This window comes from Gobius niger (assembly GCF_951799975.1).
Source record: "Gobius niger genome assembly, chromosome: 13".
Classification (NCBI taxonomy): Eukaryota; Metazoa; Chordata; class Actinopteri; order Gobiiformes; family Gobiidae; genus Gobius; species Gobius niger.
Window position 1 is genome coordinate 2,892,440 of NC_136864.1, and position 107,014 is coordinate 2,999,453.

A 107,014-nucleotide genomic window follows, 5' to 3' on the forward strand; every position below is an offset into this window, starting at 1 on the left:
CCTTTTTCATCACTTTTTGTTGCTTTTTTGTTCCGTTTTGTTGCATCTTTCTAAGCTGCATTTCAAATCATTGCTGTTACTCTAAATTGCAACAACGAGACAAAAACGAGGATGAAAAAGTGACAAAAAGCCAATAAAAAGTGACCAAAAAGAGCAACAGAAAAGCAATAAAAAAGAGGAAAAAGTGACCAAAAAAAAGTTTGACAAAAACACAACAAAAATGTGGCAAAACGCAATGAAAGAAAATGTAAAAAAAAAAAAAAAAGAAGTGACAATACGAGAAAAAAGATCCTCACTTGTTACTCTGGCCTGTGGGCTGTAACCTTTTAGATTTGGGTAAAGCTGAACTGGAGAAAATGCACTTGATTAAGGCGGGGGTTAATAATATTACAAGGAAATGTAAATATTGGGGAACACGACCCTCACAAACAAGAGGAAGAAGAAATGTTCGACTGGACCTGCAGAGGGCAGCAGCGAGCACAATGCTAACGCTAATGCTAACGCTGCTGTGAAATGGCTGTGTTAGCGTTAGCTCTGAGCAGAAGTGAGACACTCTCTTCTCCTTAGAGCGGACAGAGCGCAGTGAAACATGTCAGAAGTGAAGCTGAAGGAGGAGCAGGAGCTGTGGGAGCCCGCGGAGGAGGAAAACAGGTGAGTTTAGAGCCAAGGCAGGACTCTCTCAGATACAGAGGACTGTCCACAACAACACGAGGCCTTTGTGTCTTTATCAGGGACTTCATCACACACGGACTCCGCACACTGGACACAGGGTTCACGGAGCTTCACTACAGCGCGTTTGTTAAAGTACTTTACGAGAATGTCTCTTTTAAGAGCTCAAAGAGAACCCGAGCCTTCTGTGCCAGCTGTTTGTGCCAGTCTGTGCCAGCTGTTTGTGCCCACGCCCCTCTTCAGAGACCAGGCTTTGAGGGTTGTATTCATGATGATATTATGGTGAAGTAAAAGCCCACAGTCTGTGTCTGAAGGGACAACAACAGTTTGGTGTCTTCACATCCTGCAGATGGCGCTGTTAAAGGCAGGGTCACGTGACTGAACCAATTTGCTCATAAAAAAAACAAAAACAAACAAAAGTGGAAACGACTGTTCACTTTTAACCTCCCAAAAGCATTCGTCTAGCATTTTAGAAAAGACTGAAATATAATAATAATAATAATCATAATCATAATCATTATTAATTAACCCCTTAACTCCCACCTGAACCGAGCACATTTTCTCCAGTTTGGCTTTACCCCAGTCCAAAAGCTTCTGGAAAATAGCAACAAAACTGAGACGAAAACAATGATGGAAATGTGACAAAAAAGTGAGAAAACATTGACAAAAAAGTGAGAAAACATTGACAAAAAAGTGACGAAAAATGGATGAAAAAGTGGCAAAAATGTCACAAGACATTGACCAAAAATGGACGAAAAATGTGACAAAAAATGACAAAAATGTGACAAAAAAATGACGTGGTAGAGCGGGTCGTCTCATGATCAAAAGTCGGGGTTCGAATCCCAGCTCTTGAAGTTTCTTACGTACACTGCGATGGATGTGAATGGGTGACTGGCTGTAAAGTGCCAGGCCAGAAATCAAGAAATCTCTCCACTCAAAATAAGTGGTGCCTTTACTCAAGTTTAGATGAAGAAAGCACAAGTAGCAATAAGATGAATCACTGATTCATAGTATTTATCCAAATGTCAAACGCCTGTGGGCTCTACACCTCCAGTTGGGAACCTCTCTGGCCTGGATAATAGTATTTTTTTTTATTGAAATCATAAAAGAATAGCATTTAATTGAACCGTTCTCGTCTAAATAAGTCAAAAAAGTTGATGATGTGCGTAAGTTGCTCCACATTCTTCTGTTGTTTTAATTCTTTGCTTTTTTCCCCTGCAGTGAGTCCGGTCTGAAGAGCTGGAGCACAGAGAGCCGAGGTAAGACGTGAGCTAAAGTTTTACCTCTGTGTGTCTGTGTCAGGGATGAGCTGCTTGTATTTCGAGGCTGTTCCTTTAGTTTGCACTTCACTTCCTTGGGGAAAAAATGAACATTTCAGACCCAAAGGAAATATCAATGAAAGAAAAACACGTTCTGTGTTTATTTGACCACATTCAATGCCTGGCGGTGCATCAAGCTGAGGGTCTCGGGTTCTGATTTTGAGTGAGCTGATACTAGACTGTGTTTATTCTTTTTACGTAGCCTATGTTTTCCAGTTTCAAAAGGAAAAAAAAAAGAAAACACTGTATAAACACGCACACATTACAAAACTCTCCTCTGGGGCCACGACTCCCCTGAAAAAGAGAATCTTAATCTCAGTGGGACTTTCCTGGATCAATAAAGGTCAAATAAAAAAACATACAGGACACATTTTCTCAAAATGAGGTTTTGATTTCACTCTTGCAGCAACATCACACCTGTAGTATCTCCTCCAGACTCCAAACAGTCCAGACTTCACTGTATTTTAATTTCATTGATCTAATTCCTGCCTGATTTATTGAGGTTGAAGCCCAGAAACAAGCACAAAACGTGATTTTTTTTACAGGTTTATTTACCAGTAACGAGCTGATTAAAAGCTAAGCAAGATCCCAAGATCGTAGAAAATACACAATTTAGAAACAATTTAAAAACTCGCAATTCGCTACTTGTGCAATACCATAATGCATTGCGCCTCGGGGGGTTCGCTGCTGTAAACAATATGGCGTTGCGAGCTGTCATTCAAGAGACAAATATTAATCTTCCAAAAATTCAATTCCACTAAACCAAAGCTTAAGAAAATCTGTACCTTTTTATCTATTGACTTTGAAAAGTCGATTGTGAAAAAAGCTCTGGTTCGCCTCGTGTGCAGAGCTTTGTAGTTCTGGATTACGTTTTCGATTGTTGGAGAAATTGTTGCACATCATTGTTTGCCCCCCCCCCCCATGCACCTTCCCCTTAGCTTAAATTATGATTTAAAGTCCAAGGGTAGTTAACCTCTGAACCAAATCTGAAAACTTTTTGGGGAAAAAGTGTCAAAAGAGCAACTAAAATGAGTCAAAAACAAGGATGAAAATGTGTCAAAAAGCGATGACAATGTGGCACAAATGTGACTAAAATCGAACAAAAAAGCGATGGGGAAAAATATAAACATAAAAAAAAGTGACGACCATGCAAGGAAAAAGATCCATTCAGAACTCGACACCACTCGATGTAGGGGTCACATCATACACTGTACATGATAAAATATATATAAATAATAATAATACAATAAAAATGCACATCGATTAACATTGTGTTGAGCCTGGTAATGACAATTGGAGCAACAAGAACACGGAGTATAACACGTGTATTAATGTGCCCTTATGTCATAAAAACAAGTGAGTATGGCTGATATTTGGCATTGGAAACTGAAAGAAATATATGAACGGTCGCTTTGTTACTCGCTTTGTAGGGATCTTACAGGAAACAAGACCGTTCTTGTAATAGTGTTTGGTTCTGTTATTATGTGAATAGTTCAAACAGTGTTTGTGAGTTTGGTTTTTGTCAAAAAGCAGTTTTTTTTTGTGCTATTGTTCCTTGTTGTTGTTTTGTTTACATTGATTTTACTGTGAGAAATGAAAAGTTTTATCATTTTGAGTTGGGGGTAGGCGCCCATAAGCTTTTGCTTCAGCCTACTCCTTTTGAGCAAAATGTATGCTCAAATAAATAAATAGAAGGTTTTGTAGGGCTTAGCTTTCAAATGAGGCGTTACACTGGCCTACAGGCTGTGACCTTTTATATTTGGGTTTAGCTGAACTGGAGAAATGACGCTTGGTTAAGAAGGGTTCAGAAGTTAACTGTTATGAGAATGCACAGAAGGGTCCATAGGGTGAGCACAGTTAAAGAATAAGACGCTCCTCTTGTACCAGTGGCTTGAACTTTAACCCCGGTCTGTTTCCTGCAGGCGTCCAGAACCAAGACGAGACCAGCGCGAGTCTGACTGTAAAAGAAGAACCGGAGGAGCTGAAAATCCCACAAAAGCAAAACCCGTTCATCCGCGTCATCGTCAAGAGCGAAGACGAGGAAGAGGAGCCGTTTTTCCGGGAAACTTTGCATTCAGACGATTCTTCCGACACCGACGACTCCGGGGAAAGTTCCGCGGCACAAACGGAGCTTCTGCTGGAACCGGACACGGTCAAAAACCCGCACAAATGCCCCGTCTGCGGGAAGGTCTTGCAGTACTCCCAAAACCTAAAGCAGCACATGTTGCTCCACACGGGCCAGAGACCGTACATGTGCACGGTCTGCGGGAAAGACTACACGCACGTGGGACACCTGAGGACGCACATGAGGACGCACACGGGGGAGAGGCCTTACAGCTGCTCGGTGTGCGAGAAAACGTTTTCGGTGAGGGACAATCTGAAGTCGCACATGAGGACGCACACGGGGGAGAAGCCCTTCAGGTGTTCCATCTGTGACAAAAGCTACACGCAGAACGGGAACCTGCAGAGCCACATGAGGAGCCACGTCGGGGAGAAACCCTTCCGCTGTTTGATCTGCAGCAAACAGTTCACGCAGAAGTATAATCTCAAGAAACACGTGAAAAGACACGTGGAGTCTCCGGAGGGTCATCACTACAAAAAGTAAATATTATGCACTGGCTTAAATTACTATAGGAAATATACTATTTTCCGGACTATGGGCCAGATCTTGTGACTGGCGCTGTCCGTGCGCAACTCTAAACGCAACGTGGTGCACGCGCGATCTGGCATGTGGCGCAGGTTTTGCGCTAAAGGCTGCGCCGCGAGGGAGAGGGCGTTATTTAAGAAAAAGAGGCCGACTGAGGCGTGGTTCATGACAAGCAGCACAATTGAAAACAAAAGCGAGATTGCCTTGAAAAGTCTGTTTGAGCGTCGGTTATGCACGGGCTAGATCTACCCGCACACTCCTAACACCAAAACAACAACAGTTTTCCATAAATAAACCACACATGCCTCAAGTGCCACAACACCAGGTCTGATCTGAGTTTTAAGGAGACGTTTCCATCGTGTGTCAGTGTTTACGTCCTGATGATGCTCCTTGTGTAGCCACAGCTCAGTCCAAAAGAAAGAAGCGCATTTTACAGGGAACAGAGCAAGAATCCTGCAGCTGTAGCGCAAATGTCCCAATAAGCTACAGTTTTCTTGCAACTGCTGCATAACTTTGCAACTCCTCCGATATGACAGTTTCTGATCAATTAAATCTTGTACATTTCGTAACTTTGCGCATTCGAACGGTGTCCAGCGCAAGGCTGCAGCAGCGGAGGGACAGATTTATTTCTTTAATCTTTATTAAACATTGCGCGCTGCATCACACATGTTACGCGTGTACACGAGAACCCCCCCTTGCAAACCACCGCCTTCCGCAGGTCTGGGGTAAGCATGGGGAGGCGGCTGCACCACAACATCGCAATGCGAGTCTGTCCCCCCTCCTGTCCTGCCCACTTTTTGCGCCAGGTATGACACTGAAGATGGCCAGGAGCGCCACCCGTCTGCGCAGTCGTCTGCTCTACAGCCTGCGCTATGAACCACAAGATCTGGCCCTATAAGTTGCACCAGCCTTGGCAACAGCCTGAGCCTGGAGGCACCGTTGTTTGATGACATTTCAGACTGATTCTACAATAATCTTGCTTGAAAAAGGGAAGTAAAATTGCCAGTGGGATAAGACCAATTTTCTTACCCTTTGGCAAAGAAAATGACCTGAAATAAGGATTAAATGTATTGAAATGAGTCAGAAACATCTCATAACAAGTTCAATAATCTAGGTCAAATACCCTGCTAAATCTTAACCAGTCAAAACAATTAGAATATGGATTATTGTCAAATTGAGATCTTTAAACTAATCGAGTTCATTACTTTTTGCAGTGATCAAGAACAGACGGAAGAGGAAAGCGACGGAACGGGCCGTGAATGGAGTGAGATTTTAACTCCGAATCAGCCGACGTCTGAAGACGCGTCGGATCAGAACAAAGAAACCCGGTTCGTGTGCGCCTTCTGTGACAAAACCTTTTCGCATCGGGGTAATTTTAACTCCCACTTGTTGGTGCACTCTGGGGAAAGGCCTTTCAGCTGCTCCGTGTGCGGCAAAACCTTCTCGCGCAAGAGCAACCTGATGTCGCACATGCTGGTGCACTCGGAGGAGAAGCCCTTCAGCTGCGCCGCCTGCGGGAAAACCTTCTCCAGGCCGGGGGACCTGAAGAAGCACGCGCTCACTCACTCGCAGAGCTCTTTCAGCTGCTCCGAGTGCGGGAAAACGTTCGCCAAGCAGCTCCTTTACAAGAGGCACATGCTCGTCCACTCGGAAAGGCCGTTCAGCTGCGAGGTCTGCGATAAGAAGTTCTTGCGAGAGGTCAATCTGGATAAGCACATGTCGTCGCACGCGGGAGAGAAGCCTTACGGCTGTTCAGACTGTGACCAGACGTTCTTCAGGCAGTGTCATCTGTCCAAACACATGGCCAGACACAAAGGAGAGCGGCCGGTGGGTTCAGACAGTCCCTTAATTCAACCGAAACCCGCTCAAATACATCTTAATCGGGACGTCCAAGATCCTAAGATTAAGACTCAGACTAATTCCCCTCCAAATGACAAATAATGGGAAAACTGCAAAACTCTTAGAAATAAGAAGGATGTGTTTTGGACCTTATTGTTATGGCAGTGGCAGAGTGGTTATCCCGTGTTCATCTGAGCAGATCTGACTCTTCTCTCTCTGTAGCCTCTCAATCATATCTTTCTGTTTCTTCACCAGTTTCTGCTCAGAGGAGAGTGGGGTGAGTTGAGACCTCTATCAAATTTAGGAAATGTAACATGGTTAGTGGTTAGTGATTGTGCGTCACAGCGAGAAGGGGCAGGGCTCAAATCCTTGGCCGGGCGGAGCCTTTCTGTGTGGGGTTTGCATGTTCTCCCCGCGCCTGCGTAGCTTTCCTTTGGGTACTCTGGTTTCTCCTACCACAAAAAAAACTGGGGACCTTTTAGCTGAGAAGCATGAGCTCTAACTGCTGTGCCACCGCGCCGCCCAATGGGGTCGCTGTTGGTTCTCGAGACGATCACGGTCAAAAGACAAATCTAAAACTATACATTTAATTGTTAGTGTTTTAACTGACATCTAAATAACACTTATTTAATGATTAAAGATTTTACAGTTTCAAGTGTTAATCTGGCGCTTCAACTGTGGTAAAGTGAGCAACAAATGTCCCAGAAGATTTTTTAAATACAGTTAGAAATCTTGAAATGTCTGTAAATGTTTACATTCTATATTTATGTTCTACAGCAATGGTTCTCAACCTGGGGTCAGGGGTGCCAGATCATGTAGATAGAAATATCTACAGTGCCTCTTGAAAGTATTCATACACCTTGAACTTTTGCACATTTTGTCATGTTTACAACCCTAAACATAAAGATTTTATTTAGATTTTTTTACTGAATGTTCACACACAAGTAACCGACAACTGTGAAGTGAAAGCAAAATGATACAAAAAATAGAAAAAGTGATAAGTGGGGCGTGCATAAGTATTCATACAGCATGAATGAATACTTATACTCCTTTCAATAATGGCTTTCTTCTTCCACTCGTCCATGAAGGCCAGATTTGTGTAGAGTATGACTTATATTTGTCCCATGTCCAGATTCCCCCAGCTCAGCGGCAGGACTTCACAGCTCCTCCAGAGTTATCTTGGGGCACTTGGTTGTATTTCTTACCAGCGCTCTCCTTGTTTGATCTAATATTTTAGATGGGCGACCGTGTCTTGGTAAGTTCTCAGTGGTGCTACACTCTTTCCATTTCTGAATGATGGATTGAACAGTTGCTCCGTGAGACGTTTAAATCTTGGGAAACCTTTGTATAACTTAACGCTGCTTTAAACTTCTCCAGAACTTTATCCCTGACCTCTCTGGTGAGCTCCTTGACCTTCATGATGTTGTTTAGTGACAAATACACTCCGACCATAGCTCTGAGGCCCTCACAGAACAGCTGTAATTATACTGAGAGTAGATTACACACATGTGGCCTCTATTTAATGGTTAGGACAAGGTGTGAACATTCTGGAGTCATTAGGAATGTTATAAAGGTTTTGCACTTCGGCATCTTGCTTGTACTGGTGAATGAATGCATTTTTATTTTTCTTGTCTGTTTTTATGTATCTATTTTTATGTATCTTGAGCTGCAAAACTAATTGCCCTATCGGGGACATGAAATAAAGTGAAGTGAAGTGAAGTGAAGTGAAAGGTAATTTAATGCACTCAGAAAATGCTGTATGAATACTTATGCACGCCCCACTTTTCACTTTAACAGAATCATGTATCATTTTGCTTTCACTTCACACTTGTCTGTTACTCGTGTGTGAACGTTCAGTAAAAAAATCAAAAGTAAAATCTTTATGTTTAGGGTTGTAAACATGACAAAATGTTTAAGTTCAAGGTGTATGAATACTTTCGAGAGGCTCTGTATACTTGTATTGTTATTTTATTGTAGCAGGTGTGTGGGGGGCATTATTTAATAACACTAATAATTATTATAATAATGCATCCGTTTTATTTAGTGCTTTTCTGGACACGTTTTACATTTCATTTTTCATTCACTCCATACTTTGTGTAAGCTACTATTATAGCCACAGCTGCCCTGACTGACAGAAGTGAAGCTACCAGTCTGTGCCATCGGCCCCTCCGACCATCGACCACTCACTCTCCACATTCAACGCTCTCCATCCAAACTAAATTATTTGTTCTTATTTATTTTATTGAACCATTTGCTTGTTTCCTTTATGTCCCGGTTTCCCACGGTGTGACTGAACAGTGGTAATAAATAAGATCCATTAATACGGGGATCATGAACCCCAAAACCCCGGCTCCAAAAGGTTGAGAACCACTGGTCTGTTTTTACACTTCACCTGCTCTCCTATGAAACACAGTCTTTTCCACTAAAGTTTGTCCAACTGTATATTATTATATTATATATTTTACAGTTATGTCGCAATAAAAATAAAGTCAAATGTAAAAAGACTCGTTTGTATTTATGGAGCATCAGTGACTGTATATTGTGCAACAAACAAACTGTGACAGACGTCCGGTGTTTTGTTTGTTTTATTGATAACTTTAATGACTTACTTTCTTACTGGTACGGTAATAGATTTCCTCTGGGTTTCTCCTACCACTAAAAACATGTATAACAGGTGAATCCTCCAGCCAGGTGGATGGATGTCACCCTTTATCCTGGAAATAAAACTTTCACCTCGACTTGAACGAGGACGATGGGTAAGATTTTGGACACGGCTGAGTTCATGTGTTTTTAGAGACGACTCTGGACGCCGAGTCTCCTGTAGGATTCATGAAACATGAACAACTTAAACACTGCTTTTAATGAGGGTTTCACATTGTAACATGAGTGAAAGACGAGAGAAGTTCCTTTTGAATGATGTAGGACTTTGCAGGTAAAACAAAATGCAATTTTTTACAAAAATAATAAATATGAAATGTGTAGTTTGGACCTTTGAAAACATGGTTCAAGTGTTAGACTCAAGTGAAAAGGGAGAAATAGACTTAAAGATATCGATTTTAAGCCTCTGCTGAAGATTACTGACATACATGAGATGTATTGCAAGTTTTCTGTGATTTTATGCTTTAAAATAAAAATGGCCCAAATTGCCTACATTTTCTGGCTACAAATACTACAACAGATAGAAATGTGTGCTTTTTTCTGACAAATTAGTTTCAAAGATTTGTTCAGATGGGGTTTCAGCCCATGTTTAGTTCTAAGTGAAATAATCCATAAAAAAATGTTTTTGCCTTGTTTTCTACGATTCAAAACGCAATACATCAAGCAGGAATTAGACATTGAAAAATGTCTAAAAAGACAAAAGACTTGAAGGTCTGGAGTCTGTATTTCATTTGATAAGGCTATGTCAGTATTTGTAAATGGATTGTGATATCAGACCAAATCAGACACACGAGTCGACGAAACATCACAAAAAACACCATCAAAAAGGGTGAGTTTAGTCTATATTCCACTTCGACATAAAAATTACGAGGCGAAAGAAGAAAACTTTTCACTTCTTGCCTTAGGGGCTACTTGGATGTGCCGGCTCCTCGCCTCTGTGAACTGCCACGTGTTTATTCAGCTGAGTTTGTCGCACAAAGGTCTGGTCACACTCTGGGCAGCTGAATGGCCTCTCTCCTGTGTGAACCAACATGTGTCTGTTGAGGTTGGGCTGCCTCGAAAACCTTTTCTCACAGATGGAGCAGCTGTATGGTCTCTCTCCGGAATGAGTCAACATGTGCCCCTTGAGGTTGCTTTGTTTCAAAAACGTCTTCTCACAAATCGAGCAGCTGAAAGGCTTCTCCCCGGAATGCGTCAGCATGTGCGACGTGAGGTGACTCTGTCGGCAGAACGTCTTTTCGCAGACCGTGCACACGAAGGGCTTCTCCTTGGTGTGCACGACCTGGTGCTCGCGCAACACCTTGAACAGAGTGAAGCTTTTGCCGCACTCTTCGCAGCTGAACGGCCTCTCGCCCGTGTGCGTCCTCATGTGGATCTTGAGCGTGTTCTGCGTGAAGCGCTTGTTGCAGATGGAGCAGGAGTACGGTTTCTCCCCGGTGTGGACTCTCACGTGCGACTTGAGCGTACTCTTCTCCGAAAACGTCTTCCCGCAGATGGAGCAGCTGAACGGTTTCTCGCCCGTGTGGATCCTCAAGTGTATCTTCAAATGCGCCGACTGCTTGAAGTCCTTCTCGCAGAAAGGGCATTTGTGCGGCCGCTGCCCCGTGTGCTGCAGCCTGTGTCTCCGTAAACTGGCCAAATGCTGGAAGACCTTCCCACACTGAGAGCATCTGAGTGAACTGGCTTTGGTCGAGTCTTTAACGTGGGCCGAACCGCTCTCCCCCTGAGAAGGAGTCCTTTCAGTCGGAGGAGTCCAGTCTCCAGAGTCGTCGGTGTCAGAGGAGTCTCCGCCCTCCCCGTCCTCGTCTTTCTCAGCTTCAGGGAAAGATGACTCCACTTCATCGTCATCCTCGTCTTCACTCTTCACGATGACGCGGAGGAACGGACTTCCCGGCTCCTCTTTGATCTGCACCTCCTCCGGTTCTTCCTTAATGTGGACAGGAACCGTCTGGACACCTGCGGGACACAAAATAACATCAAGCACATGGACAGAATTTCTCAGATTGACAGTGTAGAGCAGTGGTTCTCAGACTGCTCGGGGACTGCCAGGCAGATTGTAAGGAGTTGGGCTTGGGGTTTTTGAAAACTGTAAATACCGATGTTCATTTTCTACACACAGCTCCACAGGTGAAGCAGAACAAACGGCTAAACTTGCAAAGCGTGATATGACCAATTTTCAAACAAACCATCACTGCTTTACCTCATTTTCAGTGCTATTATTATTTGGAAAAGGAGAAGATCCGAGGAACTCCCATTAATTAAAAGTCCTTTATTTAAAGGAACAGGCCACCGTCTTTCCATACTGAAATATGTTCTCACATGAGCTTAGACGAGTTGATGCGTGTCTGTCTGATCTTTGTGCGTGCGCTCAGTCCTATAGCTCCAAACAGGGGTGAAGTTAGAAGCTACCACGCTTTTCCATGGGCACAAAGACCAGAGATGTACGTATCAACTCGTCTAAGCTCAGGTAAGAACAGATCTCAGTATGGAAAAACCGTGGCACATATACTATTTTGTATTTATTTGAATCATTATTTGTCAAACCATGCAGAATATTTTCTTTTGTGACTTAAACAAGTGCAACTTACATTGACTGTACTTTTGTAAACAAATGGAGACACCTATGAACTAGAGCTGGAAACAGGCTGGGGGAAAAAAATGGCCCTGGACACTAAGGCGCTTTACAGAGGGACAAAAACAAAGAAAACAAACAAACAAAGTAGTGGCAGTGATTATGAGCGACACACTTTGTGGAACAGGTGAATTTTGAGCATGATTTTAAGTTTGCAGGAATCATAGTTTCTGATGTGGAGTTAATCCCATTTCGACAGGACAGGACCAGACCGGAATGGACCGGAGCGGTTTGAAGGTGTTTCCACTGCCAAAAGTGAACTGCTCTGCTCCAAAAGGAGGGTCCAAACTGCTCCAGTCCCAGACCACTTCAGCCATGGGGTCAGGAGCTTGCTGCAAACTAGACCGGTTTGGGGGGAAAGGGGAGGGGGCTTATCACCACTCTGATTAGTCAGGCCAATAGTAAGTTTGCATTCAAAGTCTCTTTCTCTTCACAAGGCTCTATCATGACTGGTTCACAGAAAATATAGGCATTTTTGCCATCTCTGATTTTGATGTGAAATCATTCAATTAAATTACATATTTCCCCTCATATTTATGTCAGTAATCAACTGCTCAACTTTTCAAGTTGGTCATTTTTATTTCTCACTACTGCCACCTCAGGGCTAACGCGTAACTGCAACTTCTATATTAAACTCGTACATGACGACCGAATTAACACCTTTTTGAGTGACAGTGCAGGATTTTAGAGGCAGTTGTGGTGAACAGGTCTGAGCTCATTCTACACATTAGGACATGGCTGGAACATGTAAGGGGAGGAAAATACTTATTGACAGTTGAATTGAAATAAATGTGAGCGCTGTGTTGTTACCTCTGCTGTCTGTGTCTTCAGGGATCTGAACGACTGACCTGGAAAAGCAAAACAGAAGAAAAATCAGAAATGTCACTGGGAAAAAATAACATTGTCACTTTGATCATAGTTTTGTCTGTTTTTTTTGGCCTAAATGTGTGGCAAACGTAGTGTATTTTTTTAAATAATTATTATTTACCATAAAAAATTTACAGCACCGTTTGCCAACTGTGAATTTTTTTATGTGGAAATGGTTTTACATTCATACTTACGTTCTGGAAAATATATACTACATTTCCAAAAAAAATTAGAATATTATTCAAACAATTAATATTAACCTCAAATGATTACCTTTTCAGAATTTCTTTATTGTTTTTAAGTTGTTTTGTTGTTGTTTTTTGTGGCGGAACGTTTGACGGTCCTGGTGCCACTGGGAACCATTTCGGTGACGGAACATACTAAAGGCCTGTGTTGTTGATGAACGAAAGAACTACTAAAACCATCAAAATGGCGGATTTATCTTCATTTTGGTATAATCGAGGTTTCAGCGGTTTGTCAGCGGTTCATGCGAAGCTGGTCCCAGTTTGTGTGGAGTCCGTGTGCGGGAAAAAGTCCCTGATAAAAACACAATGGCCTCGTCTTGTTGTGGACAGTCCGCTGGGCGCAGGGTTGTAGCTAAGCGCGCCTTTTCTGGCTTTAAACTCACCTGTTTTCCACCTCGGGCTCCCACAGCTCCTGCTCCTCCTTCAGCTTCACTTCCTCCATGTTTCACTGCGCTCTGTCCGCTTTAAGGCGAAGCTTTGGGGAGAAGAGTGTCTCACTTCTGTTCAGAGCTAACGCCGCCGAACAGAGCGTTAGCAACAGCATTGTGCTCGCTGCTGCCCCCTACAGATCCGGTTTACATATGCATTCTGTGGCACAAGACAAGCTAACAGTTATAATAACACATGATAATAATCAGTTCAGTTAACCTCTTAACCCCCGCCTTAACCAAGTGCATTTCTCCAGTTTGGCTTTACCCACATCTAAAAGTTTGTGGATTTTTTCCTCACATTTTGTGTTGTCACAACCTTTTTTTATTGCATTGTTTATCATTGCATATTTGTCACTTTTTGCCACTTTTTTGTCACTTTTTTTTCAAGTTTTTGTAATATTTTCGTCACTTTTTTGTATTATTTTTGTCACTTTTTTTAAATTACTTTTTTGTAATATTTTCGGCACTTTTTTGCCACTTTTTCATGATATTTTCGTCACTTTTGTCATGTTTTTGTAATATTTTCGTCACTTTTTTGTCACATTTGTTTTCACTTTTTTGTAATATTTTCGTCACTTTTTAAAAAACTTTTTTGTCACTTTTTCATCACATTTTTTTTTCCTTTTGTGCAATATTTTCGTAACTTTTTTGCCACTTTTTCGTCACTTTTTTTTTCTTCACTTTTTTGTTATATTTTCGTCACTTTTTACCGCTTTTTGTCACATTTATTTTAACTTTTTTGTAATATTTGTGTTGCTCTCTTGTTTTCGTCTCATTTTCGTCACTATTTTTTTTTCATGAAGCTTTTAGATTTGGGTAAAGCCAAACTAAAGAAAATATGCTCGGTTTAGGCGTGGGTTAAGAGGTTAAGGACAATCCTACTCTGCCCTTTATAAAGAGGCTGTTGCCTCGTCCCCTCTTGAGAATGTGAGAAAGGAACGCCGTAATAAATTACTATAATCTTTCATTTCCATGTTTGGTTCTACGATGAGCTTCTGTGATAACGCTATTTCCCTTGTGTATTGATAAAGTCTGTCTGATAAATGAAGAACAACGTTATTTCATTTGTGATACAGTATCTGTGTGCAACAATAGGTAGCGTTCACGTGACATCACAACATTCTAAAGAGCCTATAGTTTAACATTGAGGTGGAGGTCAACTGACGGTAACTATGGTAACGGTGGTAACTGACAAAATGCATATTTTTATGTCTTTGTTTTTTGGCTCATATCTCAGTCATTTCTGGAGGAATCCACATGAAACAAAAACTGTCACAAAGTTCATTGTCTCCTCTGTCGGCACATATGAGCTAATGTCCAATTATTATCTCTGAAAAATGTCAAAAAGTGGCGACAATATGTGAAAACATGACCATGATGTTGTCCAATAGAAAGGACGTTCAGACATAAAAATACTATCACAGGTTTGTGAATCCAATCACGATCAAACACTGAAGAGGAAAAACATTTGTCAATTTTAGTTTTGGAGATTTCTTCCAAAAACTGCATTTCTCCCATAGAGTTGTATTGGCCCTGCCCTCCATCTGACATTATGACATCATCACATTCTAAATCGTGAACGCTACCTATTGAAGAAATGATTAATTATGTCCGGTATCGAGGCAAGACCTGTTTTCAACTTCCAATTTGTGCTCAGATCTTTGCAACACGTCGTGGTCGTGGATGAAAATCACAATAATGGGATCAGGATCTCGTCTAAATATGACAATTTATGGATAATCTTCAATACCTTCTACAGTTTTTACCCTAGTGGCACCAAATTTACACACGTTACCAATTATCATACTGACAACTTACTACAACATTTATTTTTTGGATCTGGACCTTCATTTTGAAATGTATGTCAAAATATGACAATTTATGGATACTACTTATTAATAGCTTCTGCGGGTTTTACTGCAGAAAGACGGACCTTTATTTTGAAATGTATGCACATAATGACAGTTTATGGATAATCTTCAATAACTTCCACATTTTTTACTCTAGTGGCATCAAATTTACACTAGTTACCAATTATCATACTGGCAACTTACTACAACCTTTATTTTTCAGGTCTGGACCTTTATTTTGAAATCCATGAAAGATACAACAATTTATGGACATTACTCTTTAATAATTGTAAAAAAAAAAAAAAAAACTGTAAGTCCTTCTACATTTTTTATGTAGATTAAAAATGTCCAGGGTGCACTCCGCCTCAGGCCCATAGTTACTCAAGTCATCTTAAAGTAAACAGAGCGCTCTGATATTTTTATTTAGAGAAAGTGACTTCTGGTGCTCGACAATAAACACAAAGTGCAATAAAGACAGAGGTGGTTAAGTAAATATACTTAAGTACCATCACTTTTTAAAGACTTTTAAACATTCAAGACACAGTTTTTTGAATTCTTTGTCAACATGACAAGGGCAAAGAGCAGGTTTTGGGGTTGCCAAATAAAAAAACATTTACACAGACAGTATTAGCCTAAACATAAACATGTCAGAGAGAGGATGCATCAGTGGTGTCCGTTTACTGGTGGCTATTCTTAAAACAAATCCAAAGTGTCCTATATTTCATCTAGAACAGACCCAGGGGGAGGAAACGTCAGGCCCGGGGTTCAAAATATGCCCTCCAGCATATTACCATACAACCCTGCTAAAGGTACTCCTAACACATTGAGTGCCAAAAATGGAAAAAACTTGTTTTGACAATGTAATACACCTTATGTGTGGTTTTGGTAGCTCTGTGATGAACAGAAGTGAAATAAAGGAGGAGGAGAGAGAGGAGGAGAGGAAGAGAGGAGGAGACGAGAGAGGAGACGAGAGAGGAGGCGAAAGAGGAGAGAGGAGGAGAGAGGAGGAGAGAGAGGAGAGAGGAGGAGAGAGGAGGAGACGAGAGAGGAGGAGAGAGGAGACGAGAGAGGAGGAGAGAGGAGACGAGAGAAGGAGAGGAGAGAGGAGTTATTAGAAAGGAGAATGTTTCACAAAACACTAATTATGATTAAAAAAAAATCAGTGATTTTGACTAGCCTCTGTTTAGCTTACGTTTCTCAGGAACTGAGGCGCGTAGAATTAAACTGTTTTCATCTACAGAGAGCTTAGAGTCTCAGCTTTCAAAAACGAGCCTCAGCCTGTGTCCATAACTATAACATAGAATACACTGTAGCGCAACAAATATCATGAAAAATGGTCTGGATTGTTGGCACTCTGCAGCTAAATCCCCCAAAACAGAGCAGCCTCAATGTGTTAAAAATGCATAAAATACTGTATTATTTTTTACATTTCCTGGCAATACACCTTTGTAGGTTATATATATGACACACGCTGCCATTTAGAAAGGGTTGCTATACTTTCCACTATAGTTTTGGTGTTTTGTAAATGTATTGGCATTAAATCCTGCTTTGTGCTTTGATTAAGTTATGAATTAAATAAGAACTATAAGATTATTCACGGATGATTTAAAAGGATAAAAGATTTCCAAACAACATGAAAAGCAGCAGCCAAACATTTGCTAATGAAGTGTTATATCATATAATTATATTATACGATATAACAAGGACTACAGATAGACGTTAACTTTAAGATAAATCCAGCATATTTATAGCAAATATGACGACTTCGTACTGTATGTGTTCATCAATATGCACTTTCCCTTTCAAATAAATACAAAAATAAATACAGTCAAATCCAACTCTTCAGAAACCGCTCAGTGAACATAAGAAAAACACATCCACACAGGCTTTTTTTTTTAACCTCTTAACCCCGGCCTTCACCACGAGCATTTTCTCCATTTTTTGTGTGTGTAGAAGTCACACACGTCTCTCCTATGATCGTGACGTCACCTCGGCGCTGACCTCGCTCCCCTCCTCCTCCCCCCCCTCCGCGTGACTCCGCACGTGCCTCGTCAGGTCGCAGTTCCTCGTGTACTCCTTGGCGCACACCGAGCACCTGAAAGGCTTCTCCCCCGTGTGGAACTTCATGTGCTGCGTCAGCATGCTCTGTATGGAGAACCCCTTGGCGCAGACGGTGCACTGGAACGGCTTCTCCCCCGTGTGCGAGAGCATGTGCTGCTTCAGGGAGCTCTTCGCCTGGAACTTGCGGGCGCACACCGAGCAGCTGAAGGGCTTCTCCCCCGTGTGCGCCATCATGTGCTTCTTCAGCCGGTCCTTCTCCGTGAAGTCCTTGTCGCAGACGGTGCACTTGAACGGCCGCTCCCCCGTGTGCTGCATCATCATGTGTCTCTTCAGTTTGGCGTTTTCGATGAACTCCTTCGCGCAGACCGTACATTTGAACGGCCTCTCGCCCGTGTGCGTCCTCATGTGCACCTTCAGATTCCCCTCGATGTTGAACTCTTTGCCGCAAATCGAACAGGGGAACGACTTCTCTCCCGTGTGGATCTTCAGGTGATCTTTGAGACACCAGTTTTCAGTGAATCCCTTGGTGCAGAACGGACATTTGAAAGGCCTCTCTCCGCTGTGGGTGCGCACGTGTCTCTTGAGATTACCCTCCACCCGAAATCCCTTGGAGCAAATCGAACAGCTGAACGGTTTCTCGTCCGTGTGGATTCTCATGTGCTTCTTCAGTTTGCCGCTTTCAGTGAAATCCTTCGCACAGACGGAACATTTGAAAGGCCTCTCCCCGGTGTGCGACAGCATGTGTTGCTTTAAGTGTCCTTTCTGGGTATAGTCTTTCCCGCAGACCGTGCACCTGTATGGTCTCTGCCCCGTGTGCAGGAACATGTGCTGCTTTAGGTTTTGGGAATACTGTAAAACCTTCCCGCAGAGAGGGCACTTGTGCGGGTCGTCCGCGCCGCCCGCTTCACCCCCGTGGTCCCCGTGCGCCGGCTCCTGCAGCTGTTCGGCGGCCGTTTGTGGAGCAGGACTTTCAGCGGATGGAGTCCAGTCTCCGGAGTTGTCGGTGTCAGAGGAATTCTCTTCGTCTCCGTCCTCGTCTTTCCCTGTTTCATGGAAAGATGAATCCTCTTCCTCGTCTTCAGCTTCGCTCTTGACGATGACGCGGATGAAGGGATATTCGGAGCTCGTCTCCTGTGGGATGTGCAGTTCCTCTGGTTCCTCTTTAATGTGGATCACACCTGCAGGGAACACAATATAACTTATGGACAGCTGTACTTACAGACAGGTCAGTGGTCGAAGGTTGGGCTGAGCGATAATAAATCGAATTAATTCAATTAATTCATGCTTTTTAACACAGACGATTTGAACTGTGGGAAAAGGAGCTTAACTGTGTTATTACTGAGGATGAATGGGAAAATATTTGGGGTAATGTGAAGACATTTGTAATAAAGTTAAAGCAACTCAATTATGATTCTTCATAGAGCCCACATCTCTCCGTATCTACGCTACAAATTTAAGCCTAACTCCTCCCCACTGTGCGTGAAGTGTAACGTTGAGATTGGTTCCCTTACACACCGCTTTTGGTCTTGTATAAAAGTGCAACATTTCTGGCAAATGGTTGGACACGAAATGGAGAAAAAAATTCTGTTAATTTGAAATGTAACCCTTTGTTTTTGTTGCTTGGATTAACTGACCCTGTTATCAACAACAAAGACCATAAGAAATTGTATCGAACGCTTACTGTCTGTGCCAGGAAGTGTTTGCTGGTTAACTGGATTTCGGACCAAATTCCCACAAGGACACAATGGCACAGAACTATTTTCAGCTACATTTCCCTTGACCATTTGACTTGTCGACTGAATCACAGGGACGAGGTCTTTCGAAAGACTTGGGAACTTTTCTTAATGTATGTCGGACTGGAGGTATCAGCTATTGTTAAACGGGCATTTGCATTTTGAAGTGAAAAATGCTGTTGTTTGTACGGGCCAATGTTTGTTCCTTTGTATGTTTGATTGTTCGTTATTTGATTTATTTGCTCTTATTATTCTGTTTATTGTCTTTCTGCATGTGTATACGTGTGTTGGTGTAAAAAAAAAAAGCAAAAAATGTCAATACACATATTTCTGAAAAAAAAAAAAAACACAGACGATTTGGAAAATGGCTAAATCGTAAAATCGAGTCCGCCGCTTCCAGTGGAGAAGCAGAAACTTTCTGACGATCTGCTGCTTCACAAAGGCCAAAGTGTTGTGTTTCTGCTGGAGTTTCTGCTCCTGTGCCTTTCTCTCACTCTGCTCTGAGCGGACCATTTAACTCCGCCCCTTTCCCTTGAGTCTCCATGGAGACGATGTCAATCACAGCAGAGGCATGAAGACGATAACACTTTTGAAAACTCCATGGCTTATTAAGAAGGTTTACTTTTGAGAGCAAACGAGGAATATGTTAAACAGAAATAATAAAGGGTTATGTTATGTTAATGGGCCTAATTGTAGTGACATTATGAAATATTAATGAGCAGGACTCTGAGCAGTTTTTCATATGAAAGATCAGGAGACTTTTTAAAGTTTATTTCAAATCTAATCGATTAAAATCGCAATCATCCAAATTGAGTAAAAAAAACAAAACAAACATTTTTTTTTTTTGGCCAAATCGCCCTAGTCGAAGGCCGTCCCGTACCTTTGCCGTCCTTGTCCTTTGTCCTCTTTGTGCTCTGAATGACAGACCTACAAAACAGAAACAAAGAAGTGAGGAAGTCTTGTAAATCAATATTAAAATCACACAAAAAATATTTTGTTATAATTTTAGTGAAAGTAATACTTTAACTTCACTAAAACGAATTTAGGAGTAATTCAGGAGACTAAACGGTCCAGATATTTGAGTGAACTAAATAAAAATGAAAAGAAGGGACTAGAACATCGAATCCGTTTCTCCAGTTCGACATTACCCAAATCTAAAAGCTGCTTGAAAAAAAAAAGCTGCAAAATAGAAAAAACGAGATGTAAATGAGGATGAAAAGTAACATAAAAAGTTACAAAAAAGGAGTAAAAAAGCGCTGAAAAAGCATTAAAAAATATGACTATAGAGTGACGACAACGGGGCAAACACACAAGGAAAGATCAGTTTTGTAGGCCTTAGCTTTCAACTTTACACTGGATTAAAGGCTGTAAACTCTCCAGTCAAAAAGCTTTTAAATTTGGGTAAAGCTGAACTGGAGAAAATGTTATACTTGTAAGTCGGGTTCATAAAACATTAAACTACTTAAATAAATAGTAATAAGGTGAATTTGACATGATTTGGTGCTTGATATTATTACAAGTCGACATCACGTTTATTTTGGGGGGGTCTCGGCCTGAATAGTTTGGTAAACACTGTCTCCTAAGCAGAGGATCCTTTTACCCGGGCCCAGTGCAGGGGCCCGAGGGGGAAACCAGGGGTGGATCAAGTCACAGCCCGTCTGTGGAACACCGGGATAAACTGTATCAAGGGCCCGGAACACTGTGGCTGAACCTCTGACTCCAAACCCATCACCGAGTCTGAGCCAAAGCACCAGTGGCTCGTGTTTATTTAGTGAGAGTCGCTGACACGGGACAAATCCTGCCCAAAACACACGCGGCCATCTTGGATTTGGCTCCAGCGTCAAATCTTTCCTCTGCAGCTGGACTGAGACACCAAGTCGCTTCTCGATTGTGTTCTTTTTCATGCACAAAGCAGTAAAAGTACTACCCCGATATATGTGCGTTTAATATCGGGTGAGACGAGGCTTCCTGGTGGAGGTGGTTCTGGCACAAAGCCACAGCTGCCGCGTCCCGTCCGGGCTCTAAACTCACCTGTTGTTGGTCTCCGGAGGCTCCCACAGCTCCTGCTCCTCCTTCAGCTTCTCTTCTGCCATGTTTCACTGCGCTCTGTCCGCTTTGAGGCGAAGCTTTGGGGAAAAGTTCTGTTCTGCTGTGCTAACGCTAGCACAGCAGCAGCGTTAGCTTTAGCAGCTGCTCACTGCCGCCCTCTGCCGACCACAGGTCAGGTTACAGTCAGACACGTGACCCCGTGCACAGGTTCACAAACTAGGCAGCATGAACGATAAAACATACAATTTATTAGATGAATAGTAAATATAAAAACTATTATGAAATGCATAAAATAGATTCATATGAAAATGAAATAACAATTTAACAACAGCGTGAATGGATTAAGTATTAGCAGCAGATGTGAGTGCAGTCTGCAGTGTTTGAAAACAATAAATTAAATAATAATCAATACTCTGTAACTCCTTTCTAGGAACTCTATAACCAGTGTTGGGGAGAATACTTTGCAATTGTATTTAGTTACAGAATACTGAATACTTGCCTTTAAGTGTATTTTGTAACATATTCTGTAACTTTGCCCAATCATAGTACTGTATTCTGAATACTTTCAAAACTTTCATGTTGTTTTGCATTGTAATCATGCATAACAGCGGTGTATGTTTAAAAACATGCAGCTACACCAGATGTTATGAACCTATTTGCTATTATGTAAAAAAGCACTTTACAAACGGCCACAGCCCAGAATGACGTAGAGCTAAACCCGGCAGTTTTGATCTTCTCTTTCTTATTGTTATGATTATGAAACTGAACTTTAATGATTGAGTACTGTGAGGTATTCCTTTGATATTTGGAAAGTAACTGTGTTGTAAATACCCTCAAATGAAAGAGTAACTTTACCAGAATACAGTTACTCAAAATGAGTATATATATATATATATACAGTTCCACTGTACAGTAGTGCAGGGCAGAAGTGGAACATAGTTACCTCAATTCAGGCCCTGCCCCCTGTGTGAGAACCACTAACCACTAAGCCACTGTCAGATGGATCTTTAGGACGACTAGTCCTAGTCTATTTCCCCCACTTTTTAAAATGATAAATAGCAAATGGTCCCATTCTCTGGTCCCGGACCTACAGTTTGGGAACCGCTGATTTAAAACTAACTGAAACCTGCACCTGAGATGTGGGGCCCTTGCAGCCGCGGGGGCCCCACTCACCTTGCGTAGTTTGCGTAGTCTGATCTTAAACACTGTTTCGGCGACTGTAAATCTGTGGATGTCGCTGCTCACAACAACAAAGCAAATTTAACCTTTGATATAACACATAACAACAAACAATACACAAGTGTTTTGTTTAAATATTTCATTATTTATTAAAATGTTTGCTTTTATTGGTTTTGGTGACGCGTAAACAAGCAGCAACTTCCCACTCTCTCGGTACAGCTGCCCTTTTCAGCGAACTGCATTTGTGGTTTCTGTGTTCCACGGTTTTGCTGGAGGCTTTTGTCCGTCTTTGCCGTTCGGTGGATTTTTTTGCTGAGTCTTTTTCTGAAGCAAGTTTAATGGTTAACAGTTAGCTAGCTTATGAGCTACAGACATTTGAGACCTACACATGTCTTCTTCTGAAACACTGAAGAGGCACAGAGATTGTGGAGTGAAGGGAGCTGCGCAGGAGGAAGAAAAGTGCAGGACACCATGCTCTGAAACTTTTAGGGGAGCGTTGAAGGCAGACAGCTGGGTAATACAATGACAAATAAAGAGCACGCACTCACTCACTAACTTGCCTGTTTATCATTAGACACACGATATCTATGATCTTTGGGATTTCAAAGAATAAAATTGGAGAAGATTTTTGATGCTATATTGATGCTTTTTTTGGGGAAGTTTTTAGATTTGGGCCAAACTTAAGAGGTTAACAGAACCTGCTCAAGCTATAAAACTGGACAACGGCCCAAAAGAGGACAGGCATTTAAAAACTTGACTCTAAAAGGGGCTAGATGCAAGTTTGTGATTTTATTCTCACTACTGCCATCTCAGGCCTTAAGCGTAACTTTTTTTTATTTTATTTTTAAACTCCGTATAGTCCCTTTGAAGGAGCAGGCCACCGTTTTTCCACACTGTGATATGTTCAGACCTGAGCTTAGACAAGTTCATACGTACCTGTCTGGTCTTTGTGCCCGGGAAAGAGCATGGCCGCTTCCAACTTCACCCCGTTTGGATCTATATGAATATGTTGGGAGAAGCCAAATGCTGACAACATCTTTGGTCGTTTTGCGTGACTGAGGGCACACACAAAGACCAGACAGGTACGTATCAACTCGTCTAAGCTCAGGTAAGAACAAATAAGTATGGAAAAATGGTGGCCTGTTCCTTTAAGCTGTCTGCTGCCTTCAGTTTAGTGCTAAGTAATGATAATGACACACATGACACACGCTGCAGAACCTAATAATAGAAAATATACCTAGAATATAACTTGTATTGATTCCCCTCTATTGTAAAAGTTAAACTTGGTGAGCAGCTTTTATACGTAACAACAGGATATGTTAATGGTTGCAGAGGATGTTGTTCCACCTTAATAATTGCTGCCTTTGCCATTTGCTAATTGCGATTCTGATTCAATCCCCACTCGAACGTGAACAAGGCTGAAGTCAGTTTTCGAGTTGAGCTTCGCAGACTTTCGCTCCAGCGTGACTCGTGTTCATGTGTTTCGTCAGAGATTCGGAATAACGAAAATGTTTGTAACAAAGCGAACAGCTGAACCTCCCGAAAGTGTGGACCCTCATGTGCTGCTTCAGTTTAGAGTTTTCTATGAATTCCTTGGAACAAACCGTACAGCTGAAAGACTTCTCTCCCGTGTGAGTCTTCAGATGTCGTTTCAGATTTCCGCCTTCAGCGAAGTCCTTCCCACACACTGTGCATTTGAAGGGCTTCTCTCCCGTGTGAACCCTGGCGTGCCGCTTCAGGTCGCCCTGCACGGTGAACTCTTTGGCACAAACTGCGCAGCTGTATGGTTTCTCCCCCGTGTGCGTCCTGATGTGTTGCTTTAGGTTACCGTCAGTCGTAAAATCCTTCGTACAAACCGTACATTTATACGGCCTCTCTCCCGTGTGCGTCCTCATATGCCGTTTCAGATCGCCTGGGATGGCAAACTCCTTCACGCAAAGAGAGCATTTGAACGGTTTTTCCCCCGTGTGAACTCTCATGTGAAGGTTCAGCTTTCCTTTTTCTATGAAGTCCTTCCCACAGACCGTGCATTTGAAAGGCCTCTCTCCCGTGTGGATCCGAACGTGCACCGTCATGTTGTAGGTTTGAGAGAAACACTTGGAGCAGAACGGGCAGCTGAGCAGAGTCTCGCCCGTGTGCGCCGTCATGTGGCGCTTTAGCTGCTCTCGCATCGCAAACTCCCCTGCGCAGACCGAGCAGCTGAAAGGTCCCTCGGACTCGTCGGTGTCGGAGGCGCTCTCAGAGCCTTCTTCACTCTCGGACTCCTCTGAATCCTTTTCTTCACAGTTCCCTCCGTTCTCCTCTTTCACCGCTTCATGAAAACAAGACGACGACGACTCTTCGCTCTTCACTGAAAACACTTGGATCGGCAGCTCCTTTTCGATTCTCAGTTCCTCCGATTCTTCTTTAATCTGGACCAGACTGGGACCACTTCCACTGCGGCTACCTACAGGAGATAGATGAAGATATAGCACTTAAAACACAGATTCACTGGGGTTTGATTCGAGGCTACAGTTTGGTACATTCCAGCAGTGGCGTGCCGTGGGTCTCAGTCAGGACCTTCAGTAGCAGCCTGGGTTCACTCACTCAAACGCACAGAAACTGGTCGATAATAGAAAGGCGTATTGCTAAAACAGCTTTTATTACGTGACATTTGTTCGCTCAAGGATGTATCAACAACACAAACCAAAGCAGCGATGCCTCCGCCCCCAAACAAAAACAAGAACCTTCGGGAACACTCGTACTAGTAAACGGAAACACGCGACACATGACAGGACAGGACACATGAGACGAGCACATCCAGAGATCAACCAAAACGCAAAATCCAAAGCAACAAAAAAATACTAAAACGTACAGTTTTGGTGCTATCTGGGAGGCCTATTTAGCGCTCGTTGTCCCGTACCTGTTCCCTCTCTGAGTCCCAGTGCAGCTGACGCAGGAAAACTCTTCTCGTGTCCGGGGCCAAGCGTCTACGTCGCGCTGTGGTTCCCGCTGCTTTTCTACCGAAGCTCTTCATGAGGAAGCGCCGCCAAATATCCGTGATCAATAAATCCACTTAATTTTGCCTCGTTTGGACCAATGGTTCGGACATTTCACAAGAGAAATGTTTGGTTTATCCGGTTGAGTTGAGCTGCACTTGCTCTGATGTTTTGGAACGTCTCTGTGTAGTTACATTAGCGGATTTCCCAGGCGAGGAAAACGAAGGGGAACCTGCTGAGACGCAGCTGGGCCTGGGGACAAACTGTTGTTGTTCGTGGAATTTTGATTGGCTGATGATTCTGTCAGTCATACTGAGTGTGGCCTGACAACACAGGGGTGTCTCAAACTGTGGAGCAGGCCCTGAGGCGGAGCCGCTCACCAGAGGTGTTTAAGGCACTTTTCGGGAGGGAAATAACAGTTACACCTCAACCATATCAATATAAGCAACTCAACTGTACATTATATAAATTAACTACAAATTAGACATACTGTTAAGACATTTTACAATTCTTTTTTCTTCATTTGGCCAGGGCTAGCAGAGAAGACCCTGCTGCCATGACGGCACACCACTGCATTCCAGATTATATGCTGCTGCTGTCATGCTGATAATAACAAACAGGCTACGAAAGGAAAAGTGTCCACAGCACGATTTTGTCCGTCTAAAGTCACAGCTCAAAAACGCAGCTTGTTGGTCGTTCAGTGAAACAGGGACAAAGATTAACAATAAAACTGCTGCACAACCAAAGGCGAGCTGCGACATATACAGCGAGTCTACAGCCATATTTCTACTGTGAGTTATAAATATAAAGCATTTAGAAGAGGACTTCATCTTTCGGCAGCAGCATGTCCTGACACTTGCAAAATGACGAGTAAGGTTTGAGGAAAGACGAGCAGCTCACACATTTGAAAAGGATTCTTCACCAATAAAAACACCAGCACTGAAATGAATACATGCATTTGATTCTCTTTTTTTTTTTCTTTTCAATATTTTATTTTATTTTTTTCAAATTAAACAGACAGGCTCAGATGCAGTTATTGCTAGTTGTTTACAGTCATATTTAGTACAGCAGTAGGAGGAAAGGTCGCTATTTCAGGAACACAATTGGTTTACTGTATTTTAGTTTTTTCAAAATGACTTAACAAATGGGTTCCAAGAACGGACAAACGTGTCCATTTGACTGGTGTGGAGTTTTTCCATTTGTATTATGGATAACATGTCAGTGACCCATACCTGAAAGGAAGGCGGAGTGGGAGACTTCCATTCCTTCAGTATCAGTCTCTTGGCAACTATCAATCCCAGCTCCAATGGTTGTCGCATTATAGTTGGAATTGTCCTTGATATTTGTGAGCAGCCCAAATTAGCAAGTCCGGGCTCAGGCTGGAGGGGCCTCTGATATGCTTTGGAGAACCAGTCAAATATTTTGGACCAAAAGTTTGTCAAGGGAGAGCAGGCCCAAAAAGCATGGGACAGTGTACCCTCTGACATATTACACCTGCCACACACTGGGGAAACTGATGGATATATTCTATGTAATCTGACTCTGGAATAGTGTAAGCGGTGGACAATCTTAAATTGAATTAATTGGTGCCTACTGTTAATAGAACGGGAATGAATATTAGACAAACAGGTGTTCCACATGGATTCAGACAGTTCCATTTGATTCTCTTTATTAGATGTCAGTTTACACAGTGCAACATTTCACATGGTTACCTGCGTCTTTGACTTTGTGGTTCAGAAGAGCCGCTCTGTAAAGAAAAGAAAAACAAACATGATCTATTTAGGCTGTCCATTTTGACCATTGTGTCCTAGAGGGGCTGGCGAATCATCCTCCTTGATAAAAACATGAAAATAACCATAACTATATATATCACCAAAAACGCTGCAGGTGTAGGCCTAGAAAGATTTAACCTCTTAACTCCCGCCTGAACCGAGAGCATTTTCTCCAGTTCAGCTTTACCCAAATCTTGTAGGCCAGTGTAACACCTCATTTGAAAGCTAAGACCTACAAAATTAAATTGATCTTTTTCCTCACATCATCAGATTTTTTTGTCCATTTTTTGTCACTTTTTCGTCAAATTAGTCGCATTTTTTTTGGTCAAATTCTCATCACTTTTTCGTCCATTTTTTCTCATTTTTTCGTCAAATTTTTCTCACTTTTTTGTCAATTTTTTGTAATTTTTTTGTAATTTATTTGTAAATATTTTGTCACTTTTTCGTCCATTTTTTCTCAATTTTTCGTCAAATTTTTGTCTTTTTTAAAAAAATATTTTTTGTAAATATTTTGTCACTTTTTCGTCAAATTTTTTCTCACTTTTTTCACATTTTCATCCTTGTTTTCGTCCGTTTTGCTGCTATTTTCACACCCTTTTTCCAGAAGCTTTTGGATTGGGGTAAAGCTGGAGAAAATGTGCTCGGTTCAGGTGGGATTAAGGGGTTAAAACATAAGCCTAAAACAGTAAAACCATATTGGGACAGTTAATGTAAAGCTCTTCTTTTAGAGTCGCGAAAATAATGGTCCATCACCAGCTCACTGCTTCTCAGTCCTGCCTTCAAACGTGCTCGTGGTTCTGTGTTTCATTATTTATCATTATTAAAAAGCGCATTTCTCCTCGACACTCCCAGATCAGCTGAGCGCTGCGCTGTTAGCATTAGCCTAGCACCGATAACCCCTTCCCCGGCTCTAAACTCACCTGTTTCCCGCCTCCACAGACCCCCGAAGGTCCCGCTCCTCCTTCAGCGTCACTTCTGTCATCTTTCACTGCGCTCTGTCCGCGTCAGAGTAAAAGGTTTGGGGAAATGAGGGTCACTCCTGTTCAGCGGTAGCGCTAACACAGCAGCACAACACAGGGGCACATAAACATAGCACACAAGCTAGAGTGGACCCCTGCGGTAACTTGCGTCCAGCTCGGGCGGCCATGTTGGGACTGCACAAGTCAAGCACAAAGAAAAAACTAAATCTGTAGTTCATTTTTTTTAAAAGTGCATTTGGTTTATTGTTGCTGTGCATTATGGTATCCGTGTTCATCATACATACTGATCTAATTTATCTATTTTAATTGTGCCATTTTAACTTCAGATTGTGGGTTATGGATGGGATGTGGCAACATGTTCAAAACAGTTGGTGTTTCTGCCTGGAAGCGAATGACAGCTGTGTTACATCCTAGGAATTGGCTGCTACCCCCTCCTGAAGCCTGTGCGCAGTTCAAACTTCAGTCACTGACAATGCTTTAGCCCATGTTCTGCTAAAGACGATCTTTTACAGTTTTGCAGTGGGAATTACGAGTACATTGTGTTCAAGTGCATTTGTGTCGTAGCAAAGTGAAACATTACAAAAAAACACACCATTACACTATAAAATTAAATTCACACAAGGAAGTGGTCTACAAACTCCTGACCTCCTGCTGCTTGAGCAAAAATACATTTGTTTGTTTATTTGGTTGGTACAGAGCATGTTAATGGACAAGCCAAACCGGATTGTTCATTAACATTAGCCTTGGACTAATTTCCATCCATCGTCCCCCATGCGCACTCTCAACCACACTCTCATTCATCCTGGCCTATTGTACATGTTTTTAGTGGTGGGGGAAACCTACGCAGACACGGGGAGAACATGCAAATTCCAAACAGAAAGGCCCCGCCCCTGGTGGGAATGGAACCCGAACATTGTAGTTGTGAAGCACAAGCACTAACTGCTACTGCTGCACCACACATACATATACAAACTTTTTTTTTTTTTTTTTTTTACAAGACAATAAGTGTGGAAAGAGACGATATTAAAATTGAGTAGCAAAATAGATAAATGCATAGCGTTGAGACAAACCCAACACCTGAGTGCAATTTTGTTGTACAATTGTACAATGACAATAAAGCACTTACTTATAGTGTCGGCTCCATAACAATCAGCTATTATATAACATATTATCGCTGCTCTCTGTTGTGCTGAAAGTTTCCCTGTGGAAAATAAGACATGAGGTGACATTTTGGTTTACACATGAAGGCAGTAGAAGATGTTAATCGGTTTCTATTCAAACATCAACACAGAGTGCAAGAAAACATGTAAAGTTTAATTGAGCTTAAAAGACAGGTAAATACAGTGTTCAATTATGTAATAGATGAAAAAAATCATAAAGACGTATGTTTTATCGACTCAGCCCAAGAGAAAATGACAAAAAAAAAAATACATTTTCTTCAGGTAAACATTGTGAGATGTTTAGGAGAGAACAATGTAGCGATGTGAGTTTTCTGCCAGAAAACTCATTTAAGCTCTTGCACGCAAGTATTATCTGACTGCTGCTCACTTAATGTTCAACTTGAGATCTCTGCTCCACCTCCACAGCAGAGGTGAAAGAGTCTGCGATCATGTTCAATTCAAACTTCAGTGTTTTCTGCTGTTCTCTGGTCGGGATTGACTGATTATTTTGCACAAAGAGAGGTCAAATGTGAATGTGATTTCCTTTGGGGGAGCTACATGTTGGAGCAAGTCTCTCAGTCTCCAGTTTGTGCAGCCGGACGGAGCAGGGTCCCGTGTGGCTGCCCAGGTGTGTCTTTAAATCACTCTTTGCCGGAAAACGTCGAGCGCAGACCCCGCATGCGAAGGATTTGTCGAAGTCGTGTCCCCTTGTGTGAATATAAAGACTGGACTTGGATCGTAATTCCTTGGAGCAGACGGAGCAGCTGAATGGTCCCTCGTTGGTGTGTTTCGCCACGTGTCTATCGAGTCTAAATTTGTTTTTAAAAACCCGTGAACAAACCGCACATCTTAAAGACTTGGCTCTGCTGTGAATCCGCATGTGTTTCTGAAACCAGCCCTCGGAAGCGAAATCCTTTACGCAGATCGTGCACTGGAACGGCCTCTCTCCTGTGTGGCGGGCGTTCATGTGAAATTCTAGTTGTTCCTTTTTAGCAAAACCCTTTTCACAAATCGAACACTTGTGGTTTCCATTGTGAGTTTGCATGTGTTTCTTCAGATGACTCTTTCGCACATACCTCTTAGAGCAGAGGGAGCAGCTGAAGCTCGGTCCTGTGTGGCCTCTCATGTGCTGAGTTAAAGTGCAGTACTGGTTAAAACTCCTGGCACAAACAACGCACTTGTAGGACCTCTCGTCTGCATGAATCTTCAAGTGAATTTTCAGACTTTTTTTCTCTTTAAATCCATTATCACACACGGAGCACTTGAACGGCCGCTCGTCGCTGTGAGTCAACATGTGTCGGGTCAAATGTCCGTTTAAAGTAAAAGTCTTTGCGCAGATGGAGCATTTGTGAGGTTTCTCTCCCGTGTGGATCCTCGTGTGAAGTTTGAGCGTTTTCTTCTCAGTGAAGCCCTTTTCACAAACTGTACATCTGAAAGGTTTCTCCTCTAGGTGCGTGAGCATGTGCATCTTTAGGCTCTGCCTTTGTGTGTAAGTCCTTGAACAGATTTGACACCTGAATGGTCTCACGCCTGTGTGAATTCTCATGTGCAGGTTTAGATTTCGAACTATGGCAAATTGCTTTGTACAGAATGAACATCTGAATGGTTTCTCTCCCGTGTGAGTCCTCATGTGATCTTCTCTCTGAGCGTTTGACAAATAACTCTTTTTGCAAAACAGACATTTGTAAGGTTTCTCTTCCAGGTGATTTTTTTCATGTCTATTCAGTGTTTTGATGGATGGAAATCCCTTTCCACACTGTCGACATGTTAAAGGCTTCCAGTCTCCAGAGTCGTCAGTGTCGGGGTAATTCTCAGAATGTTCCTCTGAACCTGCTCCATCTCTGTCCTCGCTGTTCTCCTCTTTGATCGTTTGATGGAGAAACGTCTTTCTTTTCTTATTCTCACGGCCTTTGCTCTGGTCCTTATGTTTGTTTTGATACCGTCTCTGTCTTCTGTGAGTCTTCAGGTGAAGCGTGAGGTAACATGTTTGAGTGAAAGTCTTTGCACAAACTGGACAGCTGTAAGGACGCTCGGCTTGGTGAGTCCTCATATGTAGCTGCAGATGATACTTTTGCATAAAAGCCTTTTCACAAACTGAGCAGCTGAAAAGTGGCTCTGTTTGGCGACTCTTCATGTGTAGTTGCAGATGATAAGGTTTCTCTTCCGTGTGAATTAATTCATGACTCCTTAATCTTTTGATGGTCTGAAATCCCTTTCCACAGGTAGAGCACTGCTTTGTTTGGTCTCCTGTTTCACTCTTAACCTTAGTGCGTTTTTGTAGAGCTTGATTTTTAGCTGAAGGGTCTTCACGGACAGAGGAGTTCTCTGACTGTTTCTCTAAATCTGCTTCATCCTCTCTGGTCTCCTCAGTCACTGTTTGATGAAGAGTGGACTTCTTTACTTTCTTACTTTTACCTCCTTTGTCCTGGTCCTTATGTTTGGTCCTGGACTGTCTCTGTTCACTGTGAGTTTTCAGGTGAAGCTTTAAGTAACATTTCTGTGTAAAATCCTTTGTACAAACTGAACAGCTGAACAGTCGCTCTTTTGGGTGACCCTTCATGTGCAGATGGAGATAATGCTTCCGTGTGAAGTTCCTTGGACAAAATGAACAGCTGAATGGTCGCTGTCGTTGGTCAGTGTGTGATTGTGGAGTGGGACTTTTAGCAGAACAATCTTCAAGATCAAAGTTCTCCGACTGTTCCTCTAAAGCTGCTCCATCCTCACTGTTCTCCTCAGTCACTGTTTGATGGAGAGTGGACGCCATTAGTTTATTTTTACCCGCTTTGTCCTGGTCCTTTTGTTTGGTCTGGTACAGTGTCTGTTCTCTGTGAGTTTTCAGGTGAATTTGAAGGTAACACTTCCGTGTAAAATGCTTTGAACAAACTGAACAGTTGAATGGTCGTTCTGTTTGGTGACTCCTCATGTGTAGATGAAGATAATACTTTCGTGTGAAGTTCCTTGGACAAAATGAACAGCTGAACGGTCGGTGTTGTTGGTCAGTCTGTGATTGTGGACTTTTAGCAGAACAATCTTCACGATCAAAGTTCTCTGACTGTTCCTCTAAACCTTCTCCATCCTCTCTGGTCTTCTCTGTCACTGTTTGATGGAGAGTGGACGCCATTAGTTTATATTTACCCGCTTTGTCCTGGTCCTTATGTTTGGTCTGGTACAGTGTCTGGTCTCTGTGAGTTTTCAGGTGAATTTGAAGATAACACTTCCGTGTAAAATGCTTTGAACAAACTGAACAGTTGAATGGTCGTTCTGTTTGGTGACTCCTCATGTGTAGATGAAGATAATACTTTCGTGTGAAGTTCCTTGGACAAAATGAACAGCTGAACGGTCGGTGTTGTTGGTCAGTCTGTGATTGTGGACTTTTAGCAGAACAATCTTCACGATCAAAGTTCTCTGACTGTTCCTCTAAACCTTCTCCATCCTCTCTGGTCTTCTCTGTCACTGTTTGATGGAGAGTGGACGCCATTAGTTTATATTTACCCGCTTTGTCCTGGTCCTTATGTTTGGTCTGGTACAGTGTCTGCTCTCTGTGAGTTTTCAGGTGAATTTGAAGGTAACACTTCCGTGTAAAATGCTTTGAACAAACTGAACAGCTGAACGGTCGCTGTCGTTGCTCAGTCGGTGATTGTGCAGTGGGACTTTTAGCAGAACAATCTTCAAGATCAAAGTTCTCTGACTGTTCCTCTAAACCTTCTCCATCCTCTCTGGTCTTCTCTGTCACTGTTTGATGGAGAGTGGAGAGTCTGTGAGTTTTCAGGTGAATTTGAAGGTAACACTTCCGTGTAAAATGCTTTGCACACTCTACACACCGGAATGGTCGTTCTGTTTGGTGACTCCTCATGTGCAGATGGAGATAATACTTTCGTGTGAAGTTCCTTGGACAGAATGAACAGCTGAACGGTCGCTGTCGTTGGTCAGTCTGTGATTGTGGAGTTTTAGCAGAACAATCTTCACGATCAAAGTTCTCTGACTGTTCCTCTAAACCTTCTCCATCCTCTCTGGTCTTCTCTGTCACTGTTTGATGGAGAGTGGAGAGTCTGTGAGTTTTCAGGTGAATTTGTAAGTAACACTGTCGTGTAAAATCCTTTGCACACTCTACACACCGGAATGGTCGTTCTGTTTGGTGACTCCTCATGTGCAGATGGAGATAATACTTCCGTGTGAAGTTCCTTGGACAAACTGAGCAGCTGAACGGTCGCTGTTGTTGGTCAGTTTGTAGAACGGGACTTTCAGCCGAACGAGTCCAGTCTCCAGAGTCGTCGGTGTCAGAGGAATTGTCTGAATGTTCCTCTTCTGTTCCATCTGTGTCCTCTTTGTCCTCCTCTTTCACTGTGTCATGAAGCGCAGACTCTTCTTTCTCACTCCTCACACAGACAATGACTGGGAACGCCTGGACTGACACTTGTGGTATCTCCTGTTCTTCTAATTCTTCTTTAATCTGGACCAGACTGGGACCAGCCTCAGTCGGCCTGTGGTCACCTGCAATGGCAGAGACAAGTCATTAAAACATTTTTTACATCAAACATTTTGTGAGGGGAGGAAATGTTTTACTAATACACTGTTAACACGTGTTACTCCAACTGCACCCCTGCCCGGCGTTCCACAAGGCTCCACTCTCAGCCCTCTGATGTTCTTTTTAGTGAGGCAGGAAGACGAGCGCTCTGTCATGAATTCGACCTGTTTTAATTTTTCTATACGGATTAAGGCAATTTGGTTCTGCTTTATATTGAACTAAAGGGTGCAGAATAAACAGTTACTTGTCCTTTGGGCATCATGCAGACTTTTAAAGTAGTTTTTAAAAAGGCGCAACATCTCGTCAGACATTTTATCTAACCCACTCATTGAATCCATCCTCATATACAATATCTCTTCCTGGTTGAACTTTCTCACCCTCAAACACAAAACAAAACTGAATAGAATAGTAAACCAGGCCAGCAGGATCAGACCCCACTGGCCCAGAAAAAAACATCTACAAGAAATCAGTCAATGTCCTGAATAGCGCCTAGTAGCACTGTAAGTTATTTTGTTCTTTTGGATGTGTTATTCTTCTTCTGTTTTTACTGAAAGAGTTTTAATGGGCCGTATTAAAAGACATACTTCTGCTCTCTTGATCAGACAATAAAGTTCTAGTCTATTCTATTATAAATAATATGTTTGCATTTTAGGCTGCGAAATGCTGCTAAAGATGGCAAGGGCAAGTTGTAATGATCAGTTTACTTTATGTTGTAGACCAGACCAGACAGGTACAAATAAACTCGTCTAAGCTAAGGTAAGAACATAGCTCAGTATGTGGCCTATTCCTTTAAGACCTTTTAAGACCCCACGGGACCCCTGGGTAGGCATCTCTTGGTCACCCTGAAATATTGGAGAGGACGTGTCCACATCACAAACCTATGGCCATTGCCAGAAATGATTTTCTCCATCCTTCAACCCCCTCCAACCCCCCCCCCCCCCCCACTCTGGCGGCAAGCTCAATTAAAACCAGACAGTGTGACTTTCGACCTGTCCATGAGCCTCACCTGTGCAGTCTGGGTCCTCTTTGACCTCTACGACCTCACTGCAAAAGAAATGTACACAGGGTTAGTACAGAGTTTGGAATTGTATTCATACTTTTTTGGGCATTATTAGCCAACAAATCCAAACAGACACACAGACAAACAAACGCTATCGGTCCAAAGATTGGAGACCATTTTTATGTTTTGGCCTTTCTTTATTTTCAATGCTATTTACATTGTTTGATTGTCATTGAAGACACTACACTATGAATAAACACATGGGATAGGTAGCCAAACATCAATACACATAGACAACATAAATAAACATACAACAGGCCTGCCCCATTCCACAAGAGTATAATAAAAGAGAATGTCCATTTTTCACACACCTATCAAGTTCATCTTTGAAAATATTTGTTCAACAGCCTAAATGAAGCCGGGACAAAAGCGTTTTTAAATCTTTTGAGATTGCAACGGGGGACCCTGAGCCTTCTTCCCAAAGGCAACATTTCGTACTCTGAATACAGAGGATGTGCCCGCTCAAATTAATTTCAAATTATAAGACGTAACACACCCACAATAATGTTTTTAAATATATTTTTAAGCTCCATATGCAGGATGTTCACTTAAAAATATTTACATTCTTCTGCAGAATATGCTTTGGTTGATGATGAAAACATTTGAACAGTCAACAATTGTTTGGTGATTATTATTAACCCCTTAACTCCCACCTGAACCGAGCACCTTTTTCTCCAGTTTGGCTTTACCCCAGTCCAAAAGCTTCTGGAAAAAAGCTGTGAAAATAGCAAACAAAACTGAGACGAAAACAATTATGGAAATGTGACAAAAAAGTGACGAAAAATTGATGAAAAAGTGACGCAAAATTGATGAAAAAGAGGCAAAAAATGTCACAAGAAATTAACAAAAAATGACCAAAGAAATGACAAAAATGTTGCAAAATGTGACAAAAAAATTACAAAAATATGACAAAAATGTGGCCAAAAATGACGAAAATGTGACAAAAACTTACAAAAATGTGATAAAAAATTGACTAAAAATTTGATAAAAAATGGACAAAAAATTACAAATAAAGTTACAAAAATGAGTTGAACACCCAACAAAAAAATGGACAAAAAAATCTGATGACGTGAGGAAAAAGATCCTCTCGGTTCAGGCGGGAGTTAAGAGGTGAGAAGAGACTGACTGCAGACTTCGTAAACTCTCGCGATACTCTCTTGATTCCATCCTAACGGGAAAGAGGCGGAATCAGCGCGCATGCCCGATGATTGTTGTGTGTTGTTTAAGTCTATACAAACACAAACCTTACATTAAACCAAGCCTTGTTAACGACCATCTCTTGATCATTACGTTCAACAACACACTACAACACTCACCGGTTAGAGACATCTGTCGAGTATCATCCACTATCTCCTACTTCATGGCCTGGTCTGTCCTACCTCCCCTTTTCTCTTTAGTCCCTTCATTAAACATTGACCGAGTCACAGCGGCTCAGATGGCGCTGGTTCCAAACTGTGTGGAGTCCGTGTGCGACAAAGCCCCTAATAATGGCCCAATGGCCTCGTGTTGTTGTGGACAGTCTGCAGGCTTGTGGCTGCTGAGTCTGAGTCTTCGCTCAAAACTCACCTGTTGTCCACGTCCGGCTCCCACAGCTCCTGCTCCTCCTCCGGCTTCACCTCCGCCATGTTTCACTGCGCTCTGCCCGCTTCGAGGCACAGGTTTCGAGAAAAGAGTGTCACATTTCTAATCAGAGCTAACGCTAACGCATGATTAGCATCGATTAGCATTAGCAGCAGTGTAGCCCTTACAGCTCACCACTGCCCTCTACAGGTCCGGCTTGTATGTGACTATGTATGTATATTTCTGTCTGTCTGTCTAGAAATAACAGATTTTTTTTTTTTTTTCAGGTCAATTTGAATTTTAAAAATAATATGTAGTTGTCTAATTCCAGAAGATTGAGAGATAGAATTTTCAAATTTTCTAATATGTCTAATATCTATAATATTTTATAATATGAAACCAAACGTTTACATACATTTCATCAATATTTGGTAGCATTGCCTGTAAATTGTAGAATGGGTCATGCGTTTTGGATTTCCTTCCACAAGCTCACAATAGTAGTAGAGTTCTGGTCCATTCCTCCAAACAGAACGGGTGGGACTGAGCCACATTTGTAGACCACCTATGCCTTTTCAGCTCTGCACATGCATTTTCAACTGGATTGAGATCAGGGCTTTGTGATGACTACTTTAAAACATTATCCTTAAGCCACTTTGTAACCAGTTTGCTTTGGGAATTGTCCATTTGGAAGACCCCTCTGCGCCCAGGCGTTAACTTCTTGGCTGATGTCTTGAGTTGTTGCTCCAATATTTTCACATAGCGTTCCGTTTTCATGATGTCATCTATTTTGTGAAGTGTGCGGTCCCTCCTGCAGCAAAACAACCCCACAGCATGATGCTGCCCTCCTGTGTCTCACAGTTGAGATGGTGTTCTCAGGCTTTTTCCTCCAAACGTGACCATTGTCATTATGGCCAAAAAACGATTTTTTTCCCATCAGACCACAAGATATGTCCCAAAAATGTAAGTCTTGATCCTTTTTTAATAATCAAATTCCAATCTGTCTTATTCATGTGTATTTTAGAGTAAGGGACTATTCTTGTATGATGGCTGGTCATTTCCATCACTGTTATAACCAATGAACCTGGACCTTCATGTGTTTTGAAATTCCACCCAAGGATGAACCAGACTTGTGCTTCCAAGGTCATGACATCGTCACCTGGGCTTTCCCAAATTGTTTAAAGGTACAGTAATCTTAGTGAAACTTCTGACTTTGTAAAAAGTAATAAAATATGTGTCGAAAATTCTATCTCCTTTTCTTCAGGAACTTGACAAATAGAAATCATTTCTAAATTTCATATTGAAGAAGAAAAGTAAAAGTTAATTCTGGTTTCATGTCAGACAGTGAGAGCAAAAGGCAAATGTGTCTTTTTATAAAGTGTATGTAAACATTTGGTTCTCACTGTATACAAGGAGGCCGCGGACTAGTGAGCGTGAGAGCCAGGATGAAACATCCAAGATTCAAAGGTACATCAAGGACAAGGCTCAACAGATGACGTGTTCAGTGAATGTCTCAGACAATGGAGAACAGAAGATCAGGTGCTGGAGGTCCCGTCATGGGAGGACAAGCCCCTACACGGGATGTTTATTTTATTGATTTATTCAAGATGGGACAATACATATTAACATGAGTCCTAAAAGTCCACATGTAAATATGCCAGAGTCGTCCCAGGGCAAGTTGCCGTTCACAGACAGGAAAGTCCATAGAACAACAAGCACAATAGACATGAACAAAAGTCAATAGACATAAAATGGTTAGTAAAAATAAGATAGACAATTAACACACAATAACAGTAAGCAGAAAAAAACATGAAACGCTAAACACACTGTGACTGCAGGTTTGATTGACCAGGAGCCAGAGTTTTACGGATCTATTGAAGGTTCTCAGTGTTGGGATGTTCTTGATGTTAGTTGGAACAGTGTTCAGTGTGACCACCGGAACATAACTGAAGAAATCCTACCAATAGCTGCAAGCCTTGAGCACCAGAGCAAAAGAGGCCCAGGTCTACCACACTAGACAAGACAAGACAAGACGCCCCTGAGACAATCCAACACATAACTGCAGGGTGGAAGAGTGCCTGGCATAGTGTAGAGGAACATCTGAGCAGAGTATGGGCTGGAAACCCCATGGTCAAAGTGGGAAACACCTCCAAAGGTGGTCGAGAATGACCGAGCCAAGATCCTGTGGGACTTCCAGATACAGACGGACAGAATGGTAATGAACCAACTGGACATTGTGGTGGAAAGCCGTTATAGCAATACCAAGCGACTTCAACATCAGGAAAAAGGAACACGAGAAACTCGAGAAATACCAGGGGCTCAGAGAAGAGCTGGAGAAGGTCTGGAGGGTGAAGGCATTATTGGTGCCCATGGTCTTTGGGCACTCGGGGCAGTGACCCCCAAACTGGAGGTGTGGCTCCAGCAGATCCCAGGAAATACATCAGACATCTCGGTTAAGAAAAGTGCAGTTCTAGGAAGAGCAAAGATACTGCGCAGAACCCTCAAGCTCCCAGGCCTCTGGTAGAGAACCCGAGCAGGAGAAATAAGAGACCGCCCGCCTGCAGTGGATGAGGAAGAGTTTTATTATAAAACATCTGTAAGGTTCATCATTTGCAATGGCTGATGGCTATAGGAAAAGTACAGTGAGCAGGCCAACAGACCCCGAAAAGTCTCCCGGACTAGCTGGCCTGCTAACTGTCCGGATACGTAAGGGTCGAACAACGGACCTCCTTTTTATTAGTATGATACAGCAGCACAACACAGTGCTCCGCTCTGAGGAGGGTTGCCAGGTGGGACCTCTCTGGCAAGAGCAACTCTGCCAGGTCCAAGAGGTGCTCAATGACCTCTCTCACACCACCAAAAATGATAAAAACAGCTCAAATTTTACAATTGCAATTTTCAATCAATGTCATCAATCAAAAACATTTTACATTGTGCATTTTCTTGCTACTTTGTTTCAGAAAATGTTTCTTCCTTAATTCATACACAGTTTCCTCCATCCCTTCGATAACATAGCTCTCCCTTTATAATGTGGTGCAATTGTAGTGTAATATAGTGTAATCTGATGCCCATATTTCATTTAATGAATATTTTTATACAGTGGTAAAAATAAGAACATTATGATAATTGGACAATAGACTTAAAATGAATGAGAAATAAAAGCATATTATTTCAGGTTAATATTTTAAAGGAAAAACTCATTGTCCAGCCAGTTCACCTGCACGTTTACTCTCCTGTGTGAGTCCTCATGTGTCTTTTCAGGTGATAATTTTGGGAAAAACTCAATGCACAAATAGTGCACCTATAAGGCCTCTCTCCTGTATGAGTCCTCATGTGTTTTTCCAGATTACCATTTCGTGAAAAACACTTTCCACAAACAGAACACCTGCATGGTTTCTCTCCTGTGTGCGTCCTCATATGTGTTTTCAAGTTACTATTGTGTGAAAAACTCTTTCCACAAAAAGAACACATCGATGGCTTCTCTCCCGTGTGAGTCCTCATGTGTATTTTAAGATTAACATTTAGTGAAAAACTCTTTCCACAAACAGAACACCTGAATAGCTTCTCTCCCATATGACACCTTATGTGTCTCTGTAGATTACTCCTATGTGAAAATGTCTTAGCACAATCTGTACACATAAATGGTTTTTCTTCTGTGTGAGTCCTCATGTGTCTTTTCAGGGAATATCTTTCTGAAAAACTCAATGTACAAATAGTGCAACTGAATCGTTTCTCTTCTGTGTGAATCCGTACGTGCCTCTTTAAACTGGAACGAGTTGAGAACCCTTTCTCACACTGAGAGCATTTGTGTGGTTTGTCTGGACCTCCATCTTCACTCACATTGCTCCCATGAGCCGGCTCCTGCAGCTGTTCAGTGTGTGTTTGTGGAGTGGGACTTTCAGCTGAAGGAGTCCAGTCTGCCGAGTCGTCAGTGTCAGAGGAATTCTCTGCTTCTGCTTCATCTCCGTCCTCCCTGTTCTCCTCTTTCACTGTTTCATGAAGCAGAGACTCTTCTTCCTCACTCTTCACAGAGACAATGACTGGGAACTCTTGGATCGACTCTTGTTTGATTTGAATCTCCTTTGGTTCCTCTTTAATCTGGACTGGACTGGGAGCCGCCTCATGTGGACTCTGAATACCTGCAGCGACAGACAGACAACATAAACACTTGATCACCAGATGACAAGTCTTTAAAACAAAACCCCTCCACAACAGTCTCTGAGAAAGACAAATGTAAAACGCAACCCTAAAAACATAGTCCAGTTCAGTTCAGCTTTATCATACCCTGTGGGACAATTTAGTTTGCAGCCAGCGGTCACATACAACGGACCATCAACGCAGCACAAAAAACACATATTAATATAATTCATTATAATAATTCCATAATATTATTCATTTAAAAGACCAATCGCTCTTGGGATCATGGACTTCTTGAATCTATTGGTGTTCCACTGTGGAATATTATAACAACGCCCGGACGAAAGCAGGCGGCACTGACTTTGACTGACAGCCCCCTGGTGCTAACTACAGCACCGGTAAGTGTCTCCGCACTGACGCGCCACTGTGGCCCGTGGGGTATTGCGGGTTGGTGGGTTATAAAAAAATTATTAAATGAAAGTACCGTCCGTGTTGCTCCTGATGTTGTGTGTAGCTTGTGGTCTGAAGCCGTTCTGAGTAGGGATGGGTATCGTATCTCATTATCGATCCGATTCTTTAACGGTACTCTTGTTTTTCTGTTCCTCTGAGTAGGAAGTTGTTGGACGGCTCATTTTAGATTGCGCCCTTTCCAGTGCAAAAAAGGAAAAGTCTTTCTCTTTCGGTTCCGGAGATATCGGCCGATGAAAAGGCTAATATGAGCCCATATATCGGTCTGGCCCTCGCTATGACGTCACCTTTCGTCAACCATCAGCCTGTCCAGTCGACATGAAGCCGAGCAGCAGAGAATGGCCTCCCGCTTAGACATGAAATGATCTCCAGCGGTAAAACACACCCCTAAAAGTTGCTTTCCTTTTTGTCATTACATTTTCTATGGAGCAATAAATAAACGTATGCATTTTTCTCTTACCCCCACAGTCTGGGTCCTCTTTGATCCTTCTGTAAAAGAGAAAAAAGGGTGTTACAGATTATGCCAATGAAATCAAAACAACACTGAAACAACATAGGTTGTATATTGATGACACCAAATTAGTGTAATAATGATAATTATAATAATAGCGGGCAAAGTGTTAAGTCATTTCGGCATGAAGTAAAGCAAGGATTAGGAGTGGAGTGTGCATGAGCCACAAAATGAAACACGGTAAAAGAAAACCAGATCAAAATGCTGAAATAAAACACTTTCTCAGCGGGTCCGATGGCGCTGGTCCCAGTGAACTATGAACCCATGAACTATTCTGGAATAACTCTTTCCTCCTGAGAGAGCAGACTGCAGCTGGACCGCTAATCTCTCCTACAGTGTATTTCCCATATCTTGATGTTTTAATGTTTGCGCTTTGCCTGAACTTCACCTGATTGTGATTTTGGACATCTTCTTTTGTAAGGTCCATTGAGGTGCCTTGTGTACGAAATGCGCGCCACCCCTCTAGATCCGCCCCTGGAGAAATCATTTGTGATTCTACAAATACAACTTTTAATTTCTTCTGCATTTAAAGACATCTATGTTGACATTTTTGCAAGGCTCAGCAATCTGGCCCAGCAAAGGGCCGCGGAACGAGCCAGCTGTAAGCCAGAAGAAACGTAAGGTTGTAGGCCGTTCTAGCCCAAGATAAATTTGCCAGCTGTCTTGGCTCTAAACTCACCTGTTTTCCTCCTCCGCGGGCTCCCACAGCTCCTGCTCCTCCTTCAGCTTCACTTCTGACATGTTTCACTGCGCTCTGTCCGCTTTAAGGAGAAAAGAGTGTCTCACTTCTGTTCAGAGCTAACGCTAGCACAGCAGCACAACACAGCGCTCACTTCCGGGGTCTGAGGAGGGTTCTTCTTCTTCTGTGACTGTTTAACGGCGGATGCGAACTACCCTAGAGCATTACCGCCACCCACCAGCATGATTGTGTTTGATCATCAGCATGACTTACAACCTAAAAAAAAAAAAAAACCCCGCAGCCTACAAACTAAAATAATTAAAAAAAAAAACAAAAAAAATATTCAAAAAAAAATATTCAAAATTCAAAACTTTCAAAAAATTTAAATGTTTGATTCTGCCAATAAGTCCTGTGTTCTTTAAAAATTCAAACAAATAATTGATTATCCTATGCCCTGAATTCTGAGCCAACACATCTTTACTAGTAAACCTTTCCCCACAGCCCTCTATTTTTCTCCTAATTAAATCCCTCTCTATTATATTTGTCACTCGTCATAAGCACATGCTCCACCGTTTCTGGCATATTGCACCTCTCACAATTCCCTGAGTTATGTTTTCCTATTAGTTTCAGTGTTTTGTTTAGCCCGGTGTGTCCTATTCTCAATCTTGTTAAAGCTACCTCCTCTCTCCGGCATCGTCGTACCTGACGCCCCTGCCCAACCTCAGGATTTATACTATGATACCCCCTCCCTTTCCCTCCACTATCCCATTCCTCCTGCCACAACTTTTTAACATAGTTTTTGATCAGTGACACGACTTTTGCTTTTGACATTTTACACTGAACAGAGACCTCAGCCGCCTTCAGAGTCTGCTCAGCTAACTTGTCCGCCAACTCATTACCAGCCAAACCTACATGAGCCGGAACCCACACAAACTTTACATGCGTCCCCCCATTTTGAATACTGTGCAGCAAAGTCAATACCTCACACACAAGATCATGCCTTTCACTTGAGTTCCCTGATTTAAAATCTTCTAAGGCTGACATTGAATCTGAACATACAACTACTCTAAGTGGTTTAAGTTGATCCACCCACTGCAACATCGTCACAATCGCGATCAACTCTGCTGAGTACACTGATAGGTGATCTGACACTCGTGCGGAGAACCTAACATCAAATTCCGGTATCACATACGCTACTGCCACTTTCCCTGTCTCTGGCTGCTTTGATCCATCTGTAAAAATTTGAACATAGCCATAATAATTATCTACATATCTCATAGCCAACTGCCCACTATCCCCCTTACACTTTTTAATCCTTTCATGCAACGTTGCATCAGTGTCTGGAACAGGCAGCAGCCACGGCGGGTGCGGTGGATAGACAACAGATGGACTAATTTCAATATTTCCTATAGCAGCTCGCTCTACCTTTCCATGTATACTTGCACTAAACGACTCTCTTTTACTTTTCCCCTGCTCCCAAGTTGGTATGAGGACACTTTTAGCTGGATGATCCTCCATATGCCCCTTTAAATGAACATAATACGCCAGTGATATCTGCAGCCGTCTCAACTCCAACGGCATTTCACCCACTTCAACCTGAAGCGCTGATACAGGAGAAGTCCTCATTGCCCCTGAGCAAATCCTAAGGGCCGAACCCTGAATAACATCAAGCTTCTTCAATTCAGATTTTGCAGCCGATCCATAAGCCACACACCCAAAGTCAACACTAGACCTAATTAATCCATCATATAGCCTTTTCATTGAGGTCATATCTGCTCCCCACTCCTTATTGCACAAGCACCTAATTACATTAATGGCTTTTTTACATTTGTCAACTACCTTTTCAATATGATTATGCCATGTAAGCTTAGAGTCAAAATGCATCCCCAAGAATCTCACACAATTTACTCTTTCTAGATCTCTACCATACAACTGCAATTTAAACCTTTCTTCTATTTTTTTTGACGAGAAAAACACTACCTTGGTTTTCTCAACCGAGAACCTAAACCCCCATTTTCCCGCCCATTCTTCAACAGAGTTAATAGCCTTTTGCAGACTCCTAACAATGAATTTAACATTCTTGCCCCTTTTCCAGAGAGCACCATCATCTGCAAATAATGATTTGCTTATACTGCAGTCAACCGTCTCATACACATCATTTATCATAATAGAGAACAGGCTTGGTGAAATAACACTTCCCTGGGGCACACCATTTTCCACAACTATAAGATCTGAGAAGCTACTGTTTATCCTCACCTGAATTTGCCTATTGCTTAGAAAATCTTTAATCCAGTGATACATTTTCCCATCTATCCCAAGCCTTCGAATTTTAATTAACACACCCTCCTTCCAAAGCATATCATACGCTTTTTCCACATCAAAAAACACAGCCGCAACTACTTCCTTGCACACCTGGGCCTTCCTTACATCACTCTCCAGCTTAATGACTGGGTCCATGGTCGACCTTCCCTTTCTGAACCCGCTTTGGAAAGGCGTTATCAAACTCCGAGTCTCAGCATAAAATGTTGTGGATTTTCTTGCTTAATAAAGCTTAAGAGAAGTTTGTCTAGTCAAGATGTGAAGTTTATTACACAATGCATCGCGGAGAAGTTACCCATAACGCAAGGTCATGACTAAGCTCTGCCTGCTCAGCTTTGGCCTCCTCTTTTATAAGTTGAGCACCACAGACAGAGCAGCAGGACAGGGGTCATGCACAACAAAGGGAAGCCCAGAAACACAGAGAAATGGTAATACAGTTGGAGATGTTAATGCAGCCACCAAAAGACACTTTGCATGGGAATGAAATCACAGTGGCATTTGGAGGCAGAAGGAGATCTTTTGCTGTTGGGGAGATGGGCCATTTGGGAACTTTGTCTAAAGGTGCGAGGGCCTCGTCTGGGGTCCAGGGAAGGCCGGTCTCTCTACCTGGTTTAGTCAAAGGCCCAGCAGGGGACCCAAGACAGGACGCCAGTGTGGTCACCAATTTAACTAACTAAATACTAATACTAAAATGCCATAACAGGTCATTCTCTCCACAATCATTCTCTCCATTACCTTACCCAGATGGGACGACAGAGCAATCGGCCTATAGTTTGCAGCCACAGTAGGATCTTTCCCTGGCTTTCTAATCGGAATGATGACAGCCCTCTTCCAACTCTCTGGAATTTTCCCTTGTTCCCACACCTTATTAAACAACTCCAGCACAGTATTAAGAGCCTCGTTACTCAGATGTTTCAGCATTGCATAGCTCACTCTATCTTTCCCTGTAGCCGTGACCTTCGCCTTACTTATAGCCTTTTTCAGTTCGCCCCCCGAAAACCCTGTGTTCAGTATCACTCCTATCCCCTACATTTTCTAACAGATATTGATACTGTCTTTTTGTTGTCGCTCTTTTATCTCTTTCACTCTCAGTTAAGTTGAGACTACTATGGACCTTAGCCAAAGCTTCCACCAGTACCGTAGCTTTCTCTTCATCCTTCACTGCCACATTCTCCCCATTCTTAAGGATCGGATAGCTCCACAATTGCCGTACCCCACTCATTTTTTTTATAACTCCGCATACATCCTTTACAGAGGTTTGCCCTCCTATTTTGTCACAATACTTTATCCAGTAATCCTTTTTTAACTTTCCTAATTATCTTCCTCACCTTAGCCTGCTCTCTTTTATATTCAAAATACTTATGAACGCTTAAAGTATTTTTAAAAATCTTTAAAAACGTTATTCCTACTACTTATTGCCTGTGTGCACTCATCTGTCCATCAAGGTACCAGCTTCCTCTTCCTGCTCCCAGGCCTTGACTCGGCAATAGAAACTTTTGCAGCCTCCACCATGGCTCTACTAACATTTTCAGCAAATTCATCCACATCATCTATCACTTCTACTTGACCCATATTCCTATCACTTATAAATGTAAACATTGTCCAATCAGCTTTCTTAAAATTCCATCTTTCCACAAAACCCTGGGGCCCACTGTAGCTCCTGCTTACACAAAATTGGATAGTGATCACTCCCCTCTGGAGGTCATTTTATAGGGCTCGGGCAGTGCTTCTCCTGTTTCTCCGTGCACAAATGAGCAGATAGCGGTCCTGCTGCTGGGTTGTTTACCGCGGTACATCAAGGACAAGGCTCAACAGATGACGTGCTCAGTGAATGTTTCAGACAATGGAGAACAGAAGATCAGGTGCTGGAGGTCCCGTCATGGGAGGACAAGCCCCTACACGGGATGCTTATCTTATTGATTTATTAAAGATGGGACAATACATATTAACATGAGTCCTAAAAGTCCTCACGTAAATATGCCAGAGTCGTCCCAGGACAAGTTGCCGTTCACAGACAGGAAAGTCCATAGAACAACAAGCACAATAGACATGAACAAAAGTCAATAGACATAAAATGGTTAGTAAAAATAAAACAGACAATTAACACACAATAACAGTAAGCAGACATGATGAACAAAGCGACACAGATAAGATGAAAAAAAAAACATGAAACGCTAAACACACACTGTGACTGCAGGTTTGATTGAACAGGAGCCAGAGTTTTACGGATCTATTGAAGGTTCTCAGTGTTGGGATGTTCTTGATGTTAGTTGGAACAGTGTTCAGTGTGACCACCGGAACATAACTGAAGAAATCCTACCAATAGCTGCAAGCCTTGAGCACCAGAGCAAAAGAGGCCCAGGTCTACCACACTAGACAAGACAAGACAAGACAAGACAAGACGAGAGGCCCCTGAGACAATCCAACACATAACTGCAGGGTGGAAGAGTGCCTGGCATAGTGTACAGGAACATCTGAGCAGAGTATGGGCTGGAAACCCCATGGTCAAAATGGGAAACACCTCCAAAGGTGGTCGAGAATGACCGATCCAAGATCCTGTGGGACTTCCAGATACAGACGGACAAAATGGTAATGAACCAACTGGACATTGTGGTGGTGGACAAAGAGCAGAGGAGCCGTTATAGCAATACCAAGCGACTTCAACATCAGGAAAAAGGAACACGAGAAACTCGAGAAATACCAGGGGCTCAGAGAAGAGCTGGAGAAGGTCTGGAGGGTGAAGGCATTATTGGTGCCCATGGTCTTTGGGCTCTCGGGGCAGTGACCCCCAAACTGGAGGAGTGGCTACAGCAGATCCCAGGAAATACATCAGACATCTCGGTCCAGAAAAGTGCAGTTCTAGGAACTGCAAAGATACTGCGCAGAACCCTCAAGCTCCCAGGCCTCTGGTAGAGGACCCGAGCAGGAGGAATAAGAGACCGCCCGCCTGCAGTGGATGAGGAAGAGTTTTATTATAAAACATCTGTAAGGTTCATCATTTGCAATGGCTGATGGCTATAGGAAAAGTACAGTGAGCAGGCCAACAGACCCCGAAAAAGTCTCCCGGACTAGCTGGCCTGCTAACTGTCCGGATACGTATGGGTCGAACAACGGACCTCCTTTTTATTAGTATGACACAGCAGCACAACACAGTGCTCCGCTCTGAGGAGGGTTGCCAGGTCCCTCCCCCAGGTCCAAGAGGTGCTCAATGACCTCTCTCACACCACCAAAAATGATCAAAACAGCTCAAATTTTACAATCGCAATTTTCAATCAATGTCATCAATCAAAAACATTTTACATTGTGCATTTTCTTGCTACTTTGTTTCAGAAAATGTTTCTTCCTTAATTCATACACAGTTTCCTCCATCCCTTCGATAACATAGCTCTCCCTTTATAATGTGGTGTAATTGTAGTGTAATATAGTGTAATCTGATGCCCATATTTCATTTAATGAATATTTTTATACAGTGGTAAAAATAAGAACATTATGATAATTGGACAATAGACTTAAAATGAATGAGAAATAAAAGCATATTATTTCAGGTTAATATTTTAAAGAAAAAACTCATTGTACACCAGTTCACCTGAACGTTTACTCTCCTGTGTGAGTCCTCATGTGTCTTTTCAGGTGATAATTTTGGGAAAAACTCAATGCACAAATAGTGCACCTATAAGGCCTCTCTCCTGTATGAGTCCTCATGTGTTTTTCCAGATGACCATTTCGTGAAAAACACTTTCCACAAACAGAACACCTGCATGGTTTCTCTCCTGTGTGAGTCCTCATATGTGTTTTCAAGTTACAATTGCGGGAAAAATTCTTTCCACAAACAGAACATGTGCATGGTTTCTCTCCTGTGTGAACCAACATGTGTGATTTCAAGGCACTATTGTGTGAAAAACTCCTTCCACAAAAAGAACACATCGATGGCTTCTCTCCCGTGTGAGTCCTCATGTGTATTTTAAGATTAACATTTAGTGAAAAACTCTTTTCACAAACAGAACACCTGAATAGCTTCTCTCCCATATGACACCTTATGTGTCTCTGTAGATCACTCCTATGTGCAAATGTCTTAGCACAATCTGAACACATGAATGGTTTTTCTCCTGTGTGAGTCCTCATGTGTCTTTTCAGGGAATATCTTTCTGAAAAACTCAATGTACAAACAGTGCAACTGAATCGTTTCTCTTCTGTGTGAATCCGTACGTGCCTCTTTAAACTGGAACGAGTTGAGAACCCTTTCTCACACTGAGAGCATTTGTGTGGTTTGTCTGGACCTCCATCTTCACTCACATTGCTCCCATGAGCCGGCTCCTGCAGCTGTTCAGTGTGTGTTTGTGGAGTGGGACTTTCAGCTGAAGGAGTCCAGTCTGCCGAGTCGTCAGTGTCAGAGGAATTCTCTGCTTCTGCTTCATCTCCGTCCTCCCTGTTCTCCTCTTTCACTGTTTCATGAAGCAGAGACTCTTCTTCCTCCCTTTTCACAGAGACAATGACTGGGAACTCTTGGATCGACTCCTGTTTGATTTGAATCTCCTTTGGTTCCCCTTTAATCTGGACTGGACTGGGAGCCGCCTCATGTGGACTCTGAATACCTGCAGCGACAGACAGACAACACAAACACTTGATCACCAGATGACAAGTCTTTTTTTTTTTTTTTTTTATTCTTTATTTTTCAAAAAGTGGGGCATAACAATATGTTAACAATAAGACATGTCCAGACATAATCCACTTTTCTTTTCTTTTTTGCACAAAAAGTAAAGGAAAAAATAAATAAATAAATAAATAACAATAATTAAAAAATAATAATAATAACACTGAACAAGTAGGGAGAGATAAATAACCCGCATGCATAGATGGTCATAAGAGTATATATATATATTTATATATATATTAAAGAAGAAAAAAAAAAAATGCAGAAGGGGGATAAAAATAAAAAAATAAAATAAAATGATCTACATTCTAACCTCGACAAAATCTGGTCGTAAGGGCTGAATATATCTAACCCATTTGCTCCATAATTTGACAAAAGTATCCTTTTTAAGGCGAATTGAAAATGTAATAGATTCCATTATGTAAATCTCATTCACTATGTTTATACACTCCGACATCGTAGGGGGCCCGGGATGGAGCCAGCATCTTGTTATCGCCTTTTTGGCTGCTACTGTCAAAATACTAAACAGGTATTTATCTTCATGTCCATGCATATTGTCAAAATTTGCCAAAAAAATTGTGGGAAACTGTAGTGGTATGTTATTGATCCTAAATATATTAGTTAAAGCTTTATGAAATTCAAGCCAAAAGGGTTTAATCTTTGGACAATCCCAAAATATATGCCAATGCCCTGCTTCCTGGGACCCACACAACCTCCAACAATTGGCTGTACCTGTGCCAAAGTGTACCTTTTGTCTTGGTGTTAGGAAAAAGCGCACCAAGCACTTCCAGCTAAACTCTCGCCATTTATGGGAATTTGTACATTTCCAAGAGGATTCAAATACATCAAACCATTCTTCATTAGATATTGAAAAATGACCTTCATTTTCCCATTTTTCTTTGATGTAGTTCGTAGAGTGAGACCTCTTTGTTAAAAACCCTTTATAAAACTTGCCAATAACACCTTTCACTATAGTATTTTTATAAGCTTTCAAAAAAATTGTCAAAATCGGGTCATCTATCTCAGTTTTGGAAGTAATATTCTGCTGGAAATAATTACGCAATTGAAGATATCGAAAAAAATCAATATTGTTGAGCTTAAAGTCATTCTTTAGACTATCAAAATCTTTTAGATTCCCATTACAAGTGAGTGAATAAAATGTCGTCACACCCTTAGAAATCCAGTGTTTGAATGTGCTATCTATCTTGTTGGGACCGAACCCAGGGTCAAATGCACACCACTGCATGATCTGTATTTTGTCATCCAGTTTATATTCTCCTTTGACTTTAAGCCATATTTTCAATTGTGTTTTAATCCAAGGGTTTTTAATAGTTTCGATATATTTGTCTAGATTTGTATGAGCTAGGACAGCATGGATTGGCGGATCCTTCAATATTAAGAGTTCTATGTCTTTCCATCTAGCATGAAATTTTGATGAGCACATATAAATGAGTGGCTTGATCTGAGCTGCATAAAAATATCCTTTAAAGTATGGTAAAGCCATGCCTCCCATTTCTTTAGAGAGCTGTAATGTTTTATATTTGACCCTGGGTCTTTTACCCTGCCAAATGAATCTAGAAATGATTTTATCAATTTCACAAAATTCTTTCTGGGAAATTTCCACTGGGAGGGCCTGAAACAAAAACAGGTACCTTGGAAGCACATTCATTTTGATACTATCGATTCTTTGGCTCAAGGTGAGGAAAGAGATCATGTTCCATTTTGTAATATCCGCCTTAATTTTAGTTAATAAAGGGCCATAATTAATTTCTCCCAAAAGAGAAATATCCTTTGGTAAAGAAATGCCTAAGTACTTCAGTGATTGTTGGTCCCATTTAAGAGGAAATGTTTTACAAAGCTGTGAAGGAGGGGAGTAGTTAAATGTTAAAAGTTGGGTCTTTTGAATGTTTAATTTATAGCCCGAGTATCGGCCAAATTTCTGCAAAATATTCATCAACTCAGGAAACGTAACAGTAGGCTCCGAAATATATACCAAGACGTCATCTGCGTATAGGGCAACTTTATGGACTTCCCCATTTATAGGAATGCCTTTAATACTGTCAGTCTGCCTCAACCATTGTGCTAGTGGTTCTATATATAAAGCAAAAAGGAGCGGTGAAATAGGACAGCCCTGTCTCGAACCACGCTGTAGTATAATTGATTCTGAGAGGTGTCCATTAATTTTGATTCTTGCAGATGGTTGACTATATAGTGTACGAATAACCTGAACAAAATTGCCATGAACCCCTAGTCTTCCCAGTACTTTGTAAAGAAAAGCCCAGCTGACTGAGTCAAAGGCCTTTTCAGCATCAAGACTCACGAGAAGAGCCTCCAGATTATTTTGTTGTATATGGTGTAGGATATGTAGAGAACGTCTAATATTATCATGAGTTTGTCTCTGCAAAACAAAGCCAGTTTGGTCTGTGTGTACGAGATGCGGAAGCATATTTTCTAATCTTTTGGCAAGTATAGCCGTAAACACTTTATAGTCAACATTCAGCACAGAAATTGGCCTGTAAGAACCACATTCTGATTTATCCTTTCCCTCCTTAGGGATAACCGAGATAACTGCTTCACTCCATGACGGTGGCATCTTAGATTTTTTTATAACTGTGTTAGAAGCCCTTAGAAGACTTGGCAATAACTCATGACGAAATGCTTTGTACCAATCTGAGGGGAAGCCGTCTGGACCTGGTGTCTTATTAGCTTTCAGTCTAGAGATAACGGCATTTAGTTCCTTCTCAGATATTTCAGCTGTCAATATGTTATTGTGTTCTTCAGATAGAGTAGGCAGATTAAGTGAATTGAGAAAATCCTCCATTTGAGATTCACTCTCTAAAGATGGTTGAGTATATAGACTTTTATAATACTTCTCAAATGCTTCTTGTAATTCTTCTTGTTTATACAGAGTAATTCCAGAATCAGGATGTTTAATTTTGTAAATTGTGCTATCTGCTCTTTCTTTTTGTAGTTTTCTCGCGAGAATTTTTGAAGCTTTAGGGCCGGCTTCATAATATTTTTGTTTTACAAAAACAAATTTCTTTTGAATTTCCTGTGTACTCATTAAATTTATTTCATTTCGTATTTTCTTAATCTCATTCAGTAAATTAGGGCATTGCTGCTTCTTATGTTGCATTTCTAAATTCTTCAATTTTTTGTTAAGATCTATCCATCTTAGTTGTTTTTCTTTCTTATTATGTGCACACCATGATATAATTTTTCCCCGAATTACCGCTTTTAGAGTATCCCAAACAATGGATGAATCGACCTCCCCAGTATCATTAATGTCCAGAAATTCTTTGATCTCCTTTCTCATCAGAGCCACAAACTGGGGGTTATTTAGAGCACTTGTGTTGAGTCTCCAAAGTGTGTTTCGTGGAGAACCCTCCATTTGTATTGTACAATAGACAGGGGCATGATCAGATAAGTCAATAGAACCAATATCGCAACTGGTAAATCTATAGCGGTCTCTTGAAAACACAAAAAAGTAATCTATTCGAGAGTATGTATTGTGAGGGTGAGAAAAAAACGTATAGTCGCGACCTGAAGGATAAAAATCTCTCCACAAATCCAATATCCCCAGTTCTGTCATCAGGCCATTCACTTTTTTATGCATTGCAGTCATGGATCCATTCTTTGATATGTCGAGGTTAGGGTTAAGACGGTTTAAGTCACCCCCCCAGATTACAATTCCTGTTGCGCCAATCATCAAGTCAAAGACCTTTCTATAAAAGACAAACTTACTTCCGGGTGGAACGTAGACATTACAAATGGTTATTATTACATTGTTGATCTTCCCTGACACTACTATATACCTCCCTTCTTTATCAGACTCCTCTGAAATATAGTCAAATGGTACTTTTTGAGATATTAATATAATAACTCCCCTCCTTCGACCATTTTTATAAGATGAAAAATATGCCCTTGTATAACCCATTCTTTTTAGCTTTTCATGCTCTGTTACTGAGAGGTGTGTCTCCTGTAACAATACAATTTGTGCTCCGGCCCGTTTTCCAGATGACAAGTCTTGAAAACAAAACCCCTCCACAACAGTCCCTGAGAAAGACAAAGGTAAAACACAACCCTAAAAACATAGTCCAGTGCAGTTCAGCTTTATCATACCCTGTGGGACAATTTAGTTTGCAGCCAGCGGTCACATACAACGGACCATCAACACAGCACAAAAAACACATATTAATATTATTCATGATAATAATTTCATAATATTATTCATTTAAAAGACCAATCGCTCTTGGGATCATGGACTTCTTGAATCTATTGGTGTTCCACTGTGGAATATTATAACAACGCCCGGACAAAAGCAGGCGGCACTGACTTTGACTGACAACCCCCTGGTGCTAACTACAGCACCGGTAAGTGTCTCCGCACTGACGCGCCGCTGTGGCCCGTGGGGTATTGCGGGTTGTTGGGTTATAAAAAGAATAATTAAATCAAAGTACCGCCCGTGTTGCTCCTGATGTTGTGTGTAGCTTGTGGTCTGAAGCCGTTCTGAGTAGGGATGGGTATCGTCAAGGATTTATCGATAATACTACCCTTATTGATACTCATTATCGATCCGATTCTTTAACGGTACTCTTGTTTTTCTGTTCCTCTGACTAGGAAGTTGTTGGACGGCTCATTTTAGATTGCGCCCTTTCCAGTGCAAAAAAGGAAAAGTCTTTCTCTTTCGGTTCCGGAGATATCGGCCGATGAAAAGGCTAATATGAGCCCATATATCGGTCTGGCCCTCGCTATGACGTCACCTTTCGTCAACCATCAGCCTGTCCAGTCGACATGAAGCCGAGCAGCAGAGAATGGCCTCCCGCTTAGACATGAAATGATCTCCAGCGGTTTAACCCACCCCTAAAAGTTCCTTTCCTTTTTGTGATTACATTTTCTATGGAGCAATAAATAAATGTGTGCATTTTTCTCTTACCCCCACAGTCTGGGTCCTCTTTGATCCTTCTGTAAAAGAGAAAAAAGGGTGTTACAGATTATGCCCATGAAATCAAAACAACACTGAAACAATATAGTTTGTATATTGATGACACCAAATTAGTGTAATAATGATAATTATAATAATAGCGGGCAAAGTGTTAAGTCATTTCGGCATGAAGTAAAGCAAGGATTAGGAGTGAAGTGTGCATGAGCCACAAAATGAAACACGGTAAAAGAAAACCAGATCAAAATGCTGAAATAAAACACTTTCTCAGCGGGTCCGATGGCGCTGGTCCAAGTTTGTGTGGAGTCCGTGTCTGATAAATTCCCTGAAGGCACAATGGCCTTGTTCTGTTGTGGACAGTCCGCTGTCATGTCTGAGCCTGCCTTGGCGTTCTTGTGGCACAGCCGGCTGACTGGTAACCTGACTGTTCTTATCTGGCCCAGTAACGAGCCATATGTAATAAATCAAGTGTCAGTAATCAGGTAGTAAAATCACTACTGGCCCTGAAGTGGACATGTGGCGTCTGTCCTACAACAGTCACAACTGGTGCGGGCCACAGCGGTCAGAACAGGCCGTGGCCCATGTGTGCAGTACCATTGAGTGAGCCACTCGCTGTTTGTGTTATGTAAGAAACTTACATACACATACATACAAGCGGCTCACTGTGAGCCACTTACTTGTACTTGTATGTAAGTTTTCTATTCTAAACGGATGAATAGGCTTAGTACTTATATACATTATATATAATGGCAAACCAGATGTTTAAACAAACACTTTATAAAATGACATTTTTGCATTTTTTCCCACTGTCTGACTTGAAACCATAATGAACTTTTCCTTTTTTTAGGCCACTTAGAATTTGTCACTTTCTACAAAGTCAGAAGTTACACTAAAACTACTATACATTTAAACTAAGCCCAGAAAACGATGTCATGTCCTTGGAAGCACAAGTCTGGTTCATGCTTGGGTGCAATTTCACGACACTTGAAGGTGCCACGTTCAATGGTAAAAACAATGATTAAATGTCCCGTCATACAGATCAGAAAGAAGGCGGGTTCTGTGTCCCAGAGAGGAACGTGCTGTGTCTGAAATGGTGAAGATGCTGAACCTGGTAAGAGAGACATGGGCTGAGAGGGAACTCTGCCAGGAAGAAGTTCTGACTCCAAAACAAACATCAAACAGTCAGATTGGAGATCGCAAATGCACACAAGGATTTGCAGATGCAAAGGATAAAGACTTTAATTTTGGAGACATGTTCTGCGGTCGGACGAAAAGAAAATGTCATTGTTCGGTCATAATGACCATCTGGAGGAAAAAGGGGGAATCTTGCAAGTCTGAAAAAAACATCTCAGCTCTGATCTCAATCCAGTTGAAAATGTAAGGGACGAGCTGAAAAGGCATAGGCATGCAAGGTGGCCTACATTTGTGGCTCAGTTACACCAGTTCTGTTTGAAGGAAACTCTTCGCTTTGGAAAAAGTAATCTCTCATTTATTAATATAATTTCAAGGCTTCAAGGATTGTAAATAACCGCACACACAAATGCGCGCCACCCCTCTAGATCCGCCCCTGGAGAAATCATTTGTGATTCTACAAATACAACTTTTCATTTGATATTTCCTTCTGCATTTAAAGACATCTATGTTGACATTTTTGTACGGCCCAGCAAAGGGCCGCGGAACGAGCCAGCTGTAAGCCAGAAGAAACGTAAGGTTGTAGGCCGTTCTAGCCCAAGATAAATTTGCCAGCTGTCTTGGCTCTAAACTCACCTGTTTTCCTCCTCCGCGGGCTCCCACAGCTCCTGCTCCTCCTTCAGCTTCACTTCTGACATGTTTCACTGCGCTCTGTCCGCTTTAAGGCGAAGCTTTGGGGAAAAGAGTGTCTCACTTCTGTTCAGAGCTAACGCTAGCACAGCAGCACAACACAGCGCTCACTTCCGGGGTCTGAGCGGGGTTGCCAGGTCCAAGAGGTAAAACTAGCTCAATTTCCTTTTTTCAATTTCCAGTTATATTAACGTTACAAACACTTATGCCAGGGGTTAAAACATAATAATAATAATAATAATAATAATAATAATAATAATAATAATAATAATAATAATAATAATAATAATAAATACAAATAAAAATAATAATAATAAAAAAATAATAATAATAATAAAAATAATAATAATAATAATAATAAAAATAATAATAAAAAAAATAATAATAAAAATAATAATAATAAAAATAATAATAATAATAATAAATTTAAAAAATAAATAATAATAGTAAAAAATAAATAAAAAATATTAATAATAATAATGATAATAATAATATTAATAATAATAAATAAATACATTTAAAAAAAGACACAAAAATGACTGAGGCAGCCCTGGGCAGCAGCACTTAAGAAAGGTTAAAGCATCAAGAGTCTTTATAGCTTTGGGGTTTGAAGAGGAACGTATTGATTCTTTCTATTGTATCATTTCGAGCAAGTAGAGTTTAAAACATTTTATTTTTACCGGAAATTTATGAATCTGAAATTTTGCTAAAATAATCCAAAATTGTATCACCTAGAATCGTTTAGAGCTACAGGGATTGTAAAAACCAAAAAGCACATCAGAGTATGTAAGCGAAAAGTTACTAAGAACCTCAAAGTTCAGAGTGCATCGTTCTGCTATGCTTTTAGAAATAACAACGCCAAAGGTAAGTGACTTTGGATTTGACAGGGATATTATATAAGTACGATTGAGTACAAGATTTAATTGGGAGGAGTTCACATTTAATAGGACAGTAGTTTTAAAATCACTGGCAAAGTCTCCATTTCACATGAGCCGAGTTGGCGCCTCTTGTTCTCTTGTTTTTTCCCCGACGTATCGTCATTATGATAAATAAAGAATTCCAAACCGCAGACTTGTTCTCCAAGAATCCGGGCTTGTCTTTTGTTGCGGTCGTTGGATCATCTATATCCAGTTCAGACAGCGCAGGTGGAGATTTTGCCACAGTGCTCTGCTTTCTGGCCTCTGAGCGGGCTGTGTCTGGGCTCATCACATCGAGACTTAGATTACCTTTAAACAAACCGGGCATTTGAATGTTTTTCACTTGTTCGAGTCCCCATATGTGTTTTCAGGTCAACATGGAAACAAACTGAAGCACTCGAATGGTTAATCTCCTGTATGACGCCTCATGTGTGATTTCAGATAACTTTTTCGTGGATAACTCTTCTCACAAACAGGACAACTGAAAGGCCTTTCTCCTGTATGAAAAGTCATGTGTGTTTTCAGGTGATAACGTTGTGAAAAACACTTTGCACAGACAGAACACTTGAAATGCTTCTCTCCTGTGTGAGTTATCATGTGTCTTTTCAGGACACTATTTCGTGAAAAACTCATTGCACAGACAGAACATCTAAACGGCTTCTCTCCTGTGTGAATTCTCATGTGTAATCTAAGATTACAATTTCGTGAAAAACTCTTATCACAAACAGCACACCTGCATGGTTTCTCTCCTGTGTGTGTCTTCATGTGTGTTTTCAGATAAGAACTTTGTGTAAAGCTCATTGCACAGACACAACACATGAATGGCTTCTCTCCTGTGTGAATCCTCGTGTGTTTGTTCAGGTTACTATTTCGGGCAAAACTCTTTCCACAAACAGAACAAACGGAACGCATCAATGGCTTCTCTCTCAAGTGAGACCTTATGTGTCTCTTTAGGTCACGCCAAAGAGCAAATTTCTTGGCACAATCTGAACATTTGAACGGCTTCTTTTCTGTGTGAGTCCGTATGTGCCTGTTGAAATTGGAGCGAGTTGAACACCCTTTCCCACACTGTGAGCACTTGTGTGGTTTGTCTGGGCCTTCATCTTCACTCACGTTGCTCGCATGAGCCGGCTCCTGCAGCTGTTCAGTGTGTGTTTGTGGAGCGGGACTTCCAGCTGAAGGAGTCCAGTCTGCAGAGTCGTCAGTGTCAGAGGAATTCTCCACCTCCGTTTCATCTCCGTCCTCCTCTTTAACTGTTTCAGGAAGCAGAGACTCTTCCTTCTCACTCCTCACAGAGACAATGACTGGGAACACTCGGATCGACTCCTGTTTGATTTGAATCTCCTTTGGTTCCTCTTTAATCTGGACCAGACTGGGAGCAGCCTCATGTGGACTCTGAACACCTGCAGGGACAGACAGACAGCATAAACACCAAGAGGAAGCAAGAGGTAAAAAACACACAGCATCTCGTCAGAACACAAACCAAGCCTAATGGAGGCAGCACAACTTACAACGTTATACTATCATCTTGGAATGCATGGTGTTTAACCTCTTAACTCCCGCCTGAACCGAGAACATTTTCTCCAGGTCAGCTTTACCCAAATCCTGTAGGCCAGTGTAACACCTCATTTGAAAGCTAAGATCTACAAAACTCATCTAAATGGATCTTTTTCCTCACGTCATCAGATTTTTTCCCCATCATTTTTTGGGGGGTGTTACTAATTTTTGTAACTTTTTGGTATTTTTTTTGTCAAATAGTAAATTTTTTGTCACTTTTTGTCACATGTTCCATCATTTTTTCATCATTTTTTGTGAATTTTTGTGACATTTTTGCCATTTTTTCATCATTTTTTTGTGACATTTTTGCCACTTTTTCATCATTTTTCATAATTTTTTGGTCATTTTTTGTCCATTTTTCGTCCAAGTTTTCTCAATTTTTTGTCACATCTTCATCATTGTTTTCGTCTCAGTTCGGTCGCTATTTTCTCACCTTTTTTCCAGAAGCTTTTGGACTGGGGTAAAGCCAAACTAAAGAAAATGAGCTCGGTTCAGGTGGGAGTTAAGGGGTTAAATAATATTATATTAGCTGTTTGACCACAGTTTATAGTTAACACTTTTGCTTTCTTTTGTGTGTAGTTAGTGCTATACGTCTGAATGAGTCGTCTGTAACATTGTTTCTGTTGGTATTTGCTTAAAAGCTTCTTTTTGGTCTGATAAGCTGCAGCAGTAAATGCGTTGAAGCAGGTCTGACAGTAGTATTCAATGTATGCTCAGCACAGTTTGCATTGTGCAGCGGCATCAGCTTGTGGCAAACTTTCAGCATTATTTTCAGCATTTATTTTATTTGACCTTTAAAGTAGACCTTTAAAGAGTGTGGAATTCGTTGAACGTGTTTTTGTTATGTTTTGTGACCTTGTGAGGAGTTGGGGTGGAATGATGGAATGGAATCTAATTGATTTAATCTTCCATCTGTTCCTTTTTGAACAAAGCAACTCCAATGCTTTTCAATGGGGGCCGAGTGGCGATATGGAGGTACAACAGCAATGGCGGAGCAATGGCAGTGTCGTGGGTCATAAAGCAGAGCAGCAAGCGCCCATTGATTTATGCATTTAAAACACCCACTCGTCCATAAGTTGGAGGTAGTCAGAACCCTGTTATAATATATAGAGAGGATTGCATCGCGACCTCAGAGGTGGACCAAGTGGCAGAATACCATCATGTACGTGAGGCGTTGCAGAAGTGTGGGTATGCAGATTGGAACTTCACTCGGGTGTCGAACAGAAGTCAATGTAACAAGCCCAAAAACAGAACACTGAACAACCACAAGGCTCAGATCACCCTCCCGTATTTGGCCAACTTGTCACCATCCGCTCCCACCGCATCTATATCTGGTGGGTGTGGTCACCACGGAGAACAGCTCTGAGGATGGACGGATGGATGGATGGGCAGCGAAACTATCAGCTCTTTCTTAAAGTAAATCCAGTTGTTTTGATTCACCTTTTTTGAGTTATGCATTTAAGTGTATCGAAAATAAAAACATTTCTCCAAATCAATTATCGCCCCTTTTCCACACACTTACCCTCTTTCTCTCTTAGCCTCAGTGCAGCGCACACACCTCCGATTCCCTTCGCCCTGATTGAGCCTAAAAAAACTCTCTTTTCTTGTTACTTTATAAACCAGGAGAGGCGCTGTGGTATGTTTTGTTGTAATTATACTTTCTATGGAGCAATAAATAAACACACACATTTTTCTCTTACCTCCACAGTCTGGGTCTTCTTTGATCCTTCTGTAAAAGAACAAATGGTTTCAATATGACCATAAAATCTAAACAAAACAAGTGAATGTAGTTATTGTACTTATACTGGAACTTTGGGGTATGGGCTGCTTATAATGCCTTATAATTTTCTGTTTTTGGCTGTAAATATTTAGTTAACACTTTAATAATAACAATGGCTTACACTCTTCTTGCGCTTTGTAGCCTGTGTTACCCAACTACAGCATGTGCGGGGGGGGGGGGGGGGGGGGGGGGGGGGGTGACTGGCATGAGCTAGTATATATATATACAGTATATATATTATATATTTCATATATGAAGTACAACAAGCAAATAAACTCACCTGTTTTCCTCCTCCGCGGGCTCCCACAGCTCCTGCTCCTCCTTCAGCTTCACTTCTGACATGTTTCACTGCGCTCTGTCCGCTTTAAGGCGAAAAGAGTGTCTCACTTGTGGTCAGAGCTAACGCTAACACAGCAGCATAACACAGCGCTCACTTCCGGGGTTTGAGGAGGGTTGCCAGGTCCACGAGGTAAAACTAGCTCAATGTCCTGTCAAACACCGCCAAATATGTTCAAACTGTGTAATCTGGTGCATATTGGGTGAGCACATTTCACTTAGTGCTAGTATGCAGTGGTAAAAAATCAAAACGTTATGTTACATAACATGAATGAGCAAAAACATATTATTCACGTAAACTGATATTTGTTATCTAATTCATTAACTACTTATGTGCAATACAAATATTTTTATTTAATTTAAGTGACTCTAAGTTTACTTATGTCAAGAAAACTAAACTTCTAGATTACTTTTTGCAGAGTTTAAAGCGAGGATTACTTTTATAATTTTATTACATGTTTCTTTAACTGTAAAAATAGAGTTTGTGTGTCCCAGTGGGGTCCCAGTGGGGCCCCAGTCCCTCAGCTGCCCGAGTCAGCTCCGCCCCTGCTCCTGGGCCGTGTGTGAGGAGAAGAAACAGAATCCAGACGACACTAAAGCTGAAACCTTTGTCAGACTCATGACTTTGTTCCTGTTTGTCCCGGGCTGACTCAGACTACACTGGAACATGTTCTAAGCTATGCTAGTTTTCTGCTGGAGGAGTTAGTAAGATGTACTTTTGAATGTTTGATATATAACTGAATAGTGATTAATTTTACCCTGACTATGCAGGTTGATTTATTGACCTGATTCCTGTTTTGTTGGATCCTGAGCTGAGGACGTTCTGAACGCTGCAACATCCCTCCCTGTGGACCTGGGCCCCATCGTACATCGCTAAGCTGTGATATTGTGCACAAAACAGGCTCACACTACCTGGTTTCCAAAATTGAGCGCTCTTGGGTATATTTGAGTTTTGTGGACTGAAAGCAATAAAGGCCAGGGGTAGGCAAGTTTGCTCGGTGGAGGGACGGTTTTCTTCATTGTCAAAAGTCCAAGGGCCGGACCCTCCAATTGAAGGATTTGAAGTAAAGCATCACTTTCTATTATGCCAGTGTTGTACATCAAATACACTGTAAAAATGTCCATTTAAATTAGATAAATTGCTTAAAATCATTGAATAAAGGTTTTTTATGTTAAATTTATGTCGGTTTGAACTAATCTAAGATCAGATAAAAAGGCTAATGCCAATGGAACAAATAGAAATCCCACTGGAAATCAGGAAAATTCACTTTTCTGTAAAAAATATTTATTTTTCACTTGAAATTATACAAAATAATCTGAATTAAGAAAAAACGTGTGCTTGTTCCATTGGCAAGAATAGGTTTTATCTGCTTTAAGGCCAGACCAAATCCACTCAATCTTTAGATTTAATCTCTTAATTCAAATAGATTTAAGTCATTTTTACCTATAGATGAGTATTCTTTTAGGATTATGGCCTAAAAGGGTGCTCTGTTAAGACATTTTAAGGAATTGACAGTATTTTTCACATTTCTAGAGTACTTTAACAGGCATTTGATCTCTGATTTGGGTCATAATATTTCTCAAAATCATCTCGAGGGCCAGAGTTTGATAATGGAGGGCTGGTTTTGGCCCCCGGGCCTGACTTTGCCTACCCCTGCTCTACAATGAGAGGGGTAGACAGAAGAAACAATGTGGAAACAATGTGGAAATTATAAATAAATGACATGGTAAGTTTATTTACAGTGTCCAGGACTGAATGACTCGCCTGTCATTCCATGGGGTTCCATAGTGTTCAAGGTAAGAATCCAAAACGTCTCTCAAGTTTATCTATATCGCGCATTTCATACAAAAGGCAACTCAATGTCAGATCAGTTCAGCTTCTTTGTTATACAAAGTCTATTTTTATTTCACCTTCATTCCTCCTTTAGAATTTAAATACCTGAGTACTTGTATCGATCTTAGATATAGGAGTTCACTTTTTACATGCTACACACGTTAGCTATCCTCTGCATGAAGATTCATGTGTCGTTTCAGGGAATGATTTCGTGGAAAACTGAGTGCACAGATGGGACACCTGAATGGTTTTTCTCCTGTGTGAGACCTCATGTGTCTTATTAGGGTAATATTTTGTGAAAAACTCACTGCACAAACTGTACACCTGAAAGGCCTTTCTCCTGTGTGAGTTTTCATGTGTGCTTTCAGGTTATCATTTCGTGAAAAACGCATTGCACAGACAGAGCACCTAAATGGCTTCTCATCTGTGTGAGTCCTCATGTGTGTTCTCAGATGACCATTTTGTGAAAAACTTTTCCCACAAACGGAACAGCAGAATAGCTTCTCTCCCAAGTGAGTCCTCATGTGTCTCTTTAGGGCACTTTTATGCACAAACTTCTTTGCACAATCTGAACATTTGAATGGCTTCTTTACTGTGTGAGTCCGTACGTGCCTCTTTAAACTGGAACGAGTTGAAAACCCATTCTCACAGTGAGGGCATTTGTGTGGTTTGTCTGGACCTCCATCTCCACTCACATTGTTCCCATGAGTCGGCTCCTGCAGCTGTTCAGTTTGTGGACTGGGACTTTCAGCTGAAGTCCAGTCTGCAGAGTCGTCAGTGTCAGAGGAATTCTCTGCTTCTGCTCCGTCCTCTCTGTTCTCCTCTTTCACTGTTTCATGAAGCAGAGACTCTTCTTTCTCACTCCTCACAGAGACAATGACTGGGAACACTTGGATCGACTCCTGCTTGATTTGAATCTCCTTTGGTTCCTCTTTAATCTGGACTGGACTGGGAGCCGCCACATGTGGCCTCTGAACACCTGCAGAGACAGACAGACCATAAACACGTTATCGTCAAATGACAAAGGCTTTGAAGCAAAACACCTCAACAGCAGAGCTAGAGGGGAGGGGGGGCTGTGGTGATTGACCATCCCCTGGTGCAAACCCTACCCAGAATGGCTGTCGGACCGCATGACTCACGAAAAAACATCAAACATGTTAGAAAACCCAGTGACCATGCGATCTTCAGTCGTACACACTGCAAAAAATCAATATCAAGCCTTGGCTTAAATGACTGCAATTGAGGAAATGTATCTTGTTTTGAGTGGTTTTCACTCTTTAGACACTTTTCCTGATCGGACCAAGTTTACTTTGCTTGTTTGAGGACATTTCATACCAGTTCTAATGTAAATCTCGCTTGAAATAAGAAAGTAATATTGCCAATGAGGTAAGAACAATTTTCTTACCCCATTGGCAAAGAAAATTACCTGAAATAAGGACGAAATGTATTGAAATGAGTCAGAAACATCTCAGAACAAGTGAAATAATCTAGGACAAATGCCCAACAACATCTTAACCAGTCAAAACAACAAAAAAATGGATTATTATGCTCAAATTGAGAGGTTTATACTAGTCTAGTTAATGACTTTTTGCAGTGCGTTGGTCATGAGCAGCTAATCGCGGCTTGTTGCCTCCTGTGACTGCACGAAGAGGCTGAAAGATTCTTAATATTTGTGCACCGTGATGTAGGTGCACGGTGACACACTAGCTTATTGATGACCAGACTACTGTGTAAATGAATGGGCCCACAATGGCAATAGATTTGAGTAACATTGGGTCAGAAAGTTGGCAATGAAAGGGTTCAAATATTTAAAAAGTTATATATTTTTTATATCTATGACAAGAGGAGAGTTACACCATCAAAATGACAAGTTTTAAAAATATTATTCCTTCTTCGTTTTTTTTAAGCTCGCATGTCTCACATCTCGCACATTCATGAAAAAACATCATCAAAATAAAGCATCCATGAAGGAAATGATAATATAGTAACGCACTGTGACTTGGAAAAGTAAGTTTAACCTGATTACTGGTTAGGGAATAGAAATGCATTAGATTACTTGTTACTGAGAATAGTAGTCAGATTAAAGTGCCTGAATCTAATAGGTAGCGTTCACGATTTAGAATGTGATGATGTCATAATGGAGGGCAAGGCCAATACAACTCTATGGGAGAAATGCAGTTTTTGGAGGAAAACTCCAAAACGAAAATTGACAAATGTTTTTTATCATTAGTATTTGATTGTGATTGGATTCACAAACATGTGATATTATTTTTATGTTTGAAAGTCCTTTCTATTGGACAACATCATGGTCATGTTTTCGCATATTGTCACCACTTTTTGACATTTTTCAGAGATAATAATTGTACATTAGCTCATATGTGCCGACAGAGCAGACAATGAACTTTGTGACAGTTTTTGTTTCATGTGGATTCCTCCAGTAATGACTGAGATATGAGCCAAAAAACAAAGACATAAAAATATGCATTTTGTCAGTTACCACCGTTACCATAGTTACCGTCAGTTGACCTCCACCTCAATGTTAAACTATAGGCTCTTTAGAATGTTGTGATGTCACGTGAACGCTACCTATTTAGTAAGAGGACACTTTTTACTGGCATCGCTGCTCCGCATTCTTTTTTGGCCTCCGTGCGGCACACAATTCCAGCTAATTCCTTTCGTAAACTCTCTGTACTACGTTAGGAGATGTTGTGGTACGGTCTTAGGAATAAATAAACTTATTAGTGATGTGCCGAAGCCTCGGGAAGGGGTCGTACCACGTGACTGATTCAGGAAATGATTTGCGGGTTTGGAGCGTGATTCAAAACAAAAGCAACAGTCTATTTTGTGTATTTGAGTTGGACATAAACAAAGTAACACAAGCACATTTCCATCACAACTCTATAAATTTGCAAATTTAGTCTTTCAGTCCCACCATTTATTGTAAGCACTCAGCATGTTATACATGCGGACCTGTCCCTTTTTAAATCCAGATTAAAGACTCATCTTTTCAAACTTGCTTTTAATATTAGAGCACACTGAATTGTGTCCAGGTTGTAAACATTTGGTGTTTCTTTTTATTGTTTTTATCTTTCTGTGAAGCACTTTGGTCCTCCTGGTGTTGTTGTAAAAGTACTATATAAATAAACTTTTACTGATTGATTGATACATTTCTTGTCCACATGATGGCGTAGTGGAGCAAATAAAGCACCTTGATGCTTCGAACCATGTGTGATGCAATTGGCTGTGAGACTTCAATGCTTCATCTTCATCTTGCCATCACTAAAACTTATGCATTTTCCAGTTTAGCTTTTCTTACCTCTGCTGTCTGGGTCCTCTTTGATCCTTCTGTAAAACAACAAAAGATTTAATGACTATGCTCATAAAATACATACACATTATAGTTTGTACTGATAATAATAATAATAATAATAATAATAATAATAGAAAAAATCTCGGAAAAGGTTTAGTCTTTACGACATGCCGTACAGCAAGGAATAGGTGTGAAGTGCGCATGCGCAATGTACGACCTAAACAAAATGAAAAGTTGATAGAAGAAAAGCAGATCGAGATGATGAAATAACACTGTCAGGTCTCAGTCTGTGTGGGGTCCGTGTGTGATAAAGTCCATGATAAAGACAAAAAGGCCTCGTGTTGTTGTGGACAGTCCTCTGTATCTGAGAGAGTCCTGTCTTGGCTCTAAACTCACCTGTTTTCCTCCTCCGCGGGCTCCCACAGCTCCTGCTCCTCCTTCAGCTTCACTTCCGCCATGTTTCACTGCGCTCTGTCCGCTTTAAGGCGAAGCTTTGGGAAAAAAAGAGTGTCTCACTTCAGTTCTGAGCTAATGCTAACACAGCAGCACAACACAGCGCTCACTTCCGGGGTCTGAGGAGGGTTGCCAGGTCCAAGAGGTAAAAGTAGCTCAATATCTTGTCAAACACCACCAAAAAGTGCAATCTGGCCCATTCAGTATTATTAGGTTGGTAAAACATCAAAACATTATCAAGAGGCTGAACTCCCTCCCTTCCCTGCCCTCCCTGTGCTTCCACCCGTGAGTCCCCAGCCCCCGCTTTACACCTTTCGATTCATATCAATGAACTGACAAATAAAATCTTTGAATCTTGAAATGCTCTCTGGTCATGTGACCCTCCAGAGCACATGACACACATTGTTACATGTATGTTCACAGATGTGTCTGATGAAGGGCTGCCAGCGAGAGTAATGGCATTGGTGAGCGTTACAGACGTGTGGATATCACAACCGACTACCGTCATGTTTTCCATAAGAATTCACATCCTCCAAGGACAGGTAAGTTTATTGTAGAGCACAATTCATACACAAGGCAATTCGAAGTGCTTCACAGTTGCATAAAATGACAAGAAAGCAGATCAAATCAATAAAACATCAACATAAAAATAAATGACAGTAAAAGGCAAGAGTACAGATAAAATACTATACAGAGAAGTTGGTCAATTTTAGCCTTTCATTGCTTGATATATAATCATATAGGAAAACATGAATTAAGGTGATGGCCCTAGATCAGGGGTGCCCAAGGTGAGGCCCGCGAGCCAAATTTGGCCTGCTGGTACAATTCCATTGAGCTGCCTGAGACTGACCTACTTTTGCGCCGCATATGATTAATACCAATTATAGCAATGGCTCAATGGCAAATATGGATGCAGTACACTGTTTGGCCACCAGTGTCAAATTGGGGGCGCTGTTTCACTCCTATCGCAAAGTTAAGGAAACACTTGGTCTTGGTGTTTATCAATCCCAGTTTTCCAACTTTTATAGCGAAGGTCGTTGACGTCAACAAAGGTCCGTGTTAAAAACGCACTTGTAGAAGAATTGATGCTGAACTGACACTTTCAAAATGAACTTATATGGCATTTCTTTGAGTTAAATGAATGAGGTAAAGTCACTGTAGATACAGGCTTTTGGCATAGTTAACATGTGTTTTAATGTAGCATGTTGTTTGGATAGATAGAAGCAAATGCAAATATACACGGAAAAATAAAATAAAGTCACAATTATTATGTTATATGTGTTTAACACTTGACATCGCTGTATTTAATTAATTACACCATGTTGAACCACTTAAGTGAAAAACGTGAATAACATCTGTATCGCAAGTTTTTTTTAGCACCGCCCAGCCATGAAGTTTAGTTTGTTTCTGGACGGTCGTCAAGTCTTAAAATAACGTCAAATCAAGTCTCCATTTTACATGAGCTGAGTTGTTGCCTCACACATACATATCGTCATAATGGTAAATACAGGATTCCAAACCACATAGTTGTCCTCCAAGGATTCGGACCCATCTTTTGTTGGATCATCTATAACCAGTTCAGGCTGCGTGGTTGGCTGACTGGTTTCTATCTCGGGTGAACTCCTGGTGTGTGTTTTCGGGTTCATATTTTGTGAGAAACTCATTGCACAGCTTTAGCACATGAACGGTTTCTCGCTATGTGTTTTTTTAGGTCACCACTTATTATGAAACCCTTTCCACAAACAGAACACCTCCATGGTTTATCTCCTGTGTGAAACCTCATGTGTACGTTCAGGGCACAATTTTGTGTAAAAGCCTTTGCACAAACAGAACACTTGAAAGGCCTCTCTCCTGTGTGGATTCTCATGTGTATTTTCAGATAACTGTTTTGTGAAAAATTCTTGCCACAAACAGAACAACTGCATGCTTTCTCTCCTGCGTGAGACCTCATGTGTGTTTTCAGGTTACCTTTTTGTGAAAAACTCTGTCCACAAACAGAACACCTGAAAGGCCTCTCCCCTGTGTGAGACCTCATGTGTGTTTTAAGATTATCGTTCTGTGTAAAACTTCTTCCACATTCAGAACAGCTGAATAGCTTGTTTCCCATATGAGACCTGACGTGTCTCTCGAGGTCACTCTTATGTGTAAACTTCTTACCACAATCTGAACACATCTGTTTCTTCTCTCCCATGTGAGACCTCATATGGTTCTTTAGGTCACTCCTATGCCCAAACCTCTTACCACAATCTGAACACCTGTGTGGCTTCTCTTTTATGTGAGTCCGTATGTGCCGCAGTAAATTGGAACGAGTTGAAAACACTTTCTTACATTGAGAGCATCTGTGTGGTTGGTCTGGACCTCCATCTTCACTCACATTGCTCCCATGAGCCGGCTCCTGCAGCTGCTCAGTGTGTGTTTGTGGAGCGGTACTTTCAGCTGAAGGAGTCCAGTCTGCAGAGTCGTCAGTGTCAGAGGAATCCTCTTCTTCTGTTCCATCTCCATCCTCCGTGTTCTCCTCTTTCACTGTTTCATGAAGCAGAGACTCTTCTTTTAAACTCTTCACAGAGACAATGATTGGGAACACTTGGATCGACTCTTGTTTGATTTGAATCTCCTTTGGTTCCTCTTTAATCTGGACTGGACTGAGAGCAGCCTCATGTGGACTCAGAACACCTGCAGAGACAGACAGACAGACACAAAAAACATTTGATCATCAAATGACAAGTCTTTAAAACAAAACCCCTCCACAACAGTCCCTGAGGAAGACAAAGATAAAACACAACCCTAAAAATATAGTCTCTCAGTTGCAGAGCTAAAGGAGGGGGGGGGGGGGGGGCTGGGCTTTGACTGACAACCCCCTGTTTCAAACCCTAACCAGAATGCCTGTGAGCTTAAAAGGAATAGGCCACCGTTTTTACATACTGAGATATGCTCTTACTTCACTTTAGTCGAGTTAATATATCCCCGTCTGGTCTTTGTCCGTGCGCTCTGCCAGGCAAACGGAGCACATACGCAGCCTCTCCCACATGTCATATAGCTCCAAAAAAGCTCACGATAGAAGCTACCAAGCTCTTCCACGTGTTCCCTATTTAAATAAAGTTACGTGAAGTGTTTTCATGCGAAGTATATTTACACAGAAATGTAGCATGTCGATTTTATAAGCAAATAAAAAGGGGGACTATATTGTGAGGCGTAATGATACGAGGAGCAAAACGTCCGCGCAGTAACTCCTAAAGACTTCCCCCTCTCACTTCCGTCAATAACCTTTAGGAGTTACTGCGCGGACGTTTTACGTTTTACTCCTCGGCTAAAGTGAGGTAACAGCATATCTCAGTATGTAAAAACGGTGGCCTATTCCTTTAAGGGGCTGTTTGCACGTTGATTGTCTCCAGAAAAACGCAGCAATAATATCCTCCATAGATCCGCTTTTTAAGAGATGCACTGATCCAGCTTTTTTGCTTCCGATACCGATACTGGGGGTCTGAGTGTCTGCTGATATCCGATATTAACCAATTCCAAGAGACTTTCTTAAAGTAATTGCTGTGAGTCAAAAAGTTAAATGGACAAACTGGACTTTTATAATTAAATATGCCCCGCTATTAAGGTTACATTAACATGAGCAACTCACATACATTTATTTGATTATTACAACTTGTGCATAAAGATTTTTTAATCAGTTATTCTTTACCTTACATTTCATATACTAATATATAGACACTTGGCCACTCACTGCAGTGGCCGATTATTCTATTAGACTACCATAGATGATGCTGTTTCTGTCCCAACCTTGGTTAGCTGCTGCTAGCTTGAGCATATTATTGCCAACTCCGCCATTGAATTCCCAGGTTCTGCTCTTCAAAATGTGGTGCAGAATGTCCAGATTCACTTAGATTAAGTTAGTTGGTGAAAGCCGTGTTTTTAAAACCTTTCAGCCTTTTTAAGTCCAGGCTGAAAGGACACCTTTTTACTACTGTCTATGGAGATTGATTGTTTTTTTTGTTTTTTAAATGTAATTGTAACGAATTATTTGTTTAATTGATTTTCATTGTTTTTAATGCTTTTTATTGCGTTTTTAATGCTTTTTATTGCGTTTTATATTGTGATTGGTGTGGCTGTGAGGCACATTGAGTTGTCATGGACTAGTATTGGTTCAGTATCAAATATTTGTAGCTGATACCCGATATCATCTCTGATATCCGATACCAGTATCGGATCGGTGCATAAAGAAAAACAACTTTGTTTAGCAAATGGCACTGTGCCAAACACGTGCTTTTAACAGGGTAGCTCCAGCTTTGGCCTAGTGAGTCAGAGCCTCTTCCTGGCAAAGGTCTATGTCGGTGCAGGACTTGTCTCACTCTGGATAATGACAAACTCTAACCAGGTTCAGCATCTTCACCAGGTCTTTTGCATTTGTTCTTTGGTTGATATTCACATTTCCGACACAGCACATTCATCTCTGGAACACAGAACCCGCCTTCTTTCTGATCTTTATGATGACGGGACAATGACATTTACATAATTGTTTTAACCAATTAACCTGAGCCTTCAAGTGTCTTGAAATTGGACCAAGGATGAACCAGACTTGTGCTTCCAAGATCATTATATCATCATCTGGGCTTTCCCAAATTGTTGTATGTAAACTTCTGACTTTGTAAAAAGTAATAAAAAAAAAAGTGTAGAAAATTCTATCTCTCATTGTTCTGGAAGTGACAATAAGAAATATTGTTTTAAAATTCTAAAAGCTTTTCCTTCGCTGAGCTTTAGTTTCAGGTTCTGAAACCAAAGCTCATGCTTTGCACCAGTTGCAGCACATGTTACCACAGCAGCACATCCTGTTGCAACTGACGGAAACTGTACCGTACTGTCGGAATGACTTTAAGTAGCACGAGTAATTCCAATCTCAAATTAACATTATTAAGACAAGGATTAAAGAAAAAGTAAGCCCATGCACTGAAATGTTTTAATTCTTTTGTTAAATGTAATGCTTTTCAGGCCTTAACTTTGGCATGATGAAATGTAATATTTTTTTAATGATTTAAGGCCCCGTGGCGCCCCTGTTTTAAATACACAGTGAGTCGACAAAGAAAGACCGTTGAGACCTGTTTCAACTTCCTCAAACCTTTTGGATGTTGTGGCTTTCCGAAGGAACTCTGGTGCAAAAATAAGTTATTACGAATTATTTACAGACTTTTATTTGACTATATATGCGGTAAATGAGAATCCTTAAAATCTATTTTATGATTTTGAGTTAGCCAATCTGTGTACAGACAAAGGCCAATAGAGATTTCAGGGTCTGATACTGATATGAGTTTTTTCATTTAATTATTTAAATATTTTAATTTTGTCCTTATATTCTACTTAATGAACCTAAAAGTTTGTAGTTTCTGTCCAAAAGGTTCAGTACCAAAGAAAATGTCTCTATTAAATTAATATAAAACAATCAATAAACACTCCAAACAAGATACAAATGTGTATAAGGATGAACAGAACAAAGGAAGACTGGTGGAGTGCCCATTCTTTGAGAGCCACTGTAAAATATAAAATATGATGTAAAATATAACGTAATCATGTAAATATAAAGTAAATTTTTTTGTGGTCATACCGCCTATGCTATGCCCAATCCCGTCAGACCTTGGAAGCTAAGCAGGGAAGGGCCTGGTCGGTACTTGGATGGGAGACCATTTGGGAACACCAGGAAGCCTAGCGAATGTAGTGTGTGAGTGAGTGGTTGGTGGTGGTCGGAGGGGCCGATGGCGCAGACTGGTTGCCTCGCTTCCGTCAGTCTACCCCAGGGCAGCTGTGGCTACAATAGTAGCTTACCACCACCGGGTATGGAGTGAATGAATAATGCAATGTAAAACGTCTTTGAGTGTCCAGAAAAGCGCTATATAAAACCGATGCATCATCAAAATATAATGTAAAAAATATGGAATTTATGAAAAATGTGTCAAGGACTTGTATGTCTTGTCTTTGTGTTTGTTTGTCTTGTCTTGTCTTAGTCCGGAATTATCTTTATGTGAAATGTATTGTGATTTTGGTATTGTTATGTTATTTATATTTTTTGTTTTATTCAATGTCTACTGTGACTGTGTCTATGTCTGAGGTGAATGAATGAATGAATAAAAAAAAAAAAAAAAAAAATGTCTCTAAAAAGAGACTTATCAAATATAATTGAATACAATTATTAAAATGAATATAATTATTAGGAAAAAATTAACTGCGATTAACCGTGATTAATCGCATTTCACAAGTGCGATAAAAACATTTAATCTATTGACTGCCTTAGTTTAGACAGACGCTGTGTGATTCCATCAGGCCTTATTTTAGGTGCTCTGAACGTCACGGAAACTCCTCCAGAAGAGGGCGCTGTCTACGTATAACCAAATATTTTAGTTATTTTATATGGGGCAATAAATAAATGTATTTTCCAGTTTGGCTTTTCTTACCTCCACAGTCTGGGTCCTCTTTGATCGTTCTGTAAAAAAAAAAAACAGGTTTTAAAGACTATGAAATCAAAACACTGATACATGTTTAGTATAAAACAAATTATTTGTACATAAATGTCAACAAATTCGTGTAGCAATAATAAATAAAATAATTAACTAATTAATTAATAACAGAAATGGAAAAGTTTAGTCATTACGACATGCCGTAAAGAAAGGAATAGGAGTAAAGTGCGCATGCGCCATGTACCGAGTAAACAAAATGAAACGCGATCAAAGAAAAACAGATGACGATGAAATAAAGCGGTTCAGACGGAGCTGGTCCCGGTCTGTGTGGAGTCCGTGTGTGATAAAGTCCCTGATAAAGACACAAAGGCCTCGTGTTGTTGTGGACACTCCTCTGTAGCTGAAAGAGTCTTGTCTTGGCTCTAAACTCACCTGTTTTCCACCTCCGCGGGCTCCCACAGCTCCTGCTCCTCTTTCAGCTTCACGTCCTCCATATTTCACTGCGCTCTGTCCGCTTTAAGGCGAAGCTTTGGGGGAAAAGAGTGTCTCACTTCCGCTCAGAGCTAGCGCTAGGTGTGTTCGAGATGCGGTTGCGTATCGCCTGGATGATCAGCGAGGGGAGCCGACGCGACGGGGGGCGGAGAAAAAAGTCTGAAGCCCATCCGACCCTCCACATGCAGAACAACGAGAGCGGCCTCAGATCACGCAGCGATCACGTACAAGCAAAACAATATATTTGTCAATGAAATTTAACTTAAAAGTAAAATAAAACATCCACATTCATCAATATACAAAGACAAACCGTGTGCGCCTTCTGCACTAACATGTAGGAGTGGCTAGAGTCCATTTTCAGTCACTTTTTGTTTCCGACAGCTGTAGTTTCGCTTAGAACTTTTTGTGTCGTGTTCAGCAGTCACTGTGAGCCATCGAAACAAGTGCCTTTTGCGCTCTATTTCCTTAATCGACCACAAGGGGTCACTAGCCCAACACAGGTCTGGCATAACAATTGTGGATGATCAACTTAAATTACAATATAAACAAAAAAGTAAATATGCAACATTTCTTCTGCGACAGCTACAAAGAGCGATAGAAAGTGTCGTTAAGTCTGATGAAGGGAAGAAAACTGTTGAGCATTACAGTTGTGCAGATCACACAACCAACTACTGGCATTTTGTCCTTAAGAATTCAGCCTTTGATGGCTTCATGAATATCTAATATTTTATCATATGAATACATTATTTAAGCTGCTGCACCAGAAAATCAAAACTCCAATCGAACAATTATTCTTCAGGCAAATTCACCAACCTATTACAGTTTAAATTTCGATCAATCAAAACTTTATTTATAAAGCGCTTTTCACACACAAACGCATATAAAGACACTCTCGCCCGTCAAACCCTCCCCATATTTACAGGCATCACAATGGTCTCACACACGCGCACAACAGAATCAAAATAAAGGTACGTAAGGCTGGGTACAGATGAACACAGTGAGGCCCATCAGAGGAGCCGTCTTCCCCAGGAGCAGCAGACCAGCCGCGGCCACCCGAGGCACCGACACGAGGGTCCCCGCAGGAGGCCAGGCAGAGACACCACACCTCCACCTGGGCACCCACAGGACAGCACCCACACAGCCACAGCCAGTCACTGCTCCCGAGGCAGAGGGCTCCTTTAGAGGAAGCACTGGAGATTTTAAAAATAAAAGAAACGGCATAAAAACATTGTTAAAAAATGAAAAGCACGAGTCAAGAAACTAGAAATAAATATCAAAAGATCAATAAATATAATAAGGTAAGATGAATAGATAGATAGATAAATAAATAAATAGGACTAAAATAAATAAAAATATATTTTAAAAAAACAGCAAAGGTGGGTCTTGAGCCTGCTCTTAACGTTCTCTGCGGACCCGAGCCCCTCGTCAGGTGGTTCCAGAGGCGAGGGCCGTAATATTGGAAAGACGCCTCACCGTGACTCTTTTTGTTGACTTTAGGAATAACTAGGAGACCCCTGCCGGAGGAGCGAAGGGGCTGTGAAGGTTCGTAAGGTAAAAGCAGTTCTGAAAGATAAGAAGGACCAAGACCATTAAGACATTTAAAAACCATTAAAAGAACTTTAAAATCGATCCTGAAACACACGGGGAGCCAATGCAGCGATTCTCAAACCGGTGTAATGTGGTCCCGCCTCCTGGTCTTCGTCAGGACACGAGCTGCTTAAGTTTGTAAAAGATGTAAACCTGAGATGATCTTTTTGGGAAGACCAGAAAGCAGGGCATTACAGTAGTGGATATGACTGGTGATAAAAGCATGCATGAGCGTCTCCGTGTTGGGCCGAGAGAGAATGGGGCGACTCTGGCTATGTTCTTTAGATGGTAAAAACCTATCTTTGTGATATTCTTAATGTGTGGAATAAAAGTCAGCTCAGAGTCAAAGACACACCCAGGTTCTTCACCTGTGAGGAAGGATTAAAGAGGAAACGGAGGCTCTTTCTACTAATTAAGTAATTGTAATTGTTCCTCGTGTTTCTGTGTTATTGTACATTTTATGTACAATATTTGGTATTTAATGGTGATTTCGTTTTTTCTCCATCTTCTCTCGGCCACCCTACGTTTTCGTTTAAGTTCTCCTCATTCCTCTACGGAGGAATTGGTTTCGTGGGGAGTTTCTTGGATGCTAAAGGAGCGCTGACCTAAGTTTTCTGTTAAAATGTTCAACAATGTAATCACAAGAGGCAGGTAAAACAATACAATCAGCAGCCAATGGATTGAACTGTTTTAGTGAAAATTGCAATAATATTTCTATTACAAGTCGCAAGTTTTTTCAGTATCGCACAGCTGTAGAGTTCAGGTTGTTGCAGTTCCATGGATGGGATGGGCGGTTGTTTAGCCTTAAAATCACTGACAAAGTGAGTGATTTTTTCACTAGAGCCGAGTTGTTGCCTCTGGCGCTTGTTCTCTTGTCTTTTCCCCCGTCGTATCGTCATAACGGCAAATATAAGATTCCAAACCACAGTCGTCCTCCGAGGATTCGAGCTCGAGGTCGTTCGATCATCTATATCCAGGCAGCACAGGTGGGAGGTTTTGTCACGATGCATTGCTAGTTCATTGTGCTTTCTGGCCTCTGAGCGGCCTGTGTCTGGGCTCATCACATTTTACAGCGGGGTCCCCAGTCGTTTGGATCGATATTTTGGAGTTTTCAACCTCTGCTTTAGAGTTGGAATAACTTTGAACAAACTGATCATTTGAATGTTTTTCTCTTGTGTGAGTCCTCATGTGTCTTTTCAGGTCAACATTTCGTGAAAAACTCTTTCCACAAACAGAACACGTGCATGGTTTCTCTCCTGTGTGAGTCCTCATGTGTGCTTTCAGATTACCATTTAGCGAAAAATCCTTTCCACAAACTGAACATTTGAATGGTTTATCTCCTGTGTGAAACCTCATGTGTCTTTTCAGGTGATTATTCTGTGAAAAACGCTTCGCACAAACAGAACACCTGAAAGGCCTTTCTCCTGTATGAAGCTTAATGTGTCTTTTCATGTGACTATTTTGCGAAAAACACATTGAACAAAAAGGACATCTGAATGGTTTCTCTCCTGTGTGAGTTTTCATGTGTGCTCGCAGATGACCATTTTGTGAAAAACTCTTTCCACAAACAGAGCAAATGAACAGCTTCTCTCCCAAGTGACACCTTACGTGACTCTTTAAGTCACTGCTGTGCGCAAAGCTCTTAGCACAATCTGAACACCTAAATGGCTTCTCTTCTGTGTGAATCCGTACGTGCCTCTTTAAGCTGGCACGAGTTGAAAACCCTTTCTCACATTGAGAGCATTTGTACGGTTTGTCTGAATCTCCATCACTCACACTGTTCCCATGAGCCGGCTCCTGCAGCTGGTGAGTGTGTGTTTGTGCAGTGGGACTTTCAGCTGAAGGAGTCCAGTCTGCAGAGTCGTCAGTGTCAGAGGAATTCTCTGCTTCTGCTCCATCACTGTCCTCTCGGTTCTCCTCTTTCACTGTTTCATGAAGCAGAGACTCTTCTCTTTCACTCTTTCCAATGACAATGACTTGAATCGACTCTTGTTTGATTTGAATCTCCTTTGGTTCCTCTTTAATCTGGACTGGACTGGGATCAGCCTCATGTGGACTCTGAACACCTGCAGCGACAGACAGACGACATAAACACTTGATCACCAGATGACAAGTCTTTAAAGCAGCAGTGTTTCATCTACAACTCAACAAGTCCCTGAGAAACACAAAGATAAAACACAACCCAAAAAATAAAGTTTCTCATTTGCAGAATAGAGGGAGGGTCTGGGTCAACACAGACTGTGAGCTGTTTGCACTCCAGGGAAACAATAATATCCTATTATCCTATACTTCTTTTTAACCTCTTACCACCCGTCTAAACCAAATGCATTCTGTCCTCTGTGGCTATTATATAGGCCTGTGTAAGGCCTCATTTGAAAGCTAAGACCCACAAAACTGATCTTTTCCTCACGTTGTTGCTGTGTGGTCTCACCTTTTTTATGTTTTTTTTTTCTTTTCTTTTGTTGAATTTTTGTTGAATTTTTGTTGAATTTTTGTTGAATTTTTGTCACTCTTGGGTTGAGTTTTTGTCACATTTTTGTCACATCTTTGTTGCGTTTACATCCTTGTTTTCTCATTTTTTGTAGCTGTTTCTGCGCTTTTTTCCCAAGAAGCTTTTTGATTAGGGTAAAGCCAAACTGGAGAAAATGGGATCCGTTCAGGTGGGAGTTAAGAGGTTAAATTTGATTTTTCATCTCTCAAATCGCCAATAGATAAATATTTAATATTATACCACGGTCAGTGAGAATTCCAAGGCTAACAGGCGTGCTAGGTTAGCCTACTGTTGATAAAACATGAGCTTCCATTTCTATTGAAAATTCACTATTTTCAGACCTACATTAAATGATCCCAGCACTTAAGCACATTTGGCTGGATCAGTAAAGTCGAACATAAAAGTTTTAGTTTGTGGGACTGAGGTATAAGCGACTCCACTGCAGCTGCTTCCATAAACAGTTGAGCTACAGGTTGCTAGCTAGCTTCAGGTTAAACAGCATAAAAGTGAAATAACTCCTGCCACGGAGCTGCATACTATGGGTGTTTACTTCCACGGAAAAGTGCAGGGCGAGTCCTGCCATGTTGTGATTCTGTGCTGATGTTGCTTTATTGAGCCTGACGGAGATCCTCGTAGCAGCCAGAGGCTCTGAGACCAGTCTTCAGACAGTCTAAGACCGGCTAAACACCCACATAAAATAGTCCCGGTAGTTTGGCATATCTAACTGGTTTAATAAATGAAAAAAACTCCACGTCCTGCATTAGAACTGTCTGATGAGAGAGTTGTTTAATCTTTGCTTATTATGTAAAGCAGGGGTAGGCAACGTCAGGCCCGGGGGCCAAATCCGGCCCTCCAGCACAGAACCTCTGACCCCCAAGATGATTTTGAGAAATATCATTATGGAAATAAGAGATCTAATAAACGTATTTAAAAAATGTCCAGTCAGAACATACTGCTTGGTCATATATAATGATAAACAGTGATTCGGTGGGTCAGGACCACTTTCAGGAACCATTTTCAGTGGGTCGAAAGTCTATAGGGAACTTTTTTTTCAATATTTTCCATCTGAAACTGCATGGAAACACTAACTGTGTCTGTAAAAATGAATGATATTGGGTTGTTTTGATCATAATATCAGTCTTAATGGGAAATCTACTGCTTGTTCAACAAAAACTTGTGGAAAATACAATATTTTATACGATATATGACAAATTACAGTTTTATTTGAGTTCTCGGCTTGTCATCCGAGGGTAATGGTGGGTCTCAAAGCCACTTGGGGACCACTGATGTATAACTTTTTGCATTTGCAGAAAATAGTTCTTTACTTTAGGGCTACTATGTTGAGGTTCGGCCCTTGAGTGTTTTGGCAATGATGAAAATCGTCCCTCCACACAAACTTGCCAACCCCTGATGTAAAGGCTTCAATCATAGAAAACTATAAAAATTCAGTGTATGATTTCATACACAATTATATATGTAAATATGACAATAATAATAATCATATTTACATCAAGTTCACAATGCAAAACAAAGCAATAAATAAAATGCATTTTACAGTTTGGCTTTTCTTACCTCCACAGTCTGGGTCCTCTTTGATCGCTCTGTAAAAGAACAAAAGGTTTTAAAGACAATACCCATGAAATCAAAACGACACCAATGCATTATAGTTTTCATATTGATGGCAATAAATATGTGTAATTAACACTTATGAGGGGAAACATAGAAATCAGGAAAGGTTTAGTCATTTCGACATGCCATACAGCAGGGGAAGGCAAGTTTGTGTTGTGAAGGGCCAAACCTCACCGCTGTAGCCCAATCTAAAAGAACATGGTACGACCCAGCAGTTGAGAATCACTGTTTTATATGAACTATGACCAAGTGGGATGTTGTTGTTTCTTGAAATACTGAAACTATTTATGTAACAGGTATTTGACATCTTATTTGAAAAATAATATTTCTCAAAATTATCTTGGGAGCGACTGGCCAGAAGTTCAGTGCAGAAGGGCCGGTTTTGGCACCCGGGCCTGACGTTGCCTCCCCCTGCCATAAAGCATGGCATTGCTGGATTGCAGGTGACATCACATCATTCTGACGGCCTATATTATTAAAGGGACACTGTGTAACATTTTGGACTATGGTGTTGACATCAATACAAAACATGTTCCTAATGACCAGCTCTACACAGAAAAGTCTATTACTGCAGTGGGTAATCAAAGGATGGATTTGGATGAGGACCTACACTACAAAAAGTAAATATCAAGCATTGGCTTAAATGACTTGAATTGAGGAAATGTATCTTGTTTTGAGCGGTTTTCACTCATTTAGACACTTTTCCTGATCGGACCGAGTTTACTTTGCTTGTTTGAGGACATTTCAGACCAGATCTAGGGTAAATCTCGCTTGAAATAAGAAAGTACAATTTGCCAATGAGATAAGAACAATTTTCTTACCCCATTGGCAAAGAAAATGACCTGAAATAAGGACGAAACGCATCGAAACGAGTCAGAAACATCTCAGAACAAGTGAAATAATCCAGGACAAATGCCCAACAACTTCTTAACTAGTCAAAACAACAAAAAATTGGATTATTATGCTCAAATTGAGATGTTTATACTAGTCTAGTTAATTACTTTTTGCAGTGTAACCTGTTCAAATCTTACATTCTGCTGACTTTAGTCGACATCGCCATGGAGACGAACTGGAGACGTACCCACTCCCAGTGAAGCTACAGTCATGTCTGGGCCGCTCACAGCAAAAGCTCATGTTTGTTTGCACATTTATGAGGTATTTTTCAATGATGAAAATATCTGTCTAGTTTTGAGGACATTTTGGTCTTGCACAGAGAGATCATGGACCCAGTGACTGACATTAATGATCATTTTTGTAATTCGTACATTTCCTTTTTAGATACGACTTGTGAAAGTGTAATGCTGTTAATAGGAAAAACTGTCTCTTGCCCCCACTGGGTGCTGTGACATCATATCCTTCTAGATCTCGCTTTTGCAGAGTTTAAAGCAAGTATTACTTTATTACATTTATCTATAACTGTAAAAATATAGTTTGTGTTTCCGAGTGGAGCCCTGGATGACTAGTGTAATAACGTTATCTTGTTTACATGTACAGTAGCAATGGGGTGTATGGCTATCGGCTGTTGCCCTCACAGGTCTGATGGCTACGACACTGTAATTATGTGCTAGGTTTTAGAAAAAACTGTAGCATTTTATAATTCTGCACTTTATGACTTGTAACTTGCCAACATTGCACTTTGTATTTGTAAAGTGCCTTTTGATATGTGTTTTTAATTGTGTTAAGACTATAGAGTTCGGGAAATTCTGGAGTTACCATGGAGATCGGCCATCTTTGCAGCTGCTAGCATACATTTCCATTGACTAATATTAGCTAAAAACAGTATAAAAAATGGAGAAAAAAGCCGTGGAACATCTCCATTAGCGGCTGAGTTACCGCTGGTAAATACATCTAACTCCCTGTGGTGTCCAAGTGTTTTAATATGAACAATAACTCGTGTTTTAACTTTTAAAATCTCCATTTGTTTACAATTGCTGCTAATCCCATAATGCTTAGCGATATGACATCACATTCCCGAACTCTATTGGTGGAAATTAGCATAGCGCTAACACTGGTGCAGCCATATTTCTAATGTAACTGCACACTGTCCTTTCAATAAATTAAACTAAATGGACTAAACAAAATTAAACGTGATCAAAGAAAAACAGTCCGTGTGTGAAAAGTCCCTGATAAAGGCTCAAAGGCCTCGTGTTGTTGTGGACAGTCCTCTGTATCTGAGAGAGTCCTGTCTTGGCTCTAAACTCACCTGTTTTCCTCCTCCGCAGGCTCCCACAGCTCCTGCTCCTCCTCCAGCTTCACTTCTGACATGTTTCACTGCGCTCTGTCCGCTTTAAGGCGAAGCTTTGGGGGAAAAAGTGTCTCACTTCTGTTCAGAGCTAACGCTAACACGGCAGCACAGCGCTCACTTCCGGGGTCTGAGGAGGGTTGCCAGGTCCAAGAGGTAAAACTAGCTCAATTTCCTCACAAACGCCGCCAAAAATATTAAAAACTTTTACAATCGCCATTTTCCACGTGCTGTGTTTGATCTAGGAAAGGGCAAAGGTCATGAAACTCCAAAGCAGTTGAAGCGATTGTGCCGGAGCCTCGAATCACATTTCAAAACAACCACTCCACAGTGACATCTAGTGGCAAAGCGTCATTACAACCGCGTTTACAGTGTTTCAGGATTTAACCATGTTATTGATACGTCTGATTGAACGTGTTGAACTGTGACAGCAGGGGGCGCTGTATATTCATGTTAAGTAGATACTTCAGAGGGACGTCGTTTGAAAGACAAAAATCATCGCTTATGTTTCTTAAATTATACTCAAAAGTCGACATAACATAATATATAAGTCCGATTGTCACTGCGATGCTTCTCCGCTCCCCTGAGGCCCACTTTAAAGCTCTGATTGAGCTCTTTCTGGTGTAAAAAAACTGGAAGTCTCTATCACTTTAAGTTCTGGAGATATTGGCTGATATCGAAAATACCCTAATATCGGTGCCGATCTATTGGTCGAGCCCTGGATGAAAGTGTAATAGCTGTTCTGCCTTCATTGGGCGATGTCCAGTCATGCAATGCCAGTGCTCTTGTTCTGACGCATGTTGTGTCATTCGCAAAATAAAATAAAACATTTCACTGAGCCTCTGAATGGGCTGAATGGAATAACATACATTTTGTCTGTAGGTTTGTTTGTTAAACATAATTAATATAGATTCTCCTCTATCCCCTCTATAACATATCTCTCCCTTTTCATCAGTGTTGGGCAGTAAAGGATTACAATCAGAAATCTTTCAGGGGAACTCTATTGTAATCTGGTGCCTTTTGCTGACCATATTTCATTTAATGAGTGTTTTTATGCAGTGGTAACAAAGAACATGATTATAATTCATAAATCATAATGAAAAAAACATTATTTCAAGTAAATTTATATTTATTATGTGCAATTACATGATTTTTCACAATTTAGGTGACTCAAAAGTAAGTAATTTACTAATGTTACTAATGTAACTTACGTTTTGCTGAGTTTAAAACAAGTACAGTGGTGTGCAAAAGTATGGGCCCCCTTTAACTTTTCGACATTTTGCCGTACTATGGGCCATAAACATAAATATATTTAATTGAAAATGTGAAATGTGAAAGACACACACTAAGTGACACACAATCGTGAAGTGAAATGAATTGCAAACCTACCAAGACCCGGCCGTCCTCCTAAACTTACTGACCGAACAAGGACAGCACTGACCAAGGCTGTTACCAAGAAGCCTATGGTGACCCTGGATGAAGTGCAGAGAGCTACAGCTCAGGTGAGGGAAACCGTCCACAGAACAACTATTAGTCGTTCACTGCACAAATATGGCCTTTATGACAGAGTGGCATTTTTAAAAGAAAACCATAAGAAGTCCCGTCTGCTGTTTGTCAGAAGCCTCCATGTGGCCTCTATGTGGCCTCTGGCAAACAGAAAACAGTCTTCTTATAGTTTCCTTTTAAAAATGCCACTCTGCCATAAAGGCCCCAGCCGAAAGTGGAAAGACCCACATCGTGTATTGGCGCACCGTGCGGATCAAGCAACTGTAGGGTATGAGGGATTATTAATTAATTCATAGGTTGTAGATTAGCCTTAAAATTTAAAGGGGTACCAGTTCGAAAAGCGAACAAAATAAAAGTAAGAATAGGAGGCTAAACTACAGATTTATCTGAAGGAAGTGAGGTCTTGAACGTACACATTGACCCTTAGTCTGAAATAATAAACACAGACATTACCAAAGCAAACTGTGGTTTATGGAGGTTTAATGATCAAAATCAATTAACAGACGGCATTAAATATTAAAGTGCAAACAGGATAACCTAGAAGGCAAACAGGATGAATAATCAGATAAAATGTTCTAAAATTGTATCTGAAAGTCAGTAAGGTGGTTTGCATCGAAGTTATGTGAGTCTTACTGAGCCAGGTCTGTGAGATGCGCTTACGACCGTGAGAGAAAGGTTTTCCACGACAACTGTGGTCCGGCGTTCCAAAGTCCTGGCGTCCGACGGCCTGTGGTCGTGGTCTCTCGGGTGGCGATCTCAAGCTCATGCAGGCGCGGCCCTGTCTGCAGCTCCTCTGGGCCTTGGGCGTTTAGCTTGACAAGCTAGACTCAAAATGGTTGCGCTGGAAGCTCAGCAATCAAAAATGTTGTTGTCTTGTAGGAAAAATGCAAATGCTCTTAAAAGAAGTAGCTGATAGTTACAAATCACGTCAAATGACGGGCTCAAACTTAAAGATTCTTGTGGTCCATCTGAGACAAAGAGAGGTCATAGTTCAGTGGGGGATGTCGCCATGTGCTCCCTTCCTGCCGTCTCTCCTTCTCCTTCTGTCTGAACTCCAAGAGAAACTTCAACTGTCCAACTCCAACTCTCACAATTATGGTTTCTCTGCTGTGTGAGTCCTCATGTGTCTTTTGAGGTGACTATTTTGTGAAAAACTCACTGCACATACAGAACACCTGAATGGCTTCTCTCCCGTGTGAGTCCTCATGTGATTTTTCAGATAACTATTTTGCGAAAAAGTCACTGCACAGACAGAACACCTGAATGGTTTATCTCCTGTGTGAGTTCTCATGTGATTTTTCAGATAACTATTTAGTGAAAAACTCACTGCACAGACAGAACACCTGAAAGGTTTCTCTCCTGTGTGAGTCCTCATGTGTCCTTTGAGGTGAGTATTCCGTGAAAAACTCACTGCACAGACAGAACACCTGAATGGTTTATCTCCTGTGTGAGTTCTCATGTGACTTTTCAAATAACTATTCCGTGAAAAACTCACTGCACAGACAGAACACCTGAATGGTTTATCTCCTGCGTGAATCCTCATATGATTTTTCAGATAACTATTTTCTGAAAAACCCATTGCACAGACAGGACACCTGAATGGTTTTTCTCCTGCGTGCGTCCTCATGTGTGATTGAAGATTGCTATTTTGTAAAAAACTCTTATGACAATGTGAACACTTGAATGGCTTCTCTTCTGTGTGACTCAGTATGTGCCTCTGTAAATTGGAACGAGTTGAATACCCTTTCCCACACTGAGAGCATCTGTGTGGTTTGTCTGGACCTCCATCTTCACTCACATTGACCTCATGAGCCGGCTCCTGCAGCTGTCCAGTTTGTGTTTGTGCAGTGGGACTTTCAGCTGAAGGAGTCCAGTCTGCAGAGTCGTCAGTGTCAGAGGAATTCTCTGCTTCTGCTCCATGTCCGTCCTCTCTGTTCTCCTCTTTCACTGTTTCATGAAGCAGAGACTCTTCTTTCTCACTCCTCACAGAGACAATGACTGGGAACACTTGGATTGACTCCTGTTTGATTTGAAGCTCCTTTGGTTCCTCTTTAATCTGGACTGGACTGAGAACAGCCTCATGTGGACTCTGAACACCTGCAGGAAGAGACAGACAACATAACTACTTGATCATCAAATGACAGGCTGCGTATGTGCTCCGTTTGCCTGGCAGAGCGCACGGACAAAGACCAGACGGGGATATATTAACTCGGCTAAAGTGAGGTAAGAGCATAGCTCAGTATGTAAAAACGGTGGTCTATTCCTTTAAAGCAAAAACAACTCAACAGTCCCTGAGAATGACAAAGATACACCACAACCCTGAAAATATAGTCTCTCAGTTGCAGAGCTAACATCCTCCATAGATCTGCTTTTTGAGAGATGCACCGATCCAGCTTTTTTGCTTACGATACCGATATTGGGTGTTTGAGTATTTGGCATCCGCACAGTAAAGTGAAGATTACTGCGCAGTAAAGTGAAGATTGCTGCGCGGATTTCGAACTACTCCTGGTATTATTACGCCTTACAATATAGTCCCCCCTTTTATCCGCTTAGAAAATCCACATTGTTTAATCTTGTGTAATTATACTTTGTAGTGGAACACTTCATGTAACCATATTAAAATAGGGAAAACGTGGAAGAGCTTGGTAGCTTCTATCTTGACCTGTTTTGGAGCTATAGTGGAGAGAGGGAGAGGCTAAATGCTAACGCCGTCTGCGCTGTGTTTACGTGACTGAAGGCACGGGTGAAGATCAGACAGGTCCTAAAGAACTCGTCAAAGCTAAGGTAAGAACATATCTCGTATGTAAAAACGGTGGTCTATTATTAAAGTCAATCCTGAATGGTGAGCGTAAAAATATTATTTAATTAAAAAAATATCAACATTCATATTTGAATATTAAGAGTCTGCACAACCCAGATTTATATATTTTATTGGAAAATGAATGCATTTAGTATATCAAATGATATTACCTCTCGTTTCTTCTCTCGTAAACTCCCTCTCCTTGTTACTTTATAAATGAAGGGATTTCTTTCTTGTCTTGTTTTTGCTGTTATATTTTCTATGGAGCAATAAATACATTTTCCAGTTTTCTTACCTCCAGAGTCGGGGTCCTCTTTGATTGTTCTGTAAAAGAACAAAAGGTTTTAAAGACTTTGCCCATAAATTTAAACAACGCTAATACATTATAGTTTTTATGTTGATGACAAGAAATTGTAGTAATAATAAATTATTATATGTGTTAGGCCTATTCTTCTATGTACTGTATTCATGAGCTGGACGAATGTTGCTGCAGGTTCCAGTCCTTAGATAGACCTTGGTCTATCAAAGGCCCACTATATTGTTTTTTAATGTATTTATTATTGCTGTATGTCTGTGGATGTACTGTTTTTATCGGGCCCGTATTGGCACTTCTCATGCAAAGGAAGTTCCTAACGGATAAATAAAGTGAATTTGATTTGATTTGATTTGAACTGCCTCTCGGGGAGAAATAAAGTCCTCTGCATCTGAATCTAATAATCATAGTACATAAGAGGGATAATACAAAAAACAGTGAACGTCTGCATGGAACATAATTAATCGGCTCGAAGGTGGAGAAATATAGATCAGGTTCCAATGTAATAAGGGATGTGTGTGTGAAGAGGCACTCATAACTTAACACCTAAGCCTGATCTAATGATGGCTTTTGAGTTGTTTAAAGTCTCTATAGTGTTGAAATATTGTTGAAGTTCATGAAGACAATGGTGCCTTTTTTGTGGCCCATTTGGCTTTGTGAATATGAAATTTGCCCATCATAATTATCGTCTGTAACAAGAGGGAGGAATCTGTGGGCACAGAGGGGATGTAACATGAACAGATAATGTCACTTTCCCTGAGGCCGACCCTAAAATTGGTTTTCCTTTTAACATATTCTTGCAGAAATAACCAGAAGTCTTAACTGTATGAACATTGACAAACAAAGATGTTGTTTCTTGCTTTAACTGACAGAAGTCACAGTTATACTCAATACTGAACGTGAATTTTTCCAAAGATAACTCCAAAAGAGGAATGGTTTTGCAGGTGGTGACCACAGACCATTTCCCTGTCTTCATCCTTTGTACCGTATTTTTTGAACACTTTTGCATTTGTCCAGTGTTCTCACCACTAGAGGTATCATGAGGAGCATCTACAACCCACAGAAGTCGCTCAGGGAGTGATGCTCATCCAAAATGGCACGTCCATTCGTGCTGTGGCAAGAAGGTTTGCTGTGTCTCCCAGCGCAGTGTCCAGAGCATGGAGGAGACACCAGAAGACAGGCCAGTACACCGGGAGACCTGGGGGGGGGCGACCGAGGCCAACAACCCAGCAGCAGGACCGCTATCTGCTCATTTGTGCACGGAGGAACAGGAGAAGCACTGCCAGAGCCCTACAAAATGACCTCCAGAGGGCCACAAATGTGCATGTTGGTCCTCAACGGTCAGAAACCGACTCCATGAGGGGGGTATGAGGGGGGTATGAGGGGGGTATGAGGGGGGTATGAGGGCGTTGGGCCGGTGCTTACTGCCCAACACCGTGCAGCCCGATTGGCATTTGCCCGAGAACACAGCGATTGGCAGATTGACCAATGGTGCCCTGTGCTCTTCACGGATGAGAGCAGGTTCACCCTGAGCACATGTGACAGACGTGACAGAGTCTGGAGACGCCCTGGAGAACGTTCTGCTGCTGCAACATCATCCAGCATGACCAGTTTGGTGGTGGGTCAGTGATGGTCTGGGGAGGCATTTCATTGGAGGGCCGCACAGCCCTCCATGTGCGAGCCAGAGGTTCCCTGACTGGCATTGGGGACCGGGATGAGATCCTCAGACCTATTGTAAGACCATATGCTGGTGCTGTGGGCCCTGGGTTCCTTCTGATGCCTGATAATGCCAGGCCACATGTGGCAAGAGTGTGTCAGCAGTAGGGCGATTATTTTGGTAATCGATTAATCTACCGATTATTTTTACGATTAATTGATTAATCGCTTGGCTGTGAGTGGTGTATGAAAATGGTATTTTTTCATTTATTTTTAATCACATAAAGCTAAAGTGGCATCTCTTGAGGACATGTTGGAGTAAATTTAAACTGTGTTGTAAAGTGTTTTTGTAGTGCCAGTTCTGAGGGATTGGATGAGACACAGACAGATATCTATGAAATTTTCAATGTACAAAACTCGACAGACCCTAACTTGAAAAACAAAGTAGGTTTCCATCAAAACTAAAAAATGTTCATGTAATGCTTGCTCTTTTTAAAGGGACTATACAGAGTTAAAAAATGTTAAAATTATGTATTTTCCTCCCCCTACATGTTCCAGCAATGTTCTTATGTGTAGAATGAGACCAGACCTACTCACCACAACTGCCTCTAAATCCTGCACTTTCACTCAAAAAGGTGTTACTTCGGTCCGAAGTGCCGTCATGCACGAGCTTAATATAGAAGCTGCAGTTACACATATGACCTCAGGTGGCAGTAATGAGCATTAAATAGCAAACTTGCATCTAGCCCCTTTAAGTCTGTGTTTACTAGAAAACGATTAATCGATTACTAAAATAGTTGACAACTATTTCAATAATCGATTAGTTGTTTCAGCCCTAGTCCGCAGTTCCTGCATGATGAAGGTATTGATGTTCTGGACTGGCCTGCCCGTTCCCCAGACTTCAATCCAATAGAGCACATCTGGGACATCATGTCTCGGTCCATCCATCAACGCCACGTCGCACCACAGACTGTCCAGGAGCTGACTGATGCTCTAATCCAATCCAGGTCCCTCAAGAGGACATCCATCAGGAGCTGCCCAGGCGTTGTAGGGAGTGCATTCAGGCACGTGGAGGCCACACACACGACTGAGGATGATACAGACTCGTTTGGAGGAATTTCTACAGAATCTGGATCAACCAGTGACCTGAGTTGTCACTTTGATTTGGACTATAATTTTGGATCCAGACCTCCAGGGGCTGAGAATTTGATTTCCATTTATCATTCTTATGTTATTTTGTTCTCAACACATTGCCCTACACTATGAATAAAGATTTTCATCCGAAAAATCAAATTGATTGACATCTAGGATGTGTTTTTTGAGTGTGCCCTAAGTTTTTGTGAGCAGTGTATATTGTGTAGGATTTTGAATGACGCTTAACTTTGTTGTGAAAACACAACCTCTCGCCAACCAGCCAGGCCTTCTCCCAGTTTCTCCAATAAATAATTTGCATTCTATTATCTATAATGAAGGATTAAATTGTGAAGAAGCTGTAATAGAAAATTTGGTATTGCCCTACGTTATATATTCTGTTGGTAAGAACGGATTTTGTAAATCGTAAAAAACTCGGCACGTGTCATTATTTGTGCTTGATTAGGAGGTTCACCCAGATTATCCCATGATCGAACTCAGTTTTTAAGGAATAATGTTTTTGTCTGCCGTAGTACATGTATTATTGCAAATAAAATAACTGTGATTTCGACATGCCGTAAAGCATGTACGGACTAAACAAAATGAAACGTGGTAAAAGAAAAACAGGTCACGATGATTAAATAAAACAGTCCGTGTGTGATGAAGTCCCTGATGAAGACACAAAGGCCTCGTGCTGTTGTGGACAGTCCTCTGTATCTGAGAGAGTCCTGTCTTGGCTCTAAACTCACCTGTTTTCCTCCTCCGCGGGCTCCCACAGCTCCTGCTCCTCCTCCAGCTTCACTTCTGACATGTTTCACTGCGCTCTGTCCGCTTTAAGGCGAAACTTTGGGGAAAAGAGTGTCTCACTTCTGTTCAGAGCTAACGCTAACAAAGCAGCACAACACAGCGCTCACTTCCGGGGTCTGAGCGGGGTTGCCAGGTCCAAGAGGTAAAACTAGCTCAATTTCCTCACAAACGCCGACAAAAATATTAAAAACCGCGCAACTTTTACAATCGCCATTTTCCACGTGCTGTGTCTGATCTAGGAAAGGGCAAAGGTCATGAAACTCCAAAGCAGTTGAAGCGATCGTGCCGGAGCCTCGAATCACAGTTCGAAACAACCACTCCACAGTGACATCTAGTGGCAAAGCGTCATTACAACCGCGTTTACAGTGTTTCAGTATTCAACCATGTTATTGATACGTCTGATTGAACGTGTTGAACTGTGACAGCAGGGGGCGCTGTATATTCACGTTAAGTAGATATTCGGAGGGACCTCGTTTTTGAAAGACATAAATCATCTCTTATGATTCTGAAATTATCAGAATCAAAAGTCGACATAACATAATATATAAGTCCGATTGTCACTGCGATGCTTCTCCGCTCCCCTGAGGCCCACTTTAAAGCTCTGACTGAGCTCTTTCTGGTGTAAAAAAACTGGAAGTCTCTATCACTTTAAGTTCTGGAGATATTGGCTGATATTGAAAATACCCTAATATCGGTGCCGATCTATCGGTCGAATCCTGGACATTTTGAGAGAGCAATTTTACACACGGCAGTTATTCTAATTTACTGCATTTACAGACCAACAGAAGGTTTGTCATCATTGTAGTGTGATATAGACTGGTGCTATGTGATTGAAAAAAGTATAATACCCCATCTTTAACTTTTCGACATTTTGCCGTACTATGGACCATAAACATAAATATATTTAATTGAAAATGACACATTTGACACTAAGTGACCCACAATCATGAAGTGAAATGAATTGCAAACCTACCAAGACCCGGCCGTCCTCCTAAACTTACTGACCGAACAAGGACAGCACTGACCAAGGCTGTTACCAAGAAGCCTATGGTGACCCTGGATGAAGTGCAGAGAGCTACAGCTCAGGTGAGGGAAACCGTCTACAGAACAACTATTAGTCTTTCACTGCACAAAAACTGCACACATTTTTAAAAGAAAACCATAAGAAGTCCCATCTGCTGTTTGCCAGAAGCCTCTATGTGGCCTCTATGTGGCCTCTGGCAAACAGAAAACAGTCTTCTTATAGTTTCCTTTTAAAAATGCCACTCTGCCATAGAGGCATCAGCCGAAAGTGGAAAGACCCACATCGTGTATTGGCGAACCGTGCGGATCACACAACCGACTACAGTCATTTTTTCATAAGAAATCACATCTTTCAGAGAAATTGGTAAAACTCAGCCTTTTATTGCTGAATGATGAATATACAGTAAAATCATAAATACATCAACTAAATCATCTCTATCACTTTAAGTTCTGGAGATAATGGCTGATATCATAAACACCCTAATATCGGTGCCGGTATCAGTTGAGCCCTGGATGAAAGTATAATATAGTAAGCTCATCAACCTAAACTAATGGACAAGTGTGAGTGCGCCCTTAAAATCCCTGCCGATTTGTTGCCTCTGACGGTTGTTCTGGTTTTTTAATTATTTGATTTTTATCCGTATCGTTTAATGTTAAATAAAGGATTCCAAAGCAGAGTCATTCTCCGACGATTCGGACATGGCTTTTGTTGTGGTCGTTCTATATCCACTTCAGGCAGCACAGGTGGGAGACTCTGGCACGGTGCACTGCTAGTTCATTGTGCTTCCTGGCCTGCTGAGTCTGGGCTCATCACAATTTACCCCCAGTGGCTCGAATCGATATCAGTTTTCCCCTTCTGCTTTAGACTTGAAATAGCTTTGAACAAACTGATAATATGAATGTTTCTCTCCTGTGTGAGTCCTCATGTGTTTTTTCAGATTACCATTTTCTGAAAAACTCATTGCACAGAAAGAACACCTGAATGGTTTCTCTGCTGTGTGAGTCCTCATGTGTCTTTTGAGGTGACAATTTTGGGAAAAAGTCATCGCGCAGAAAGAACATCCGAATGGTTTCTCTCCTGTGTGAGTCTTCATGTGTCCTTTGAGGTGACTATTTTGAGAAAAACTCACTGCACAGAGAGAACACCTGAATGGCTTCTCTCCTGTGTGAGTCCTCATGTGATTTTTCAGATAACTATTTTGTGAAAAATTCATTGCACAGACAGAACACCTGAATGGTTTATCGCCTGTGTGTGTTCTCATGTGATTTTTCAGACAACTATTTCGTGAAAAGCTCACTTCACAGACAGAACACCTGAAAGGTTTCTCTCCTGTGTGAGTCCTCATGTGTCCTTTGAGGTGAGTATTCCGTGAAAAACTCACTGCACAGACAGAACACCTGAATGGTTTCTCTCCTGCGTGAATCCTCATATGATTTTTCAGATAACTATTTTGTGAAAAACCCATTGCACAGACAGGGCACCTGAATGGTTTTTCTCCTGCGTGCGTCCTCATGTGTGATTTCAGATTGCCATTTTGTGAAAAACTCTTATGACAATGTGAACACTTGAATGGCTTCTCTTCTGTGTGACTCAGTACGTGCCTCTGTAAATTGGAACGAGTTGAATACCCTTTCCCACACTGTGGGCATTTGTGTGGTTTGTCTGGACCTCCATCTTCACTCACATTGACACCATGAGCCGGCTCCTGCAGCTGTACAGTTTGTGTTTGTGCAGTGGGACTTTCAGCTGAAGGAGTCCAGTCTGCAGAGTCGTCAGTGTCAGAGGAATTCTCTGCTTCTGTTTCATCACTGTCCTCTCTGTTCTCCTCTTTCACTGTTTCATTAAGCAGAGACTCTTCTTTCTCACTCTTCACAGAGACAATGACTGGGAACACTTGGATCGACTCCTGTTTGATTTGAATCTCCTTTGGTTCCTCTTTAATCTGGACTGGACTGGGATCAGCCTCATGTGAACTCTGCACACCTGCAGGAAGAGACAGACAGACTCAGTTGCAGAGCTAACATCCTCCATAGATCTGCTTTTTGAGAGATGCACCGATCCAGCTTTTTTGCTTACGATACCGATATCGGGTGTTTGAGTATTTGCCGATATCCCATATTGATTTAGATTCTTAAACAAAAGATGATAATTCACTCTCATATGGTTCCGAAATTATACACATAAGTCTCCAACATAAAAAAGGTGTACACACATCATGTTTCTCCATTCCTGTTTCTTGTCTGCAGTATTTATGAAATGTAAAATTTCGGCATTTAGAATGGTTCAACGCTCATTTCTGATTGGGCGATTTAAGTATATGACCAAGAAACTTCAAAAGCGTCTCATTAGTGCTGACAGATTATTCGCACTGTAATATGGTGCAACATGGTCATCAGGACCGTCAGTCTGGTCACGCCTCAGAAGAACAGCTGATAAGTGACACTTCACCGCATGCTGGTGGTGATACATGCAGATGGCGGCTTAAACATGTAAAGATTTCAACATCTCTAATCCCAGTGTCTGGACTAAATGAACACTGAAAGTTATACTGTAACACAAGCAGACCCAATGAACGTTATGAAGCTAATTTTTTTAAAGAAGGATGAAAATCTTACACACACATGAACATATACATTAATAATCTATTATTAACAGCGCTTTTCACAGATAAAGCCACAAAGTGCTGAACAAGAGAATAGGCAAAACAAAGAATGTAGAAATATACAGTATATATAAAATTAAAGTGACACTAATGAAAACCCATCAAGCAAAAGCTTTCTTAAATAAACATGTCTTCAAATCAGTTTTAAAAGAGTCAACAGAGTCGGCCAGACGCAGGGACAGGGCATGGATGTGACCGTTTAAGACTCTGAAAATCAGCACTAGATTTTAAAGTCAATCCTGAATGATGAGCGTAAAAATATTATTTAATTAAAAAAAAATCAACATACATATTTGAATACTAAGAGTCTGCACTACCCAGAGTTATACATTTTATTGGAAAATGAATGCATTTAGTATATCAAATGATATTACCTCCCGTTTCTTCTCTCTCGGCTTTTCACCTCCAGCTAATGTGAACTGATTAAGCGTAAACTCCCTCTCCTTGTTACTTTATAAATGAAGGGATTTCTTTCTTGTCTTGTTTTTGCTGTTATATTTTCTATGGAGCAATAAATAAAACACATTTTCCAGTTTTCTTACCTCCAGAGTCGGGGTCCTCTTTGATTGTTCTGTAAAAGAACATAAGGTTTTAAAAGACTCTGCCCATGAATTCAAACAACGCTGATACATTATAGTTTTTATGTTGATGACAAGAAATTGTAATAATAATTAATGATTATTATTATTATGTGTTAGACCTGTTCTTCTATGTACTGTATTTATGAGCTGGACGAATGTTTGGCTGGGAAGCTGCAAATGAACTGCCCCTCGGGGAGAAATAAAGTCTTCTGCATCTGAATCTCTGACATGTTAGAGCCGTATGAACCATCTCGGGCCCTGAGAACCTCAGGGAGGGGTCTCCTGGTGGTTCCCAGAGTCAATGATAAACACGGTGAGGCTGCGTTTCAGTTTCATGCAGCTAAACTCTGGAACAGTCTTCACGAGGATGTGAGACAGGCCTCAACTCTGACAATGTTCAAATCCAGGCTGAAAACAGTTCTTTTTGCCCGAGCATATGACTGAAAGTATTTTACCTACACTCTTGCCTCTTACTGTAATTGATTAATTTTGTGTTGATGTCCAGAGGAGAAGGAGCGACAAAACAGAGGTAACTTTGTGTGAACGAGCAAGAAAAATAGTCAAAACAAGACTTAAAAATGCATATAACTGAAAGTATTTTATCTACACTCTTGCCTCTTACTGTAATTGATTAATTCTATGTTGATGTTTTTATTGATTGTATTTGTTTTCTTATATTCATGCAACTGTGAAGCACTTTGAATTGCCTTGTGTATGAATTGTGCTCTACAAATAAACTTGCCTTGCCTTGAATCTAATAATCATAGTACATAAGAGGGATAATACCAAAAAGAGTGAACGTCTGCATGGAACATAATTCATCGGCTCGAAGGTGGAGAAATATAGATCAGGTTCCAATGTAATAAGGGATGTGTGTGTGAAAAGGCACTCATAACTTAGCACATGCAAATTACATAGGGTTAAATCAGGGGATAGCCTGATCTACTGATTGCTTTTGAGTTGGTTAGAGTCTCTATAGTGTTGAAATATTGTTGAAGTTCATGAAGACAATGGTGCCTTTTTTTGTGGCTTTTTTGGCTTTGTGAATATGAAATTTGCCCATCATAATTATCGTCTGAAACAAGAGGGAGGAATCTGTGGGCACAGAGCGGATGTTACATGAACAGATAATGTCACTTTCCCTGAGGCAGAAATCTTAACAGAAGTCTTAACTGTATAAACATTGACAAACAAAGATGAATTGTTGTTTCTTGCTTTAACTGACAGAAGTCACAGTTATACTCAATACTGAATTTGAATTTTTCCAAAGTTGTTTTTTGCTTAAAGGGGGGGTATTATGCAGTAATCGACTTTTCCAAGCTTTACATCATGTTATTATGTCATCCCCTCATTAAAAACATGCCTGAAGTGTTGCCTTGGCACATTCACGTATTTTTGAGTAATCTGTAAAAACTCTGATGGCGGCCATTTTTGGGATAGGTTTGCCTGAGTCCTCCTAGGAACGCCCCCACCTCCTGGAGACGCCTCCGAGCTTTCGTCACCAGCCGAGTAACCAACCACTGCTCCTCAGCAGAACCCCCTCCCCACTGATGCCACAGACAGCGTGTGGAGGGGGCGTGTCGGAAAGTCTCAGAGGTTCTTAAAGAGACACAGGCCTATTTCAAGACATTCACTACAGCCATTTTGAGAGAGACATTTTATACAAGGCAGTTATTCTAATTTACTGCATTTACAGACCAACAGAAGGTTTGGTCATCATTGTAGTGTGATATAGACTGGGGCTATGTGAGTGAAAAAAGCAGAATACCCCCTCTTTAATATATATTGTGTAGGATTTTGAATGACGCTTAACTTTGTTGTGAAAACACAACCTTTCGCTAAAACCAGCCAGGCCTCCCAGTTTCTCCAATAAATAATTTGCATTCTATTATCTATAATGAAGGATTAACTTGTGAAGAAGCTGTAATAGACAATTTGGTATTGCCCTACAGACGGTTATATATTCTGTTGGTAAGAACGGAATTTTGTAAATCGTGAAAAACTCGTCACGTGTCATTATTTGTGCTTGATTCACCCAGATTATCCCATGATCGAACCAGTTTTTAAGGAATAATGTTTTAGTCTGCCGTAGTATACATGTATAGGTGGCGTTCACGATTCAGAATGTGATGATGTCATAATGTCAGATGGAGGGCAGGGCCAATACAACTCAATGGGAGAAATGCAGTTTTTGGAAGAAATCTCCAAAACGAAAGTTGACAAATGTTTTTCCTCATCAGTATTTGATCGTGATTGGATTCACAAACCTGTGATGTTATTTTTGTGTCTGAAAGTCCTTTCTATTGGACAACGTCACACTCATGTTTTCGCATAGGGTCACCACTTTTGACGTTTCTCTGAGAAAATAATTGGACATTAGTTCATATGTGCCGACAGAGGAGATAATGAACGTTGTGACAGTTTTTGTTTCATGTGGATTCCTCCAGTAATGACTGAGCTATGAGCCAAAAAAACATAGACATAAAAATGTGCATTTTGTCAGTTACCACAGTTACCACAGTTACCGTCAGTTGCTCCACCTTAATGTTAAACTATAGGCTCTTTAGAATGTTGTGATGACACGTGAACGCTACCTATTGTTGCAAATATAATAACTGTGATTTCGACATGCCGTAAAGCATGTACGGACTAAACAAAATGAAACGTAGTAAAAGAAAAACAGGTCACGATGATTAAATAAAACAGTCCGTGTGTGATGAAGTCCCTGATAAAGACACAAAGGCCTCGTGTTGTTGTGGACAGTCCTCTGTATCTGAGAGTCCTGTCTTGGCTCTAAACTCACCTGTTTTCCTCCTCCGCGGGCTCCCACAGCTCCTGCTCCTCCTCCAGCTTCACTTCTGACATGTTTCACTGCGCTCTGTCCGCCTTAAGGCGAAGCTTTGGGGGAAAGAGTGTCTCACTTCTGTTCAGAGCTAACGCTAACACAGCAGCACAAACACAGCGCTCACTTCCGGTCTGATTCAATACCGCCCTCTGGTGCTCAGGGTCGCAGCTGATTCGGTTCTCATTCTCTTCACAAATGACTTCATAAACATATAATTGTTAGCAGCCTCAGTGGTGAACTTTTCATTGTGCTCACTACAGGTTTAATGAGCTTCAGTCTCTGTTAAAGGAATTCAAATTTAAAAGCTCAGTGGCTCAAAAACTACAATGCGAAAGAAAAGTTACAACGGAGCGCAATAAAATACTTTTAATCTTTAGCTACCCCTTTGTAGAGGAACAAGGTATGTTTATGGTGAAACATAAGCCCAGTGAATACTTACATTTGTATTTTGTCAATTTTATGGCCAAAGCTATGGTTGATGTAAGGCAACGGCTGTAGGAGAATGGAAATAAGCTTATTTTTCTTTGTTGTGTGTCCACAGATGTCAACGAAGATGTTATGTAACGCGTGGTTGTAACTCAGAGTAATGGCCAAATGGTTTTACCCCTGTTGTTTCTTGTCTAGGTTCAATAAGGAGAAGAAAAGTACAAACACAGAGTTTTACCAAGAGGCAGGATTTGTTTAATCCAATAAAATAAAAGTTTTGCCAGTTCTCTTACACAACAAAGTGTCCACCTCATGAAAGCAGGTAGTAACAACCTTTTTGGTTCTTATTGCTCTTTCAGTTCGCTTGAGTTTAAGTCAGTCAGTCAAGTCAATTTTTAGTCAATGGCCATATATTTCCCCCTGTATCGTTAATTGAAGAATAGATCATGGTGACGGTTCCAGCACTCCGGATCTTATGCCAGTCCCAGGGTACGGTTGTCCAGGTGAGGCAACGGCAGCTGGATGTGATCCTCCACTTGAATGGGACTCCATTTATAAATCAAGTCGCTATCACTGTCCATATGCAGGATTAAAGAGGGGGTATTATGTTTTTTTCAATCACATAGCACCAGTCTATATCACACTACAATGATGACAAACCTTCTGTTGGTCTGTAAATGCAGTAAATTAGAATAACTGCCTTGTATAAAATTGCTCTCTCAAAATGGCTGTAGTGAATGTCTTGAAATAGGCCTCTGTCTCTTTAAGAACCTCTGAGCCTTTCTGACACGTCCCCTCCACACGCTGTCTGTGGCATCAGTGGGGAGGGGTTCTGCTGAGGAGCAGTGGTTGGTTACTCGGCTGGTGACGAAAGCTCGGAGGCGTCTCCAGGAGGTGGGGGCGTTCCTAGGAGGACTCAGGCAAAGCTATCCCTAAAACGGCTGCCATCAGAGTCATCATCGATTTTGCATAATACCCCCCCCCCCTTTAACACTAAGCAACACTAAATTAATCAAAATAAATATTTGTAAATATTTCTTTTTTCTCTTCTGCATGGGTCCTCATGTGTTTTGTCAGACAACTTTTTCGTGAATACCTCCTTCCACAAGCAGAACATCTGAATGGTTTCTCTCCCGTGTGAGTCCTCATGTGGTTTATGACATCACTATTTTGTGAAAAACTCATTGAACACACAGAGCATCTGAATGGTTTCTCTACTGTGTGAATCTTCATGTGGTTTGTCAGACTACCATTTAGTGTAAAACTCATTGAACAAACAGAACATCTGAATGGTTTCTCTCCCGTGTGAGACCTAATGTGTTTTGTCAGATTACCATTTTCTGAAAAACTCTTCCCACAAACAGAGCATCTGAATGGTTTCTCTCCTGTGTGAGTCCTCATGTGGTTTGTAAGCATAGCATTTAGTGTAAAAGTCATTGAACAAACAGAACATCTGAATGGCTTCTCTCCCGTGTGAGTCCTCATGTGGTTGGTGAGATTACCATTTTCTGAAAAACCCTTTCCACAGACAGAACATCTGAATGGTTTCTCTCCTGTGTGAGTCCTCATGTGGTTTGTTAGAGAACTATTTTGTGACAAACTCTTTCCACAAACAGAACACTTGATTAGCTTCTTTCCTGTGTGAGTCCGTAAGTGCCTCCTTAAATTGACGCAAGTCGAAAACCTCTTCCCACAATGAGAGCATTTGTGCAGTTTTTCTGGACCTCCATCTCCACTCACATTGCTCCCATGAGCCGGCCCCTGCAGTTGTTCAGTGTGTGTTTCTGGAGTGAGACTTTCAGCAGAAGGAGTCCAGTCTCCAGAGTCGTCAGTGTCAGAGGAATTCTCTGTTTCTGTTCGATCTCCGTCCTCTCTGTTCTCCTCTTTCACTGTTTCATGAAGCAGAGACTCTTCTTTCTCACTCCTCACAGAGACAATGACTGGGAACGCTTGGATCGACTCCTGTTTGATTTGAATCTCCTTTGGTTCCTCTTTAATCTGGACCAGACTGGGAGCCGCCTCATGTGGACTCTGCACACCTGCAGTGACAGACAGACAACAAAGATAAAACACAAACCTAAAAATAAAGCCTGTCAGTTGCAGAGCTAGAAGGAGGCCTTGGAGCAACACTGGCTTTGACTGACCCTCAGGTGCCAACCTCACCCTGAATGGCTGAAACTTAAGGGGCGGTTTACAAGTCAATAGGAAAACGCAACAATAACATCCTCAGTCAATCTGCTTCTGCACAAAAATGATGAGACGTCAACACACCAAGTACACGCCTTTGTCCAGCAAACGGCACAGAGGAAGACACTTTAAACCAGTTTTAACTTCCTGAAGACGTTTGGCTTTCTGAAGAACCTCTGGTCCATTCTTAAGTAAAAGTAAAACATTACAGTTTCTTCAAATACATATACAGTAAACAGGAGAAACCTCATAACATGATATATCGTTATTGTGATTTAGCCAATCAGGGTTCAGCTCAGGGCAATGACAATAGATTAAAAAAATGCATTCTTTAGTTTGGCTTTTCTTACCTCCACAGTCTGGGTCATCTTTGATCGTTCTGTAAAAGAACAAAAGGAATTAATGACTATGCCCACATAATCTAAACCACACTCATACATCCAAACATTATTTTCTTTCTCCCAGTAAAGAATTGTATAATCAAACTTAATTACTGATGTCAACAAAATCTTGTAATTATTCTACTTCCACTGGTAGTTTTGGACCGTTTTTGTATGGGCTTCTTGCAATAGCTTGGATATTCGATTTTTGACCCATGATGTGTCATAATGATAATAATGACTTACTTAATTAATAATGTGTATTTGTTGTGACTTATTTTCATGATTAATTGTTTTACATATTTGCATACATGATTTAAATTGATTTACATGATTATAAGGTATTTCCAAATATGTGCCATATGGTTTTATTTTGAAGCAACGGAAGTGCTTTTATTGCGAAGGGTAAAAGACAGATTATGTTCAAGTTCCCTTCACCATCTTAACAAAAATGTGAATCAGCAAAAGTTGTTACCGCTGCTGTGTTTTTGTTCAATAAAACCTGAACAACAAAGTTCAGTGAAAAGATCGAGCCTCCGTCATGATTATAGAAGCTGTATTATTAGTAGTAGTTAGGAGGTACATAATTTAAGAAGTAATAAATGGTTATGTCATACCTTTGTTGTTCAAGTTACTTTTAAAAAGGAGCTAAAATAAAAACTAAATAATATATATTGGGGGGCCTTAGAATAGTGCTTTCTCATTGGCTGAAAGTAATTTTGAGTGACAGAGTGAGACACCCGCACACAAGAGGCCTGCTTTGTTCCCCGTTGTGTTTTTGTGGACCTTATGGTAAGCATGTGCTCCAACATGACTTTCTGGGACCATTAATAAGAACTTAAAAGTTTCATGTACCTATATCACAGGTTACGTTAGGTACGCTATCGGGTATTGGCTGCTCCGATACTGAACCGATACCAGTTTTGGCTCTTTAACGCCTTAAAAACACACATGAATATGGGCGCATGCTGTACCTCATTTTGAAGGGAGGAACCTTTAGAATTCAATCGCAGAGCTAGTTTTCACCTCTTCAAACGTATTTTATATCGCAGCGCAAAATGGTGCGGCTAGCAACAACATGCTAAAGCTAGCGGGAGCATGCTAATGCTAACGGCAACCAATCATGGCTGGGTCAGAAGCTAAAATAAATAAAATAAAATCGGCCACTGCTGAAGTGACCAAGTGTTTTTTAGTTTATGAAATGCTGATAAAGAACAACATAATAATAATAATAATAATAGCATAATAATAATAATAGTAATAGCTGATAAAGAATAATATACATACTAGTAGTGCACAAGCTGTAATGACCTAGCCACATAAAACAGTTATTATATAACGGTCCCACAAAGTCATTTTGGAGCACATGCTTACCATAAAGTCCATAAAACACAAGGGGGAATGTAGCAGGCCTCTTTTTACCCGACTTTAAAGGCACACTGCGTAACATTTTGGACTATCCTGTTGCCTCAGTACAAAACATGACCAGGTGAACACAGAACATGCTATTTTTGCAGTGGGTGATCAAAACATGGATGGGAACCTAAACTATTTAAATCTCAAATTGTGCTGGTTTTAGTCAACATCACCATGGAGACAAGCAGGAGAAGTAGCCACTCCCGCTAAAGGTACAGTCAGGTCTTAGGAGAGCTGAGCGCTCACAGCAAAAGCTCATGTTTGTTTGTACATTTATGAGGTATTTTTCAATGATGAAATATTTGTCATCAAATAAATGCTTGTATTTCAATTTTATTTATTTGTTCAAATTCTACACGGTGTGGCTTTAAGTCTCTCTCAAAAGTACATTTTCCTGGTCACCAAGTCCTACAGCCAATGAGAATGGACTATTCTAAGGCCCGCCTCCATATCAGCTTTTCACTAAAAGCAACAAGTCACGAGTCAAAGGCAAAACTTAAAGCGTCAAATGCTAGAAATAACTAGAAAGGCAAGAGGGGAAAATAAACACTAAACTTACTATATAACTATAAAATGTAACTTAAAACTTTCAAATTAAAACTATTCAAACATTGTATGAGTGAAAACAACTAGTTTTATTCTTCATGTTTAGCATTTACCCCTCCTGGAACCGCCACCTTAACATGGTGGAGAGGTTTGAGCGTCCGAATGATCCTGGAGCTCTGTTGTCGGGGGCTTCGTGCCCCTGTAGGGTCTCCCAGGGCAAACAGGTCCTATAGGTGACGGGTCAGACAAAGAGTGGTTCAGAAGCCCCTCATGAGAGACCAACAGGCCCGGTTAGAACCATGAGGCCGTCCTTCTGTGGACCCACCACCTGCAGGAGGAGCCATAGGGGCTGGTGCAATGTGATTTGGGCAGCTCCAACAGCTGCCCCCACGACCCGGCAACGGACAAGTGGAAGAAAATGGATGGATGGATGTTTAGCATTTAAAAGTTTATTTTGCTGTTTATTTTTATGTTGGAATGAAAACAATATCTCACGCTAATAAGGACAGTGTTTGGGTCATAGATAAACTTTCTGACCGAGTTATTGTGTCGGGTTTGTAAAGAGGAATGGTCCAAGATTCCTCCTGATCGTTGTGAGCGTCTAATCTGCAACTACAGAAAAGCTATTGCTGCAAAAGAAGAGTCAGCAGATATTTAATATAAGGGAGTCCATGCTGTTTTCCTGCACAACATCGTCATAAACTTGTGAATTCATTCTTCTATTGATGATATCACGTTGTCCAGGCCCTGGACAAGAAATTAATATTGCGTTACGGCACAATTCTTCATACAATATTCTTTTGTCAGGAATACACTTGCGGATTATTTACAACAATAGTCTGGCTCTGTATTATGATCGCATTGCATTTCAATTTTATAAGTATTTAATCACCCCACCCTCCAGTTTGGCTTTACCCAAATCCTAAAGTTTTTTGAAAACAGGGTAAAAAAAATTAGCGACGAAAACGAGGATGAAAAAACGTGACCAAAAAAAAAGAAGCTTTTAGATTTGGGTAAAACTGAACTGGAGAAAATGGGCGCGGTTAAAGCGGGGGGTAAGCAAACTTTATAAGCCTGCATGTTTCTACTGTGGACTCAAGAAGAAACATAAATTCGAGATGATGAAATAAACAGTTCGTCGGCGGTTCAGACGGCGGTTCAGACGGAGCTGGTCCAGTTTGTGTGATAAAATCCCTAAAGACACAAAGGCCTCGTGTTGTTGTGGACAGTCCTCTGTATCTGAGAGAGTCCTGTCTTGGCTCTAAACTCACCTGTTTTCCTCCTCCGCGGGCTCCCACAGCTCCTGCTCCTCCTTCAGCTTCACTTCTGACATGTTTCACTGCGCTCTGTCCGCTTTAAGGAGAAAAGAGTGTCTCACTTCTGTTCAGAGCTAACGCTAACACAGCAGCACAACACAGCGCTCACTTCCGGTCTGACTCACTACTGCCCTCTGGTGCTCAGGATTAGAACATATTCTGTTCACACTCGGGCTGTTTCCCAAAGCCTCGGTACCACAGACTGTATATATAAACTGCGTCCGTCTGGCTCATCTCGAACGATCTGATTAGGTGTGTTTAAAAACATTTAAATCCATGTCTTGAATCACGTTGTTTTTCAATCAAAATAAATTCTGTGAGAACAATTCAGTTTGTTTAACTACGTGATACAAATGGCTGCTTTTATTTATTCATTTTAAAGCAGTTTGAATCATCAGAAGCACATAACACATAAAAGGGCTCAAATGGAGCAGAACAGACTGGAAGAGTCTCTCGGATCAATGTACAGCAAGTCGCAAGAAACTAGAGTTTAGTTTGTTGCCATTCCATGGATGGGATGGACAATCGGATGGTCTTAAAGGAATAGGCCATCGCTTTTGCGATATATTTCTGCACACTGAGATATGTTCTTACCTGAGCCTCGACGAGTTGATGTGTACCTGTCAGTATGCAAAAACGGTGGCCTGTTCCTTTAAGTAGATAGATTTGTGTAAAATGTCCAATGTTCATTTGCACCAACAAGTCAACACCGCACTGTTTCTCTGTGCAGCGTATACTCTGCTTTGTATTCATGTAGTAGCTGATTTTTTCTTGACTTCTCCTTTCCTATGTGAACTAATAGGAGTGAAGCGGCAGCCACAATTCAAGGCAGTGCCCACGCGAACCTCCGGATAAGGTGACTAGACCAGTGATTTCCAACCCGGGGGGCGGACCCAGGTTGGAAACCACTGCTGTAGACCATTCTCAGTCATGTGACTTTTGTTTGGCAATCAGCTGTTTGAAGCTGTGCCTATTTAAATTTAATTAAAATGGAACCTCAAATGAATGGACAAATACAATAACAAAAACTCTGTAGTGGTGGGCGGAGTTACAATCAGCTGATTTGCCAACCAAAATGACAGAGTGAGAATGGTCTACATATCCAGTTCAGGCAGCACACAGGTGGGAGGTTTTGGCTGCTACTTTATTGAGCTGTCTGACCTCTGAGCAGCCCGTGTATGGACTCAAAGCATTTTACTGTGGCTTGATGTGACCAGTTGATCGGATCAATATATTACCCTGAAAAGCTCTGCTTTAGACTTGGAATAACTTCAAACTAACTGACCGTTTGAATGGTTTCTCTTCATGTGTCTTTTAAGGTTAAGGTTGTATGAAAAAGTCATTGCACAATGCGCACACCTGAAGGGTTTCTCTCCTGTGTGAGATCTAATGTGTATTTTTAGGCTTCCTTGGCGTGAAAAACTCATTGCACAAACAGTGCACCTAAAAGGCTTCTCTCCTGTGTGACTTCTCATGTGTGCTTTCAGGGTACCATTTTGTCTAAAACTCATTGCACAAAAAGTACACGTGAAGGGTTTCTCTCCCGTGTGGGTCAACATGTGTGTTTTCAAGCTACCATTTTGTGAAAAAGTCTTTGCACAAACAGGACATCTGAATGGTTTCTCTCCTGTGTGAGTCCTCAAGTGTTTTGTCAGACTACTCTTATCTGAAAAAGATTTTCCACAAACAGAACATCTGAATGGTTTATCTCCTGTGTGAGTCCTCATGTGTTTTGTCTGATTACCATTTTCTGAAAAAGTCTTTCCCCAAGCAGACAATCTGAATGATGTATCCACTGTGTGAATCCTCATGTGTCTTTTCAGGTTACTTTTTTGTGAAAAACTCATTGCACAAACAGAACATCTGAATGGTTCATCTACTGTGTGAGTCCTCATGTGTCTTTTCAGGTTACTATTTTGTGAAAAACTCATTGGACAGACAGAACACCTGAATGGTTTAACTCCAGTGTGAACCATCATGTGCATTATCAAAGAACTATTTCGTGCAAAACTCTTTCCACAAACAGAACACTTGAATGGCTTCTCTCCTGTGTGAGTTTGTACATGTATCCTTAAATGGTAACGAGTCGAAAACCTCTTCCCACAGTGAGAGCATTTAAGTGGTTTGTCTGAACCTCCATCTTCTCTCACATTGTTCCCATGAGCCGGATCCTGCAGCTGTCCAGTGTGTGTTTGTGGAGTGGGACTTTCATCAGAAGAAGTCCAGTCTGCAGAGTCGTCAGTGTCGGGGGAATTCTCTGTTTCTGCTTCATCACTGTCCTCTCTGTTCTCCTCTTTCACCGTTCCATGAAGCAGAGACTCTTCTTTCTCGCTCCTCACAGAGACAATGCCTGGGAACGCTTGGATCGACTCCTGTTTGATTTGAATCTCCTTTGGTTCCTCTTTAATCTGGACCAGACTGGGAGAAGCCTCATGTGGACTCTGGACACCTTTAAAACAATAAAATAAAGTCTCTCAGTAGCAGAGCTAGATGGAGGCCCTGGGGCAACACTGGCTTTCTTTTTACAGTTAGTCAGTTTTAGTTGACTAAATATACAGCAAATGTGACAAAAACCAAATAACATGATATTTTGTTATTGTGATTTACCCAATCAGGGTTCAGATCAGGGCATTGGCAATAAATAAACAAATACATTTTTTTAAATGATCAGGAAAAAATGTACTAGATTAAGGCTGTGTAGAGCAGGAGGTGGAGTAGCCTAATCAAAAGGTCAAAAAAGGCACTCTGTTATGTATGAAAAATTATTTAAAGTCCTTTAATGAAAGATGGACAGCCTAACAGAGTGCCTAGCCAATTTTTTCCTGATCATTGCAACGCGCCTGTTTGTTAGCCTTCTACAACTACACGGACCCTCAGAAGCAGTCAGGTTTCTTGCTTTGAAATACATTTTTAGTTTGGCTTTTCTTACCTCCACAGTCTGGGTCATCTTTGATTGTTCTGTAAAAGAACAAAAAGTATTAATGACTATGCCCACATAATCTAAACCACACGGACACATAAAAGTTTGTTTCTCCAAGTAAAGAATTTTATAATCAAAATTTAACACTAATGACAAACATTACTGTAATTATTCTACTTACACTGGCAGTTTTGGACCGTTTTTGTATGGGCTACTTGAAGGGATGCACCGATACCAGTATCGAGTATGCCTTATTACATTATATACCAAACTACTAACACATATTATTACATTGTGCATGTACTACATGTGTACTATTCATGTTGTTACAGATTTTTACAAAGTATGCTACATTACATTGCACTAAATTTCATAGATTCAGTGTATCAAGGGTAGTGTAAAATATAGCGAGACCAAAGGTTGGACTTAAAAATAATTTACCAGTATAAATTCTTCATATGTATTTTGGCAGTTATTAACATAGCAGACTCTTTACAACAATATTCTGGCTCTGTATATTAGTTGCATTACACTTTAACTTCATAACAGTGGTGTAGTCTACGTGATACGCAGGCATAACACATATAACCACGAGAAAGCCTGCAGAATGACCGTATAACCAATACAAATGGGGGAAATTAGAGACCAGGCCAAACTTCACAACAAGTAGCTATTTGGGGTGGGGAGAGCGGACTGGGCTTCTATCTATCTATTCACTTATAATGGCAAATATGACGTGAGAGGCAGGAGTAATGTTATATCCGACAGGCCCATTGCTCGTTATATTCGAGATTATCTGTGGACCATAACTCAAGTACGTAGAGACGAAACAAAGAGCAACGTGTTACGTACTCAACAAGAAACACGGGATAAAAGAAACATAAATTCGAGACGATAAAATAAAACAGTTCGTCAGCGGTTCAGACGGAGCTGGTCTCAGTCTGTGTGGAGTCCGTGTGTGATCAAGTCCCTAAAGGCACAAAGGCCTCGTGTTGTTGTGGACAGTCCTCTGTATCTGAGAGAGTCGTGTCCTGGCTCTAAACTCACCTGTTTTCCTCCTCCGCGGGCTCCCACAGCTCCTGCTCCTCCTTCAGCTTCACTTCTGACATGTTTCACTGCGCTCTGTCCGCTATAAGGCGAAAAGAGTGTCTCACTTCTGTCCAGAGCTAACGCTAACACAGCAGCACAACACAGCGCTCACTTCCGGGGTAGCAGGCGCTCACTTCCGGGGTCTAAGGAGGCGCTCACTTCCGGTCTGACTCACTACTGCCCTCTGGTGCTCAGGATCACAACTGATTGGGTTCTCTTGCTCTCCACAAGTGACTACATGAAAATAAAACTGCTAAAACTTCAACAGCGTGTTTCAATCTTTTTTTCTCTAATTGTTTTACATTTTGTGTAAATAACCCCCAAGTAACTGAGCATATTTTTACGCGGTGACCCACTTTTACAATGCAAAATCATCAGAAAGCTGCTTATGCTTTGAAGACACTTTTATAACAATGTGAGAAGTTCACCCTGGAGCTAGTAGGCAAGAGGATATTTCAACAAAATTGGAGAAAATGACTTGAATTTTGAAGAACAATAAGAAAATGGATCTAAAATGTGAGTCATCAAGCGCATGTAGAAATGTTGAAAGCCTTTGTTGAGCTACCAAGAAAGGGTTGGAGATCCCTGATGTA

General features: G+C 41.2%; 5 protein-coding genes across 12 annotated transcripts; 1 reads left to right on the forward strand and 4 right to left on the reverse strand.

Moving 5' to 3' along the window:
• Positions 1 to 556: 556 nt before the first annotated feature.
• On the forward strand, positions 557 to 6,576 carry LOC306972845 (uncharacterized protein; the record flags this gene model as incomplete). The annotated part of the gene is made up of 4 exons (XM_079569552.1): positions 557 to 651; positions 1,891 to 1,928; positions 3,911 to 4,589; positions 5,850 to 6,576. The coding sequence occupies exons 1-4, from the start codon at positions 590 to 592 to the stop codon at positions 6,574 to 6,576; spliced, it is 1,506 nt and encodes a 501-aa protein (XP_079425678.1). The 5' UTR covers positions 557 to 589.
• A 3,455-nt stretch (positions 6,577 to 10,031) lies between these two features.
• On the reverse strand, positions 10,032 to 89,143 carry LOC306973039 (uncharacterized protein). Of its 8 annotated transcripts, none has more exons than XM_079569838.1 (3): positions 72,808 to 72,935; positions 12,575 to 12,612; positions 10,032 to 11,088 (listed from the first exon to the last, which is right to left on the reverse strand). In XM_079569838.1, exons 1-3 carry the CDS (start codon positions 72,867 to 72,869, stop codon positions 10,034 to 10,036), a joined length of 1,155 nt encoding a protein of 384 aa, XP_079425964.1. In that variant the 5' UTR covers positions 72,870 to 72,935; the 3' UTR covers positions 10,032 to 10,033. The 8 variants fall into 8 exon arrangements, with proteins under 8 accessions (XP_079425964.1, XP_079425965.1, XP_079425966.1 ...); XM_079569839.1 differs by lacking the exon at positions 72,808 to 72,935 and adding an exon at positions 65,870 to 65,965; XM_079569840.1 differs by lacking the exon at positions 72,808 to 72,935 and adding an exon at positions 42,007 to 42,090.
• Positions 17,129 to 21,160, reverse strand: LOC306972752 (uncharacterized protein; the record flags this gene model as incomplete). Its single annotated transcript, XM_079569458.1, has 3 exons — positions 20,983 to 21,160; positions 19,832 to 19,878; positions 17,129 to 18,396 (listed from the first exon to the last, which is right to left on the reverse strand). The coding sequence occupies exons 1-3, from the start codon at positions 21,042 to 21,044 to the stop codon at positions 17,129 to 17,131; spliced, it is 1,377 nt and encodes a 458-aa protein (XP_079425584.1). The 5' UTR covers positions 21,045 to 21,160.
• Positions 23,564 to 27,960, reverse strand: LOC306972428 (uncharacterized protein). The gene is made up of 3 exons (XM_079569027.1): positions 27,850 to 27,960; positions 26,870 to 26,904; positions 23,564 to 24,625 (listed from the first exon to the last, which is right to left on the reverse strand). The coding sequence occupies exons 1-3, from the start codon at positions 27,909 to 27,911 to the stop codon at positions 23,604 to 23,606; spliced, it is 1,119 nt and encodes a 372-aa protein (XP_079425153.1). The 5' UTR covers positions 27,912 to 27,960; the 3' UTR covers positions 23,564 to 23,603.
• LOC306972753 (uncharacterized protein) lies at positions 28,031 to 36,374 on the reverse strand (the record flags this gene model as incomplete). The annotated part of the gene is made up of 4 exons (XM_079569459.1): positions 36,221 to 36,374; positions 34,601 to 34,638; positions 32,562 to 33,560; positions 28,031 to 28,083 (listed from the first exon to the last, which is right to left on the reverse strand). The coding sequence occupies exons 1-4, from the start codon at positions 36,277 to 36,279 to the stop codon at positions 28,031 to 28,033; spliced, it is 1,149 nt and encodes a 382-aa protein (XP_079425585.1). The 5' UTR covers positions 36,280 to 36,374.
• Positions 89,144 to 107,014: the final 17,871 nt, after the last annotated feature.

Excerpts from the sequence above, each read along its gene's own strand:
- LOC306972428 (XM_079569027.1), bottom strand. The coding sequence starts at position 27,911 with ATGACAGAAGTGACGCTGAAGGAGGAGCGGGACCTTCGGGGGTCTGTG. Across the intron at positions 26,905-27,849 it reads TCTGTGGAGGCGGGAAACAG|AGCGGCTCTTCTGAACCACA; the intron begins GTGAGTTTAGAG and ends TTTTCTTTACAG. Across the intron at positions 24,626-26,869 it reads CCACAAAGTCAAAGACGCAG|GTAGCCGCAGTGGAAGTGGT; the intron begins GTAACCATGTGA and ends TATCTCCTGTAG.
- LOC306973039 (XM_079569838.1), bottom strand. The coding sequence starts at position 72,869 with ATGGAGGACGTGAAGCTGAAAGAGGAGCAGGAGCTGTGGGAGCCCGCG. Across the intron at positions 12,613-72,807 it reads CCCGCGGAGGTGGAAAACAG|GTCAGTCGTTCAGATCCCTG; the intron begins GTGAGTTTAGAG and ends TTGCTTTTCCAG. Across the intron at positions 11,089-12,574 it reads TGAAGACACAGACAGCAGAG|GTGTCCAGACGGTTCCTGTC; the intron begins GTAACAACACAG and ends TGTGTCCCGCAG.